Below are 144,179 nucleotides of genomic sequence, written 5' to 3'. Positions count from 1 at the left end.
TTGCACACTCTAAACATCGTTTTCTTACCGTTTTGTGGGACAAATATTATAGATCAGATATTCTGTGAAATCACTCATACTCTGAAGCTTGTTTGTGCTAACACATATGGCAATGAAATGGCAGTTTTTATGTGCGGCATTATTTTTGGCATAATTTTTTCATCTATAGTTATTGCATCTTATGTTCGTATCTTTTTGACCATCAAAAAAATCCCTTCTGCCCAAAAGAGGCACAAAGCCTTCTCCACATGTTTTCCCCACCTTGCTGTTTTTTCCTTGTTCATGAGTACTGGGATGTTAACATATATGAAGAAAAACTCAGAATCATCCACCACAGAAATCCTAACATCTTTGTTGTATTCTATTGTGTCACCTATAGCCAATCCAGTCATTTACAGTTTGAGAAACAAGGAGATCAAGACAGCACTTCAGAAACTGATTAACACAGTTTTCAATTACAGGTGTTTTCAACAGTCAAGGGAAACTACATGGGAAACATAACCTCAAGAATTTCAATTTCCTCAGCAAAAGTTAATATTTTTGTTTGTGCCTATTTGTGTGTATGTGTGAGTTTTAAATAGGATTTGTAATTACTATTCTTTTTTTATTTAAAACCTGAGGTAGAGGAAAGGGCATTTGAATGACAGTTGATCAAGTGGATGCAATATTTTGCTACAGGGTATTTTCTTTAAACAGCTGTTTTATTTCATTGTTAGATGCTAATAATTCATTACAGATACAGATATTAGCAGTGTGTGTGTCTCTGTGTCTGTGTGTGTGTGTGTGTGTGTGTGTGTGTGTGTATGCTCGCGCGCACACAGGTCTTGGCATATTCAGGTGGCATTTTCCCGTGTAAGATTGAGATCATCTTGGCAATGTTTTGGCGAAGTCTCATTTGCCATCTTCAGGCTGGTGTTTTCAGCTTAAAGCGTGGTTCGAGCAACAATCTCAATTTTACATGGGAAAAGACCCGAATATAGCATAGCTATACCTGTGAAAATCTACAAAAACATACATACATACATACATACATACATACATACATACATACACACACACACACACACATACACACACACAAACAAACAAACAAACATATATACATACATGCATACACACAAAATAAACTAGAAATTCATCAAAACTATGGTATTTATATAAGATGAATCTTTAAAGATACAAAACATATATCTCAATATTGGTGTCTAAAATATCAAAAAATAAGATTGCTTGAACTGTGCAATTAAAGCAGAATATTGTGTCAATAGATAATTCAAATTAATTATTTTATAATATAAAACAGGTTTCTAGCTTAAATTCCATGCTTAATACTAAGGTGTTCAGAGCTATGGATAAAAAATGAGAAGAAGAGAGAGAAAAGGAGGGAGAAAGAGATGGTAGATGGCTATTTGATTTCTAACTTCCCTCTTCTTTATACTTTGAACAGTTTGTAATATTTATTATTACTATTTATAATTTCTATAATCTCTTAGAAACCATATGATAAGTACTTGTATTGGCTTGCTATATGTTGTGTTGTGCATATTTTTGTTTGAATTTTCTTAAATTTCTATTGTGTTTGATATGCTGCTAATTCTACCTTTATTGCATATGCTCCAAGTATACTTTCTGACTTTCAGTCAGATATTCTCAGTGTTGTATCTTTCTTTTAATGTTTAATGTTGAACAACAATTATTCTCACAGCTGTGCTTATGTATAGAGTTAAAACTTGATGTTTTTTATTTAAAAAATTAGAATTATAGCTGAATAAACACTTGTTTAAATAGTACTATGTATATTCTTCCAATATTTCAATATGTTAGAATCTTTGTAAAGTTTGCAGTGATTATCCTTTAATAGAACACTGGATTTGGGTTGATGTTTTTTTCCTAGAAGTTTTTATTTTTATATTTTGTTTTATTATCTAGTTCTTTTATTTTAACCCTTTTATTAAAGAAATGGAATGTAAGATTTTCAGAGTTCTGTCTAATATGTCGGTATTCCAATAAATTAAAAAATGAACAAATAGAGAAAAAACATTTTCTTTAAAGTTGAACATATATATTGAATTTGGCATTCAATTTTCTTCAGAGGACCTTGGGGGAGGGAAATAATTGAACATCAAATTAGAAATCTATTAAAAAATTGAAAATTTATGGAATAGATTGAATAATCAAAGCTATCTTACTATGCACATTTTTACTGTGATAATATGGAAGCCAGAAATTTGTGATATTTGTAATAAGACCTTCTCAGAAATTTCTTAAAGTTGTGAAGACTTTGTGTAATAGAATGTATGGATGATCTTGGAGAAAAAGGGGAAGAGATGCTGCCTAGGAAAAAAAATCAAGAGAGACAGTAACTTCAAGTGACTTAACACTCAGAAAAAGAAACTTAGGAAGAACTCTGTATAATGGATCAAGTCCAATGTTTGTGTTTGCTGACTTGCAAGTTCTGTTTATGCAACTTTACAAAAAAAGTAGAATCAGTCTAATTTCTGTATGTTTTATTTGGGAGAGATGACAGTTTATAACTGTAGTGCCTTCTTTCACTCTCATTTGAGCCTTTTCCCCAGTGTCAGTATAGTAGAATATAACAGCCCAAGCCTGAACCAGGTCTGGTAATTTATTGATAAATTAAGTCCAGTGTAGTTGCTTTTTATTAATGTACACCAGAATAGATGAGTAGTTCTCTGATGTGGCCATCCACTACATTATGTATCAGTCATCACATCTGAACTAGATTCAAAGCTATAGTTACATAAAGCACATGAAAATAATAACAACATGGGATTGTTAGCTCACACAGTTATATGTGTAGGTGAATTTTGTTTTAGATGTAGACTTCTCTCAAATAAAGTGCTATGATAAAGATAAAGGTCCCTGTCCAGTTGTATGTGATTCTAGGGGAAGTGCTTATCTCTGTTTCTAAGCTGAGAGAGCCAGAATTGTCTGAATACCATTTCCATAGTCATGTGGCCAGCATGACTATATGACAAGGAGCCCAGAATGCTGTTACCTTCCCACCAAAGTGGTGCCTATTTATCTACTCATATTTACATGTTTTTGAAACAGCTAAGTAGACAGGGGTTGTAGCAAGTAATGGGAGCTCATCCCATCATGTGGCTCTTGGGTCTTGAACCTAGGTTGACAGCTTTCCAGCTGACAAGCTCAGCATGTTTAACCATTGAGCCATCATGATTCCATGATAAAGTTATCAATCTATTAAACATCCCACATTTTCAGTCCTATTACTCCAAGACAAATATTTGTTTCCATAGCGTTCTGCATACAAAATAATGTCTATGGCATTAAATAGAATATATACTTTTATGCCCCTATAGAAAGACAAAGAATACTTTTTCTTTGATTATTTTACATTGTATACACATATAGTAAACAAGACTTGTATTGCAATTGTGAAATAAATGAAGAACTTAGTAAGAATTAATGACCAATATGGTGGTGGTAGTTGTGGTGGTGGTTGTGGTAGTGGTGGTGGTGGTGGTGGTGGTGGTGGTGGTGGTGGTGTTATCCATTCAATCATGGCCAATTATTAGTTATTCTAAAGACCAGCTCTCTACATCTTCTAATCTTGCACTACTTATTTGAGAATTTATATGCTTTCGCTAGTGTCAGTTTTCATGGTGTCCAGCTTTTACCACTAATTGTTCCAAGCATAGTAGTGAATTTCCCTCCATGATATATCCAAATCAAGTGAGACACAATTTTCTGATTTTGCTTTCAAGTGTCATGCCTGGTGTTCCATTACTCTGATGCAGCAGGGATTGCACAGGTAAACCCACCAGCGGCTGGCCAGGTTAGGTGGTCTTAATAGAATGGACCTTATAAATTCATTTTAGTTTGGCTTTTATTCTAGTGCCCTGGAGTCCCAAAGTTGACTTTTAGCTGGAGTGAACTCTTCTCTCCAACTTCCTCATAAGTATTACAAATAGGGCTGAACAGTGTGGCAAGACTCTGTAAAGGAGGGGCACAGGAAGCCAGACGTGGGGGAGAGATAGAACAGAGAAGTTGCAGAAAACTGTTGGTACGAAATCAGCTTTCCTGTTTTTGATACTTTTGTATGAATATCTGCTTTTGTATTTTTCCAAGATGTACTTCCCTGTTCTGAACAGGGGCTTTTACGTTTTGTATGAATACGCCTCTTAAAACGCCTTCTGATTGATGAAGTTTGATTAAAGGTATAAAATTACTGCTCTGGGCGTAGCCCGGACAGTTCAGATGTTGGTGTATGAACACGCTGAACTCGATGCATCCAATAAACCTGTTTCTCTCACTTTCGTGGTCTCAAGTCCTGCTCTTTCGTAAATAGATTACAAACCACAATCTGCTGCAACATTTTTGGCGAGCCAGCCAGGAGTTGAGGGGTCTTTGGGACCCTCTGGAACGTCCACCCCGGTGTCAGGGCTCATCCTGTCAGGGGGAACCTCCCTGGCGCCAACGGACCCATTTGTCCGAGGGACTTCCCAGCGACAGAGGGCTCTGGCAGCAGCGGTTGGCGATTCCAAGAACCACCAGAGAAAGACCAGAGACCAGGCATCTAAAGGCATCTAAAGGCTGGCCAGTGTCGCAGGAGGGAAGCCAAGTACATGAGGCAAGTACTGTGGGAACCCTATTTAGGCCCGGACTAAGAGAAGGACCAGAGACCAGAGACCAGGCATCTAAAGGCATCTAAAGGCTGGCCAGTGTCGCAGGAGGGAAGCCAAGTACATGAGGCAAGTACTGTGGGAACCCTATTTAGGCCTGGACTCCTTGTTGAGCCGGAGGTGAGGCCTGATCTCCCTCACTAGGTGGAAGGTTTTGGGGAGGATTGTCTAGTGTATGTGTGTGTGTGTGTGATTGAGGGGGGGCTACTGCATTTCCCTACAATAGCCATGTCCATCCGGTATCCTGGGTCAGAAGCCTATGTGGGGTGATTGCTAAATTTTTGTTGTTTGGTGCCCTGGGAGGACAAGGGTGGGGGTAGCAGTGTTCCCAATGTATGTAAAATCATTTTAAAGGAGGATATATGAATCAGGACTATGGCATTGAGTGAAGCAGGCATGAGCTTAAAAAGTTTTGTGAATCTGAATGGCCCACTTTTGGTTTTGGGAGGCCCAACAAAGGCACTTTTGATCTCAACATAGCTTTGAATGTCCATAGGTTAGTGTTTGATCCTGATCAAACAGGATCCATATATTGACGTGTGGTACAATTTATTGAGGAGACAGCTTGGCTAAAAAAAAAAACAAATGCAAAGACCAACAGTGTATTCTTATGGCTGTTAGGGTTGCACACCCCAAATGTCCTAAGCAGAGACCACCAATCCTAGCTAGTGCCTCAGAAGACTTGCCAGAACAGGAAGAGGATCACCATGACCCTCACCCTGACCATGCCAAGGGGGGCTACACCTAGTAGCTCAATAGACTTGAGGGCATCAACAAGCCGAGCATCTGTGGGGTGGATAGAGTGAGGGTTTGGACGTTGTGACCTCTATGATGTCAGAAGAAAGTCCTGTCAGAGGGACAGGGGATGGGGACCCTCTGAGCTCACCAGAATTTTGGGAGAAGAAGGAAGAGGAGATAGAGCAGTCTGAAGAGAGGGAGAAGATTAGAATTGCAGTGTCTAACATTTTAAAACCTGATGTCCCTGCTCACACCAAGCCCCCAAACAAGTTGCCATTATGCATGTATGGTGTCATCAGAAAGAAGTTTCAACAGCTGAAAGAGGAAACAACAAAGCTGATCGAGTTGCCAGAGCAGTGGCCTTGGATCCCCCTTCTTTACAGGCCACATGCCTTACACTGTGGACCCCAGCCCAGGAAGAACAACCCCCATCGTATAGTCACTCAGGACCCAGCAAGCTGAAGCGATAGGGGTGGAACTACTAGATGGGTGGTGGGTTCTGCCGGACAAGAGGTGTTTGTTTCCCAGCAGTTGGCATGGGATGCTGTCTCCTCCCTGCATAAGCATTTGCACTTGGGAAAAAAACGGCTATAAAAAAAAGGCCTTGGCTCAGGGAGGTCTATATCAACAATTTGTCTAGCCTGGCAGCTGCTGTTTGCTCTCAATGTCAGGTATGAGCTGCTAATAACCTACGTCAAGGCCCAGTTGAGGTGGGAGGGTCAAGAGGGCAGATCACACCATAAGGGATAAGTTGGCCAAAATTTGTCAGGAAACCCATCTCAAATGGCCAGATGCACACAGCATGGCGTTGCTGGCAAAGAGGTGCGCTCCCACCAAGGAGTTGGGTGTCTCGCCATTTGAGTTGTTGTATGGGAGGGTTCTGAATTTGCTTGGCCCACAGGTGTTGCCCACCCCCAAGTTGCCCACCCCCAAGTTGCAGACATGGTGAAGTTCAAACAGTTGCAAGCCCTAAATGCCATAGTCCACCAATTGCAAAAATATGTTCTGTCTTGTCGTTTTCATGTAATTGTAACTCCAGACCACAACTTCCACCCAGGACAAGAAGTCTGGATGAAGGACTGGTAGAAGGAACTATTGGGCCCCAAATGGTGTGGGCCGTGTACTGTTGTTGTTTTTTTCTCCCCTTGTTGTTAAGGTAGCTGAAATTAGGCCTTGGATTCACTGGACCCGTTTTACATTAGCTGTGAAAGCTTACTGGAAGGCCTCCAGTGACCCTGCCAAGCCTCTATACCTCACATTTCGGAAACACCAGGAGGAACGCCACCTCTTCTGCGGACACACGGGAAACTGTCACTTTACAAACAGGTGGTGAAGAACCAACGCCCTCTGCAGGTGTCGCTCCAGGTGCCATCGACACCCATCGCACAGGCAATGTACCGCGTCTACCATGGAAACTCTGCCCCATCCAACGCCCTGGCACACCCATGGAGACTGACTAGTGCCTACGCCAAGCTGCGTGCATTAGGAGAGGCCTGATGCCAGCAGTTCTGATTGTGGCGTTTTCTCCTATTCATTTCTATTCTCATTGACTCTCTTTATCTCTATCAAACAATCTTGGCCAGAGCAAAGGGTGAGGTCTCACTGGGGGTGTGGGAGGTTCCGACTGATTACGAGGACCCAACCCCCTCTCCTGCTCCATCCTTTCCTATAGGGGGGAATGAGGATAATGAGGGTATTCCCCAACAACCGGAAGCTAGGCCCCTCACCTTTACAAATGACTCCCCTCCACTGGTAACTTCTGAGCCAATGCTAAAGGAACTTCTGAGTCAATGCTAAAGCCAATGCTAAAGCCAATGCTAAAGCCAAAGGAAATGGGTTCAGGGCCTTTCCCCCTTTGCAAAGATTGCTTTTATCAGGGTGAACAGGGAGTGCATTTTGTGTATAATGAACACTGGTTATTAAATTGCCATCCGGAGGAGGGGCTATCCCCCAGTTCAGAGGAAACAGGGAACTATTGGCAGTGTCGAGTGAACCCCAATGTCACAACTTGGGCACCAAACAAATGATACAATTCAACGATTAGGCAAAAAGTCCATTCAGAGACCCTTCCCAGACCCCTTTCCAGAAAGGACAAGGGCTCAGATGAAGCGGGCACCCCTTGATTTCAGTCTGAAAAATGGAATATGACATAACTTATGACTGGATTCCCATAATAGTGGAGATAACTTGTCAGCTTATTGGGGATGTAAGGAATCAGTGGTTTCTACAATGGTGGTCAGAGGATGAGAACCTGTCAAGCATGAATGCACAAACTCTGAGTAAGTACTGGCACATAGGTGTAACATGTAACCATAGTGCTAAAGCCAGTTGCCTGGAGGTCTGGATAACCCAATCCAACTAGTATTTTTTAGTATTTTTTTTTAGTATTTTATTGTCACTTATAGGCCGCCCTTTTCCCTGAGGGGACTCAGGGCGGCTTACAACTCATGGGAAGGGGGTGCAAGACAAAACGTAAAATAATATGTGAGTACAAATAAAAATAGCAATAAAACACAACATTCATTCAACATTCGGGTGGGGTGTATGAAGATCTTATCCCCAGGCCTGGCGGGATAGCCAGATCTTAAGGGCTGTGCGGAAGCTCTGGACTGTGGTGAGGGTGCGAATCTCTACGGGGAGATCGTTCCAAAGGGTCGGAGCTGCTACTGAGAAGGCTCTCCTCCGCATAGTCGCCAGTAGGCACTGACTGGCAGATGGAACTAGGAGGAGGCCCACTCTGTGCGATCTGATGGGACGAAGGGAGGTAATCGGCAGAAGGCGGTCTCTCAAGTACTCAGATCCACTACCATGAAGGGCTTTATAGGTGGTAAGTAGCACCTTGAAACGCACCCGGAGATCAACAGGTAGCCAGCGCAGCTCGTGGAGGATGGGTGTTATGTGGGCGTACCGAGGTGCGCCCACTATCACTCGCGCGGCCGCATTCTGGACTAGCTGAAGTCGCCGGATGCTCTTCAAGGGCAGCCCCATGTAGAGCATATTGCAGTATTCCAGCCTAGAGATCACAAGGGCTCGAGTGACTGTTGTGAGAGCCTCCCGGTTCAGGTAGGGTCGCCGGATGCTCTTCAAGGGCAGCCCCATGTAGAGCATATTGCAGTATTCCAGCCTAGAGATCACAAGGGCTCGAGTGACTGTTGTGAGAGCCTCCCGGTTCAGGTAGGGTCGCAACTGGCGTACCAGGCGAACCTGGGCAAATGCCCCCCTGGTCACAGCCGACAGATGGTGGTCAAAAGTCAGCTGTGGGTCCAGGAGGACTCCCAAGTTGTGAACCCTATCTGAGGGGTGTAGAATTTGACCCCCCAGCCTGAGCGATGGAACACTGGCCAAATTATTGGGAGGGAAAAACAACAGCCATTCGGTCTTGTCCGGGTTGAGTACCAGTTTGTTAGCTCTCATCCAGTTCTTAACGGCCTCAAGACCCTGGTTCATCACGTCCACCGCTTCATTGAGTTGGCACGGGGCAGACAGATACAACTGCGTATTGTCCGCGTATTGATGGTATTTTATCCCGTGCCTCCAAATGATCTCGCCCAGCGGTTTCATGTATATGTTAAATAGTAGGTGGGATAAGACCGAACCCTGTGGCACCCCACAAGTTAGGGGCCTCAGGGACGATCTCTGCCCCCCAACCAACACCGACTGCGACCTGTCCGAGAGGTAGGAGGAGAACCACCGCAGAACAGTGCCTCCCACTCCCACCTCCTGCAGTCGTCGCAGAGGGATACCATGGTCTATGGTATCGAAAGCTGCCGAGAGGTCAAGGAGAACCAGGATGGAGGCATGGCCTCCATCCCTGGCTCTCCAGAGATCATCGGTCAATGTGACCAAAGCGGTTTCTGTGCTGTAACCAGGTCTGAAGCCGGACTGGAAGGGGTCAAGATAACTTGCTTCCTTCAAGGTCCGTTGGAGCTGGAAGGCCACCACCTTCTCAACAACCTTCCCAAGAAAGGGGAGGTTGGAGACTGGACGGTAGTTGTTAAGAACGGCTGGATCCAAAGATGGTTTCTTCAGGAGGGGTCTCACCACCGCCGCTTTAAGTGCGGTGGGGAAGTGCCCCTCCCGAAGGGAGGCGGTTACAACCTCCTGGATCCAGCCTCGTGTCACCTCACTGCTGTTGGCAACCAGCCAGGAGGGACACGGGTCCAGTATACAGGTGGAGGTACTCACAGCTCATATGGCCTTGTCCACATCCCCAGAGGCAACATCCTGAAACTCAACCCAGAGATGGTCTGCCAAGCTCTCCCCCTGTGTCTCGGCTGGATCCGCAGAGATGGAGTCCAAGTCCGACCGAAACTGAGCAATTTTGTCCGTCAAGAATTGGACATATTCCTCAGCCTTACCCTGTAGAGGTTCGCCCGCGTCCCTCCTATTTCCAACTACTTGGAAACATATCAATGCCATGCGGGGACACTTGACAAGACCCTCAGCAGAACAGCTATAGCCACCCTAAACACACAGGGAAAGGGAATGGTGGTTCTGGAGCCACTCCTACAACAGGGTAGGAACTCCCATCCCACATGCACCCCTCAGGAGGGTGGGATGGGCGGCTCACAAGGGAAGGAAAAGGGAGTCCCAAGGGAACCCAGGGCCACAAGGGAGGCCATTACCCCCTCTCCATTGGAATGCACTCAATGCCTGCAGGGTCCACAGAAGGACAAAATGGGAAAAAAGCCACAAACCCCATCTGGCACTTGGGAAGCCCCAGAGAACATGTATTGGATTCGTGGCACATTGGCCTACGAAGTCCTCCCTGTGTTCTTGGATGGATAAAACTTTCGTTCTTTCTGTTGCCCATCCAATCACGACAGGTGCTAGGGGTCCTGGTGTATGACTCAGTGAGCCCCATCCGTCAGAAGAGGAAGGTAGACACAGCGTTCTCTAACTTTCCTTGTAAGGAACTGGCTGGATACGAGAAATTCGACATGTAGAACTCAGAGAGAATCGTATGCACCTATGGGAGGGCCACTTGGGCAGAGGATGGGTCTTGGGGTTACCGCACCCCCATTTACATGATCAATTGGATCATGCATTTGCAGGCAGTATTGGACCTGGCTGGGGAGAGGATTGACAAATCTTTAAATATCCTCTCCACTGCCACTGACAAACTCTGTACTGCAGTGTACCAAAATCGATTGGCTCTTGATTACCTCCACGCAAGGGAAGGAGGGTCTGTGGGAAGTTCAATTTGTTTAATTGCTGCCTTCAAATTGATGAGACTGGAAGTGTCATTAAGCAGTTCACCACAGAAATGAGGCCACTCACTCATGTCCCAGGGCAGGAATGGAAAGGATTTGATTTAACCTCCACTTTTAACTCCTGGTTCCCAAAATTGCCAAGGTTGCAGGCCATCATTGCCTTCATTGGCCTGATCGCAGCAGGCTGTGTAATCATCCCCTGCCTTATGCCAATCTTTGTCCACTATCACAAACTCCTTACCCCTCTTGATGGAGAAATGGGCTACTGCAAAGGTCCTGGCCCTGATGGGATGCTCAAAAGAAGGACGCTCAAGCAAATATGTTGGGCTCATGCTTAATGGAGAGGAACCTGCCATTTATGAAACTACACAGTAATCTTAGGATTGGGTGAAGTTTCAATAGGGGGGAATGATGCAGCAGGGATTGCACAGGTAAACCCACCAGTGGCTGGCCAGGTTAGGTGGTCTTAATAGAATGGACCTTATAAATTCATTTTAGTTTGGCTTTTATTCTAGTGCCCTGGAGTCCCAAAGTTGACTTTTAACTGGAGTGAACTCTTCTCTCCAACTTCCTCATAAGTATTACAAATAGGGCTGAACAGTGTGGCAAGACTCTGTAAAAGAGGGGCACAGGAAGCCAGACGTGGGGGAGAGATAGAACAGAGAAGTTGCAGAAAATTGTTGGTACGAAATCAGCCCGGACAGTTCAGATGTTGGTGTGTGAACACGCTGAACTCGATGCATCCAATAAACCTGTTTTTCTCACTTTCGTGGTCTCAAGTCCTGCTCTTTCGTAAGTACATTACAAACCACAATCTGCTGCAACAACTCCATTACTTGTTTGTTTCTCATCATTGCTGTCCAAGAAATTCATAGGAGCTTTCTATAGCATCACAATTCAAATAAGTTTATTTTTTTCCTATCTTGCTTTTTTATGATCTAACTTTCACAATCATAGATAGCTATGGGAAAATAATAAGAAGCAAGGCTGATGTCCTTGCTTTTTTATATTCAACTCATATCCATCATCATTGCTATGTGACCCAGTGAAATCCATCATTTCATTTCTGTGCTGCATTCACTAGCTATCTGCAATCCTAGGAAAATTATTTTTCCACATATTTTATCTGGAAGTCCTTAAGACAATGTTAGATAGCCATTTCTCTGAAATGGTATTGAGTTTTCTGCCTAGGCAGGGGGTTGAACTAGAAGTCCTCCAAGGTCCCTTTCCACTCTGCTATTGAATTTATCTCTTCACTATCAATTTCTATGTTGAGGTTTTCCTTTCTTGCAGGGGTCATGAACTTGGCCTTTTAATGTTCAAAAAGAGACCAAAATTTTCTTCTTTAATTTTATTAATCAAATCTTTTCTACTTTCTTTCTTTCTGAATCATTAGCATATTGAAGATAGGAATTGAAATAATTTTGAGGCATTAATCAAAGTATTCTTTTGTATTCATTATCTCTAACTCACTTGATTGATTACATTCTGGATAATTTCCTTCCAACATGATAATTAAAACCCAGAGGTATTGTTTTAACATTTTCCCGCATGGGACGGCGGAAGAGTGCTAAGCAAAATTGTAAGCCCATGTGTGCCTTGTTTCATTCCCATTTGAACCTTCTCCCTAGAGTCAACATTACAGGTTTACCAATAATGCTGCAATCATGACATAGGTGTAAGAGGAGTTGAGGAGCAAACATAGGAGATATGTGTTGTGGAGCTCTGTAGCCACCAGCTTACAAAATAGATCAACAAAACAAGGACTTTTTTCTTTAGAAGGAGTGGACTATCCAAAAGAGAGGGAAAGAACTATAACCACAAGGCAAGACTCTACTGGCTGGCCAATGGTAGAAAAAGAGGAAAAAAGATCAGAGTCAGGATATTTGAGACAGAACAGTCTTAAAAAGATGGAAACATTGAGGCATATTCGTAATAATATAGAACATAGGTTATAATAATCCTAATAGAATAATAGTTAATAGAAATTTAATAAATTTCCATTTATTATATGTTAGATAAAATTATATATTATACTACAATATATTATTATATACTCTATAAAATTATAGAGTGTAGTATAAACTGTGTCATAGCATATATTGTAATATTAATTACTACCATAATAGTATATAGAGGTAACAATAGAATAGTGTTAAGAATAGGAAGCACTCACAAATCACTTTTATATGTTTATTTTTTTACAAAATAGAAAGTGTCTCCAACCATTATAGCGAGATTGCTCCAGGAGCAGTGGTTTTGTGTCTCCCTTGAGCTTGAGTCAATCAACTTGGATTTTTTTTTAAGAATACATGACAGGGAGAAAACAACAAGAAATAACAAGTTAAAGGTAGCTCTCCAGAGCTAATCTTCTAATAATACAATTGTGAGAATCTCTTATCAGCGAACGTGGTAAGGACAATAAAACTCTGTATTTCTAAGAGTATAGTGTTTTTGTACTGGAGTTTTCAAAACAAGGAATTCAATTTTTGAATGAAATGCAATAATCATTGGTAGTTTAAATGTTCATATTTCTGGACTACTGATAATTGGGCCATTCAATTAATCAGAGAAAGAGAAGGCTGGCAAAATATAGAGAGATTATCAATTATTTGGTTGATGAATTGACTATTTATTTTCTAGCTTAACTTATCTAGCTGAACCTAGAACAAAAGCAATCAATATATCTTTGGTCTTTTACAAATTAAAACTGATGCAATGAGAAACTTTATTATTTGATATAGTGGGAAGATAATTTCAAATCCTCTAACATTTTGCCTGAATCTATCCTTCTATTTTGATATCATTACTATTCTCTTCTTCTTCCTCTTCCACCACCTCCTCTTCCTCAGAATATGCAATATCAGCACACATAAATAATGAAGAAGATAATCATGAAAAAGTAGGGATAACTTACATTGAAACTCACATTTAAAGATTATATTGTTTTATAAAGAAAGTAATTGGTGACATATTGTATAATTGTGTAATTATTCTAGAAAGCAATAAGTGGGGAAGATAAATACTTACAGGGACTAAATGAACTAAGATAAGATAAGAAATACTAATCAGCACATCATTTCACACTTAGCCATCACTACTTACATGTAAGTCTGAAAATTTAATTTCCTTTTCTATATCTGTAAATTGAGCTTTACCATGCCTTTTATTTTAAAAAATGTTATCATCAAACAATAAAACAAATGTGGAAAATCCCCTTCAATCCATTGCCCTCAGAATCAAAGATAGCAATCATTGCTGTGAAGTGGAAATTTATTGATAGCACAATTTTGTAGTTGCAAAAACTGATTATATATATAATATATGTGTGTGTGTGTGTGTGTGTGTGTGTGTATGTATGTATGTGTATGTATGTATGTATGTATGTATGTATGTATGTATGTATGTATGTATGTATAACTATTGCTGCTTCAGTCTTTCACTTTGCTACCTATTTTAGGCTAAATATATTGTGTAAGATGTTTTGGTAATTCATTAATTGGTAAGTTAGACTTATGTTAAAAGAATTGCTCTCAAATATATTTCTAAAACATGTAACAAATGTATTGCAATTCATATGTGAAGTCTGCATAATTTGTCCCAGGAATAAAAGTGTCTTGCTCTTCTGTAAATCTTCAGTCCCTTTAAATGAGGAATGTTTGTTGTATTAGGAAGTGGGAACTCCAAAATGTCTATAAAATCCAATGAAAAACGTATGCGGCTCAATAGGATGACCTAAACATTATAATTAACAGCCTTAAAACTCATTCCGGAGTGGACCCCAAAACAATTTATTCTGGTGTAAAGCAGCAAAATGTATGTATGTATGTATGTATGTATGTATGTATGTATGTATGTATGTATGTATGTATGTAACTATTTATGTATATATGTAACTATTTATGTATATATGTATATTCATCTCAGGAATCATTAATTTCTCATCCATGATAAGAATATACATATTTATACACATCTATTTATACATAGATAAGCATTTTAGAAGACAGCCTTTGAGGAAAAAGTATTTCAAAAAAATGAAAATAGATAATGTGCAATGGAAAGCTATGGAAAGATTGCACTATATCCATTAATTATTTCTGCTACTTCCTGGCTGATAATTGCTAGTCATTCTAGCAAATATTTTACTCTTTCCCTGATTAAAATGGAGAAATTTCCCCCAACTATTAGAAAAAGAAGGTAAAAAAAAGATTATTATTCTTTCTAAGCCATCTCCCAAATGTATATGTTTATTATTATATAATTATAATTAATTAATGATAATTCTTATATCATTTTCTTATAGAAAGAAATCAATTCAGGAGATTGACAACAAAGTTTGTTTAGAAAATTGCCTGTATATTATCTGCTCATAAAGAGGAGTACCTCATGGGATAAAGAAAAAACTTGTAGAAGAATTTATCAAATTGGTCAGAGAATCACCGTCCAAATAATGCTAAAGGCATGGAAAAGATCAATTATAATAAGCAATCAAACTAGCGTTACAGAATTTATTCTTATAGGATTTTCCAGTTACCCTGAGCTTCAAGTACCCCTTTTCATAATTTTCTTTCTTGTTTATACAATATCTCTGACTGGAAATGTCCTCATCATACTTGTCACAACAGTAGACCCTGCACTTCATAGTCCCATGTACTTCTTCCTCCGAAATCTCTCTCTCTTAGATATTTGTTTCAATTCAGTAATTGTTCCAAAAATGCTAGGTGATCTTATTTTGCAGAAGAAGACCATTTCATATATAGGCTGCTTCACACAGTTGTATTTCTTTTTTTTCTTTGGTACAGTTGAGTGCTGCCTTCTTGCTGCAATGGCATATGACCGCTATGTTGCCATTTGTAATCCATTACGCTATCCAGAAATTATGAACAAAAAAGTATGTTTTCAACTAGCTGCAACCTCGTGGTTTTTAGCCTTTCCTAACTCTACTGTATCTGCCGTCACTGTTTTTAGTGTGCCATTCTGTGGGCCTAATGCAGTTAATCATTTCTTTTGTGATAGTCCCCCACTGTTAGAGTTGGCTTGTGCTGATACATACATTGTTCAAATTGAGGCTCTCACAACTACTGTGATATTCATAGTGTTTCCTTTCCTCCTTATATTATTCACATACATCTGCATCATTATTGCCATCTTGAGAATGTCCTCAGCAGAGGGGAGGAAGAAAGCCTTTTCAACATGTTCATCTCATCTTCTGGTGGTAACCTTATTTTATGGCACAGCTATATCTACTTACTTCAACCCCAAGTCAAAGTACTCTCCAGACACAAAAAAGTTTCTTTCCCTCTCCTATACAGTCATCACACCAACATTAAACCCTATTATCTACAGTTTAAGAAACAAGGAGGTCAAAGCTGCAATGAAAAGGATATTATATCAGAAAATGTGTAGAACAAAATAAAACTTGTTGATACATTGTCTTAAAGCTAGATGACATTTTTGAAAAAAAATGAAAAATGAAATGTAAGGATGTATGAAAGGTTTATTGTAACTATTTTTTTCTTTATTTTATCATCATTTTCAAAAACAAAGAGTAACATATACATTGAATCATTTTTAGAATCAGCAATGAAAGCTGAAGCAGAGATGTGGACATGTTTTCATATTGTTTCAATTCTGTTCAGGTAATAATTTTCCTCTTGCTAATTAAGAAAGGTTGTAAAGATATTTTACAAATATAACCAGATTTATTTTGTTTCCTCCTAAATTTTCCATCTTGGCCCAAATGATTGTAATGGTTGAAATTTATTAATGACACAAACTACTGTTTCATACATGCATTTAATTCTTCATTAGCCTTAGTGATGTAAACAGGAACATTGGATTACGAAAATTGCATTCTAACAATAAAAAATATATTTCAACAAGAGCTAATGCTGTTCTTAGATGTATAATATGATATATGTATACTTTCTTTTGTTTTCTTAAAAAACATAGTAAAATTTACTACTAACATATCTATAACAATCCAATAAGAATAGAATAGAACTAAATACTGTTCATACTGAGCCATTGAAATCAGTTGGATATTTTCCATGGTTCAATTTAAAGTTTGTATCCAAACCAACATCTTCCAAAATTGAATAAATTCCTGAGATGCTTTGATTCACCCTCCTCACTTTCTCCAATGACACAGAAGGAATCTTAGGAAGCCATAGTTTAATTATGGCACTCAGCGCATGATGGAATCTTTTTCTTTGACCAATTTTCTTGGGGAACTGAGGGGATTTGGGTGGTGGCGGGTGGGGCAAGCTCCATGGTGCAACACTGAAATGGAAAAATGTGCAACAGAGTGGCCAGCATGAGGGAAGGAGGAGGCCACTTTTCCTCTTTGTTCTCTCTGCTCCTCCTGCTTTCCTTGTGCTGGCTACTCCATTTCCCATTTCTCCATTGCAGCACAGCATTCAGGATCCACTTTAACAGTGGGTGATGATGGTGGTTATTTAACAACCAGTTTGCCCAGGGTCAGATTGGCCATCACGAGAGGTTCATCCTGCATGTGCAGCAGACCTGGAGGATGAGGATGACCATACCACCCATGATGGCCAACCTGACCCTAGGAGAACTGGTTATTAAATTACTTGAATACCACCACTGAATTAATTGCATAACATTTCTGGTGCATTGCATGATTTTAACAGGGCCAAAGGTTTTGCCAAAAGTGACTTCCGGTTTGCTCACAGGGAAGCCTCCAGAAGGCCCCTGAAGGCTCTGGAGGACTTAAACTGGCTCTATGAGCAAACTGGGAGTCCATTTTCAAAATTTTGGTTTGCCCATGGGACCAGTTTTTTGCGCCCCAGAGGCTTCAGGAAAGCAGGGGAGGCCTATTTTCGCCCTCCTCTGGCTCCTATAAAAACTCTGGAGCCTGGGGAGGGAGAAAAAAAGCATGCAAAAATGCGGAGACTGCCTGTCATGTGCGCATGCATGCTGGGGCTCATACATTGCATTATGGGTGTGGCACGCCCACACACAACCCTCCTACACTCCCCCCATTTTTGGCACGCAAGCCAAAAAAGTTCACCATCACTGCCCTATGCCATCCATCTTGTAAACTTGCAAGATTCATTTTTCTCACCATGTTCATGTATTCATCTGAGCTAGGCTGTGTTATTTCTCTGTGTCATATAATATATAGGGGGAATATGCATAATTTTGTCTTTATTTTTTTCTTATTTTGTCATCTTTATGTAGTGTATATTGGAGGTGTTAATTACCCTGTAAGAGCTGTTTGCAATGAAATTCTATTTTAATGTATGCCAATTAGTATACATTCAAAGTGACAATATAGTTATTTTAAGTCTAAAATCTTCCTTATTTGCACATTAAAATAGTTTGCTTCATTTTCTTGTCTCCAAAGATTAGAGTAGATGAAATATATCAATGATTAATATAATAGTGAACTATGATAGATACCTACAAAATTATGATTCCTTTGACTATATCTTCAAAATGTACAAACATTAGTAAATAAAATATAATTTCATTCTAATAATACAACATTTTATGTTTAAAAAAAACATTTATTACATGGTTGCAGGTTTTTTGCTTAGCACATTACAATCTGCCTACTTTAAATCAAAGTAGTTTATACTTTGCATTTAAAATAGAATAAAACAGCAATGAAATGCTAAATAAAAACAAATTATCCACCTGTCTTTAATTTTCAAAAGTCAGTGGCTTATAGTTTGGAAGTCCAGGATAAAAACATCAAATCCTGGAATTTAAAAGAAAACAAAAGAATTTGAACTTGTTGATAATGTTAGACATATGAATTGCCAATATATTGTGTCTGTGCAGTCTACCAAAAATGTATTTTCTAAAGTAACACAATTATATTCACAAATTTGTGTAGTAAACAGCTCTGCACAGACCACCAATACATGTTTGTGTGTGCATCCATTTTTTTCCCTCTGGCTTTGCCCATAACAAAAATCCAAAATTGTTTTAGGCTTATTCCTTTATACAATAAATAAAAATGTTCTGTTGTCAAAGTGTACTCTAAATAAAATATAACCATTAATCCGCTGAAATGATATGAAGAAGTATAAGAGATAGTGCCAGGTAACCATGTCATGAGTACAAAGTCAGGTTTATTTATCATTAATGTACTATCCATGAAAGTAGCAATACTTAATTATAATCAAAATGTAAAAGCTGCACCATTCAAGAATAACTTAAGTGAGAAGAATGAAATATGTATAAACAAAGACGTAATTCAATATTTCCAAAAGAGAATGATGTTGCAGAAGGTGAGCAGGCAGAAGGGAGGGAGGGTAGGAGGGAGGGATCATGAAATCTTATATCTTGCCTTTCTTTTCCTTCGGAACAAACATTTGCAAAAAAATGGAATCAATGAGATAATTCAATGAGATAATTCAATTTCTTTCTTATTCAACAGCATTATGAACATTATTCTTTTTAAGGCTGTTTTCATATCTTGGTTTCTCAACGTGTAGATCATTGGGTTGAGCATTGGAGTAACCACACTGTATATCACAGCAATTACTTTATTCAGGTCAAAAGATGAACGGGTGGTGGGACTTACATACATAAAAATAACAGTTCCATAATATAAAGAAACAACAGTCAGATGAGAGGCACAAGTGGAGAAAGCCTTGTGACGACCGTGTGAAGATGGTATTTTCAATATAGTTATGGCAATGTAGATATAGGAGATAATGGTGCAGAGAAAAGTACTCAGAATCACCATTGCTGAAAACAAGAAGGTAATCAGCTGTATCAATGATGTATCAATACAAGCCATTTTTAATAATGGTGGAATATCACAAAAGAAATGATTGATTATGTTTGGTCCACAAAATGGTAAATTTATTACCATAATGGCAGCTATCAAAGGAGCCAAAGAACCACTTATCCAGCAAACAATCACAAAAATAACACATATTCTTTTATTCATGATTATTGGATATCTGAGTGGGTAGCATATGGCTATGTATCGGTCATAGGCCATCACTGCAAGAAGGAAACATTCAGCTGACCCAAAGAAAAAGAAAAAGTAGGATTGCAAAAGACAGCCAGCTAAGGAAATTATGTGCACATTCATCAAAAGAATGGAAAGCAGTTTAGGGACAGTTGAAGAAGTATACCCTACATCCAATAAGGATAAATTTCCCAAAAAGAAGTACATAGGGGTTTGAAGATGGCTATCTGTATTAACAGTTATGATGATGATGATATTACCAGTCACAGTAAGGAGGTACATAGTGAGAAAGACGAAAAAGAGAGCAATTTCTACCTTTCTTGTATTAGGGAAACCCAAAATAATAAATGTAGTTATGCTCTGGTTCTGAGGTTCTGTAGACAACAGCATCTGCAAAATATAGAAAGAGATATAATCCAGAAGCACCATAATTAATGTTTTAACAAATTAACTAAATTTAGATAATATTAATTGTAAACCAATTAATAATTATTTTAATTTGCATTAGTTTAATAATATATACTGAACTGGGAAGCAATTGTTTGGAGAAATATAAAATATATGCACATGTACAAACCTTTTATACAGATTGCTCTCCCTGCAATTCTTTACAGATAGATCTTTCAATGATACATTTTCTACAATATAGCCAAATACTTTGTATATCTAATCACACTTAGCCAAATAAACTTTTATGCTCTATTCCATTCCATTGCATTGCCATTTATTCTTGCAATTGTTAATAAATTGTCTATGTTTAGAGCATATCTGATTATCCTGTTTTGAAGGAAGGAGGACTTCCTCTTGGAGAGAAAAAAGTTGAACAAATTAAAAAAAGAATAAAATCTATCCTACTTTCACTACATTTGCCTCCTTATATTTAGTATGAGAAGTCAAATGCTCATTCTATATTAAGATTCCTAAAAATGGAAACTTAAAATCTTACCTCCTAGCCTTAAAAAGATCTCTTTGGAGTTGTTGAAGGCTGACTTTTATTTTGTGGAGATGCTGAAGAAATGCTAAATTATGAAACATGAGCATGATACATATAAGCAGGTACATTTTAATGAAGTCACTTATTTATGAGTTCAGCAGTTAAATTAGAGATGGCAGAATTTTTGGAGAGAAAAAAATACTTTTCTTTTTTTGACTCAAGAAAATAAGCACTGGCACTGTGGCAAAATGCAACTATCTACAGTAACATCTCTAAAGAAATTATCAATCTCTTGGGCTTTAATTTAGACTCAGTATGAAGAAATGCATTTCTTAAAAAAAAACTTTAGTAATATTAGTTTAGTAAGAAGACTGTCACATTCCCCAAGGATGATACTGAATTAGACTCTACTGAAAACTGTGCATTTATCAGGAGTCTAAAACCAATACAGGATCTATTGCTTTAGTAACATTGACATTAAAATTTTGCTGATTCAAAATGTTTCATTTTCGATAACATTTTAATATTTATTATTGCACATTAGTACACAAACTTCCTGTTAGAAATTAGTAATGAAATAGATATGCTTTGTAGATCCAGATGGTATTTGTACTGAAAGTATACAAACAACATATTTTGAGGTTTTTCAAGGAAAGACTGAAATATCATCCTGTAAATTGCAAGACATTTTCTTGTTTGCTCAAGTCAGAACAGTCTTTTGTTTTGCATCCTTAATATTTTGGTTGGAATGTCTTGAAGTAGTTAAATATGCTTCTTTTTTATATTCAGCAATATCTATTTTGTGTTTAAATATGTAAGTACTAAGTATCTTACAGTGGTTGTCTTCTTTATGCATGACTTTATGGGCATGGTGCATATTTAAACAATCCTCTTAATTTCTTTGTTGTTTTTATTTTATATCTGATCTCTTTCTCTTTATTAATGTTATTTGTGGCATACTTTCATTTCCCTAAAGACTGCAAAAAAATCAATTCCTTCATTTTCCCCAACATTATTTGATAGGACAGAACTGAGTAGTCCTACAAAGCAATGACACTATAGAATGAAGATTCACGAGCTGGTGAAATACAATGCTGATCAAGGCAACTGACCTGATTGTATAGTGGATTGCATTTACAGAAATGTTTGAGTGTCAAGATAACAAGATCTGTTTTTCAAGATCTAATATCCCTGCTTCTTATATTGCTATTCTAAAAATTAAAACTATTTCTGTGATGACTTTGGCATACTGATAATTCTGGTTTTTGTTCACAGCAAACTGCCTGCATCTAAATCATGAAAGAGAATCTTGATGTTACCATCCTAATTTTTCTTTCATGGAATAAATTAGAATATCTTAAAGATTTTAGGTGATATCTCTGAAACCCCTTCAAATGTAGTCCTTAAAACTATATTTCTACATATAGTTATGACTTATGCCAATCATTTAAGTATTGTTTATACAGCAAACATCTTGAATATTATGCATTCAATTTAATCTCATTGGGAAGTCACACAGTTCTCATCCATGGTGAAAATTGTTTTCCTGTATATGATTGAAAATTACCACTGGAAGTGGAACTGAACTCTTTTTCTTTTAAACTGTGTATCGTAGGTATTCTGTGGTATAGCCTGTTTTAGAGAAAATATAGAGAAAACTTCTGATGTGTTTTGGAAAGTTTTGAAATATTCTTAATTGTTTTAAAATATTAATAAAGTCAGACTTCAACCAAATTACCCAATCTTTGAAATGGTCTCTCTTTTTCTAATCTGATGACCTAAATAATATAATTTTGAATCACTTTACTCTATTCCTAAATATCACAACCAATTTTTCAGACAAAAAAGAATCATATATAAAAGAATTGAGAGGCATACCTTGAGGACAGGCAGACATGTATTTTAATACAAATTACATTAATAAAAATAATAGTATGCATTAATAAATAAATCAGATTAATAAATAAATCAATTTCATAACCTTTAGATTAAAAACCAAATTATTATATTTTTACTTCCAACAAGGTGTGCTTATGGATGGAATTCCTTGGATAAATCAAGGTCTTTCTTCCTGATCCCTGTTCTGAAGATTATTCTTGTCAAGGCTATTTTCATATCTTGATTTCTCAACGTGTAGATCATTGGGTTGAGCATTGGAGTAACCACACTGTATATCACAGCAATTACTTTGTTCAGGTCAAAAGATGAACGGGTGGTTGGGCTTACATACATAAAAATAACAGTTCCATAATATAAAGAAACAACAGTCAGATGAGAGGCACAAGTGGAGAAAGCCTTGTGACGACCATGTGTAGATGGTATTTTCAATATAGTTATGCCAATGTAGATATAGGAGATAATGGTGCAGAGAAAAGTACTCAGAATCACCATTGCAGAAAGTAGAAAAATAATCTGCTGTATCAAAGATGTATCTATGCAAGCTAATTTCAATAATGGTGGAATATCACAAAAGAAATGATTAATTATCTTTGGTCCACAAAATGGTAAGTTTATTAACATAAGGGCAGCTACCAAAGGAGACAAGCAACCACTTATCCAGCATATAATCACAAAAATAACACATATTCTTCTATTCATTATTATTGGATATCTGAGTGGGTAGCATATGGCTATGTATCGGTCATAGGCCATCACCGCAAGGAGGAAACATTCAGCTGACCCAAGGAAAAAGAAAAAATAAGACTGTGAAATACAACCTACCAAGGAAATTGTATGCACATTCATCAAAAGGATGGAAAGCAAATTAGGGACAGTGGACGAAGTATACCCTATATCCAGTAAAGATAGATTTCCCAAAAAGAAGTACATAGGGGTTTGAAGATGGATATCTGTATTAACAGTTATGATGATGATAATATTACCAGTCACAGTAAGGAGGTACATAGTGAGAAAGACGAAAAAGAGAACAATTTCTACTTTTCTTGTATTAGGGAAACCCAAAATGAGAAATGTAGTTATGGTCTGGTTCTGAGGTTCTGTAGAGGACAGCATCTGCGAAATGTAGAAGGAGATATAGCAACTGCATTTATTGTTTTAAAATCCCAATTAATAAATTAATAAAACATTCAAGACATTTTGGTTTCCCCCCTTTCTTTCTAATATATACATTTGTTTAGTAATGTATACTGAGTAAAGAAGGAATTATTTGGCAATGTACAAACTATATTGTATAAAGTGTACCTTGAATTGATAGATGTTACTTTCCAAAATATAGCTATATTATATTAATACTTTGATATACCTATACCTCTTTGTGACATATTTTGAAAAGATAATATTTAAATAAATTGTATTTACCAATTTATCTTCAATTCACTTAGGATTTCAAACTTCAGTTAGAGAGAAAAATGAAGTAGTAAGATTTAAATAAAATATTATTTATTCATTTATATACTTACATTATTTTATTATTTATTTTTACAGCTCTTTGAGTATTGGAAAACATGACAACTCTCTTGCAATCTTTGAAGAGATTTCACAGGGAAGATGGGGTCAGTTTAGTCTTCAAAGAGCTCACAGCAGAAAAAGAAGCAAGGTGTGGAAGCTCATCAGAGGAACATCCAACCTGGAATTAAGGAGCATTCTTTGTCAGTAAGAAGAGTTAATCAATGGAACAGCTTGCCTCCCAAAGTTGTAGATCCTCCATCACTGGAGGTTTTCAAGAAAAGTTTGGACAAGCATCTGTCCATGATGGCATAAGGACTCCTGTCCTGGGCAGAGGGTTGAATTAAAATATCTCCAAGGTCCCTTCCAGACCTATGATTCTGTGATTTACACTCAGAGACAAAATGATACTCTATATTTTGATCTTTGAAAACAGAAAGCTAAGAAACTCACCTTAACTCACCTCATTGGATCTATTGCCAGATTGCTTCATTTATATTGAGAAATGGTAAAACATGAGTCACAAACACAATACAATACATATAAGCAGTTATCCCAACATATATATATATCTTGAAGAAGTCTTTTTATAATCTGCTGAATTAGGGACAAATATATTTTTGAAAAAAGTTGTTCTGTCCTCTTTTTATTCCCCAGATATATTTATTTATAGTAAAATCCCTAAGAATGTTGTAGATCCCTTGGGTTTTACTGAGACCAAATGAAAATAAAATGTATTTACATCAAAGAGTTGAACAAAATAGCAGTTTGATAATTAGCTTAGCAAGGATGTCTACAAGGTAAGTGAAAAAGAAATAAAAATATGAGACACAATGAAATCCTACCCACTTTTACATATGTCATACTAATAACACACATAAAAGTTGCAATTTTGCAACTCCAAATCCATGGTTGCCATCTGGAAATTTTTTGGCCCATCAAACATTTTGAAGATAACACCATTAAAAAAATAGAATATTTCCTAATGAAAAACATATTGGCTTATTACAAGAATCTACTAATGTGTGCTTGTCAGATCCTGAGATCAGTAATATCAGTAATCATATTTTGCTATGAGCACTTAAAATGTGCTAAAGAAGGGGGGGTCAAACTCACAGCCAACAGGCCGGATGCGTCAAGTGCTGGCTTTGCCCCTGCCCAGTTTAGCGAAGGGGAAAAGAGTCCTGATACATCACCCGATGCTGTGACAATGTGAATTTGACACCCCTGTTCTAAAGCATCTAGTATCTTTGTTGACTATTTAAGAAATAGAATACAAATTAATTGTGTGAAATAGACATTTTGAATTTGCAAATAAATCAGGAAGACAGTTAGTATATAAACTGAAAAACAAAGAAAAAAGATAATGATAGAGGAATTCCAAGAAGGTGATACTCTATTAATAGCCAAAGAATCCATTAAAAAGTCTTTCTATAATTGTTACTACAACTGCTACAAGAGTCAAGCCCTGGATATGCAAAAAAAATAGATAATTATCTACAAAAGCAAAGTCTCACAAGCCTTTCAAATGAACCGATAACCACACCTGAAACATTGGATACTAATAAAAAAAGAAGACAAGCAAAACTTCAGATTATCACACAAGTCAAAATTATAAATGTTTTGAAGATCAACTCTTAAAGCCATTTAAAGATATAATAAATTCCATATTATAGAGAACTAAGATGTTTCCAAAACCAATATTTTTTTTGTCAAAGAGACATTCTGATTTCCGTTTGGAAATAGCAAGTCAGAATGTCTCATTGACAAAAAAAAAGATTTTTTGTTTAATTTTACTATCAAACAATGACTATATTTTTTTAAACATGTTAGCTGAAAAACGTAAGAAGGTCTTAACAGTTTTTAATTCATAAAGACCAATCTGGCTTATTTTGGGGGGGGGGGGCAAAAAGGGAATTGATACACAACATGAGTACGAATTTGAATATTACTGGATAGTTTATCATAGTTTCTCAATGACAAGAAAGCAATAATTTTTGGATCAAATAAAACTTTTAATAATTTAAATTGGGTATTTAAGTTTAAAATGTAAGTGGTTAAATTTATTTACATGTCACAGAAAAGCAAATATAATTGTTAATGAAGATTTAAACAAGCTGTGTGAAATTCAAAAGGGCATGAGGCAAAGATATTCTTCATTTCCATCATTGTTTATTTTAGTGCTGAAAGTTTTAGAAACAAAAGTTTTACTTTTAGAAGAGAAAAGAATAGAAGCAATTCAAACACTTAAAAATAATTAAATTGAGAGCATTTGCTGATGATTTAGTTAAAATAATCAGCAAATGATTATCCAACAATTATCCAGAGCATTGCATACAAATCTGATGAAGAAGCTTAGCTGATTTGAAAATAATCCTGAAGAAAGAAACTAAAAGCTTCATTTTGGCTGCCCAAGAACAAGCTTTGCAGACCAGTGGTGGCATTCAAAACTTTTTACCACCAGGGAGGGAGGAACTTGACATCACAGTGAAACGGACAGATGATCTTGGAGCTCTAAGATCACCACTGAATTCCAGTCGCTGGATGGTCCATTCTGGACCTAAACCATCCCATAGAGACAGTGACAAGAAGGGGCACATCCTATCAATCCCAGAGACACCCACAAAGTATCTGGCAATCTGGGAAAAAGCCCTTTTTGCCAGCTTCTGAGAGGCAGCCATAAGGTTGCTGAAATTGCTGACCGCTCTGCAGCACAAGGGCAGGAGAGAAGCATGTCGTCATGGTGAGAGTCTTCTATTTTTTTTTCTTATTTGAGAAAACACCCTAAATTAGGAGATTTAAGTTAAAATGAAGACTGATGAGAGCAAGCGGCGAATTTAAGGCATAGTCAAATTGAAGGTTTTTTATTTCCCTTTTTACTGCCAAAAGCTTGACTGGACTTTCAATGCAGTTTACTTTTTAAACCGGACTGGTTCCCCCTCCTTTTTTCCCCTTCTTTGGACTCTTTGGATATACTGATACAATTAAACCTTACTGTTTAAGAATGTCCTTCTTTCCTATTTTTTAAAGCACTATTATACTTTTTTTCTTTTGGATTTTTTTTTATAAATGAAAGACAGAGAGTGAATTAGAGAGTGAAAGTGGGAAATAAGTATCACTGAAACATTGAAACATTGTTTTTATTTTTGCATGAATGTTTGGAGTAAAGCTGTTCCTTCCAAGGCCACAATGCTTAGCCAAGGATTGATAGTGAGATGAGCATGGATGTTTACACAGGTGCTCTCTGGGAAACTACTAGTTTGTGAAACTTTGCTTTGAAAGAATAAATAAAAATTTAAATTTAAAGAATAAATAAAAATTCAAGTGACCTTGAAAAGGCTTTCATTTTATAAAAGCTTTGAACTTTCTTTAGTGGCAGGGTTTTTCTTTCTCCATTGCAATAGTTGTGCTTCTTCTATGTCTTTCTCTTTTTCTTTTCTTTTTTCTCTTTTCACTTGGAGACATCTGCTATTTTGTCTTAATTGAATTGGACTAAGGGAGAATTTCTTTTTCTTTTTTCTTTTTCTTTTTTCTAATTGGAACTAATTGGATAAGGGTATACAAGAGATTGAAGATTTCTTATTTTTTCTTTTCTTTTTGTTTTACTGTTTTCCCCTTTTTGGCTTTTTCTTTTTAATCTTTTTTATTTTTTTGACCACCCAATGGTCAGTTGGGATTACAATTTCATTCCATATTAAGTGGATTAAAATATAGAAGAATTTGAAGATGAGTAAAAAAATAATAACCACTGGATCTGCAACAGCAACCCCTTCTTCTTCACCAGCAGGAGGACAAAGATCAATACAGATGATGTTGCAGCAGGAAAAACACAAGGGAGTAATGTTAGAGATGATTATGCAAGGAATACAAAAAACACAAGTAAGAACAGAGACTATGGAAAAGAGAACAGAAAGTATCAAAAGCAGAATAGAGAAAATGGAACAAAGAATGGAAAATATTGAGCAAAAATGGGAAAAACAAATGAAAAAATTGAAAGTATTCAACAAATGATGATAAAATACGAGAACAGATTACAAAAAAAATTGAATAAAAATATGATCAAAGAGAGAAGAAAATTGAGGATATTGACAAAATTTGTGAAATAGACAACAGTGGAATATTGGGAAGGGAGATTGAAAGGTCAGAATTTTTTCTGAGATTTCAAAATATAGAAGAAAAAGGAGGGATCTTGACACAAATAATGACAGAAATTCTGACAGATGTCCTGGAGATAACTCAAGAGAAGATGATGGATGGTATAGATGAGATGTTTTGAGTTTATACAAGATATGCAGTGAGAAATGGTCTCCCAAGGGAAGTCATGTAAGATTTGCTAAGAAAGCAATCAAGACACAAACACTACAGAAAGCAAGAGACATAAAATTGGAATACAAAGGCAAGGAGATTGTAGTTTTGAAACAAATTCCAAGAAGAGTGAAAGAGAGATGAGAAGAGAATATCAATTACTGACTAAAATTTTATTTCAAAAAGGTTTTAATTATAGATGGCTAATACCAGAAGGTCTAATGTTTGTATGGAAAGGACAAAGCTATTGAATAGACTCAATTGAAAAAGCAGAATCTTTCTTCACAGAACATCTGAGACGGAAGGCCGAAGAGGCTGGAAAAGAAGAATCACTGACAGAACTTCAAGAGGTGTCTACAGTCAAGATTGAGAAAGAAGAAGGTGCTGTAGGCACTATTGACATCAGAGAACAATGAGAACTGTAAACATGGAAGAGAAAAAATGATTACAATCAATATTAATGGACTCAACTCAGCAATTAAAAGAAGGAAAATATTCCATAAATTAGAAAAACTGAAACTGGATATAATCTGTATGCAAGTACATATTCAAGGCAATATGAACATTCACCTGAAAGGTGAGGAAGCGGGGGAGCCCTTGCAGGGAAGAACTGAGCAGTTTGTTCAGTTTCTGTCAGATAAAATCACTCAGATTCGGGCAGACCTGGACTCTACTTGGACAGCACCAACTGAGATGCCAAGGGAGAGTCTTAGTCAGATTTGCTGGGATGAATTCGAGTTTGTTACCCCTGAGGAAGTGGACAAGGCCATGGAAGTGATGAGTGCCTCCACCTGTTTACTGGACCCGTGCCCCTCCTGGCTGGTCTCGACCAGCAGGGAGGTAACATGAAGCTGGCTCCAGAGGATTATGAATGCATATTTACAGGAAGGGTCTTTTCCGCAGCCATTAAAGGAAGCGGTGGTAAGGCCCCTCCTTAAGAAGCCTTCTCTGGACCCAGCTATTCTTAGCTGGGTCCCAACTATTGTCCTATCTCCAACCTTCCTTTTTTGGGAAAGGTTGTTGAGAAGGTGGTGGCGCTTCAACTCCGAGGGACCTTGAATGAAGCAGATTATCTAGACTCTTTTCAGTCTGGTTTCAGGCCTGGGTACAGCACAGAAACTGCTTTGGTCGCACTGACCGATGATCTCTGGCCCGGCCAGGGATAGAACACATTCCTCTATCCTAGTGCTTCTTGACCTCTCAGCGGCCTTCGATACCATCGACCATGGTATCCTTCTGCAACGGTTGGAGGAGGTGGGAGTGAGAGGCACCATTTTACGGTGGTTCTCCTCTTACCTCTCTGACAGGTCACAGTCAGTGTTGGTCAGGGGACATAGGTCGACCCCTAGGCCCCTTAAATGTGGTGTGCCGCAGAGCTCGGTCTTGTCCCCCCCTCCTATTTAACATCTAGATGAAGCTGCTGGGTGAGATCATTCGACAGCACAGGGTTAAGTATCATCAGTATGCTGATGATACACAATTGTACCTCTCTGCCCTGTGCCAGCTCAGTGTAGTGGCGGATGTGATGTGCCGATGCCTGGAAGCTGTCAGGATCTGGATGGGGGTAAACAAACTCGTACTCAATCCCGACAAGACTGAGTGGCTGTGGATGTTGCCCCCGAAAGACAGTCAAGACAGTCCATCCTTGATCTTGGGGGGTGAAAACTTACACCCCTCAGAGAGGGCCCACAATTGGGGAGTCCTCCTGGATTCACAGCTGACACTGGAACACCATTTGTTGGCTGTGACCGGGGGGGGGGGGCTTTGCCCAGGTTCGCCTGGTGCATCAATTGCGGCCCTACTTGGATCAGGAGGCACTGCAAATGGACACTCACCTTCTAGTCACCTCAAGGCTAGATTACTGCAACACGCTCTACATGGGGCTACCCTTGAAAAGTGTTCGGAGACTGCAACTAGTCTAGAATGCAGCTGCACGAGTGATATTGGGTTACCTAGGTACACCCACATCACATCGATCCTCCACGAGCTACATTGGCTACCTATTGGTTTCCGGACACAATTCAAGGTGTTGGTTAGTACCTTTAAAGCCCTACATGGCTTAGGGCCAGCATATCTGCGAGACCGCCTACTGCCATATTCCTCCCGATGGCCGGTGAGATCCCACAGGGTGGGAATCCTTCAGATGCCATCAGCCAGACAATGCCGGCTGGCAGCTCCCCGGAGGAGAGTCTTTTCTGTGGCTGCTCCGACCCTTTGGAACGAGCTACCCCCAGAAATCCAGACTTTGCCCACTCTCATGGCCTTCAGAAAAGCTGTTAAAACCTGGCTATTCCGGCAGGCCTGGGGCTGTTGACCTAATTGTTGAGGTCCAGCCCCGATCATAACGAATGTATGTGTGTTGTTTTTAATCATGTTTTTATTGTCATTTTATATTATTCTTTTTTTTCTTTCGATGTATGCCACCTGGAGTCCTCCTGGATTGGGCAGCCTATAAATCGATTTTATTATACAATTGTATCACAGCGGCCAGTTGTTTTGCTGGATTTGGCATTGGTTACTAGTCGGGCCCCACCCAGGGGCCTAGGACGTTGTAACGTATTTTCGTAATATGCGTGCAGATCCAAGCAGTGCAGCTTTTTGCATTTGACTGATGGTGATTTTGTCAATTTTTAACTGTTTTAAATGTAATTCCAGTGCTTTTGGAATAGCACCCAGTGTGCCAATTACCACTGGAATTATCACTGCTGGTTTGTGCCATAGTCATTGAATTTCGATTTTTAAGTCCTGGTATCTTGCGATTTTTTCATGTTCCTTCTCGGCGACCCTGCTATCACCTGGTATTGCGATGTCTATGATTGTGACCTTATTTTTCTCAACTAGTGTGATTCTGGTGTATTATGTGCCAGTATTTTGTCGGTTTGTATGCGAAAATCCCACAAGATCTTGACCATCTGATTTTCGGTGACTTTTTCAGGCTGATGTTCCCACCAGTTTGTTGCTGTTTTAATATTATAATTTTTGCACAAATTCCAATGGATCATTTGTGCTACTGAATTGTGCCACAATTTATAATCAGTCTGCACGATTTTTTTTACAGCAGCTGAGTATGTGATCAACAGTTTCATCAGCTTCTTTGCAAAGTCTGCATTTGGCATCATCAGAGGATTTTTTGATTTTGGCCTTAATGGCATTTGTGTGGATAGCTTGTTCTTGCGCAGCCAGGATGAGTGACTCTGTTTCTTTCTTTAATGTACCTGTTGTTAACCATAACCAAGTTTGTTCACTGTCCACTTTATCTTTTATTTTTTCCAGAAATTGGCCATGCAGTGCTTTGTTCTGCCAACTCTCCATTCTTGATTTTATCACATCTTTTCTGTATTCTTGTTTTGTCTGTTGGGCCTTCAGTAGATTTTTGTTCTTTACTTCGATTAATAGATGTTCTTGACTTTCTTTTAAATAATCAGCCAGTGCATGTTTTTCTTCTTCAACTGTTTGCTTCACTTGTAATAATCCTCTGCCACCTGATTTTCGAGGCAGGTACAGTCTATCAGTATCACCACGTGGATGTAAACTGTAGTGCATTGTCATTAGTTTCCTGGTTTTTCGGTCCAAAAGGTCCAAATCAGCTTGTGTCCAGTTAACTATACCAGCTGTGTATCTTATAACTGGTATTGCCCAGGTATTTATGGCCTTGATTGTATTTCCACCATTCAATTTAGATTTCAAAATTTTCCTAACTCTGTTGGTGTACTCTCGCCTGACAATAGTTTTTACTTCTCCATGCTTGATGTTATCCAACTGCAGAATGCCTAAGTATTTGTAGGCTTCATTTTCTTTGCATTTAATTAATTGGCCATTGGGCATTTCAATTCCCTCACATGCAGTGATTTTGCCCCTTTTTTTGGATACAGTGGCACATGTTTCCATGCCGAACTGCATTGAAATATCGGTGCTGAATACTTGGACTGTGTTTGTCAATGATTGGATTTCTATTTCTGACTTTCAATAGAATTTCAAATCATCCATATATAGTAAATGCGAAATTTTTTCAGCTTCTTTGGCTGTTTGGTAGCCTAATTTCATTTTTTTAAGATTACTGATAGTGGGATCATTGTGATGATGAAGAGAAGAGGTGAAAGTGAATCACCCTGGAAAATTCCTCGCTTGATATTAACCATTCCGTAGATTTCATTCCCTACTGCCAACTAAGTTCTCCATTGTTTCATCGCCTTTTCAGTAAAGGATGTAATATTTTTGCTAATGCCAGTTGTTTCTAAGCATTTTATGATCCAACTATGTGGCAGTGAGTCAAATGCCTTTTTGTAATCAATCCAGACCATATTCAAGTTCGTTTTTCTGTTCTTACAAATTTCTAATATCATTTTATCAATTAGAAGCTGATCTTTTGTGCCCCTGCTCCTTCTTTTGTTGCCTTTTTGCTCTACTGGCAAGATGTTGTTTGTTTCGAAATAATCCATCATGTTATCTGCAATAATGCCTGTGAGTAATTTGAAGGTTGTTGGCAAGCATGTTATAAATCGATGTATTATTATTATTATTATTATTATTATTATTATTATTATTATTATTATTGATGCAGTCAAAACTGGGGAAAATTTTTACTACATTGGCAAGCTGTAGGAAAAGAGGAGTGATTTTTTTTTTTTTTACATTAAAGATACAATTCCAGCAGAACCAATTTGTACAGATGACAATGGAATAATTTTGATGGCAGAAATTATGGAGAACAATAAGAAAATACTTTTTTAATATCAATTTATGATCCTAATGATAACAAGATGCATTTTACAGAAAATTACATAGAAAATAATTGATTTGGACTACGCTAATATTTGTATTGTAGGAGATTTCAATGTAATTGTAGATCAGAATATGGACTATAAAACACAAAAAACAACAAAGCTAAGTAGAAAACCATTCCCAAAATCCTGTTTTAAAATGACTGAAAAGATGTTTGGAGAGAAAGAAACCCTACAAATAAACAATATACTTTTTACTTAAATAGACATTTATCATGCTCCAGAATTGACATGATATGGGTTACAATGGAACTGATCTGTAACATACAGGAAGTTGAGATTGAAACAAGTACCTGGATGGACCATAATCCAATGACAATCAAATGGAAAGGACAAACAAAAAGATCTAGATGGATGTTAAATAATATCATATTAAAGGAGAAGGATTTTGTACAGAAAATGGAAAAAGAACTGGCTTTCTTCTTTAAAGAAAACAGAAAAGAAGATATATCAATGCAGAATCTCTGGGATATAATGAAGGCCTACACCAGAGGTTTGATAATAGACCATACAAGGAAGAGAAATATAAGGAAAAACAAATACTCAAAGACTGGACAATAAATAAATAAACTCTTGAAAAAGAGTTACAGAAATCTCCACAAAAAAAGGACATTAAAGTAAAAATGGACATGATTAAGCACAAAATGTGGTTAATGGAAAAGGAGAAATTAGCACAAAAAAATAGAGGTGGTAAACAAAATTATTTTGAAAATGCAAATAAACCAGGTAGATGGTAGGCGTATAAACTGAAAAAAGAAAGAGAATCTAAGAAAATACTGCAATTAATAGATGATCAAGGGCAAATTTGTTATGGAAACGAAGAGAAGAAAAAAACATACAAGACTACTATGGTAAATTGTATGATCAAGAGTATACTGAAGAGGGAGGAGCTAAACAATATTTAAAGGAAGCCAATTTATCCCAGATACCTAAAGAAACTGAAATAATGCTAGAAGGCAAAATAACTATGATGGAGCTAACTGAAGCACTTAAAAAAACCAAAATAATGGAAAGGCCCCAGGCCCGGATGGGCTCCCAGTGGAAGTTGACAAGACACTGCGGGAACCATTGTCTCTTCCATTACTAGAACTTATGAATGAGGTGATGTCAGAGAGGAGGATATCCAAATCATGGTCAGATGATATATGCCAGAGTGTGGCATATATCACACTTCTGCCAAAAGAAGATTACAAATTAAGAACTACAGACCTATTTCTCTGTTAAACTCAGATTATAAATTGTTTGCTTCAATATTGGCAGAATGACTCAAAAATATTTAAATAATTTCATTCACCCTGATCAAAATGGGTTCCAACCAAAGAGACTAATTAAATTCCTTTGCGCCGACAACGCGGGAAAAATGCGTTAAGGATGATCCAGCAGGAAAGTGGGATATTTTTCGCTCTGGGTGAAGAAAAAGATTGCTGGGGGAACAGAATTGTACCTGCATGGATTTGAAGACTCTGAAGCGGGCTAGGACCGCAGCTTCTGCCAGCGTTTTGGCCACCGCAGCCAATGACGACCACGGCGCCATCTTGGGGCATACTATGGCAGCGGCACAGAGGCAGCAGGTGGAGAAAAGTCCCTTCGGACACCTGTTACAGAGAGCGTCTTCCAATGCGAGGCTTGAGCCCAGCCACACTACTAGATTCACCCGGCGCTGTCGGCAGTTTGGACATCGTGGGCCTCTTGCATGGATTTCCAAACTCGAGCTAGGACTGGTACAAGATTTGGGAAGGGCTCACGCAACGTTTCCAATGCGTGATTGCTCTGGGTTTTGTGGGCTTTGGCTATGGCGACAAACCTCGGCCTCACACGTACTCCATCTTCGAACAAACCAGCATTGCGGAAAGCCTGTTTCACACAATTACGGAGACACGGTCACCCAAGAATTGCTCTACAGCTCCATTCCCCCTGTCGGAGCTTTCAGGCTGCCTTGACACTGACCTTGATTATCACGCCTCTTCCTCCTCCTCTGATTTGGCCACTGAAGGGTCCAGCCGCCAATAGGCCACAACAAGAACATTTTTTATTGATTGACTATTGAATCAGGTCTGTCTGGATGCTCCCTCCCCCTTTCCTTTCTGGGACATTTATTTTTACCGTTTCTAATTATTTTAATTGCCTGCCAATTCAAGAATGGCATTTTAGGTGGTATGTTGGGTGTATGAGTGTATGAATATGAGAGAAAATGTGCCCACTTTTAATTTATTCTATTGTATTTTAGTAATTAGTGTGGGGTGTGTCTGAAGAGAGTGTTTGATCGGTAAGTATGGTAGGAACTGAGTCCCATCCACTGAGTGCAGAAGCAGAAGTGGATGGGGGCTCAGACTTACCTCCCGGCCTGGTATGAATGGAATATATGACCTGCCAGGAAGAAGGGGGGGGCATGGGAGAGAGGGAAGGGTCTATGGGGATAGGTGGAAGTTGGAGCATCCCGGTCATGACTGGGAGGGGCAGATATGGTGGGAGCTGTAGGGCTAGCCATTACCGGGGAAGAAGCACTCGCTACATTACAGCGATTGCTTGTTCCGGCCCCCTCAGGCCCAACTCAAGGATCTGGTGTCAGAGGAGTACAGGGCCCTGGTCTCAGGTTGTTGTTGCTAAATGCCAGGTCGGTTGTGAACAAAGCTCTCCTCGTCTGAGATTTAATATTGGACAAGAAGGCAGGCCTGGCATGTAAAACCGAAACCTGGCTGGGCCAAGAGGGGGCTGTCCCCCTCTCAGAAATGTGTTCAGATGGGTTTCAGGTGCTCCACCAACCACAACACCAGTAAAGGGGTGGGGGAGTAGCAGTTATCGTTCGAAGGTCGATATTCCTCTATCCTGGGGCTTCTTGACCTCTCAGTGGCTTTTGATACCATCGACCATGGTATCCTTCTGCGACGCCTGGGGGAGGTGGGAGTGAGTGGCACCGTATTACGGTGGTTCTCCTCTTACCTCTCTGACAGGTCACAGTCGGTGTTGGTCGGGGGGCAGAGGTCAACCCCTAGGCCCCTCAAGTGTGGTGTGCTGCAGGGTTTGGTCCTGTCCCCCCTCCTATTTAACATCTACATGAAGCCGCTGGGTGAGATCATGCGACAGCATGCGGTAAAGTATCATCAATATGCTGATGATACTCAAGTATATCTTTCTGCCCCTTGTCAGCTCAGTGAAGCTGTGGACGTGATGTGCCGATGTCTGGAGGCTGTTAGGGTCTGGATGGGGACGAACAAACTTGTGCTCAATCCCGATAATACTGAGTGGCTTTGGATGCTGCCCCCAAAGGACTGTTTTGGACAGTCCATCCTTAACCCTGGGGGGAGAAAATTTCCGCCCCTCAGAGAGGGCTCACAATTTGGGAGTCCTCCTGGATTCGCAGCTGAAATTGGAACATCATCTGTCAGCTGTGACCAGGGGGGCTTTTGCCCAAGTTCATCTGGTGTACCAATTGCGGCCCTATTTGGATTGGGATGCGCTTCTAACGGTCACTCATGCCCTTGTCACCTCGAGGCTGGATTATTGTAGCGCGCTCTACATGGGGCTACCCTTGAAAAGCGTTCGGAGACTGCAGTTAGTTCAGAATGCGGCCACGCGGGTGATAGTGGGATTGTGAGGTACACCCACGTTACAGCTATCCTCCATGGGCTGCACTGGCTACCTATTGGTCTCCGGACTCAATTCAAGATGTTGGTTATCACCTTTAAAGCCCTACATGGCTTAGGGCCAGGATACCTTCGAGACCACCTGCTGACACATACCTCCCAGTGACCAGTAAGATCCCATAGATTGGGCCTCCTTCGGGTGCCGTCGGCCAAACAATGTCGGCTGGCGGGCCCTCGGAGGAGAGCCTTCTTGGTGGCTGCTCTGACTCTTTGGAACCAGCTCCCCCCGGAAATCCAGACCATACCCACTCTGATGGCCTTCAGGAAAGTCGTAAAAACTTGGCTGTTCCGGCAGGCCTGGGGCTGTTGACCTCACTGTTGAGGTCCAGCCCTGACTAGAATGAATTTATGAGGGATGACTGTTGTTTTAAATTATATTGTTGTTATGTTTTTTTATATTTTCTTGTAAGCCACCTGGAGTCCTTTGGGATTGGGTGGCATATAAAATAAATAAATAAATAAATAAATAAATAAATAAATAAATAAATAAATAAATAAATAAATAAATAAATAAATAAATAAATAAATAAATAAATAAATATAAATGAATGAATGAATGAATGAATGAATAAATAAATAATAAATAAATAAATAAATAAATAAATAAATAAATAAATAAATAAATAAATAAATAAATAAATAAATAAATAAATAAATAAATAAGAGAATAATTCTGGACACTTTGGGATATTATGAGGCACATCCTGAAAAGCAAATGACTTTGATGTTCTTAGATGCACAGAAAGCCGGTGATAATGTGAACTGGCAATTTATGTTGTTACAATTGGAACAGTTGGGCTTTGGTAAGAAATTTACTCAAGCCATACAAACTATATACAATAAACAAACAATGAAGATAATGATAAATGGAGAACTGACAGATTCTATTGAAATAAAGAAAGGGATGAGACAAGGCTGCCCATTATTACCTTTACTTTTTGTTTTAACTGCTGAATACCACCTCTGTTGCAGACCAATGAAACAGTGGATCACCCTATCAGTAGCTACAGCAAACTCTCATAGATTGAATATCTACAACATTGTGACTGAATTGCCAAAACCATACATTGGAAGCTTTGCCAGAAGTTTGGGTTCAAATTCATCAAAATTACTGGGAATATTAAATCGACAAAGTTCTTGAAAATGAGCATGTCAAGATTCTGTGAGACTTTCGAATCCAAACAGACAGACATGTGGCCTATAACACCCCTGGCATCGCTATTATGGAAAAGAAAAGAAAAAGTCTGATTCATTGATATACCAGGTGACACATAAATTGAAGAAACAGCTAGAAAAAAATAATAAAATATTGTAATTTGCAAATTGAAGTTGAATGACTATGTAGGAAGAAAGCAATGGTTGTCTCAATAGTAATACGAGGCCTTGGAGCAATACCCAAAGGTTTTCCTAAATACATGCAAATTTTGAATTTAGACCTACATATCCCAACATTGGGGGGGGGAGCCACCATACTCAGAACTGGATACTTAGATGCCTATATACTCAGATGCTACCTTAAAAACTCTTAGATTCTTGATTAGAACTTGAACTATTAAGTTTTTACTAGTTCCAGACTGTGAATCAAATTGAAGATTATTATTATTATATACTTTATTCATTACACATGAAATTCAGCCAACTCAACATTCAAAAATGCATTAAAAATACCATTGACTGGTGCTAATGGTTGATACAGTTTGCTGCCAGCATCCTAGGTATCAACCAAATACTTTCTTAAAATATAAGATGTTCCAAGTAGCACAGCTTTTTGCAGTTCCACTAGTGTTATTGCAGGAAACTGCTATTTGATGATGTATCTTGTAAAATTCTTGGACATGGTGCCAAGTTCCCCGATGACAATGGGTATCACTGTTACATGCTTCATCCATAACCGTGTAGTTTTGATGGCCAAGTCACAATATTTCATTATTTTTTCTAGTTATTTTTCTTTGATTCTGGAATCCCCTGGAAAAATATCAATAAACTATACACTTCAGCCCTCTACAACCATGATATCTGGTGTGTTGTGCTCCAAATGATGATCTATTTGTATTTGAAAGTCCCACAATATGTTCACCTTCTCATTTTCGATAACTTTTTCCACTTTATGTTCCCATGACTTTCTGGATACAGGTAAATCATATTTTTTACATAACTGGCAGAAACCCATCTCTGATAGATAGGCAGGTAGGTAGGTAGGGAAAGCAAGAAAGGGTGGAGAGGGAGAGGGAGAGAGAGTAACATCCTTAAACTTGGTATAAGTTGATCAGCATTATTAGAGCTAATTGTGCCTACAATATAAATCAATTGTTTAAGCACATTTCGTTACTGGCTTTGTGTATAAATTCTAGAGTGGGTATTAATTTTTTTAGAAACAATGATATTGGTAGAAACTTGGGAATTGTAAAAGAATTTTAAATTACCTATAAACCTTTGCTTTGAAAAGCATGCAAACATTGATTAAGTATTGGTGTGATGACAAAATACATCCATTTGTTAGTATCAGGATGTGTGTGTGTGTGTGTGTGTGTGTGTCTGTCTGTCTGTCTGTCTGTCTATCTGTCTGTCTGTCTGTCTGTGTGTTTATAAGGGCTTAGTTTTCTTATCACTGAATTCATGTTAATTGTGTCCTTACAATGTAGATGTATAATACCAAAATGAGACCAAATGGAAAAATGAACAAATACGAAGGCAATAGCAAAGATGACTTGTACTTTATTCCAGTAGGTTTCTTTACAGACCACCATAGTAAAAGCCCAGGGGGAAAAGTAGTTTCTCCTGACCATAAGGATTGATGGAAATTAAAAGCTGTAAACTGAAAGCTAGAGATTATTTTCTATCAAAATTGACAATAGTCCAATAATCTTGGAATCCATCTTTGATATTTTTTTAATTCTTTCACCTGCAACTCCAGTTAATCTGGTGTCTAATGGGGGATTAGTAGGATGGGAATAGAGATGAAGGAGGGAGGCTCTATTGCTATTGGGGCATTCAGGTAAGAGTATTACCTGGAATAAGCAAAATAGGAACCAGAACATAGCATCCTGGAAGTACAGATATTGTAAATCTTCCTAGTTCCCCATTATTTATAACTCTCTTCTTTTCTTCTGAGCTCATGCAAACAAGCAGCTAAATCATTATTCACATTCCATTTTCTTGCTTATATTCAAGTGCTGCCATCTGGGAAGAAAAGACTCCAACACCATTCCAACACCATTGTAACCATTGTAATATCCATTTGCTTTGAAGGAAAATTACCTTCCTTAATTCATAATGAAAACATTTTCATTATAACTATAAGAGTTAGTCTGATCTAATGCTTAAGGCACCAGGATAGGAAGCAAGAGATTGTGAGCTCATTCTCACTCAACCTCCCTCCCCCATGGTATTGTTATAATGGGTAAAATAGGAGGAAGAAGGAATGTTGGATATATTCTACCACCTTAAGTTATTTGCAAAAATAATAAAAGGAAGAATGCAACCAAATAAACAAACAAATAAATAAGGAATCAATTAATACAAAAATATTGGGCAGCTAAAGGGGCATGTGATTTTAATGTTTTTCCTGTTTGCTGTTTGTTCATTTTGTTGGGCATCTCTGAACAGAGCTGCATTTATTTAATATTTTCACATCACAGCAATCTACTCCTAGAATATTACTTATTTTGAAGTTGTTTAGTGTGTCATATGCTTTAAAAAAGAAAAAAAATCTACTGCTTTATTCTTAAGAATTGCTTTTTGTTCAGGTCAGGTCGCAACAAAATAATGTAGCATTTGGGGAAAAAGAGACAACCCAGCAATCCAGCACTGGAAGATAATATGCAGAAGATCTCCACAGCTACTATATATTTTCCTTGGGCACTCAAATAAGTGGGGACAAAAGTGAACCAAACACTACAAAATACCAACATACTGAATGTTATAAGTTTGGTTTCATTAAAACTATTTGGCAACTTGCGGGCGAAAAAAGCCACCGTGAAACTGACTATCGCAAGGAAACCCATGTAACTCAAAACACAATAAAACATGACTGGTGATGACTCATTGCACTTCAAAACAATTATTTCTGGTACTGAATACATGTCCATATCTGGAAAAGGAGGAGAAGTTGCCATCCACACCAGAGAAATGCTTACTTGAAGAAAAGAGCAAGAAAGTACAATAGAACAAGCCAGGTGGTTCCCTATACATTTTTTGAGCCTGGATCCTGGTTGGGTTGCCATGAAAATAAGAACCACAGTGATGGTTTTTGCTAGCACACAAGAAACAGCAAATGTGAAGACAATGCTAAAGGCTATTTGCTGGAGAAGGCATGTTGCCTTCTTTGGGTATCCAATAAAGAGCAATGCACAAAGAAAGCACAGCACAATTGAAATAAGTAGCATGTAGGTAAGGCCACGATTGTTGGCTTTCACAATGGGAGTATTGTGGTACTTCAGAAATATTCCTAGTATCATAACTGTAGCCAATGAAAATGAAATGGCACCTATGCCTAAACTGATACCCAAAGGTTCTTCATAAGACAAGAAGCTTATAATCTTGGGAATACAGGTATTTTGATCTTTATTAGCATAGTAATCATCAGGGCATTTGACACAGTCAGCCATGTCTGCAAAAGAAAGATTTTCAAGTAAAATTATATTACATTCACTGCTTGACATTGAAGGAGGCATTGATACAAAGTCTGCTTTAGTATTTGAAATCTCTGCATATCCACACCAAAGATAGGTGGAGTAAACTGGCACATCAGCATTTTTTAAAGAACTCATTTGTAGAGAATGGAATAAATTGTAGATATTAAACTAAAGGTTCGTGGCAGTAGACAACAAAATATTAAGTGTCATTAGAATTCAACACAAGATAGATGCCTCTTCTTGCCCTCCATTCTTTTCTTTTTTGACACAATGCAAATATATTACAAAGCACAAATCTTATACAGAAAGGATTAGCAGTGAAAAGAATGATTTGTTACATGAACATGGCAGGGGTTGATCGACCTATCTGTATATATTCCATGAATGGGTTTAAAAAAAAATAAACTCCATGTTATAGCTTCACATACTAATGCTCACCTTTGTGGTGGGATATTGATCCTTTGGGGCACATAATGCAATCATAGCAACAGAAAGGTTTCCCCTCTTTCCTTTTTTTTCTAGATCCATGTTGGCAATGGGCATTACAGAGAGCAAGAGGCAATGTCTGTCCATCAATGAATAAACAACATTAATTGAGGGAATCTAATTTCAAATTTAAAATATGTAGTATAATTTTCATCTGTCAGGAAGATGGTAGTAGGCTGAATCATGCAGGGACCAGTGGTTCTGGCTACTCTGTTGTAGTCCCTACTTTTGGGAATATTTTCCTTTCAAATATCAGATCATTTTGAAATGCTATGAACATACTGTGAAGTCACTTGTTGAGATGTATGACTATATGTTCTTTTTTCATACATATTATTTTATTAAATGGATATGCCACCCAACTCTCTATCTAGTGAGATGATGAACTGTTCTATTAAATGATTGATTTTAGTTTGCATCAAAAATTCTAATCTAGCCAAGTTTGATGTGAAAAGTGTCAAATTAAGCCAAAGTCTGCAAAAAGGAATTAAACATCTCTGTAACTTCCTGCTAAGCCCTACTTTTAAGATTCATAGTATTCATAGAATCTTTTTCTAACTAATTGGAAGGATAGAGTGCTTTGAAAATGAATGAAAGAGAAATATACTTTATACAAAGCTTACTGTAGGTAAAAATCTTTCATTTCCATGTTTTGTATTATAGAGTTTACAGTACAGAAATTATTCCATTTCATTTTATTATTCCATTTACATAGAAAATCTGTGTTCAGTAATGCTTTGTTCTTCATTGACATTTTTTTTCCTACTTGAAAAAAGATGTTCCTTAATGATGTGATATCATTAAAAGGAATCTTAAACTCAAAGGAGAGAATTTAGAGCCGAGGTGGTGCAGTAGTTAGGGTGCAGTACTGCAGGCCACTTCAGCTGACTGTTATCTGCAGTTCAGCGGTTCTAATCTCACCGGCTCAAGTTTGACTCAGCCTTCCATCCTTCCGAGGTGGGTGAAATGAGGACCCAGACTGTGGGGGCAATATGCTGACTCTGTAAACCGCTTAGAGAGGCTGAAAGCCCTATGAAGCGGTATATAAGTCTAACTGCTATTGCTATTGCTATTTTGGTTCCATTGTCTAACGAAACAAACCAGAGCCATTTACTTCAGATTTCCCATGTCACATTTTCCACTAAGATGAATGCCTAATAGTTTGGGATAAGAAGTCAGAAATGAATTAATTGAATTAGTGATGTCCTGTCCTGTCCTGTCCTGTCACTCAAATGGCACCATCTAGTGGGATCTTCACCCTGGGATATGTCAGGCTTTCCAAAACGCTGACAAAATGGCATGAAATGAACTGGGATGGTATGAAATGTACTGCAAGGAAATATATATATATATACACACATATGTGCTTCTCAGTGACGTGCGGTGAGGTTTATAGCCGGTGAGGCAAGCAGGCAAAAGCCGCCTTATGTCTGCCGCCCTATGTCTGCCAGCGCCGGGGCTTCGGCAGGGCTTTTGGAAAGTCACGCCAAAGCCCCAGTGTGGCTTTCTGCCATAGAGCGGGATGCATCCTGCTCTATGGCGGGCGTGGTTGCAAGGCTTTAAAAAAAATAAATAAAGAGCCAGCCCGTGCGCCAACAGAGGTGGGTAAAACACACACACACACACACACACACACACACACAACTTATAATAATACAAATTACAATTACTTACAAATTACAATAATTTTAAATTCCTCCCCACTCCCTCTGACTCACATACCTTTTCCAGCTGTTTCAAAGAGGATTTCAACTCTCCTCTTGTCTGCCATGATGAAAATGTAAAAGAAAAAGGCAAGAGCTGCTGAAGTAAGGCTGGGTTAGCTGCTGCCAGAGCCTCCAATGGGTAACTCTGCTTAACTGTTTAAAAAAAAGCCTCTAAAAAAGTGCCCTCTGCAGGAGGAGGCGAGAGAACCATGTGACTCATCTACATAAGGAATTTTTCACCTTTTAACCCTTGCTTAACTCTGCTCAAGTGATCATAAAGATAGACTAAATGAGGCACATGGTTTTCTCACCTCCTTCTGCAGAGGGCACTTTTTTAAGAGGCTTTTTTAAACAGTTAAGCACAAAGCAGAGTCATCCACTGTGACTCTGGCAGCAACTACCTCAGCCTTTTTCCTTTTATTTTTTTTCTTTTCTTTTCATGATGACAGTGATGAGGCCCTGCCTCCCCTGAGTGTATGTCACTGGTGCTTCTATATTTTGTTGGGGAACTGGGTATTTCTGTTTTCCCCCCTATGCTTTTTATTTATTTATTTATTTTAAAAAACTGTTTATTTTTAGACAGACATAGACAAACAAAAACAAAACATAAAACCATTTTCAATTACATACAGTATGTCAATTGGTTACAAGATTTTTGTGCATCCTTTCCATAGTCCTCACTTAAAATTTAGCTTTTTATTTATTTTTTATTCTTTGGTTATGGTGTTAACGCAAGGTCATATTATATAAAATGTGGTGCTATACAAATCTGTTAAATTAATGAATGATTATTTTTTTTAAGATTCATGAAATTTTACCTCTGAATTTAATGGAATCCTTGAATACAGAGATAACAAAAAGAGAGGGAAAGACAAAGAAAAGTCCTTGTCTTTCAACTTGCTGAAATATGAATGTGGAAAATACATAAAATGTTTTCAGTTAATTCCTACCTGGTTAAAACAGCTGTGCCATACTATCGCATCTTCATTAATGGTGAATGCTTCATCTGGAGGAGATTGAGGATCCATTTTTCCAACTTTCACTCCAGTGAATGATTGGTTTGGAAATATAACCCAGTTGATGATGTCCAGTTCTTGAACAAGTTCCCTATTCTGATCAAAGAAAATCTTTTCACCAGCACTGTTGTTAAATGATACAGATCTCATAAAATGGAATATCTAGATCACAAAATAAAATAGTTTTAGAAAGCATATAATAACATTACAATTATTATTAACGTGCTTGGTTTTTATTATGATTTCATTTATTAGATTTACTCTAACTGCCTCTCCAAAAGACTCTGGGTGTCTTACAATATATCTGATATTCAGTTAAAACAGTTATAGCATAACAACAAATGTAATAGTCCTCCCCAAAAGAAGAACAATCAAAAACATGATACGGAGTAGATATACACACTCACCCTGTCACAACCAAGTCATAAGAGCCTCCTGAATCATATTACTGAGGCTCTGATGACCAGGTTTATAATAAGGAATGTTAACTTCCCTTCCAAAAGTGTGTAGATGAACTAAAACAAAAGAAAAACAGTCATGTGATATTTCACAGACTCAATAGTTCTTCTGTTCCAAACAAATCTGCTCAATTCAATGCAAACAATTCTGCTCAATGCTATTGAAAGGAAGTCAGATTGGTATCTAATGTAAACAACAACAACTTAATCAATCATCTTTGAGCAACATTCATATCACTCAAAGATAATTCATTATTTTGCCTTTTTAATATCATCTACCAATCTTAGTTTCACATTTCAAAATGTTTGAGGTTTTTCATTATTTATGAATTGAATCTCCATTTTAAAGATTGTTACTAATTCTATTCATTCAGGACTTTTATTGTTTGCTTCAGTATATTTCTATTTCTATAATTGTGTTATAACTTTGATTCAAAAATTATCTTAATGGCATTCCAATTATCCTTCTAATCTTTAATTAGTTATTTATGTAATAAAGTTAATAATGATGATGATTTTATTTATTAATATTTTGATCACTATTTGCAATAGATACGTTTTCAAAGTGTGTGAAAAGTAATTACAACTATCCATTTCATTTGACATTTCTTTTGCAGATGATAAATTCATTCTTTCTACACATATTGCTGCCAATATTAGTCACAATTTATCTGACATTTTTATACAAAATAAATGCTATGAAAGTGACTATCACTTCCATTACCATCCAGAGGACAGAATTATGAAGCTCCCTTCCTTTTTGTTTCATTATAAACTTTCTTCCAGTTGTAGAAGAATACATTGATTGCAGAGCATGAGCGACAGCATACACAGCATTGTAAATGCTGTAGCTATGGCCTGTTACTCTTTTTGGAAAAACATGTTCAGGAAGGCTCCCTAATTTCTCCTCTCCACTGCAAATATTCTCCTTCCCATCTCCCAGATCAGACTCTTGAAATGCACATCCAAATGAATTACTCCAGAAATCCTTGATAAAACCATTGTCTTTTACAACAGAAGGCTTTTGATCTTGAATATGTTGTTGGAATCCTTTCAGTTCTTTAGCATGAATTGCAAATGATATTGCACCATGGAAGTCCTGCAAATCCCAGGTTTTTTTATTGGTAAAGAATTTCAACTCCATCCCAACAGTCAGTATCCATACTTTCCCTTTGGGGTTTCCAAACAGTTCTTTAAAATCTGTATTTAATAAATATCTCAAAAATATCATGGAACGTGTATCTCCATTAAAAACCAAGACACTAACTTCATTATCCATTATTTCATAAAATGCTACTACACAGTTGAAAAAAAATCCTGTATTGGCGTTATAACATGAACTGCTGAACAACTCTATGAAGGCAAAACAAATGCCTTTTTTGGAAAACTCAGGTACCAAGGTCTGTACGAACCAATCTAAGTTCATCCCATTCGCCACCAAGAATCCAATCCACCTCCAATCAAAATGTAGAAGTAAGTGGAGGATACCCCTATACTGATAAATTCCATTTGGAACCATTTGGTAGAAGAAAGGGAGATTGGTATCTCCTGCTTCAACTCTAGCAGATCCGTACATGAGCTGTCAAAAAAACCAAAAATAATGGAACTGTACAGCAGAATACAGTGGCATAAATATTTAAATAGCAGAAGTATTAATTGTACAACAGAAAAGAGCAAATACTTTCTATTGAAAAATAATGTATTTTAGAGTTTATAGAATTGTAACATAATATATTTTATACAATTTCAGAAAGTAATAATACAGCTATCAATACTCTAAAGGAGTCTACCAGAAAATTGCAGGACAACAGTGTAGGATTGACTGGGTAGATAAGACAAAATCTTCTTCCCCTCTTTCCCATCCTCCTCCATAAGAAAGCAACAATTAACCACTGCATACTATTGCCAAAAGGAACATCATATCCAGTTTTATGTAATTATCAAGAGTCAAACATCTTTCTTGATCTTATAAATATAAATATATTTCTTTACATATTTACATATGTGTGAGTATGTATGTATGTATGTATGTATGTATGTATATAAGTATGTATATATCTATGTATGTCCCAAAAGTTAAATTCAATGAATGTAAAATTGATTGTCTCTTTTCCTGAGAATAAGATTAGGTACCACTGAACCATATATAACTAGGCAAGGGCAGAATTCAGTGTGTATGAAATACAATACCAGCTAAAGAATTAGAATTCAATTTTTTTGGGGGGGGAGGGAAGGAGGAGGAGAAGGAGATGTCAGATAGTAAAACATTTGCCAAACAACACTCTATAGTTAAAAATGTTAATAAGAAAGATGAAGAAATATCTAATAAAGAATAAAAAGAGATGTTGCACTTCCAAGAAATGTGTGGTCAGTGTACAGAAAGAGCAACACTTACCCAGAGTAACAAAGAGAAAGCAAAATAGAGAACAAGATCTGACAAAGGCTAAGAGCAGAAAGTTAAAGAAAGTTAGAAATGCTATTTCTGGATGCACAAGACCAAGCATTAACAACAAACCCATAATTAAGAAGATATGAACAGATAGCTAATACAGCCTCTGAAAAAGAAACTGAAGAAACAGTGGACCAAATGATTAGTTGTTACAAGAAGATCATATAGATCGATTACAAGCAATGGCATTACAAATTAGTATCAATGGGACATTGAAATATCTGCAAGAAATATTATTCGCTTTCAAGTAAGAACTGGTGGGACCACAAAATAGACTAAGTGATAGAAAATGAAGAAATTAAAGTTCTGGGTGAGTGTAGAATTCAAACAGACAAGTACTTGCCACATAATACCCAAAACATAACAATTGTTGATAAGGATGACAAAAAAGTCTGGTGATTATAGTACTTGGAAACAGTAGAATAGAAGAGAAAGAAGTGGAGAAAATCACACAATACAAAAACCTGCAAACAGAAGTAGTAGTAGTGGGCAAATAATCCCAAAATATTTGAGGCACTACTTGAAAACCATTAGAATTGTCAAAATTGCAAAGACAGCTTTATTTGGAATAGCTTACATCCTGCCATAATACCTCTAATGCTTGTCAAAGAAATCTGCTTATCTCAGAGTTGGGAAGAATTAATAAATAGATAAAAATGCCAGATCCAGTCTAAATATATTGGCTGTGTGTCCAATCATAAGAAATGGAAAAACACATAAACACATGTAGAAATCAACAACCGCTCAAGTGGGGAAAGGTGAGGCAAAACATCTGTGGGATTTTATAAACAAATTTGAGAAGACTTAATAGATGAATAAAAATGCCAAATCCAGTCTAAAAATCTAGCTCTGCAACCAGCCCTAATAAATGCAAAAACATAAACTGAAGCATACAAAATAACCACTTTAGGTGAGGGGGGTGGAACTTACCTGTGGAATTTTATAAAGGCTCATAAGAATTGGAAACCGGTGTATGATGTCTGAGATCAATCCCTCAATAATTGCAAAAAGATTGCCTTGAATTTTGCACTTATAGTTGGGCAAAAGTTTGCTATTTGGAGAAATCATTTGTATTGCTGCATGGTAAGTCCACTTTGCATTCAGGTGACTATCATAAATATTGAATCCCAGGGTAACATTGGGTAACATTTGGGCATTTTGATTGATCTGTTTCACAGCAAATATCAAAGCCAAGATGTGCTGGTAGTTCTCAGTCACTACACTGCAAAGAAATTTTCAACCTTGGATCATATGTCACCCTCAAATTTTTTTAAAGGAAGCAACATGTGTTTGTTTCAGATTGCATTTACATTTGTATTCCACAAGTTTTTAAGTTTCCCAAAATATTTTCCTCATCCCTTTCATGGTCATTCATTGTGAAGATACTCAGAACCTAAAATATTTTAGAGGAGTGTTGGAATGCAAATATTGAGTTTGGAAAAGAGCATGAGGCATGTGACACTCTAGACTAAGCAGAATATAGAAAGGGGGAAATCATTAGAGCTAATGTATTTTGAAATTTTTAAATAACAAAATGGTATTGGAAGTGGGGAATGTACATGATGAAAATAGTTATAGTAAAATTCATGCTTAAGAAGTTTCAAATATTGTTTTTAGACATATAATAAGGCAGAGAAGAGTTAAAAATGGGAGAAGAATGAAAATGTAAAGCAAAAAATAAACCTAAAAGATCATTAGATAATTCTTTCAGCCATAGATAAGCACCCTGCTATTCTCCTTTTGCATGTTAATGCCGTCTGAAATAATAAGAAGAATGGTCGATTAAGAAGGAATTGATGTAAAGGAACTCTTTATACCATAATGATATATTTACCTAAGGCATTTTGCTATATTAAATCATAGCAATTGCCTTTATAAAGTGAAGTCACTTGTTAGTGGAAATTGTAGTGGAAAAAAAAATCCTTTATACAAACATTTTTCCCAAAGGGGGCCCAGAAGGATATTTGCGGAAATTGTATGGCTTCATATAGAAGATGGTTTGATAAATAATGCCTCCATAGATGAAATCTCCTGGTTCATAATACTTGGGAACAGACAGAAGAACATGCTTTGTCTCACATTTAGTATGTCCAAACTTGCATCCTACATCAGGTAGCAATAGCAATAGCATTAACAGCATCATTCTGGTTGCTAATGTATTGACTGCAGACAGTTCTCTTTTTGCAGTTGTACTATTAATAAAATGTTCCACATTGATAATAGCCACATTCCCTTTTTGCAGTTGTTGTGCTATTAATAGTGTATTCCACATTGACAATAGTCAGATTAGAATAGTTGCCCTCTTTACTGATATTTGGAAGACAAACGAAGGAAGGAATGAGGAAAAAGTAAATTTGTGTTTGCCAGCTGGATGTCCTGATGCTATGTTGTTTAATAGCATCCTTTATAGCTGCTTTAAAAAAATATCATTGGCCATAGCAATTTCCAAAGGGAATTTCAATGCTGCGGAAGTAATTGTAGTTCTTCTGTTAATTGCAGGGACAGCACATGTTCTCTGTGATATTGTGAACAACACAGAAACCCAAAGTTAAAAAAAAGACCTGAACAAATTGCTTGGATTAAATATTTTATTTACTCTTAATTTTAATAAATTGAAAATAGATTGGCAACTTTCTGCATAGAAGTCACTGTGGTACTTGTTCTGCAATTTTGTCATCTGTTTTTTTCAGGAGGCAACCAGACTTTCTTTCAAGACAGTCCAGTTGCCTCCTGAAAAAAAAAAAAACACCTTTGGGATAATGATGACCTGGTTGATTGAGAATCTGTACAGAGTGAAAGGCATGTGTGTGTGTGTGTGTGTGTGTATTCTTTTTTATATGTCCAATGTTAATATATCCATTGGATTGTTATGACTTCCCTGAACGCATCATCAGAACCCCTTCACCTGTTTTGGAAAAACTCAGCAGTTATCTTTCCTATCTAGGGTGAGATAAAATATAAATATAACTGACAGGACAGAGCAGGAACTAAGTTACTAACTGGGAGACCATGCTTTTTTTTTGTTCTACCTTTGGTCCGTCAGTTACGGCCCTACCTGAACCGGGAGGCTCTCGCAACAGTCACTCGAGCCCTTGTGATCTCTAGGCTGGAATACTGCAATGGGCTCTACATGGGGTTGCCCTTGAAGTGCATCCGGCGACTGCAGTTAGTCCAGAATGCAGCCGCGCGAGTGATAGTGGGCGCACCGCGGTTCGCCCACATTACACCCATCCTCCGCGAGCTGCACTGGCTACCTGTCGATCTCCGGGTGCGCTTCAGGGTACTGATGACCACCTTTAAAGCACTCCATGGTAGTGGATCTGGGTACTTGAGAGACCGCCTTCTGCCGATTACCTCCCTCCGACCAATTAGATCGCACAGACTGGGCCTCCTCCGAATCCCATCTGCCAGTCAATGTCGACTGGCGACTACACGGAGGAGAGCCTTTTCTGTTGCAGCTCCGACCCTGTGGAACGATCTCCCCATCGAGATTCGTACCCTCACCACCATCCAGACCTTCCGCACAGCCCTTAAGACCTGGCTCTCCCATCAGGCCTGGGGATAGGTTCCCAATTTACCCGCCCGAGTGTTGACTGTTGAATGCAAGTTGTGTTTTATTATCTTATTTTGTTCACTTACTGTTTGTCTTTTGGTATTGCACCCCCTTCCCTGTGATTGTAAGCCGCCCTGAGTCCCCTCAGTGAGAAGGGCGGCCTATAAATCCTAATAAAATGTAAAAAAAAATGAATTCAGCTGAACAACTTTGGAACAGTCAGAAGAAAGCAATCACAAGCTTCTTCAGAAAAGTATTGACAAGAAAGGCCACAGACTTGTCCATCTATCACCTAGGAGTCAAGATTGCGCTAAAGGCACTTACTCACATAGAAACACATACACAACAGGTAGATAGCTTTGAAATAGATATAAAACAATATTGCTTGATTATCATCCCAATAAGCTCTACATGAAAAACAAATGATTGCCACACAAGCTTGGTTGACTTATGCAAATTTACTGACTTTTTTCTGAATGAAAGTTTAAATTGAGAATAAGAGACAAATTAAAAAAGGCTTTTTCTTCCCCTCTTCCATTATTTAAAAGAGTTAAAGATTTTATAAACCAGAAAACTAAATTTGAATTTCATTTCTGTATTAATGATGAGTGTCCTATTGCCAAGATGTATTGAGTATTATGAAATGAATATGCAAGACAAATATGTTAAAGACTGTATGATGAAATGGACAACTGGGGGAGTATAGTATAATTCTGGATCAGTTGAAGATTATGTATCCTAAGGGAGTGAAATCAATTTTAAAGTATAATTTGTAAGAATGTTTTTATAAGGAGATATATCATTGGAATTTAACACCTAATAGATTTTCAAAGATGCATAATAGTATGTCAAACACGTATTAGAAATGTATTCACTCTCAAGGCACCTTCTATCATCTTTGGTGGACCTGGATGAAAGCCAACAGTTATTGGGATGAAATGTGTATTTTAATACAGAGAACTCTTAAAGCAAATGTACACTTGAAACGATTTATGATATAGGAGACATTTATATCTGTCAGGTCCACATCATCTTCTATTATCTGACATTATACTTTGGGGAAAAGAGAATGATGTCCTTGAGATTTTTCTGCTAGTACAGTTCACTTGGGAATTATGGAGGAATACTGTTCATGTTGACAGAATATAATTCCAATTAATGTGGACACCCAAAACTATTGGGAATTGTCTAAATGTCAAATTATATACACATGTATGAAATGAATTCTCCCCAGAATTTAGGATATTACATATTGGAATATAATTTCTCTGTAGAAAACATAAATCTTTTGGTTTTGACTTTAGAAATGTTGTTCTTTTTCTAAACCAAAAATACCTTGAAAACCTCCATGTCATTAGCCTTGATGTTTCAGACACAAAGCAAGATAAGGGATAAATCAAATTAATATGACTCATTTATTCATTATTGCATTTTAATATAATTGGTTACCAAATTTTTGAAATAGGAAGGGATATTTGACAAAGGTCATTGTTCTCATTCACATTTTTCGCAATGATAACTTCTTTTGTTCAATTTATAAATTATGTAGGAGAATAAAAAATGTTTACAATAAATGTCAGATTGTTGAATCAGATCATGAATGTTTAAATTGCAACTTTCTGTTCAAGAATTGAAGATAGAATTGGAAACTGGTTATTTTCATTGCTTTTCTTGAACTGTAATAATCAAGCATGACAATCTGTAAGGGAGATTGGACAGTTTTTGTATATGATAGACAGATAGATAAACAAACAAACAAACAAATATATGACTGTCCTGAGCCCATCATTTCTTGATGTATCACCAAGTGCAGGGGTTATAGAAGGTTTGAATAACATACTCTTCCTTCATCTTCTTTTAAACAGAATTGTAAAATTGGTGGGGAATAACTTATTATTTTTTCCCAGTTCTTCTATTGGTTACTTAGATTTATTTTTTCTTTCTTTTTTGGATTTCTTTTTTTAAATTGCCATTATTCTATTTTAAGAATAGAATTCAGTGCTGCATACAGTGACTTTTTGCCAACATATACAAATCAATCTATGTGGAAATTATGCCAAAGCGTGAATTGATTGCTCATAGAAAATGAAGGTGTATAAATGGCTAAAGTGAGAACCATTTTTTTTATAAACCACCAAATTTATATTAGGATATTCTTCTCATCATTTGCACAATGCTAATGCTGATTATGTGATATACAGTAAAATGTTAGAAAAAAACATTTAGCATACAGAGAGAAGCAGCAAAATATTGGAATATTGTGGACAGTAATATAAAATCATTAAAAATAGCTAGACACTTCAATTTTAAAGAGTAGTTGCTTGTGCACATTTTCTACACTTCTGCCTTGAAAAACTCTAGTAAGGAAACAGCAATCTTCACTTGCCATATCTATCTCATTCAGTGTGCAATGGAGACTAGAAATCACCCTTCTTTACCCTCTTCTTGTTTCAATGTGGTAACCAGATGTGGCTATAAAACACTACGTATGTAAAAAGCAAAAATAGAATTGTAATTTACTCAGGCATCAAGACAAGTTGCTTGACAAATGACATTCAACATTCAATCTATGTCCATAATGCCTGTTTAATCACAAACCCACCCACCCACCCACCCACAAGTTTCTTCCTCCTTCCCTGATGCATCTTGTTGCAGGCAGTCATATCATCTGAGCATTGAAAATGAATAAAACTAAAGCTGAGAAACAAATATAATATTTGTGCAATCTTGAGGAATGTAAATAAATCAAATACTCAGTTAAATCAAATATTCCAAACAGCCACACCTACCTCAAGGATATAGAGTGTGGTCTACCTCCATGGATATATGAACAATTAGAGCAGATTAAAGACTTTATAGTGGGAGAGCACAAGAAGCAAGAGCCAAGGTGGTGCAGTGGTTAAATGCAGCACTGCAGGCTACTTCAGCTGACTGCAGTTCTGCAGTTCGGCTGTTCAAATCTCACTGGCTCAGGGTTGACTCAGCCTTCCATCCTTCCGAGGTGGGTAAAATGAGGACCCGGATTGTTGTTGGGGGCAATATGCTGACTCTGTAAACCGCTTAGAGAGGGCTGAAAGCCCTATGAAGCGGTATATAAGTCTAACTGCTATTGCTATTGCTATACTTTCCTATGGTACTATTCATTTTAAAGGGTTTAACATGCTTTATTTTTTTAATGGTTGACTACTGCTTTCTTCTTAAAAATTGCTTTTTGTTCAGCTCAGGTCGCAACAAAATAATGTAGCATTTGGGGAAAAAGAGACAACCCAGCAATCCAGCACTGGAAGATAATATGCAGAAGATCTCCACAGCTACTATATATTTTCCTTGGGCACTCAAATAAGTGGGGACAAAAGTGAACCAAACACTACAAAATACCAACATACTGAATGTTATAAGTTTGGTTTCATTAAAACTATTTGGCAACTTGCGGGCGAAAAAAGCCACCGTGAAACTGACTATCGCAAGGAAACCCATGTAACTCAAGACACAATAAAACATGACTGGTGATGACTCATTACACTTCAAAACAATTACTTCAGGTACTGAATACATGTCCATATCTGGAAAAGGAGGAGAAGTTGCCATCCACACCAGAGAGATGCTTATTTGAAGAAAAGAACAAGAAAGAACAATAGAGCAAGCCAGGTTGTTCCCTACATATTTTTTGAGCCTGGATCCTGGTTGGGTTGCCATGAAAATGAGAACCACAGTGATGGTTTTTGCTAGGATACAAGAAACAGCGAATGTGAAGACGATGCCAAAAGCTATTTGCTGGAGAAGGCATGTTGCCTTCTTTGGGTGTCCAATGAAGAGCAATGCACAAAGAAAGCACAGTACAATTGAAATAAGTAGCATGTAGGAAAGGCCACGGTTGTTGGCTTTCACTATGGGAGTATTATGATACTTCAAAAATATTCCTAATATCATAACTGTTACCAATGAAAATAAAAGAGCACTGGTGCTTAAACTGATACCCAAAGGTTCTTCATAAGACAAGAAGCTTATAATCTTGGGAATACAGATATTCTGATCTTTATTAGCATAGTAATCATCAGGGCATTTGACACAGTCAGCCATGTCTGCAAAAGAAAATTTTTCAAGTAAAATTATATTATATTCACTGAAGGAAGTTGGATCAATAGAAATATGATTTAGTATTTTATTAGAATAAATCATCACGCCAGCATTTTTTTTGAAGAATTGATGTGGAATAAAGGAAAAATATTAAAATAAAAGGTCATGGGAACAGACAACAAAATATTAAGTGACATCAGTACTGCACAGCAAAATGAATGTCTCTTCCTGCCCTCCATTCTTATTTTTATTTTCTTGACACAATGTAAATATACTATAAAGCACAAATCTAATACAGAAGTGGTTAACAGTGAAAGCATGGTTAGAAACATGAACACGGAAGGGGTTGATTGACCTATATCAGGAATCAGCAACCTTAAACACTCAAGGAGCCACAAAGGTCATAACCAGAAGCCCCCAATTCAATTCTGGAGCCGACCAGAAGTCCAGTTCCCCCACCATAGAGTCTCCTTCTAGAGAGGCATCCTTTTCCCTCTACCTGTCCTACCCAAAAGCCCTATCATTTGTGGAGCCAACCGATGACAGGGAGCCATAGAAGAGGGATGAAAGAGCCATAAGTGGCTCCAGAGCTGCGGTTTTCTGATCCTTGATTTATATGTATATTTTCCATGAATGTTTCTTTTCAAAGTAAACTGTGTAATTGTATATACTAATGCTCACCTTTGGAATAGGATATTGATCCTATCGGGCATGTAATGCAATCATAGCAACAGAAAGGTTTTCCTTCTTTCCTTTTTTTCCTATATCCAGGTTGGCAAGGGGCATTACAGAGAGCAAGAGGCAATGTCTGTCCATCAATAAAGAAAGAAGAAGTTGAATTGGAGGGAATCTAATTTGAAATTGATCCATAAAGCGATGTGCACCACAAAGTTCATCATGGTCAGATGGACAGTAGTGGACAGAATCCTTCAGGAATCGGGATGTGTGGCTACTCTGTTTTCATCTTTCCATTTGGAATGTGAAAAATCTTTTACTTCTATTGACCAGTGGGGGAAAATGTTCTATTTTATATTTTCCATCAATAATTGCCAAGTGTGACACAAAATAGTTTGGGAGAAAAAAAATCAGAAATGTATTAATCAGCAACCAATTTGGATGGATGTGTCCTCTCCTGTCTGTCAAATGTTGCCATCTAGTCTACAGGAACATCTGAAATACATCTTCATATCAACTCTGTCCTCTAGAACCCCCTACCACCTGAAATCTTACAGGCTTTCCAAAAAATTGGTAAAGACCTGGTTTTTTCTCCAAACTTTGTGATGATCTGAAGCTGAAGTCCAAAGAAACTGTGTTGGGGAACTAGGAATGTTCTATTTTCTAATTTTATATGCTTTTCATTGTTTTTATCCTTTGGTGACATGTGAGCAACCTAAGATTATATTAGAGAAAATGGGTTGTTATACACATATTCAGTTAATTCCTACCTGGTTAAACCAGCTGTGCCATACTATTGCATCTTCATTAATGGTGAATGCTTCTTCTGGAGGTGATTGAGGATCTATTTCTCCAACTTTCACTAGAGTGAATGATTGATTGGGAAATGCAACCCAATTGATAATGTCAAGTTCTTGAACTATCCCCCTATTCTGATCAAAGAAAATCGTTTCACCAGCACTGTTGTTAAATGATACATTCATAAAATGGAATAACTAGATTGGAAAATAAAAGATTACAAGTTTACATTAACAGCTGTATAATTATTATTATGGTTCATCACACAATCAGCCAAATATTTAGAGTGCAATTGGCATTTTTATTATGATCTTATGTATTGAGATTGTATGTAGTCCTTAATTTACAATCAGAAGTGAGAACAGAAATTCCATTCCTAATTGACACAGTTGTTAATAACCAAATTTTATAAACTTTTGATAGTGTTTGCAAAGCCCCACACTTGTCAATCAACTGATTGATAAGTAAAGCCATTTTCCAGATGGATGCCCCCTTGAAAGGTTATCAAGGCCAATCATATAACTCTGGGGTTCCCCTAACTGCCCACTCCAAAATACTCTGTTCTGTTTAAAACATGGCCAGTATTTAATTAAAATAATCGAAAACATATAAAACAAAATATAAAATTCAAAAAACTTGAGTAACCATAACACTAAAATTTTAAATACACACTAACTCCATGCCCAATAAGAAAGCCAAGTCTCAAGGGATTTTTGAGGCCCTCCATTTTTCCAACTTTCACTAGAGTGAATGATTGATTGGGAAAGGTAACCCAGTTGATGATGTCTAGCTCTTGAATTAGCTTTCTAATCTGATCAAACAAAATCCTTTTACCAGCACTGTTGTTACATGATACAGATTTCATAAAATGGAATAACTAGATTGGAAAATAAAACATTACACATTTGTATATAACAACTATATTATTGCTATTATTATTACTATTAGCAACAACAGAATTGTATCACAGCGGCCAGTTGTTTCACCAGATTTGGCTTTGATTACTAGTCGGGCCCCACCCAGGGGCCTAGGACGTCGTAACGTATTTTTGTAATATGAGTGCAGATCCAAGGAGTGCGGCTTTTTGCATTTGACTGATGGTGATTTTGTCAATTTTTAACTGTTTTAAATGTAATTCCAGTGCTTTTGGAATAGCACCCAGTGTGCCAATTACCATTGGAATTACCACTGCTGGTTTGTGCCATAATCATTGAATTTCGATTTTTAACTCCTGGTATTTTTTCATATTCCTTCTCGTCGACCCTGCTATCACATGGTATTGCGATGTCTATGATTGTAACCTTATTTTTCTCAACCAGTGTGATGTCTGGTATATTATGCGCCAGTAATTTGTCCATTGGTATGCGAAAATCCCACAAGATCTTGACCATCTGATTTTCGGTGACTTTTTTCAGGCTTATGTTCCCACCAGTTTGTTGCTGTTTTAATATTATAATTTTTGCACAAATTCCAATGGATCATTTGTGCTACTGAATTGTGCCACAATTTATAATTTGTCTGCATGATTTTTTTACAGCAGCTGAGTATGTGATCAACAGTTTCATCAGCTTCTTTGCAAAGTCTGCATTTGGCATCATCAGAGGATTTTTCGATTTTGGCCTTAATGGCATTTGTGTGGATAGCTTGTTCTTGCACAGCCAGGATTAGTGACTTTGTTTCTTTCTTTAATGTACCTGTTGTTAACCATAACCAAGTTTTTTCACTGTCCACTTTATCTTTTATTTTTTCCAGAAATTGGCCATGCAATGCTTTGTTCTGCCAACTCTCCTTTTTTTATTTTATCACATCTTTTCTGTATTCTTGTTTCGTCTCTTGGACCTTCAATAGATTTTTGTTCTTTACTTCGATTAATAGATATTCTTGACTTTCTTTTAAATAATCAGCCAGTGCATGCTTTTCTTCTTCAACTATTTGCTTCACTTGTAATAATCCTCTGCCACCTGATTTTCGTGGCAGGTATAATCTATCAGTATCACCACGTAGATCAGGGCTGGGTTTCAACCGGTTCGCACCGGTCCCTGCGATCCGGTTGGTCGCCGAACCCGGAAGTAAGTAACTTCCGGGAACGGCGAAGCCCCCCCCCCCGCGCCCACGCGCGCCCGCACACCCGCGCCCGCTCCTTACCCGGTTTTTTTGAATTTCGCGCTTTCCACGCATGCGCAGAACGCCTGCGCGATCCTCCAGGAGCAGCTGGAGCATCGCGCAGACGCTAATACGCATGCGCGCGCCGCGTGCATGCACGCGCGCGCCGCATGCGTACGCGAGGACGCCGTCGGCCTCATTCCAACCGATCCGGTTGGAACGGGGCGAGAAACCCACCCCTGACGTAGATGTAAACTGTAGTGCATTGTCATTAGTTTCCTGGTATTTCGGTCCAAAATGTCCAAATCAGCTTGTGTCCAGTTAACTATACCAGCTGTGTATCTTATAACTGGTATTGCCCAGGTATTTATGGTATTGATTGTATTTCCACCATTCAATTTAGATTTCAAAATTTTCCTAACTCTATTTGTGTATTCTCCCCTGGCAATAGTTTTTACTTCTCCATGCTTGATGTTATCCAACTGCAGAATGCCTAAATATTTGTAGGCTTCATTTTCATTGCATTTAATTAGTTGGCCATTGGGCATTTCAATTCCCTCACATGTAGTGATTTTGCCCCTTTTTATGGATACAGTGGCACATTTTTCCATGCCAAACTGCATTGAAATATCGGTGCTGAATACTCGGATTGTGTTTATCAGTGATTGGATTTCTATTTCTGACTTTCCATAGATGAGAAAAAATGAGAAATTTTTTCATCTTCTTTGGCTGTTTGGTAGCCTAATTTCATTTTTTTAAGATTATTGATAGTGGGATCATTGCGATGATGAAGAGAATAGGTGAAAGTGAATCACCCTGGAAAATTCCTCACTTGATATTAACCATTCCGTAGTTCTCATTCCCTACTGCCAACTCAGTTCTCCACTATTTCATCGCCTTTTCAGTAAACGATGTAATATTTTTGCTAATGCCAGTTGTTTCTAAGCATTTTATGATCCATCTATTATTATCATTATTATTATTATTGAGAATAATAATAAGGAGAAGGAACATGAAAAAATCGCAAAATACCAGGACTTAAAAAATGAAATTCAACAACTATGGCACAAACCAGCAGAGGTAATTCCAGTGGTAATTGGCACACTGGGTGCTATTCCAAAAGCAGTGAAATTACATTTAAAACAGTTAAAAATTGACAAAATCACCATCAGTCAAATGCAAAAAGCCGCACTGCTTGGATCTGCACACATATTACGAAAATACGTTACAACGTCCTTGGCCCCTGGTTGGGGCCCAACTAGTAACCAATGTCAAATCCGGCAAAACAACTGGCCGCTGTGATACAATTGTATAATAATAATTACTTGTAGTCCTTGATTTATGATCGGAATTGAGACCAGAAGTTCCATTGCAATTCAACAACTGAAGTTGTTAAATGATTTGCATCTGATTTTACAACATTTTTAGTTATTGTACAAAGCACCATATTTGTTAAGTAGTCACTTGCTCAATAATCAAATTCATCTTTTCCCATTTTCCTTGAGAATGTCACCTGAGAATGTCACCAATGACAATCACATAATCCTGGAATGTGGCACCTATTTGATTTACTTAAACTGCCCACTTCAAAAGGCTCTGGGCTGCTGACAAGATAGCCACTTTTTAATTAAAACAATTGAAAATATAAAAACAAAATATAACAACTCAAAAAAGAAAATGACCACAAAAGTAAGAAATCGACATACACACTGACACTAGACCTAGTTGAAAGCCAGGTGTCAAGGACATTTTGAGACTTACATACAAGGTCATTTTAGGTATACCTTGTGCCTTAAAACTTTCTCAGTAATCTAGAGAATACTCTGTGATGTCATAATTTAAATCACTGTATGGCACAAAATCTAACATATTCTCAATGAACCTTTTATGTAAAGTCTTCCACAGCTCTCTTTATAAACCCTTTTAATAGTACATAGATTAGATGTATAAAAATGTTTCTTAGTAAAAGATTTTAGAATTGTAGGTCACATTACTGAGATCCTGATGTTAATGTACAAAAGTAAAGTATCAACATATAAAATAACAAACATGCAGACAAAAAAATTCTATAATAACAGGGAGATTCAATATTTGTTTTCCTCGAAAGGAGATAAGATACTGAAAAAACCCCATATTGTGTCAAGCTTGAGTGATATGAATCTGGGTCAAACATGATGTTTGTGGTTTTATAGTTTACAAACTGAATTTGACTTTCAGAAAGTTCTACTAATGCCATTTTTCTTGGCTGTTCAATATTTGCTTAATCTCATTTGTATTCCTATGATTTTGTTATGACTTTATACTTATACTGTTGTTATATCTTTGACAGTTGATTCCAAACATCTATTGATGGTGTTCTCTTTTATCATTTGTGTTTTGGAGTCAATGATAATAATATCCTCATATATTAATATTACCCATCACCATTTACAATGCATACATCTTCAATGACTATCAGAAAATTATGGACACCAGTCTGCTTGACTTCATAATATTTTGCAAATGATAAATTTATTCTTTCAATGCATACATGGACTAGACCACAAACTAAAATATTGAATCCATTACCTGCCAGAGCCTATCAATATGAAGCTGCTTTCCTTTTTTCTTCATTGCAGAAGGAAATGTGGAGGAATACATGGCTTGCAGAGCATGAGCCACAGCATACACAGCATTGTATATGCTATAGCTGTGTCCTGTTACTCTTTTTGGAAAAATATATTCAGGAAGGCTCTCTAATTTCTCCTCTCCACTGCAAATATTCTCCTTCCTGTTTCGCAGATCAGACTCTTGAAATGCACATCCAAATGCATTACTCCAGAAATCTTTGATAAAACCATCTTCTTTTATATCATATGGCTTTTGATCTTGAATATGTTGTTGGAATCCTTTCAGTTCTTTAGCATGAATTGCAAATGATATTGCACCATGGAAGTCTTGCAAATCCCAAGTTTTTTGACTGGCAAAATACTTTAATCCCATCCCAATAGTCAGGATCCAAACTTTCCCTTTTGGATTTCCAAATATTTCTTTAAAATCTGTATTTAGGAAATACCTCAAATAGATCATAGAACGTGTGTCTCCATTATAAATTAAGACACTGGCTTCATTATTCATTATTTTCTCATAAAATTCTATCATACAGTCGAAAAAAAATCCTGTATTGGCATTATAACAGGAACTGCTGAATACCTCTATGAAGGCAAAGCAAATGCCTTTTTTTGAAAACTCAGGAACCAGGGTTTGCATGAACCAGTCTAAATTGGTCACCAAGAATCCAATCCACCTCCAGTTGAAATATAGAAGTAAGTGCAGTATCCCACTATACTGATAAATTGTATTTGGAACCATTTTGTAAAAAGAAGGGATGCTGGTATCCCCTGCATCATTTCTAGCAGATCCATACATAATCTGTCAAAAGAAGAAAGGAACTATGTAATACAATGATTTTTAGGAAAACTGAGTTTTCATATTGTTGGAAGAACATAAAACAAATGCCACAGAAACAACAGCAGAAACAGGAGAAGGAGGTCAAGCAGATATGCATTTCCTACACTATACTCCAGACTTAACCATTATTGATAAAAATGACAGAAAAAGTCTGGATAGTGAATATTGCAATACCTAGAGACAGCAGAACAGAAATTTAAAAACTGGAAAAAAAATAACAAAATACAAAGACCTGTAAATGAAAGCAGATAATTTGTTCTACTTCTATTTACAGGATTGTTCTCTATTCTTTTGGAAGAACTTGATATGTCAATTAAAATGCCAAATCCAGCCTAAAACTCTATTTTTGTGATCAGTCATAATAAATAAATAAATAACCACATAAACTCAAGCATACAAAACAACCACTTTAGGTGAGTGGGGAGGAGGTGGAACTTACCTGGGGAATTTTATAAAGACTCATAAGAATTGGAAATCGGTATATGATATCTGAGATCAATTCCTCAATAATTGCAAAGAGATTGTCTTGAATTATGCACTTATAGTTGGGCAAAAGTTTGCTATTTGGAGAAATCAATTGTATTGCTGAATGGTAAGTCCACTTTGCATTCAGGTGACTATCATAAATATTGAATCCCAGGGTAACATTGGGTAACATTTGGGCATTTTGATTGATTTCTTTCACAGCAAATATCAAAGCCAAGATATGCTGGTAGTTCTCAGTCACTACACTGCAAAGGAAATGTTCAACCTTGGATCATATGCAACCCTTGAAACTTTTAAAGGAAGCAACATATATTTATTTCTTAAGATTGTATTGCAAAGGGTTTTTAAGTTTCCCAAAATACTTCCCTCATTCCGTTCATGGTTTTTCATTCTAAAATATTCAAAAAATACAATTTATAGTAATATCTGAATGCAAACATGGTAGTTTCTAAAAGAAGAGAAGGCATCTGGAACTCCAGACTTAGTAGATTATAAAAAAGGGAAAGCATATAAAAGGAAAGGCTAATATAGTTTGAAATAACTATATAACAAAATAATATTGTAAGTGGGGAATACTCAAGATGAAAATTGATACAACAAAAATCATGTTTCGATTATTAAGAAGAGTTCAAATATATTTTTTCAGATATGTCATAAGGATAAAGGAGTTAAAAACAGGAGGGAATAGAAATGTATTACAAGTAATAAAGGAACATTTTGTAATACTTTGAGGCAGAGGTGAGCAACCTGGTATTCTCCTGCTGCTAGTGGAGAAGAATAATCAACCAGGAAGAATTTGCTCTGTTTCTTTTGCCTTTATGATGTGCTCTCCAAGGCATTTTGCTATAATAAGTCAGAGCAATTGCCCCAATAATTGAAGCACATTGTCAAGGAGAATCACTGGTGAGGAATTCACTTCCATTTTGTAGTGAAAAAAATCCTTATACAAACATTTTTCCCAAAGGAGGCCCAGAAGGATATTGATGAAAGTTGTAAGGTTTCATATAAAATGAGGATTGATAAATAATGCCTCCGTAGATGAAATCTCCTGGCTCATAATACTTGGGAACAGTCAGAGGAATATGCTGTGTCCCACATTTTTTATGTCCAAGCTTGCATCCTACATCAGGTAGTAGGAGCAATAGCATTAAAAGCATCATTCTAACAGATAATATATAGTATACACTCCTATGTTTGTAGCTATTGTACTACTATTATAATATTGACAGTGACATTAGACAGGTTTCAAAGTATGCTTTCTTTACTGAGAGATTGAAAGGCAAATGAAAATGCATAAATGCATAAATAAATAAGGAAAATTGTGGCTTGCCAACTCAATCTCCTGATACTGTGGTTTTGGAGGTTTATAGATGCTATTTAAATTTTTGTTATTGCTTGTAGCAATCCGCAATGGGAATGTCAAAGCTACAGAATTAATTGTAAACCTTCTGCTAATTATAGGGGACAGTGTATTTTCTGTTTCAATTATTTTCTTCTACTTACTCAAAAATCAGATGTAGAAATGGAAGGCATGAACACATTGATTGCTACAAACCTTTATTTATTTTAAATTTAAATGGAAAAAAATATTGGTAAATTTCTACAAAGAGATCTTTTCAACAACCTATTCAGCAAGTGTATCTATTTTTCAGATATTATTTTAAGCCAACATGATCACAATTCATAAACATAATAAATATTGCATTTAGATATGTCCAATGTGAATGTATCCACTACCAACCTATAAGTTACCTGGACTCATATAGCCTTTTCTTATTGGCATAATATCAATCAAACAATCAAACAATCAGAACCAGAAGGAACCTTGGAGGTCTTCTAGTCCTATACCAGCGATGGCTAATCTTTTTTCATTTGCATGCCAAAAGCGGGGGGCATGCAGGGGGGGGTCATACATGGCATGCCACACCCATAATTCCATGCACAAGACCCCCCGCATGCATCAGCGTGTGACCTCTGCCCTAATGCATTTGCATGCAACCACCACTGCCACTCATGCATTCACAGCCCCCACCCTCCCCTCACTTTTGGCACACAATTGACCCATTTTTCGCCCACCCCAGGCTCTAGAGGCTTTCTAGGAGCCTGGAGAGGATGAATATGGCCTCCGTGCTCCTCCTGGAAACTCTCTGGAATCTATAGGCTGGTTCCCTGAAGCCTCCAGCATGCAGAAAAATCTCCCTATGGGCAATCTGGAAGTTGGGCAACGAACTTCTGGCTTGCCCATAGGGAGGGATTTTTTGCCTTCCAGAAGCTTCAGGGAAGCCTCCTGAAGGTTCCTGAGGGCGAAACACAGCCTTACGGGCAAACTGGAAGTCCATCCCCAAACTTCTGGTTTGTGTATTGGGTTGTTTTTTGCTCTCCAGAGGCTTCAGCAAAGCCTCTGGAGAGCGAAAAACTGCCAAAAATAAAGGACGAAGTCAGCTGGCAGTGCAATGCTTTGCATGCCCTAATAAATGGCTCCACATACCATCTGGGGGATGCATGCCACAGGTTCGCTATCAAAATCCTATACATTCTTTAAAACCTCCAGTGAGGTAACTATAAGTTCTGAAGACAAGCTGTTCCACTGGGTAATTGTCCTCAGTGTTGTGAGGTTTCTCCTTAATTCCAGGTCACTTTTTATCCTTGATTAATTTCCATCCTGTCTTTCTTTTATTGCCTCTTGATGTTTTGAAAAAATACTGGAATATTGCTGTAATGTCACCCCTAGTTCTTCTTTTGTCTAGTTCAGCTATATGCTATTCCTGCAACCATTCTTCATATGCTTTTGTCTCCAGACCTTTAATCATCTTAGTTGTTGTTCTTTGCAAGTTTTCTAAAGTTTTGACATATTTTTTATAATGTGGTGACTAAAATATGATGCAGTATTCCGGGTGTAGTCTTACTAAGGATTGAACATGAAGCAAACTAATACTTCATGTGAATTTGATTCTATATAACTATTTATGCAACCAACAACTTTATTAGGTTTTTTTAGCTGTGGCAACACACTACTGGATCAATGGTGGGTTTCAAATTTTTTAAATACCGGTTCTGTGGGCATGGATTATTTTGTGGGTGTGGCCTGATAGTCATGTGACTGGGTGGGTGTGGTTTGGTGCGTCATGTGACTGGTGGGTGTGGCCAATTTAGTTGTTCATTCTGCCAGTTTAGCAGCCCATTGAGCAATACACAACAGCCCCCTTTTTTCATTCTTTTTAATACTGCATAAAGTTTTTGCTCTAGGTCAGTGTTGGCAAACTCTTTTGAGACCAAGTGCCCAAACCTCATCCCAAAACTCACGTACTTTTCTCGGAGTGCCAATATGGCAAACCTCATCCCAAAACTCACGTACTTTTCTCGGAGTGCCAATATGGCAATTTAACCTGAATAATGTTCAGTTGAAGCCCCACCCCCGCATCCCATTTTTGTGAAAAATGGGTAACAAACAGACATTTTTCATCAAAATGGGGGTGTTTTTGCCTCCTCTCCCAGAAGCAATCTGCAGACTTCAGTAGGGCTAGGGGGAAAAAATGTCCCCATTTTGGTAAAAAATGGGCAAAACAGACAATTTTTCACCAAAATGGGGGTGTTTTGCTTCCCCCAACCCAGAAGCACTCTCCAGGCTTCAGCAAGGGAAGGGAAAAATGCCCCTCTTTTGGTGAAAAATGGGCAAAAACAGTTCATTATTCACCAAAATGGGTGTGTTTTTGGCCTTCCCCCACCCCCCCAGAAGCATTCTGCAGGCTTCAGTGGGGCTGGAGAAGGGGGAAATGCCCCCATTTTGGTGAAAAATAGATAGAAAATGGGCAATTTTTCACAAAAATTTGGTGTTTAGGGAAAAATGCCCCCATTTTGGTGAAAAATGGACCGTTTTTCACTAAAATTGCAGTGTTTCTGCCTTCCCCCACCCCCCAGAAGCACTCTGCAGCCTTCTGCAGGGCTGGGGGAAGGGATAATGTCCCTGCTTTGGTGAAAAATGGGCAAAAAATAGACTATTTTTTACCAAACCGGAGGTGGTTTTGCCTTCCTCAACCCCCCAGAAGAACTCTACAGGCTTCAGCAGGGCTGGGGGAAGGGAAAATGCCACCAATTTGGTGAAGAACAGGGGCATTTTTGCCTTCCCCCAGCCCTGCTGAAGCCTGCAGAGTGCTTCTGCAGGCTGTGGAAGACATTTTTTTTTCTTACTTACCTCTTCAAAATCTTGGTGCGTCTTATACACTGGTGCATCTTATAGTCAGAAAAATATGGTAGCTAACACTATTAGTTAACACTAAAGAAATTCCTTGGATCAACCAATCTACAGCAACAATTCTCAGCTGGGGGTTCTTTTGAATTTGCTGACCACCAGAGAGTGAGAGAAAGCAATTTCACAGAAGAGGGGATGGCGAGGGCTGTGGGATGATTTGTCTGGGGAAATTCACACCCACACCCAGACTCACTTTCTATCAACCAGAACACCTGCAGCCCTCCCCTGCCTCCTCAGGTGTTGGAGCGAATGTGGGGGGAGATGTTTTTCAAGGAGCCACAAGGGGGCTGAGAGCTGGCTTCTGTCCCAGAAGTAAGATTTAGTACAACAAGAATGTCTTTTATTTGCTCTTTGTACTCCTTATCTTTGCATTTTTGCAATATTAATTCCAGATTAAATGGCACGAGATAAGGTGGAGAAGAGTGTCCTGCTTTTAGACATGATAATAGCTGTCTAGTAAGGTGAGTTATTTTTACATCAACAGAAATTTAATTTCTTACCTGGTAAAAATGCAAAGAGAAGAGTTCAAGGACCAAATAAAAGACCTTCATGTTGGGATTGGTTCTGGACCAAATCTTACATGTGGGACAGAAACCAGATCTCAGCCCTTGAAAAGAATCCCCCTCACCCTTGCTAGCACATCTCATTTGGGCCAGAGGGTATGAAATGGCTTTGGAAGTGGGGGATTAGGGAAGCAGCTAGCAAGGCTTCCCCCACCCTCCTAGTGCTAGCCCAGGGCAACTTACAATCAAGCCAGTGAAGAACCAAAAGCAGCAAGCAGAGATCCAGACAGCAGCCAAACGTTCAGCTTCTCACACGAGATAAGAGGAGCTGAATTAACCTTTGGTTTCTGCGTGCATGATCAGGTGGGTGGTGTGCCAAGTGACCTGGCGCACATGTGTCATAGGTTCATCATCATGGCTCTAGGTATTTTTTACGGGGAGGGAGAGGTTGGCAATGCCTGGGGATTTCTGCGAATTTATCCTCTGTATTAAAATAACCAAGATGATATAAGGTCTCCTGCTGCAGCAGGTGGTTGGATTAGATGACCTCTGAGGTCCCTCCAGCCCTGGATGCTGTCCTGTTTCAAAGCATCCTCTGAAGCAAACCTCTAGTGCCAGGTTTGCAGTCCTTCCTTCCTCTTCTTTCTCTCTCTCCCTCCCTCCTTCCCTCCCTCTCTCCTTCCCTCTATCAATCCATATCACATTCACTTTCCCTTCCCTTTTTCTCCCTTCCCTCCCTCTCTTCCCCGCTTCCTTCCACTATTGATTAGCTTAACCTGAGCAAGGATAGCTAGCTGCACTTTCAATAAGCTCTCAACTCTATGTCAGAGGTCTGCAAACTTGGCAACTTTAACACTTATGGACTTCAGTTCTCCAGCCAGCAGAACTGAATTCTGGGAATTGAAGTCCACAAGTCTTAAAGTTGCCACATTTGCAGATCTCTGCTCCATGCACCTGGGGATCCCCAAATGGTGAGGATTTCTTTCTTTCTTTATTTTTTGAAACACCCCCTGCTTTTATTCCCAGGGGGTTGCCACTGCAGGGAGGCTTAGTAGCCCCCCCCCCTGCTCTATTTTGGGTCTAGCAGGCTGCTGCGAAGCCTGCTGGGAGCGAAAATGGGGCTGGTGGGAATCCTGGAAGGAGCAGGTAAAGGGAAGGTTGCGAGCCCAGTGGGAATGGTGGGGAGGCAGTGCAGCAAGCTCCATGGGATAGGCTAGAGAGACTTACCTGTAGGCAAGAGGAAGAGGCAGCTCAGTTGGGGTGCAGGGGAAGCACCATGTGATAACTTAGGTAGGGAAGCCACCCGGGAGATGAGGAGTGACTGCAAGGGGCAGGGGGGGCACTTGTACTTAAAACAGTCTGTGCATGTGCGCAACAGTAAAAAAAATGGAAAATTACATTCCATGAAGATTGTTCTGCGCATGTCCAGAACAAAAAACCAAGTTGATGCCATACCAGTATGGTCACGTGTCTGGTGGAGTTACTACCTATTCACCTGTACCGGCCTGAATAGGTAGGAACCCACCTCTTTGCTGGCTCATATTTAAGTGATCATCTACTAGGACTCAAAGGTCGCTCTAATCTGTACTTAGACCTTTGCTTTTTCTTGCCTAGATGTAAAACTTTGCTTTTCTCCACATTAAATTTCATGTTGTTGGATAGGGCCCATTGTTCAACTCTATCAAGGTCTTTGTGGAACCTGGGCTTGTCTTCTGGGGTGTTGGCTCTTCCTGCCAGTAATCTTCTGGCAGTTCTGTAGTCCTCCAGGATTTTGGAAAGGTATGGTACAATGGTTCTGAGATAACATTTGCAAACTTCTTCAGAACTCCCCAGAGTTCTAGCCCATCACGTCCCGTTCATTTATATTAATCAAGATCAGACAGGAATTCTCTTACTATTTTCATTTTTATTTGTAGTCTATCTTTTACAGTTATGTTTTTGATAGGTTGAGATATAGTTTCTTTAAAATGGAATCACATCTTATATTGATCCATATATATATATATTTAAAAAATTAAGCTTTTACAAAGATATTCCATATGGATAGCCATGGTGATTTTGCATAGCATTGACAGCAAATATGTTTTAATAACACCTTGGCCAAACAAATTTATGAAGGCATAAACATTAATGGGCTAAAGTAATTAAATGCATTATGTTTTACCATGAAAATTTAAAATTCTTAGTTGTAAATAGTGTTTTATAGTAAAATCATTTTAATTACAAATGTTTATGTTTGAGCTTAATATCTTCTAAAATTAATATGTTGCAACATAGCTTATTCTTACTTCCATTAATCAAATTCTATCTTTTCTCAGGCATCTCTTTTAATTATACCCCTTCAGCTACTCTCTGTCTTTGGTAGAATGCCAGCAACTAACCCTTCCCTGAAGTTGAAGAAATAAGACTTATAATCATAATTTTTCTTCCATTTTGAATAAAGTCATTCACAGATATTGTTTCAAAGAATTAATTGATCAAAGAAAATGAAAGTGTATAAATGGCTTAAGTGAAAACCAGACAGGGTTGACTTTGCAATACCAACAACATGGATTTTGTAGTATCGTTATATTGCTAATATGGTTATTTAATTTAACTTATTTTTCTCTCTTTTAAATAATTAGGTCCTTGCAGATTGGAATGCAGAAAATTATTTAACCTACCACTGTATGAATTGATTGCTAGATTCTAACATTCCAAATCTGAAAAGATAAAAACTGTGTAGTTTCCCAGGTCTGGATAGGGTGACTGGAGTTTGTCTTCCTATAAGAGAAAGCTTTATTAGTTCTGGTTGGTACCCAGTTTGTCTCTCTGTGAACTCCAAATAACCTTATGACATTTTTTCTCAGATTTCATTTAAATGAACATGTGTGGTATTATGGAATGCAAATATGTAATATGTTTGATTCTATGTGATTGATTTTCTATGCAAAGGAGAGGTTACTTTTGTCCTGTCCTGTCAACTTTTCCATTGAATTTTCTTTGATGTGTTAATTATAAAAGGAACTGAAAGCTGAGAATCAAGATTCTCTCATGGAATGAGAGGAATCCTTTTTAGTTAAAACATTCTGAATACATCATAATAAAATGATATTTCTGTATCAGTCTGCTTCGTTGGAAAATATGTATCTGAGGCACAAGACTCGCAAGTTACATTTGGCTAAAAAAATGAGACTCAAATTTTTTTTTCCATAAACACCAAGTGGCAGGCCAAAGACCCAAAAGAAAATATATTAGGAATGTAGATATTCTTGGATGGATGGTAATCTGAAATTATTGAAATTATTAAAAGCAGCTAGATATTTCAATGGTAAGTAGTAGTTGCTTGTATATTTTTTCTGCATTTCTGAATTGAGAAACTCAAGCTGTGATGAAATAGTAATCACTCTTCTCTCCATTTGTCAGATGTCTCCCATTCAGTGAGAAAATGGAGAGCAGAAACTACCATTCTCTTCCATTTTCTTTTCTCAGGTGGGACTCAGAGATCCTTTGACTTCTCTTCCACCTTTGCCTAGCTAAAAAACTGTATATGTAAAAAGCCAAAAAAGAACAGTAATTTACTCAGGCATCAAGACCTTTCAAGTCCAGTTGCTAACAATTGACAGAATAATCTATTTACTTTCTATCTCTTTATCACCCACTCATTTCCCACCAGGCCTTCTCCCTGTCCTGATGCATCTAGGATATCAGATCATCAGCAAATATTCCAATATCCCTACTTGCACTAACATTCTACATTGTGCTCTATTTCAAACTTCTGTATCATATTGTCTTAGTGAGAAGAATTAGTGCAGTTCAGGACACAAGCGCAAATGCAATTTCTCCTGTACAAAAAGGAATGATGGAAGGTGAAAAGCTATACACGTAGCTTTGATTGTTGATGGAGGATAGCCAGATGGTCTTGGATTGCCATTTTTTCACTCCTTATTCCATAACTTAACTTAAACAATCTGGAATCAGTTATGGGTGCATCATCATCATCATCATCATCATCATCATCATCATCATCATCGGTGATGGTGGTGGTGGTGATAAAGTAATATTACTTCTGAATGGGCACATATGTAGAAAAAATTGCCTGAAACCAGAAAAGGATCAAGAGCATGCCTTGGAAGTAGAGATTTTGAAAGGCCTTCTTCCTTTCCCATCATTCACTGCAGGTTTTTTTTTTCTTCCAGAGCCCTTCATTTCCATTCTTCTGTCCTTATTCAAGTGGTACAGCTTGAAGGATAAGGTCCCAGCATATGTTGTTAATTTGTTTTAAGGGAAGAATGCCCTACTTATATACTGTACTGTTGAAATAATTCTACTATAACAATAAGGAGTTGATAAATAAGGAAATACTTGTCAGCTAAAGAGGCATGGGTATTTAATATTTTGGTTAATTGCTTCATTTTGTTAGAGCACTTATATAGAGGTGTTGCATTTGTTTAATATTTTTTTTTCACATCACAGCAATCAATCCCTAGTGCACTATGCATTTTGAATGAGGTTAGCATGCTTTTAAAAGGGAAGAAGGTTCTCTACTGCTTTCTTCTTAAGAATTGTTTCTTATTCAACTCAGGTCGCAACAAAATAATATAGCATTTGGGGAAAAAGAGACAACCCAGCAATCCAGCACTGGAAGATAATATGCAGAAGATCTCCACAGCTACTATATATTTTCCTTGGGCACTCAAATAAGTGGGGACAAAAGTGAACCAAACACTACAAAATACCAACATGCTGAATGTTATAAGTTTGGTCTCATTAAAACTATTTGGCAACTTGCGAGCAAAGAAAGCCACAGTGAAACTGACTATTGCCAGGAAACCCATGTAACTCAATACACAATAAAACATGATGGGTGATGACTCATTGCACTTCAAAACAATTACTTCAGGAACTGAATGCATGTCCATATCTGGAAATGGAGGAGAAGTTGCCATCCACACCAGAGAAATGCTTACTTGAAGAAAAGAGCAAGAAAAAACAATAGAACAAGCCAGGCTGTTCCCTACACATTTTTTGAGCCTGGATCCTGGTTGGGTTGCCATGAAAATGAGAACCACAGTGATGGTTTTTGCTAGAACACAAGAAACAGCCAATGTGAAGACAATGCCAAAGGCTATTTGCTGGAGAAAGCATGTGGCCTTCTTTGGTTGTCCAATGAAGAGCAATGCACAAAGGAAGCACAACATGAGTGAAATAAGAAGCATGTAGGAAAGGCCACAGTTATTGGCTTTCACAATGGGAGTATTGTGGTACCTCAGAAATATTCCTAATATCATAACTGTTACCAATGAAAATAAAAGAGCACTGGTGCCTAAACTGATACCCAAAGGTTCTTCATAAGATAAGAAGCTTATAATCTTGGGAATACAGGTGTTCTTATCTTCATTAGCATAGTAATCATCAGAGCATTTGACACAGTCAGCCATGTCTGCAAAATACAAGTAAAGTAAAATTATAATATATTGACTTTAGGATCTTGAAGGAGGCCCGAAAACAAAATAAGATTTCAAAACCTCTATGCACACTCATCTCAATGATGAGTGGCATAATTTCCTTGCCAACAAATAATTCATTTCTAAGAGAAAGGATAAAAGTAAAGGTCATTGTAAGAGACAATGTATCTCTCTTCAATCCAGCAGAGGGTTCTGGATCCCATTGCAACTGGTATAGTACAACAGGGCCAGGCATCCACCACATGCATGTGCTCTGCAACGCACCAGCTGCTCGGTGGAGCGTCATGCAGGCACTGTACGCTCCATGTGCGTAGGCCCCAATTGGCTCAAATACAGGAAAGGAGGGCAGGTATACGGGTGGGCTCTCTGGAGCACCATACCGGAACGTTACATGGTGCTCCCAGCAGGCACCAGTATGCCCGTAGTGGGGCGTACCGGTCGTATCCCACTACTGCTTCAATCCCTCTTTTTATTTTTTTTTACCTAATGCAAATGTATTTTAAATGCAAATCTAATACAAAAGTGGTTAGCAGTGAAGAGCATAGATAATTACATGAATGTATCAGGGGTGGCATGAGTTATCTGTATATCTTGCATGATATTTTTTTAAATAAACCATATGTTATATCTATACATACTACTCACCTTTCTGATGGGATATTGATTCTTTTGGGCATGTAATACAATCATAACAACAGAAGGGTTTCCCTTCTTTCCTTTTTTTTCTAGTTCCAGGTTGGCAAAGAGCATTACAGAGAGAAAGAGGCAATGCCTGTCCATTAATAATAAAAAAGAGCAAGGTAATTATGGGGAATCAAATTTCAAATTGTGCCATTAAAAATATGTAATAGCAGTAGACTTATATACCGCTTCATAGGGCTTTCAGCCCTCTCTAAGTGGTTTACAGAGAGTCAGCATATTGCCCCCAACAATCTGGGTCCTCATTTTACCCACCTCGGAAGGATGGAAGGCTGAGTCAACCCTGAGCCGGTGAGATTTGAACCGCTGAACTGCTGATCTAGCAGTAGCCTGCAGTGCTGCATTTAACCACTGCGCCACCTCGGCTCAAAGATCATCATAGTAAGGAGGAGAGTAGTGGAACCAGAAGATGTGGCTTCTCTGTTATAACCCCTGCCCTTTGGAATATATTTCCATCAAATACTGTGAAGACATGGTTGTGTGCCTAGGCCTCAGGCTCTCTTTGGGTGTGAAAGGATGAAATACTTTGAAAATGGATCGAGGAGAAATATACTTTATAGAATACTTTGGCAAAACTCTAATATTCCGGTTTAATAACAAAGATTTTCTCTCACAGAAATTATTACATTTTACTGCATCTTCATCATTTCATTTTATTATATTATTCCATTTGTGGGAGGAAATCTGTGTGCTTTTTTTCATTGACCTTTATTTTTCTTCATTGAATAAGAATTACTCCTTGATGATGTGATGTCATTGGAAGGAATCTTAAACTCATGGGGGAATTTTTTTGACTCCATTGACAAATAAAAAAAACCACACTTTACCTCATATATTCCACCAGGTACTTGTCAAGGATGTCACAAAATAGTTTTTGGATAAAAAGTTAGAAAAGCATTAATTGAATCAATAACCAATTCAGACAGTTCTGTCCTCTCCTGTCCCTCAAAAATTGCCATCTAATGAGATTTCAGATTATGTACAGAGCCCCCTGCACTTCAGAACCTCTTTTGTCCTGAGATCTGTTAAGTTTCCAAAAAGCTATAAAGATCTAACTTTTCCTGACAAACTTGGGATGATTTAAAGGTGAAGTCCAGGCAAGCTCTAGAGTACTGAATAATAGAAATGGGTGACCAGAAAAATCTTTTAAATAAATAAATAAATTTTCATTAGAGAAAATTCAATTAATTAATTTTATTGACTAATTCATCAAATGGACAATAATTCTGATATAGAGAATATCTGGGATTTATAGAAATATTACCAGCCAATTGAACCTAGCCCTTGAATATAGATATAACCAAAAGAAAGGAAAAGATAAAGAAAGAGACAAGTTCTTGTCATTCATACACACACACACACACACACACACACACACACACACACACAAATCAGTTAATTCCTACCTGATTAAACCAGCTGTGCCATACTATTGCATCTTCATTAATCGTGAATGCTTGCTCTGGAGGACATTGAGGATCCATTTTTCCAATTTTCACTAGAGTGAATGAATTATTGGGAAATGTAACCCAGTTGATGATGTCAAGCTCTTGAACTAGCTTCCTATTCTGATCAAAGAAAATCCTTTCACCAGCACTGTTGTTAAATGATAGAGATTTCATAAAATGGAGTAACTAAATCGGAAAATAAAGCACAACACATTTGTATATAATAGCTATATCATTGCTGCTGCTGCTGCTGCTGCTGCTGTTGTTGTTATGAATTGTATCACAGCGGCCAGTTGTTGTTGTTGTTGTTGTTATTCACAACAACAGAATTGTATCACTGCGGCCAGTTGTTTTGCTGGATTTGGCATTGATTACTAGTCGGGCCCCACCCAGGGGCCTAGGACGTCATAATGTATTTTCGTAATATGCATGCAGATCCAAGCAGTGTGGCTTTTTGCATTTGACTGATGGTGATTTTGTCAATTTTTAACTGTTTTAAATGTAATTCCAGTGCTTTTGGAATAGCAAAATAGAACAAAACATCAAAAAATTAAGGGCAGATGCTAGTAACTTAAAGAACATGCATGAGCAATGGCTTAAAACAACAAAATCATAGATTAGCTAATCAGAAGATATAGATTGGATACAAGAAACATCAATGAAGCTGTAGAGATTGTAAAACAGCAGATAACAGCAACAGCTAGAAAAATTGAAAGATATGAGGCACGAATCATCCAATATAAACAAAATCAGCAATTTCGATCAGACCAATGGTGAAAAACCAGAAAAGCAAGCCACAGTTGAATTCTGGAAAGAATTGTGGGAAAATACAAAGGACTACAATAAGGAAGCAAAGTGGATACATGACTTTGAGAAAAGCATTGGCAACAAACAAATGCAAGTATTAGAAATAACAACTGAGATGGTCAAAAATCGAGTAAAAAAGGTAAAGAATTGGACATCACCTGGAAATGACCAATTACATGGTTTCTGGCTCAAATATCTGACCAGTTTATATGCAATATTGGCCAGGCAACTGAATGAAATTTTATAAAAGGGCCAAATTGATGAATGGTTGATAACTGGAAAAACATACTTGATTCAGAAAGATGCAACTAAAGAAACAACACCTGAAAACGACATGCTTGCCAACAACCTTCAAATTACTCACAAGCATTGACTTCCGGGGAGTGGCCTGTCGCCGGTCGGCAGCTTAACAGAGCTGCCCCCAGAATTCAGGTTCGTTATCTACTCAATATCAAGAAGATAACTCTTTTTTCAGACAAGAAAAAAGCAGTGAGGAATCTCAGCTGGTAAGAATCTTCTTTGAAGTTCACAGTTTGTTTTTTTGTGAGCTGTGGACGGAGGGGGAGGATCAACCCAAAGCTGAGTCATTCAACTCCGACCTGAACTTCGCAGCTGTTATTCACAGCACAAGACAGGACCCCTCCCCCTTAGGACAAGCTTTAGAAAAGAGACTATTAAAAATCAATACGAGCAAAGACCAACTTGTGAACTTTAAAACCTTTCTCTATCTGAAATACCAGCTTCAATGTTATAAAAACCTCTTTTGTTTAATTGTCTTCAAAATGGCGTTTACAGCTTCTGCATTTGTTATCTCCGGCTTCCTGCTACAGAATCAAAGAAACAATTTCTTATAATTTAATTAGAGCTACTCCCTTAAAGCTTTCAAGACTCTTTGTTGTTGATAAAGAGACATTCCAAACATTCCAAATGGACTTTCTCTTTTGAAATCCTCCGTAAAACCCCTTGAAAAAAAAAAAGAAAAAAAGAAAAAAAGGGGGGGGGGGAGGAATTTCTTTTTCTCCACATAGCACAGTGGATTAGTAATTTAGAATAAATAATTAAAACCAAAATATAATGGCATCCAAATTAACCTCTGTCAAATTACCTCCGAAAACGTCTCCCATACCTGGTACAAAGTTGCAGCCCCCACCATTTATGCCCCCTAGTGGAGATGTACTAACAAAAGAATTTTTTCTGGAAATGTTCAAAGAATCCAGAGAACAGAACTTAGAAATGTTTAAAGAATTCAGAGTACAGAATCTAGAAATGCTTAAAGATTTCAAAGTTGAAATAAGGAATGAGATGGAAGTTCTATATGACAAATTCGATACCAGGGTCACTAAAATGAATGATAATATGATGGGAATTGTAAATGTGATAACAGAATATATTTCTGGAATGGAAGATAATTTAGAAACTCTCAATGAAGCTAAAACTAACCTGATATCCAAAACTGAAGTGGTGGAACAAAAAATTGATAATGCTGAAAAACAAATTATTATGATACAGTATAAGCAGATGGAGCTTGCATTAAGAGTGAGGGGGCTGCGTGAAGAAAAGCAGGAGAACTTAAAGCAAATGTTTTCTGAAGCTTTTGACCGTCTGGTGGGAAAACCGGGATCCAATTTTGATTGGCAGATTGACAGGATTTTTCGTGTTAACTCATGGGCGGCAAAACAAAGGCAACTTCCCCGAGACGTGGTAATATACTTTGTTACAAGAGAATCTAGAAATATAATACTACAAGAGTCTTACAATACTAAGCTTCAAATTGGTGGACAGGACCTGATTGTTTTGAAAGAAATACCACCTCAGATGCTAAGAGCCAGAAGAGATTATGCTTTTCTGGTGGAAGAGCTCAGAAAGCGTCAGATACAGTACAGATGGGATGCCCCATTCGGTATCATAGTTACAATGGACAAACAAAGATATCGTCTCAGCTCTGTATGGAAAGCTCGTGATTTCTATCATAGGATTCTGAAGATGGGATACCCTGAACCTTCGGGATATGGTGAAAAACCACGAGACGAACAAGATAAACAGCAAACCACACAACCATCAGATAAAATGTATCATCTCCCTCTTCCGGAAGGGCAAGGAGTCAAGGAAAAAAGATCCAACCGTAAGACCACCAGACAAACGGATAAACAAGCTACTATGCAACAATCTCAACAATCGTTGGCCATTGATCAAGGAGCTACTGCAACAAGCTCAGAAGCTGTGGGAGGAGCCAAACCAAAGGTGAGATAGGCCTTGCGGGAGGCTCTAAAAAAGCTTCAGGCAACCAAAAATGACAACTAAGATTTTGACATGGAATGTTAACGGACTGAACTCTCCACAGAAAAGAAAGAAAATATTTCATTATCTCAAACAGTTTAAGAATGACATAATTTGCTTGCAAGAAACTCATATCAAATCAACCGATCAAAAATATTTGTTTAACTCCAAACTGGGCCAACATTTTGCGACCTCAGCCATGGAAAAGAAAAATGGCATAGTAGTATATTTAAGAAAAGACATTAAAGCTGAGCTAATTGAAGCAGATCCCTTTGGAAGATATATTGCATTAGATTTAATCTTAGAAGGGAAAAAGACGTTACTTTTGGGAATTTATGCTCCTAATCAACAACAAGATGGATTTTATAGAAATCTTCACGCTAAATTAGTACAGTGGGACTTTGAGTCTTGTATATTGTTGGGTGACTGGAATGGCGTGATCGACACCAAAAGAGATAAGAAGACAGCTCGCCCGAACACCAAATTTCGAGCTAAGTTACCCAAACCCTTTTTTGACATGCTGGACGATTTTGAATTGCGAGACGCTTGGCGCGAGAGGCATGCAGAAGAATATGACTTTACCTTTTTTTCCAATAGACATCAATCTCTTTCAAGGATTGATTTTATACTAATTACAAATGATTTACTTTGTAGGGTGAAGAAGACAAAGATTATTGCGAGAGTTCTTTCAGACCATAATCCAGTCTGGATGGAATTGGGAAGGGTAGCCCAGGCAAGAAGGTCCTGGAGGTTGAATGAAAATTTATTTAGATATGAAAAGTATGTTAATGATTGTAAAAAATTGCTATCGGAATATTTTGTTCTCAATATGAACAAGGGTACATCTTTGGAATATGTATGGGATGCAAGCAAAGCGTATATGAGAGGAGTATTAATGAATATAAACAAAATACATAGACACAAACAAGGGCAAAAACGAAAAGAATTGGAAGAGGAAATTAAAGGGAAAGAGTCAGAATTAACATTGAATCCAGGAGATACAAAGATTAGGGAAACAATTGCTATATTAAAATCTCAGTTTGATATGCTGATCTCTGACCAGGTAGCTACTAGTTTATTATATGCTAAACATAATACTTTCTGCAATGCAAATAAACCCGGTAGGTGGTTGGCTTATCAGATTAGAAAAAAAAGGAAAGCTCGAAATGTATCCAAATTGTGTTACAGAGGGAAGGAAGTGTTTCAACAGGAAGAGATTCAAAAGGTATTTCGGGAATTTTTTACAGAGTTGTATAAAGGGGATAAAATTAAGGACGGAGATATAGACAAATACCTAGATAAAGAGAAAATCCCCCTAGTTAGAGAAGAACATAGGCATAAGCTGAATCAACCTATAACCTCTGGGGAAATTTTGCAGGCAATTAAACAATTAAAGTTAGGGAAAGCACCAGGCACAGATGGTTTAACAGCTGTTTATTATAAAAATCTACAGTTAGAAATGGTAGAACCCCTCAGAGAACTATTCAATAAAATTCAATCGGGAGGGAAAGTGCCTCCTTCGTGGAAGACTGCGTTCATATCGTTGATACCCAAAGAAGACCAAGACCTTACCCAACCAAAAAATTACAGACCTATTTCATTACTCAATGTAGATTATAAAATTTTTACTAAAATATTAGCAAATAGGCTAATGGGGGTAATTCAACAACTGATACATACCGATCAAACTGGTTTTATACAGGGCAGACAGATGAAGGACAACGTTAGATTAATTATCAACGCTTTAGAATACCTGGGAAAGAACAATCAAATCCAGGCCGCATTCATATTTTTGGATGCGGAGAAAGCCTTTGATCGAGTTAATTGGCAATTCCTGCTGAAGACATTGCAAAAAATGCAGATAGGAGATGGCTTTTTACGGTCAATTGGTGCAATATATCAGCAGCAAACAGCCCAGATCATTGTCAATGGAAGTTTGACAGACTCCTTTCAAATTGAAAAAGGTACAAGACAGGGCTGTCCTCTGTCCCCATTATTGTTTATTATAACTTTGGAAATACTGTTGAATAAGATACGGGGCCTAGGCGGTCTAAAAGGGATTAAAATTAGACAGCAAGAATATAGAGTCCGTGCATTTGCGGATGATCTGGTTATAATATTGGAACAACCGCAGGAAACTAGTAGGGTATTATTGAATACGATCAATCAATATGGTCAAGTCTCGGGATTTAAAATAAATCTAGGAAAAACCAAAATAATAGCTATAAATATGACTATCAAACAGAAGGAAGAACTGGGGGCGATGCTAAGATGTGAGGTAGTTAAAAAAGTTAAATATCTTGGAGTTAATATTTTAATCTCAAATGGGAAATTATACAAGTATAATTATGAATCACTTTGGCATAGTACACAGTTGGAGTTGAAAAGGTGGGAAAAACTGCATTTGTCCTTGCTGGGTAGAATAGCGGCAGTAAAAATGAACATTTTACCAAAATTTTTATTTCTTTTTCAAATGTTACCAATACTTAAAAGAGATGCGAATCTTTTAGAATGGCAGAAGGGTATCAACAAATTTGTGTGGGCAGGAAAGAAGCCGAGGGTAAAGATGAAAATAATGCAAGATGCACGTGAAAGAGGAGGATTGAAATTACCTAACTTAAAATTATACTATGACGCAGTGGCATTATCTGCAATTAGTGATTGGATTCATCTAACTAATGACAGAATTTTGAATATCGAGGGATATGACTTGTTATATGGTTGGCATGCTTACTTGTTATTTAACAAAAAAACGGATAAGAAATTTAAAAATCACATCTTAAGAAATGCTTTATTGCGGGTTTGGAAAAAATATCAACATAAATTAAATGATAAAGTGCCCATGTGGGCAATTCCTAGACATGCAATTGAAAATATGAATGTAGAACAAAAACACGATAGAAATTACTCACAAGCATTATTGCAGATAACATTATGGATTATTTGGAAACAAACAACATCTTGCCAGTAGAGCAAAAAGGCAACAAAAGAAGGAACAGGGGCACAAAAGATCAGCTACTAATTATTAAAATATTAGAAAATTGTAAGAATAGAAAAACGAACTTGAATATGGTCTGGATTGATTACAAAAAGGCATTTGACTCATTGCCACATAATTGGATCATAAAATGCTTAGAAACAACTGGCATTAACAAAAATATTACATCCTTTACTGAAAAGGCGATGAAACATTGGAGAACTGAGTTGGCAGTAAAACTACAGAATGGTTAATATCAAGCGAGGAATTTTCCAGGGTGATTCACTTTCACCTCTTCTCTTCATCATTGCAATGATCCCACTATCAGTAATCTTAAAAAAAAAATGAAATTAGGCTACCAAACAGCCAAAGAAGCTGAAAAAATTTCGCATTTACTATATATGGATGATTTGAAACTCTATGGAAAGTCAGAAATAGAAATCCAATCATTGACAAACACAGTTCGAGTATTCAGCACCGATATTTCAATGCAGTTTGGCATGGAAAAATGCGCCATTGTATCCATAAAAAGAGGCAAAATCACTGCATGTGGGGGAATTGAAATGCCCAATGGCCAACTAATTAAATGCAACAAAAATGAAGCCTACAAATACTTAGGCATTCTGCAGTTGGATAACATCAAGCATGGAGAAGTAAAAACTATTGTCAGGCGAAAGTACACCAATAGAGTTAGGAAAAATTTGAAATCTAAATTGAATGGTGGAAATACAATCAAGGCCATAAATACCTGGGCAATACCAGTTATAAGATACACAGCTGGTATAGTTAACTGGACACAAGCTGATTTGGACATTTTGGACCGAAAATCCAGGAAACTAATGACAACGCACTACAGTTTACATCCACGTGGTGATACTGATAGATTATACCTGCCACAAAAATCAGGTGGCAGAGGATTATTACAAGTGAAGCAAACAGTTGAAGAAAAACATTCACTGGCTGATTATTTAAAAGGAAGTCAAGAACATCTATTAATTGAAGTAAAGAACAAAAATCTACTGAAGGCCCAACAGACGAAAGAAGAATACAGAAAACATGTGATAAAATCAAGAATGGAGAGTTGGCAGAACAAAGCACTGCATGGCCAATTTCTGGAAAAAATAAAAGATAAAGTGGACAGTGAACAAACTTGGTTATGGTTAACAACAGGTACATTAAAGAAAGAAACAGAGTCACTAATCCTGGCTGCGCAAGAACAAACTATCCACACCAATGCCATTAAGGCCAAAATCGAAAAATTCTCTGATGATGCCAAATGCAGACTTTGCAAAGAAGCTGATGAAACTGTTGATCACATACTCAGCTGCTATAAAAAAATCGCCCAGACTGATTATAAATTGCGGCACAATTCAGTAGCACAAATGATCCATTGGAATTTGTGCAAAAATTATAATATTAAAACAGCAACAAACTGGTGGGAACATCAGCCTGAAAAAGTCACCGAATATCAGATGGTCAAGATCTTGTGGGATTTTCGCATACAAACAGACAAAATACTGGTGCATAATACACCAGACATCACACTGGTTGAGAAAAATAAGGTCACAATCATAGACATCACAATACCAGGTGATAGCAGGGTCACTGAGAAGGAACATGAAAAAATCGCAAAATACCAGGACTTAAAAATTGAAATTCAACAACTATGGCACAAACCAGCAGTGGTAATTCCAGTGGTAATTGGCACATTGGGTGCTATTCCAAAAGCACTGGAATTACATTTAAAACAGTTAAAAATTGACAAAATCACCATCAGTCAAATGCAAAAAGCCGCACTGCTTGGATCTGCACGCATATTACGAAAATACGTTACGATGTCCTAGGCCCCTGGGTGGGGCCTACTAGTAACTAATGCCAAATCCAGCGAAACAACTGGCCACTGTGATACAATTGTATAATAATCATAATCACAATCACAATCACAATCGTAATCGTAATCGTAATCGTAATCGTAATCGTAACCGTAACCGTAACCGTAACCGTAACCGTAACCGTAACCATAACCATAGCCATAGCCATAGCCATAATCATAATCCATTATTTGTAGTTCTTGATTTATGACCAGAATTGAGACCAGAAGTACTATTGCAACTCAACAATTGAAGTTGTTAAATGATTTGCATCTGATTTTACAATATTTTTGTTGTGATTTTGTAAAGCACCATACTTGTTAAGTAGTCACCTGCTCAACAATCAAATTCATCTCCTTCCCACTTTGCTTATTGGAAGCCACCTGAGAAAGCCTCCAATGGCAATCACATAATTCTGGAATGTGGTGCCTATGGGATTTACTTAAACTGCCCACTTCAAAAGGCTCTGGGTGTTTACGACATAGCCACTTTTTAACTAAAACAATTGAAAACAAAAAACAAAATATAACAACTCAAAAAAGAAAATAACCACAAAAGTAAGAAATCGACATACACACTAACACTAGACCTAGTTGAAAGCCAGGTGTCAAGGACATTTTGAGACTTATATACAGGGTCATTGTTGGTATCTCTTAAGCCTTGTGCCTTAAATCTTTCTCAAACTAGAGAATCTAGAGAATACTCTCTAGAGTATCTAGAGAATACTCTGTGATGCCATAATTCCAATCACTGTTGTGACACAAAATTTAACATATTCTCAGTGGACCTTTTATGTAAAGTCTTCCACAGCTCTCTTTATAAACCCTTTTAATAGTACATAGATTAGATGTACAAAAATGTTTCTTAGTAAAAGATTTTAGAATTGTAGGTCACATTACTGAGTCCCTGATGTTAATTTACAAAAGTAAAGAATCAACATATGAAAAACAAACAAAGAAATAAAAATGCTTGTGGAATAATAGGAATGTTCAAGATTTGCTTTCCTCTAAAGAAATACTTTTGAAAGTATTGAGATTAGATTGATGAATGCTGTACAAATCCCATAATGAGTCATCTTTGAGTGATATGAATCTGGATCATATAAATGTTTGAGGATTTTATTGTCTACAAATTAAATTTGCACTTAAAAAATTTCTACTAATACCATTTATTCTTGACTGCTCAATATTTGCTTCCTTTCTATTTCTATTATTCTAATCCTATGATGTTGTAACTCAATATTTGAGATTCTATTGGTGACATTCTAATTAGGCTTCTAATCTTTTATCAGTTATTTGTATATTTGAGTCAATGATATTATTCTTATATTATTGTGAACATTTACAATAGATACAACTTCAATTACTGTGGGAAAGTTATTGCAACTATCCACTTGATTTGACAATATATTGCATATCATAAATTTGAACTTTCAACACATATGGACTATACTACAGAGTGAAATATTACCAGCCAGCCACGACGATGATGCTTCTTTTCCACTTCTTTCATCACTAACTTTCTTCCAGATGTGGAAGAATACATGGCTTGCAGAGCATGAGCCACAGCATACACAGCATTGTAAATGCTATAACTGTGTCCTGTTACTCTTTTTGGAAAAATATATTCAGGAAGGCTCTCTAATTTCTCTTCTCCACTGCAAATATACTCCTTCCCATCTCCCAGATCAGAATCTTGAAATGCACATCCAAATGCATGAGTCCAGAAATCCTTGATAAAGCCATCTTCTTTTATATCAGAAGGCTTTAGATCCTGTATATGTTGCCGGAATCCTTTCAGTTCTTTGGCATGAATTGTAAATGATATTGCACCATGAAAGTCCTGCAAATCCCAAGTTTTTTTACTGGCAAAATATCTTAACTCCATCCCTATCGTCAGGATCCATACTTTCCCTTTTTGGGTTCCAAATAGTTCTTTGTAATCAGTATTTAGTAAATATCTCAAAATGATCATAGAATGTGTATCTCCATTAAAAATCAAGACATTGGCTTCATTACCCATTACTGTCTCATAAAATTCTATTATACAGTCGAAAAAAAATCCAGTATTTGCATTATAACATGAACTATCAAATAACTTTATGAAGGCAAAACAAATGCCTTTTTTGGAATACTCAGGTACCAGGATATGTAAAAACCAATCTAAGTCCATGCCATTTGCCACCAAGAATCCAATCCATCTCCAACTAAAATGTAGAAGTAAGTGGAGGATACCCCTATACTCATAAATTCCATTTGGAACCATTTGGTAATAGGAAGAGAGATTGGTATCTTCTGCTTCAACTCTAGCAGATCCATACATGAGCTGCAAAAAAAAAAAAAAAGGAATTGTTCAGTAGAATGATTTTTTTCAATATTGCATGTGCAACAAAAAAGGACTCTTTCTTTCTGTTGAAGTTGATACATTTTAGAGCTCATAGGATGTGGCAGAATATAACTTTGTTTATAGTTTATCTACTTTAAAGGAAACTACCAGGAAACACTGGGCTACTTTATAGGGTTGATTGGGATGGTAAGATACTATCATCATCATCATCATCATCATCATCATCATCATCATCATCATCAACAACAACAACAACAACAACAACAACAACATTGAAGAAAACAATGATTTATTAATGTATACTACTGCCAAAAGAAATATCATATCCATTTCCATATAAATAGCCAAACTTCATCCAGAGATTTTTTTTAAAATATATGTATTCATAAGTCGCATATGTTAAGTTTAGTGAATATAAAGTGGATTTTCTTCTTACCATGATAGTGGGAGATTAGGTACGCTTGGTTTGTGTATGAACTAGATGAGCAGCGATATATGTTAAAATATTTACTACAACATAGCTTGACCCAAGAAAAAAAAACCCTAATCCAAAGTTTGTTTCTTTTGAGTATGTATTATCACCATATTATAACTTCAAAAGAGACACATTTGTGTAATGTTTATGAGTTCAGGCAGGAAGCCATGAGTTCTAGTTCTGCCTTAGGCACAAAACCACCTTGGCCCATTTCTATCTCTGTGAATCTCAGCCTTATGAAGAAGGCAATGACAGACCACTTCTTAAATCTTGCTCAGAAAACTGCAGGGACAGGTTCAGGCAGCCTGGAGTCTACACTGACTTAATGGCACCAAACAACAACAATAAAAATAATAAATCAATTGAAAAAGGCGTCTTTAGTTGGAACAGTTTACATTCTATAACGATATCTATAACACCATCAAACATCCACATCTGCCTATACAGGCCTTGGGAAGGAGCCAAAATGTGAACAAAAATGACAAATACAGCGTGAACATCTGTCTAACTGTGCAATGAACCAAAATTATAAGTTACAGAAGAACTGGGTAGCAATTGGAAAACCCAAATCAAAAACATATTCATTTCCAAAGTGGGATTTAAGACTGCATGCCAAGATAAAGAAATTAAAAATCAAATGTGAATAATGAAGAACATGAAAGAATAAAAGTAAAAGAATGAAAGGATCCTAGAAGCCTAATAAAAAAAAAGTTGCCAACACCAGAGAAGTTCAAGAAAGTTTGGAAAGCAATAAATCACAGCATAGCTGGGAAAAATTAATGCTTTGAGATATTAATCATCCATTTAAATCAAAATCAGCTATTTCAATCAGACAAGAGAAATTCTGAAAATAGATATATATATATATATATATATATTTTTGAAAGGTCTAGGGAAAACTCAAAATAATGAATGGATATAATAATTGAAGGAAGAATTTATTAAAATCGAATGGAAGAGATAATAATAGCAGAAATTAAAATAAATTAAGTAGGAAGAATTAAAAACAGGACATTCCCTGCAAATTATCAAATGTATGGCTTTTGGCTCAAATATTTGACTAGTTTACATCAAATTATAGCAGCCTAATAAAGTAATGAATAAAAGATACATCAATGACTGATTAAAAATAGGTGAAATGTATCTTACCAAAAAAGGTCCCAGCAAAAGGGACAACTAAAGATTGATAAAATGCTTGCCCACAATCTTTAAAATACTCACAAGCATACACCATCAACTCTACCAATACCTGGTATTAAATAATTGGCCATAGCTGTGACATGTACACTTGAAGTATTAATCAGACACAAGCTAAACTGAATGGTTTGGACCAAAAAACAATAACAAGATAAGTGACCATTCACTATACATTATGACCTTATACTTATATTAAACTGATACTTTGCCTACAGAAATAGAGGCAAGGGTTTTTACTTTAAAATAAATAAACTGTCAAAAAAGAAAAGTATACCAATGTATCCGTTTTGGAAAGAGCAGCATCTAGATTTAGATAATAATGAGCTCAGACTAATGAACCTAAGAGATTTAATTTAAAAGAATTTTTTCTGAGTAATCTAAGCGAGGCTCTTAATGCACAGACAATTAAAATGGAAGATAAATTTAGAGATAATAGAGAGGAGAGAAAAGAGGAAATAAAAGAAATGAAAGAAGAAATTAAAAATGAAATTAAAAGTGAAATAAAAGGACTTAAACAGGAGTTGTATGAGAAATTTGAGGCTAAGGTTGATAAAATTAGAGACGACATGCTGAGTCTTGTAACTGTATTAACAGAACATATTTCTGGAGTGGAAGATACTTTAGAGGTTCTTAATGATGCCAATGCTAACTTGACATTGAAAACAGAGGTGGTGGAACAAAAAGTGGAAAATGCTGAAAAAGAAATTATTATGATACAGTACCGACAAATGGAGTTCGCATTAAGAGTAAGGGGGCTGCGTGAGGAGAAACAGGAGAACCTGAAACAGATCCTATCGGAAGCTTTTGACCGCCTGATGGGAAGACCAGGGACCAATCAAGGCTGGCAAATTGACAAAGCTTACCGCGTCAACTCCTGGCTGGCAAAGCAGAAGCAGCTTCCTCGAGACATCGTTATATATTTTACTACAAGAGAGTTTAGAAATATGGTACTGCAAGCATCTTATAACACTAAGCTTCAAATTGGCGGTCAAGACCTGGTTGTTTTGAAAGAGATACCACCTCCAATGTTAAGAGCCAGGAGAGACTACGCTTTTTTGGTCGAAGAACTCAGAAATCGTCAGATACAGTATAGATGGGATGCACCATTTGGCATCATATTTACATTTGATAAGCAAAGGTACCGCCTCAACTCTGTATGGAAAGCCCGAGATTTTTATTATAATATATTGAAGGCCGGACACCCTGCACCATCTGGACCCAGAGAAAGACCACAAGAAAGACAGGATAGACAGCAAACTACACACCCATCAGACAAGATGGAGCATCTTTTTTCTCTAGAAGTGCAAGGTGCTATGGAACCAAGACCTAGCCGCATGACTACTAGACGTATGGAGAAACAAGCTAAAAAGCAACAGCATCAACAATCATCGGCCATCGATCAAGGATCTACAACAACAAATCTGGAAGCAATGGGAGGAGCTAGACCTAAGGTTAAACAGGCCGTGCAGGAAGCTCTAAAAATGCTTCAACCAACCAAAAATGACAACTAAGATTTTAACATGGAATGTCAATGGACTGAACTCTCCACAGAAGAGGAAGAAAATATTTCATTATCTCAAACAGTTTAAGAACGATGTAATTTGTTTGCAAGAAACTCATATCAAGTCAACTGATCAAAAATATTTGATCAACTCAAAACTTGGTCAACATTTTGCAGCTTCTGCTATGGAAAAGAAGAATGGTATAGTTGTATACTTAAGAAAAGATATGAAAGCTGAATTAATAGAAGCAGATCCCTTCGGAAGATATATTGCTTTAGACTTAATCTTAGAAGGGAAAAAGACATTACTTTTGGGAATTTATGCTCCCAATCAACAGCAAGATAGATTCTATAGAAATCTTCATGCTAAATTAGTACAGTGGGACTATAGTTCCTGTATACTATTGGGTGACTGGAATGGAGTGATAGACACTAAGAGAGATAAGAAGATTTCCCGCCTAAATACCAAGATGCGAGCTAAGTTACCCAAATCTTTCTTTGACATTATGGATGATTTTGAATTGAGAGATATTTGGCGAGAAAGAAATGCAGAGGAATATGACTTCACTTTCTTCTCGGACAGGCATCAATCCCTTTCAAGGATTGATTTTATCCTAACCACTAACGATTTGCTTTCTAGGGTCAAGAAAACAAAGATTGCAGTTAGGGTCCTTTCTGACCATAATCCAGTTTGGATGGAATTGGGAAGGGTAGTGCAGGCAAGAAGGTCTTGGAGATTGAATGAAAACTTATTTAGATATGAAAAGTATATTAATGATTGTAAAAAATTATTATCTGAATATTTTGTTTTGAATATGAATAAGGGTACATCTATGGAATTTGTATGGGACGCAAGCAAAGCGTATATGAGAGGAGTTTTGATGAATATAAATAAAACACATAGAAATAAGCAAGGGTTAAAACGAACAGAACTGGAAGAGGAAATTAAGAGAAAAGAGCTGGAGTTAACAATGAACCCAGACGATACAAAGGTTAAGGAAGCTATTAACATATTAAAATCTCAATTTGACATGTTGATCTCTGACCAGGTGGCTACTAATCTATTATATGCAAAACACAATACTTTTTGTAATGCAAACAAACCTGGCAGATGGTTAGCTTATCAGATTAGGAAAAAAAGGAAAACTCGAAACATATCTAAACTGTTTTACAGAGGGAAGGAGGTGTTTCAACAGGAAGAGATTCAAAAGGCTTTCTGGGAATTTTTTACAGAACTGTATAAAGGGGATAAAATTAATGGTTTAGACATAGACAAATATTTAGACAAAGAGAAAATACCTTCAGTTAGAGAAGAACACAGGCAAAAATTGAATCAACCAATAACCTCGGGGGAAATCCTGCAGGTAATTAAGCAATTAAAGTTAGGGAAAGCACCAGGTACAGATGGCTTGACAGCGGTTTACTATAAAAACTTACAGTTAGAAATGGTAGAACCTCTTAGAGAATTATTTAATATGATTCAAACGGAAGGTAAAGTCCCTCCATCTTGGAAGACAGCGTTTATATCTTTGATACCCAAAGAAGAACAAGATACTACTCAACCCAAAAATTATAGACCTATTTCATTACTGAATGTAGATTATAAAATTTTTACTAAAATATTAGCAAATAGGTTAATGTTGGTCATTCAACAATTGATACACACGGACCAAACAGGTTTTATACAAGGGAGACAGATGAAAAGTAATGTTAGATTAATTATTAATGCATTAGAATATTTGGGAAAGAACAACCAGATCCCTGCTGCGTTTATATTTTTGGATGCTGAGAAGGCCTTTGATCGAGTTAACTGGCAATTTCTGTTGAAGATACTGCAAAAAATGCAGATAGGAGATAATTTTCTACAGTCAATTAAAGCAATATACCAACAGCAAACAGCACAAATTATAGTCAATGGAAGTCTAACAGACTCTTTTCAAATTGGAAAAGGTACAAGACAGGGCTGTCCTTTGTCCCCATTATTGTTTATTATAACTTTGGAAGTATTGTTGAATAAAATACGGGGCTTGGATGGTTTAAAAGGGATCAAGATTAGGCAGCAAGAATATAGAGTCCGCGCTTTTGCGGATGATTTGGTCATAATATTGGAACAACCGCAGGAATCTAGTATGGTTTTAATGAATATGATTAATCAATATGGTCAAGTGTCGGGCTTTAAAATAAACTTAGGAAAAACCAAAATATTAGCTATAAATATGAATATTAAACAAAAGGAAGAATTAGGAGTGATGCTAGGATGTGAGGTAGTTTAAAAAGTTAAATATCTTGGAGTTAACATTTTAACTTCAAATGGGAAATTATATAAGCATAATTATGAACCACTTTGGCATAGCATACAGACAGAGATGAAAAAATGGGAGAAATTGCACTTATCTTTGCTGGGTAGGATAGCGGCAGTGAAAATGAACATTTTACCAAAATTTTTATTTCTCTTCCAAATGTTACCTATACTTAAAAAAGATGCGAACCTTTTAGAATGGCAGAAGGGTATCAACAAATTTGTGTGGGCAGGAAAGAAGCCGAGGGTAAAGATGAAAATAATGCAAGATGTACGTGAGAGAGGAGGATTGAAACTACCTAATTTAAAAATATATTATGATGCAGTGGTATTATCTGTAATTAGTGACTGGATTCACTTAACCAATGATAGAATATTGAACATTGAGGGACACGATCTGGTATTTGGTTGGCATGCTTACCTGTTATTCAACAAAAAATTGGATAAGAACTTTAAAAGTCATATTTTAAGAAATGCTTTATTGCGGGTCTGGAAGAAATATCAATATAAATTAAATGACAAGATACCCATGTGGGCAATTCCTAGACACGCAATTGAAAATATGAATACAGCACAAAAACAGGACAGAATTACCTACAGACAGCTTCTTACCTCGGAAAGGGGGGTATTACAATTAAAATCTTTAGAGGTATTAAAAGAGGAGAAGGTAGTTCAAACATGGTTCCAGTATGGGCAATTACAGGCTAGGTGGAAAATAGATCAAAAGATTGGTTTTATTCAAGTTGAGGATAATCTGTTTAAACAAATAAGAGATCAAAGCTTAATGCATATAAAGAGGATATATAATGTATTAATACAGATGGATTCGGAAACAGAATTAGTTAAAGATTGTATGATAAAATGGGCTCAAAATATTGAGGAACCAATAATGTTGGATACATGGGAAAGAATCTGGGTAAGAAATGTGAAATTTACACAAGCTCAAAATCTGAGAGAAAATTTTTACAAGATGTTCTATAGATGGCATTTAGATCCTAAAAAGTTGGCTTCTATGTATCCGAATGTACAGCCTAAATGTTGGAGATGTGGTTCTCTCGATGCTACATATTATCATATATGGTGGACCTGCCAAAAGGTTAAAGCATTTTGGATAAAAATATGGTGGGTCATGCAAAATGTTTTTAAAAGAAGGATAAAGTTTAGTCCTCAGTTATTTTTACTAGGTATATGTACTGACTTTACAGTGGTAGAGACCAATTTGACTCTGCACCTGATAACTGCAGCAAGACTGTTGGTGGCGCAATATTGGAAGAAGGAAGACTTGCCTACAATTCAAGAATGGACATTGAAAGTAACAAACTTAGCTGAAATGGCTAAAATATCGGCATATCTCAAAGATCATTCAAATGAGAGATATAAACGAGACTGGAAAAAATGGATTGACTATATACAAAATAAATACGGGACTAAGAAATTCCAGTTAGCCTATGCTTAAGATCAGAAATGATTTAAATTGTTTAAAGTTAGTTCAGTAAGAAGAAGCTAAGGTCAATCTAGAATGTCATTAATTTCTTTATTTCTTTTTTCTCAATAGATTTTAGACTGTGTTAGTTAAAATTCTATACCGTGTACGGGTTCTGGGAAGTCGGGGGGGGGGAAGGAGGAGGGGGGGTGGGGGGGTGGAGGGAGGGAGGGGTACACACACACACAAAAAAAATTGTACTTCAATGTTTTAATGATTGACAAATGATGACATATTTGTGTTTTGTTTTTTTTAAAGAAAAATAAAAAAAGTTCTGTTAAAAAAAAAAAAAAAGATTGATAAAATGCTTGCCCACAATCTTTAAAATACTCACAAGCATACACCATCAACTCTACCAATACCTGGTATTAAATAATTGGCCATAGCTGTGACATGTACACTTGAAGTATTAATCAGACACAAGCTAAACTGAATGGTTTGGACCAAAAAACAATAACAAGATAAGTGACCATTCACTATACATTATGACCTTATACTTATATTAAACTGATACTTTGCCTACAGAAATAGAGGCAAGGGTTTTTACTTTAAAATAAATAAACTGTCAAAAAAGAAAAGTATACCAATGTATCCGTTTTGGAAAGAGCAGCATCTAGATTTAGATAATAATGAGCTCAGACTAATGAACCTAAGAGATTTAATTTAAAAGTACGAATTCTCTAACAATGCTGTGTTCACCAGAGTGAACACAAACAGTAACAATTGAAGAGTCAATTTATGTTAATGAAGAAACTAAAGTTGCTAAAGACTGTTAGTTAATGGAGAATTAGCTGGGAAAATCAAGAACCAAATAAAGAGAGCTGAAGGAATATATTGGTCAAAACTGAATCAAGGTAAAAGAAAACCTTTAGTTAAAACTTTAAATAATATTAATTAAGCTGTTAAAATGATTTCAATTGCAACATTGGCCCAAACAAGCTAGTTTATGTAACCATTGACAAATCTGCCTTAAAATACAATTCAATTAAGAAATTAAGAAAGGGAAATTTAAATAGAAAATGCTGCTGGAATTAAAAATAAAGAAAGTTTGCATACAATTGAGGAATTTGAGGTAAGAAAACTTGAAAAATAACAAAATCAAAACTAGCTTTTCTATGTATAGCACAATCTGAAGATTAAAGGAAGGCTACAGACCAAATGAAATAAAGAGTCATGCCTATTGCAGAGAAGATCAAGATATACTACAATCAAATAATTCAGTTACAGCAATTTACAGCAAGAAGAGATCTTAAAATTTCGTAGAAGTTTGTGGATAAAATAATAGAAGTAAAAAAAAAAGGAATGCAACATGAATTAAGTAAGACAAAAATACTGTGATAGTACTTAGTTTGGAAGATATTAGAATAACTGAGGACATGGTACAAAAGCAATCAGAAAAAAAGAAAATACTGCAGTCTCCTGAACCAGATGTGATTCATGAATTCTCATTAAAATAAAATTGACAATTTATGTTTGAAGTTGGCAGATCAATAGATTAGATTTAAGAAATGACACCTTATTTATACTGAAACCCTAAATGAAAAATGGCTAACAACTGTTAGGACATGTCCAATTCACGTAATTTCTAGGCTCATTTTCCTTCTCCATCTGAATTATGAATATCTTTCCAGTTGTTTGCCAATAAGATATGAATTACATATTAGCATAATTGTAAATCAAATTTGCTGTTATTTGAAGAGAAATTATTTATTCCCTTTTGAACAAAAAGAGTACTGCAAAAATTTAAGCGAAATGAATTAGTTGTTGATTTAAACTGATTTTTTTTTAATTCAAAAAAGAACAACTATATTTGTGACTTGGATGGAGTGCAAAAAGGAATTTGATTCTGTTTCACATAAATGGCATGGGAAATGTCTTGACATTTTTTGAAACAGCAGAAACATTGAGCTGTTATGAATCCTTCAATGAAGTTTTGGTGAACAAATCTAATAGCTAATAGAGAAGAGTTAGGAGAAGTTGAAATCAAGCATGGAATTTTCCAAGGTGAATCATTATTTCCTTTACTCTTTATATTATCAATGGCCCCACTGACAATAATTTTGAACAAGACAAATCATGGGTGTGAAATGGCCAAATAAGGATAAAATTTTAATATTTACTTTAAATGGATGATTTAAAGTCACTTGAAAAAACAAAGGCTGAACTAAAAGCGTCCTTATTAAAAAGCACAAAAGACTTCGGGAAAGATTTTGGAATGCAATTTGTTATTGATAAGTGTCCAGCCATAGCCATAAAGATATATAATATAATGGCATATAATATATACCTTTATAAGTATGTATTCCCTACTTGAAACTGTCTAAATTCTTCGAGACTACCTGCCTAGTTTAGGAATTGAATTATTAAGTTTCCACCAATTGTGATCTGTGAATCTATCTGCAGATTAGCCACAATAAATGCAACATACACAAAGCAAGGGAGAAGGGGACAGGTGGAAACTTACCTGTGGAATTTTATAAAGACTCATGAGAATTGGAAACTGGTGCATGATATCTGAGATCAATTCCTCAATAACTGCATAAAGATTGTCTTGAATTATGCACTTATAGTTGGGCAAAAGTTTGCTGTTTGGAGAAATCAGTTGCATTGCTGCATGATAAGTCCACTTTATGTTCAGGTGACTATCATAAATGTTAAATCCCAGGGTAACATTGGGTAACATTTGGGCATTTCCATTAATTTCTTTCACAGCAAATATCAAAGCCAGGATGTGCTGGTAGTTCTCGGTCACTACACTGCAAAGGAAATGTTCAACCTTGGATCATATACATCTCTGAAACTTCTAAACAAACAACATTTGTTTATTGATTAAAACTGCATACAGTTGCAAAGAGTATTTCAGTTTCCTGAACTATTTCTTTCATTCCATTCATGATCCTTCATTATAATAATATTCAAGATCTAAAAAAAATACAGTAATTGCTGAATATGAATAAGGGCAGTGAGTTTGGGAAAGAATGGGACATTCCATGTAGCATCCCCAGCTAAGCAGATAAGGGAAAGGGGGAAATCATTAAACTACTAATGTAGTTTGAAATAACTTTATAACAAAATGGTATTGAAAGTGGAGAAGATACAAGGTGAAAATAGTTACAGCAAAATTCATACCTCATTTGATAAAGGAGACTTCAAATATTGTTATTCAGAAATATTAATGGCATAGAGGAAGGAAAAGTTAAAAACAGAAATAAAAATTTAAAGCAAGTAATAAGCCTAAATGAACATCAAATAATACTTTCATCCAGAGTTGGCAACCTGAAATTCTCCTGTTATTAGTGGACAATGGTTCATGCACACAATCAGAAGAGTAGTTGAAAAAGGATCTGCTCTACAATGATTCCTTTTACCATAATGATGTGCTTCCCTAAGATATTTTGCTATATTAAATCACAGCAATTGCCCTAATAAAGTGAAGCATCTTGTCAAGGAGGTCACAGATGAAGTGTTCACTTCCATAATGTAGTGAAAAAATCCTTATACAAACATTTTTCCTAAAGGTGAGCCCGAAGGATATTGTTTGAAATTATAGGGATTCATATAGAATGCAGTTTGATAAATAATTCCTCCATAGATGAAATGTCCTGACTTAAAATACTTGGGAATGTTCTGAGGAATGTGCTCTGTCTCACATTTAATATGTCCAAGCTTGCATCCTACATCAGGTAACAGTAGCAATAGCATTAACAGCTTCATTATGGTTCTAATGTCTTTGCTGCAGACAGTTTCAATTTGTAGTTGTTGAACAGTTAGTGGAGTATTCACAATCACAACAGCTGTATTTAGAATGATTGCCCTTTTGCTGATAGGGTGTAAGAAAAAATAAATAAGAAAAAAGTCAAGTTGTGTCTTGTCAATTCAATCCCCTGGTGCAGTAGAAATATACTTATGACATCATTAGTAGCTGTTTTCATTCCTTTTATTATTGGTCATAGCAATCCCCAAAGGGAATGAATACTACAGAAGTAATTGTAGGCCTTCTGCTAATTGCAGAGAACATTTTATTTTCTCAGTTGTATTATGAATATTTTTTGAAAGAAAAGATGTGAACAAGTTGATTGAATTAAACGTTTTATTTATTTTTAACTAAATGGAAATTTGATTCCTAAATTTCTGCATAAAACTCATTTTTATAACCTATTCAGGCTTTCAAACATTATCTTAAGACAGCATAAGCACAACACATGAGTGATGTAAACACAACATGTATATATGCCCAATGTGAATATGCTCATTAGCTTCTTATAGAATTCCTTACTCACATAGCCTTTTCTCATTAACATAACTTATTTCTCCACTATCTCTTTCTCCAGAAAAACTGCCACAGCTGATCTTTCTATCCCGTTGAAAAGATTATTTTTGATCCTTATTTCAAATCCACATTAGAGGAAGTCACTTCCTTACATTTGTTTTCTGTCCCTTTATTTATTTAATTAAATATAACTGACACAGCAGGATAGGGCAAGACAGGAACCTGGCATTAAGGCAGTTGGTAAATTGGTTGAATCATTTTCTCTCATGGATAGAAAGAAGGCAAAGGGAAATTATTGCCAAGAAAAATCATGGACTTCAGTTTGGAGTCAAGACTGATCCAAAAACATGTACCTATATACAAAGAAAAACATACATACATACATACATACATACGTACGTACGTACGTATACACACACACATGCACACATACATATACAGATGTTTCAATAAAGGACAGCCATATTTTATCATAATTAGTAATACATAGTGTTAGGAATATAATCTAATGGTTGGGTTGGCAATATATAAATCATGTAACAATGCTATACCTGTTTCTCTAAATCATGCTGTGAAATGTGAGAGTTGGTGTTGATGCGCAATACCGCATACAGACAGCTGTTTTGTTAGCGATTGTTACTATCATGGAGAAGATGGTGAGCGACCCATCAACAAGCCTATCGATGATAACCCAGTTGGATGGAACAAACTATGTTTCCTGGTCTATGAAGTGCAATCTACTCCTGCGTAGGGAAGGTTTATGGGATGCTGTACAGAATCCACCGAATGTAACTGCTTGGAATCCAGATAACAATGAAGATGCCAAGAAGATAGCAGATTTTCTGCGATGCAATGAACAGGCGTTGTGTATAATTGGTCTAACACTGAATGACTAACAATTAGTACATATTTGTGGAGAAAATTCTGCTGCAAGATGTTGGGAGAATTTGAAGAGGATTTATGTATGTGACAGTGTAGGTGCACACATATATCTTACATGCAAGCTGTTTAGGACATGTCTTCTGAAAGGTGGAGATATGTTACTCATTTAAACTTTATGAAAGGGCTTTCCCAGGAGCTACATGAAAAAGAACTAATTTTTTCTGAGCTATATTAAGTTTATATCATACTCTCCTCATTGGATGAGAGTTATGATGTTTTTGTATCTTCTCTTGAAGTCCTAACCTGAAATGAACTAACATTGACTGACATTACTGCACGACTGTTGGAAGAGTCAAGAAGAAGGATGGAAAGGAAACAACTGAGAGGGAAACCACCACAACATGAGGAGTCACCTTCTACTCTCTATACTGTTCAAAAGTGTTTTTCTTGTGGGGCTAAGGGACACATAGCTAGATTCTGTAAAAAGGCAAAACAGCAGAATGCCGGAAGAGCTTGAAAAAATGCTAATGTCAAATTAGCTATGTCTACTTTGGCTCTGTCTAGCAATGCACCTGTAAGCCATGATTTGTGGGTTCTTGATAGTGGAGCATCACAGTGCATTGCTAGAGATAGAAAAAGGTTTGTAAAAATGACCACACAAATGGATGGAAGGTGAGGGTGTCTGATGAAGGTAACACATATTGTTCATTCATAAATGAGCAGTTATTAATGTTATACGTACCTAACCTGAAATTCAACTTATTGTCGGTTAAGGCTCTGGTTAACACTGGCTGTGTGGTAACCTTTAGGGGAGATATCTGTATTATTGAAAAGGAGGGTAACAGGCTTACTGCTACTTTAAAAAATGGTTTGTGAAAGGAGGAGCCAACATCGCGACAGAACATCGTGTGGACTCAACAGTCCAAGTCCGCCGATGACACTTTTGCCCTTAGACGGTTCAGTAGGACCTAAACTGTCCCGAAGAGATGGTGAGTGGGAAGACAAAACCTTGCTGGTCTCAGGGACACCGCAAAATCCCTGATTGACCCAAGGGTAGCACTTCTAACCGGCGGCAAACAGGCAGCCCTCAGGCTGACATACTTCAAGATGGCTCCTGAAGGAAGAGAAGTGAAAGTGTTCCATCTGGTGAGGTTTTTTTTTTTTTTACTTTCTCAAGATTGCCCTAAGAAACTCTTTTGGAAAAAAATAATTAGTCCTCTAAGCAAGAATTCAAGAGAATTCAATCCCTATTGGACTGCCTTAGAAAGTTTTTTCTCCTGCTTGTAATGATGTTTTGTGGATTGACATGATTGCAACATTTCCTGTTTCTCCTCTTAAAGTCTATGGACTGATATTTTTTCCTCTATTTTTTTTTTTTTTTACTATCTTAACTTTTTCTTTTGGCTTAAACTAAAACTTTTTTTTTACTTTGACGAATTTATCCCTCTATTTGTTATAAAATCATACTAAAGATACTTAAGGAAAAAGCATAAAAAATAATAATCTGCCCTTTGGAAGCCTAAGCATGAAGAAACCCAGTTTGGGAGGTGCCTGTTATGTTTTGAGTATCATGGATCATTATTCACGATACAGTTTCTGTTACTTAATGAAAAACAAAACAGAAACATTTCAGAATTTCTTTAATTGTCTGAGGTTTGCTGAAAGAAAGATAAAAGCCAAGGTTATTACTGTAGTTACTGATAATGGGATGGAGTTTACCAATTATAAATTCCAAACAATGTTAAAAACAGCTGGAATTGAGCACAAATGTTCTGCTCTGTATAGGCCACAACATAACTTGTTTGTAGAATGAAGGAGACAAACATTACCGGCCATGGCTCGAACTATGATAGCTGATTCAGGTTTGCCAGAAACACTGTGGGGTGAAGCTATGATGTATAGTAACCATGTTTTAAATAATGTGGTGAATACAACAACCGGTGAATTGCCATTCACTAGAGGGCATGGCAGAAAACCAGATTTGTGTTACCTACATACATTCGGAGCCCCAGCAGGGGTGCATATACCATCACAAGTGAGACTGAAAGGACAACATAGAGCTCGACAGTTATTTTTTGTAGGATCTGAGGCTAACCATAGATCATTTAGGTTTTGGGAAAAAGGCACAACTAAGTTTACTGTAGCACTAGTGTTAGGTTTATAGAACACGTGGGGTGGAATAAATTAGAAACAAATGATAATGTAATTATCGACACCCAAGTAGTCCCTAATGATGAGATAGTAAAAACAGTAATGAAAGAAATTAAGGAAGAAGTACAGTTACAGGAGGAACAGAATAACAAGAGCAGGTTATACAGGAAAGTCCACTGGTGAGTCCTAAAATACCTAGATGTTCAACCCATGTAACGAGACCACCTGACAGGTATCAGGCATCTATAGCATGTCAGGCAAATAAGGTTCCTGCTAACTACCAAGAATTAACTCTATATCCAACTGAGGAACAGAAAGCTTGGAAAGATGTAATGGAAAAAGAATTAAAATCATTGCAAAAGTTAGAAGTGTATGAAAATGTAAAGTTACCACCAGGTAAACATGCCATTGGTTGTAAATGGATTTTCAAAATTAAAAATAGTGTAGATGGGATTGTAACCCATAAAACCAGGTTAGTTGCACAAGGGTTTGCTCAGTCAGCCAATGACTATAATGAGGTCTTTGCACCTAGTTTAAAGGCTGCAACGTTACATGCAGCATTAGTTTAGGCAGCTAAGAATGAATATATAGTTAATCATTTAGATGTAGAGACTGCATATCTTCATGCACCATTGCAACATACTATATATTTACAAAAGCCTGCAGGATTCAAAACTGATAGTAAAACTGATTGCTGGAGGTTGAAAAAGAGTCTTTATGGCTTGAAGCAATGGGTTATGAATGGAATCAATGTATAGTTAAAGAGTTAACTAAGATGGGTTTTAAAGCTCACATGGCTGATCCATGTTTGTTTAAGAAAGAAAGTGATGGTGTTATTTCATTGTTACTATTGTTCAGTTATAACATTGCATTAATCACTAAAACTGAGCAAGAAGCTATGAGGATTATAACACTGTTAAGGACGAAGTTCACTATAAAACATCAGTGAGATTAGGCAATATCTTGGTTTACAAATAGATAAAACTAGGGGAGGATACAAAATCTCACAAATTGAGAAGATTAACTAGCTACTCAGAACATTTAGGATGGAACTGCGCATGTGTGGGACTCGGATGGCTGCCTGGCTTCTCGTTCCACAGAAGCCAGTGCTAAATACAGAAGATTTCTAGAGCCTCCGGAGTCCATTTACAACAACAACAAAGCCCCCTGGTAGGGCTTGGTCCCAGGAATTTTGTAAGGGCCAGCATTTCATCGGTAGCTGCCTGTGGCTGTCCCCCTGAGCAGCGGAACTGCGGCGGCTTGGAACGGCAATTTGTGGCGTGAGGGAGAAGATGGTGGCGCCACGCTGCGGATCTCAGCATTGTGTAACTCTTTGGCGCTCCCTCTCTCCCTGCCTGCTGTGACGGGTTCGAGTGGTGTGGTGAGCTTGGGGGCTCAGTTCTTGCCATCTTGAAGGTGGGGGTCATCAGAAACTCGCTGGAGATCGTTGGGAGTGGTGGATTGGGCGGGTGGCTGTATTTTGTCACCGCCTTAGCCCCCCCCCCCTTGGACACCCCCCCCCCCATTCTACTCTGCTTGCCCTGCTGCCAGCTGCCTTGTTTGTCCTGTGGTCCTCCGGGGGAAAAAAAGAAAGAAATCTGGCCACTTGTCTGTTCGGCTGGGAATTGAATGGAGGACGGAGGACGGAGCCCTGAGCAGCTTTATTGTCATTCTGCACTCCCGATCCGAGGAGAAAAGAGGCCTGGACGCCCCTTCCTCTCCCCATCTTCTGGCCCCCTTATCATCATAGCCGCCTCAGACATTGCTCCTTTGTCGCTCCCCCCAGTTATTGGGGAGCCTTGTTTACCATCTCCTTAATTGCTTATTAGGAACAATAGATGATGGCAGCTGTAGGGACGAGGCCTTGGTACCAAGAAAACTGGTGCTCTCTCCCTCTCTGCCTTGAGCAGCTGGGGCCAGCTTCAGACTTTGGCCCACCGGACTATGGACCTTATATAGCTCCAGGAAAGAGACTTCCTTCCACGTGGTCTGCTGATCTTCTCTGGGACCTTAAGGGGAATAAGACTGAACAGATTCTATCTATAAACATCAGGCATTTTTGCCTTGCCCTTCTCCATGTGCGACTGCCTTGTACATCATTGACTTCTGGCCTTCCAGCTGTGGACTTTCCTCTGGGACATAGAAGAGGGAGAAGAGCGGAGCAGCTCCCTCCTCATTTCTTACACCATTGTCTGATAGTGCACTATCGCAGTGCTCCGTAATTTTTAACTGGTATGGTGAGTGCATGGGACTTGCTTGTGATTGAATGAATGATCCCACTTTTATTATCCCATTTTATTGTATTTTATGTGTTTTAATTACCACTTGGGGACTGTCTGAGTGAACAAATGAGTGTGTTTGATTCGGAGGGCCTGCCTGGGAACGCGGGAGCCATAGGGGTGGTTGAGGGAACCACGGACACGGGAGTCAGCCGGAGCATTATGGTCGTAACAAGGAGGGGCAGATATGGCGGGGACATTAGGGCTGGCCATTACCGGGGAAGGAGGGCTCGCTACGTGACAGAGATCCCTCCTTCCGGCCCTATGAGTTCCACAACAGCCCCTGCCCTATAAAACCTTCCTCTTGACATCCAACAGGCTAAATGGTCTTAACATTGTGGAAATCCTTGAAGATATGCTTTGTCTTCCAGGCATTAAGATACTGAGGACACTGGTGGATTCAAAACTTTTTACTACTGGTTCTGTGGCTGTGGCTAGGTGGGGGGCATGTGAATGAGTGGGCATGGCCAACTTGGCATCACGAACACTCATTCACATTACCCCTCCCCAAGCCACACCCACTAAAAGGGCCTCAAACTTTTTTGGGATTCCAACGAAAGGAATGGAGGGGGGGAAGAGAGGGGGAAAAACTCCCAAAAATGGACCACTGGAAGATTTAGGATGTGGAAGTCAAAAGAAATGAAGCATTCAACTTTGCAGCCTGGAGGCCATGCCTGTGTTTGTAATTTGAAGGGCAATGGGGGAGGGAGGCAACTACACGTAGGAAAGAGTGTGAGATAGGAAAAATGTAGATGAAGGTGCTGAAATGTGAAATAGAGCAGGAGGGAGGGAGGAAAGTTCAGCCAATTCTGGCTTTGGACAAGTGGGGGAGGAGGAGGAACTGGCTGCAACCCGCTAAAACACTTCCAGGTGCAGAAGGGGCCATGGGAAATTACAGAACCCGGATTCGATGTGTGTGCTTGTGCCCTGTGGTTGCAATGCTGTGGCCCAAAGGACCGCAGAAAGACAATTCTGGATTGTATAAACAGATCCTGCACCAATCCTAACAACCTAAAGTACTAAATATTTCTTTATCAGATTTATATCATCTCTTTCCTCGAGAAGTTCAAAGTAGCCTCCACTATGCCCCAGCCAATTCAACCACCACATCTCCTTTTGGGGCAGGCATCTCTTTCACTTGTTTGCTTTGACTAGGTGGAGCTCTTGCTGGCTTTTGCTGCTATTCATTGTCTCTGCTTTTGGCTTGAAATGCTCTCGTTGCCCCTCTTCACCTCGCTTCACCTCTTCACGGCGTGTCTAAGCTGAGGGATCACAAATAGGCATGCGTAGAATGGTGAGGGAGGAGGAAAGCTGCGGGCCTCATACCTGGCTTCCATCAGCTCCCCTCAGCTGCATGCAGAGGGTTCTGGCACCCCCACACCACCCCGGGTTCCCTCTTTTGCATTCTGTTTTGTGCCTTCAGGTGAAGCAGAGGAGCCACTCGGCTTCATCAAATTCCTGCAATGGGTAAGTTGAGTATTGGGAGGTGCCCAGCCAAGCAGAGCCAGAGAAGGCTGTGGAGCACAGAGCCAGGATGCCACACAGGACTAGCTTCCCTTGACCCAAATGCATGAAAATGGAACAAAAAAGGGATGTTGTTGCAGTTGCAGCTAGTTCCTCTTCCGCCCCTGTCCCGAGTCAGAATTGGATGAACTTTCCTCCCTCCCTCCTGCCCTATTTGCACAGTCCAGTACCCCCACCTGCATTTTTTCCCTTCTCCCATCCTTTTCTTCCCATTGTTCTCTCTTCCACCCCACTGGTCCACCTGATTTATAAATACAGGCATGGCCTCTTGTCTGCAAAGTTGAATGCTTCAATTCCTTCTAGGATACATATGGCTTTTCTTGGCTCTACACACCACAGCTTGTCTAGGCCTTGCTGGTTTGGCACTTCCCATTGCTACCACTCAACTTATCCATTGCAGGAATTCAATGAAGGGAGTGACTCCTTGCCAAGCCCTAGATCCAAACTAAACCTGGACATTTCCCATTGCCACTGCCCTTTCCTACTGCTAACCTCTCCTGCTGCCACCACTGTCCACTCCTGCCGCTGCCACCCTCTCTGTCATTGTTTTCTCTCCCACTCCACTGGCCCACCTGATTTATAAACATAGGCCCCTGGGCTGCAAAGTTGAATGCTTCAATTCCTTCTAGGAAACATGGCTTGTTGTTATTTGGCCAGAAATATTAAAGCTTTATAGACATGTCAACTATATTATCTTCCATACCTCTGTGATCTGCACACATCCCCACACAAAAGGATATTAATTGCTGATTTTGTCTTTTTAAGAAAATATTTCTAACAAACTGAAACGATTCTATGTTGCAACAAGAAAAATAAAATAAAACAGGAGTGTATCTCATCTACAGCACAACGAGAATGCTGACCTAGTAGAAAACAATAAATAATAAATACTAAAGAATTTCAACATCACACTATAATTTTCAATATATCTTTATTTTTTATTTTTTTTATTCATTTTCTAGTTCTGAACATACATAGTTTATGGACATTGCATTGACAGGGTCAAATATTTTTTATTATTTTGTATTATTATTAACAATAATAATACAAATAGTATGTGAAATTCTTGTCTTCTAACTTGAACAATATTTATCTCATTTCATATTCCTTTTATGTTTCCCCATTAATTCATTTAAACATAAATAACATATCTTTGTGCCTGATATTTATTATCTCCTTCTAGGTACCGTCCTTCAAAATTATGAAAATCACTCATTATTCCACAAAGGTTTCAACGTTCCAAATGTGTGGAATTACTAATATCACCAATTATTAACAATATTCAATCTGTCATGGGATTACAAAATATATTAACACACTTTTAGAATTAAGTAGTTATTTTACCTAATCTAAAATTACCATCCACTAATCTGCATTTATTGGGATTTATTAATATATTTTCTCATTATCCATCATCCCTGAATCTTTCTAGAATTTAATCATTTATTGATTGAATTCAACCTTATATATCTCTCTCTTGAATTCTTATATCTCATTTTAATTTTTTTATATCTACTAATCTTTCCCTTCTGAGTGTCTTTCATCTCTTTTTGTTGCATTATTTAAATCTCTTTTGTTGTTTGTTTAGCTAGGTTTTTATCTTTTCTCTTGGTACTGAAATAAACTGGGGGGCTTTTGCTTCTCATTTCTATATTTGCTGTTTTCAAATTAATTATTTTATAACTCTTAAAGGGGATAAAGAAAGACCATTAAATGTTCTCAGATTTTCCCAATCTTCTTCTCACAACAGAGTCAAGGTCAGGCCATTCTCCAGATGTTGCTGCTTCTATTCTGTGTATTAATCTTTGTATGTATTAGTTTAACTTCCCTTGACTATTTCTACATTAGTATGGCAATACTTCTCTTTCACCCATAGATGGCTCTCTTATTTTAAAACTCAATAATAAACAGTCTGTTTAAGACAGCTGATTGTCTGTAAGTCTAAAAAATGTAAAAATATAAAAATGCAAATAAGCAAATAACAAATAATTTCTCATTGAAGTCACTTTCAAAATATTTGAGTCCCCCCCCCCCCCATTTTTTCTGTATTTTATAGTTTCCTTTGGGATTTTTCCACTTTTTCTCTTCTGGTTCTTTTTTCTTTTTCTCTGGGTGTTTGGTGTGCAGCTAATTTAAGCTTAGGAGTCTTCTTTTCATATTCTTTTTGTTACTGCAAGTCATTATAGTAAAAGTTGGTAATTATTTCAAACAGTTTCAATCACCTGTCATTACACTGCTTCTGCACAATCTTGGTTCCCCATTGTCCCATCTTTCTTGACTTGCTTCAGACCTAATGAGGTATTTGCAGATTTCTCATGGTCAGCAAAGTGCTCCACCTTCCTTCAACTCCCCTTTTGGGAGGCTATGATCCTGAAGGGCTTCCTGGCAGCAGTTACCACTGAATTTTGTGGGTCTCACTCGAGACTGCCATTTTCAAGCTGTAATTGGAGAGGCAGTAACTGGAAGCTTTTATAATTTATTTTTTAATTATTATTTATTTTTCCAGCTCATGTCTTTCATATGTAGCAGGCCAAATGTATATGGATTGTGCCTTTGTTTTTTCCCAGGGATGCTCCACTTTGTTGGATATCCAGTATAATGTAATAAAATTATGTTACATTTTGAAAGGGATTTGGTTGATTTAGATGTCAGATTATGGCCACTATATATATGTTCCAGAAAAGGAGCATAAAATGTGTATAAAATACAAAACATATAAAATGGAAAGAAGGAAGGAAGGAAGGAAGGAAGGAATTGGCAGTGAGAAAACAGAGAGAGAAACACACACATAGAGAGAGGGAGACAGAGAGGGAGGGAGGGAGGGAGGGAGGGAGGAAGAGAGAGAGAGAGAGTGCTTAACTCATAAATATACAAAGCTATGTCACTAAAATGTCACTCCAACCCTCTTCTGGTACTATTGAGGATGCTGCCATTGCAAAATTGACATCTTCAGGTTTTTTTGCTGATTAAATGCTCTCTTTTGTTCAGCTCAGGTCTCAACAGAATAATGTAGCATTTGGGACCAAAGATACACCCCAGCAATCCGGCACTAGAGGTTAAGATGGAGAAGATCTCCACAGTGACCATGTATTTTCCTTTGGTGCTCAGGTAAGTTGGAACAAAAGTCAGCCACACACTGCAAAACACCAACATGCTGAAAGTGATGAATTTGGCTTCATTAAAAGTGTCTGGCAACTTCCGGGCAAAGAAAGCTACAGTGAAGCTGGCAATGGCCAGTAATCCCAGGTAGCTCAAAACAAGATAGAACATGATGGGTGATGACTCATTACACTGAAGGACAACTTCTTCACTCATTGAAATCATATCACTATCTGGGAAAGGAGGGAATGTTGCAAGCCACACAACACAGATGCCTACTTGAGGAAAAGTGCAAGAAACAACAATTAAGCTGGCCAGTCGTTTCCCTGTCCACTTCTTCATCTTGGATCCTGGCTTTGTGGCCATGAAAGCCAAAACTACAATAAGGGTTTTTGCCAACATACAAGAAACAGCCATGGTGAAAATGACCCCAAAAGTAGTTTGGCGGAGGAGACATGTTATTCTTAGTGGTCTGCCAAGGAACAGCAATGAGCAAAGAAAACAGAGCAGAAGTGAGATGAGAAGAAGGTAGGAAAGATCACGATTGTTTGCTTTCACTATGTGAGTATTGTGATGCTTCCTAAATGTTTTCAAGATCTGAATAGTAGTAGCAGACAACAAGACTGTACAAGTAACTATGCTCATAACCAGTGGTTCTTCATAGGACAAATAGCTAATGACCTTTGGAATACATCCATTCTGTTGCTTGTTCGCATACTGATCTTGTGGGCATTTGAAACAATTGTCCATATCTGCAAAAGTTCACAAAATTAAAAGGGAATTTTTTGTGAGTTTTTAATTCTTTCTGTTAGTTGTTTAGTAGCAGTGGAATATTTAATATTTTAAAAAATATGGGCAAATTGGTAAAGATGTAATGGTTCATTTGCTACTGAATGAATGACCTTAGAATAACAAAAAATAAGAAAAAACATCATTTTTGTGACAAGTTGTCAACGTTTTCTTTTTTTTAAAGAAACTATTCTAAAGTACACGGACAACTAAGCAAATGATGATATTCATGAATAATATTATGAACAATATCAGGTGGCTAAGCAAGAATGAAAAGAATGAGAGTTGCATCCTGGGCAGTATGGTTCCAGTAGATGTAAAACTGGGATACAAACTCAAGGTGGATGAAAGTTTACTGATCAAAGCTCCCCCATTTTGCTTCAATCTAGGTGGAGAAAACATCTCTGGAACTAATATTACCAGTTAATATAAATCATCCTCTAGTAATCCTGATTTAGAGACACCAAAACATGTTAAACAACTATTTGGCATTGTCATTTCTGCCACAATTTGTGGGAATCCTGGGTGGAGGGATCACTGGGTGGGTGGGGGACAATAAACATATACAGTGATGACATGGGAAATGTGGAGGGATGATGACAACTTGACAAAGGCCAGGGAAGGATGGAACCACACATTTTGCCAATACTCAAAGGCCCTGCAACCTGAGAATGGAAGATAGATTGCCCCAAAATCTCACTGATTCTCAAAAAGACCCTGTGTAGCTCTTCATTGGCTGAAGACAAACTGGTCTTGATGAGAGGGCTGTAATAAGGGGGAAATCATATAATCTTTCAGGTGGAAAACTTAATTCTAGCCTGACTTTTCTGCAATCAGCAACCTTTACTAAAATAAAGGAGTCAAGGGTCTTTCTTTCCTAAATGACCTGACAGGAACAAGCCTGACAGATTTTACATCTCATTTCCTCAACCCACATATAGGACTCTGTATAGACCGTGGTTATTCATATTACAAGAAAGGTAGGAAACAGCTATAGAAAAACATGTTACAGCCCTTTGTTGTACTTGTTGTTTGATCTTTTATTTCAGCTGCCATCTCACCTGTTTTGTTAGATATCCACCCTTTTGGACAAGGCACACAATTGTAACAACAAAATGGTTCTCCCTCCTTTGTTTCTTTCTGGTAGCCAGGCTGACAATTGGGATTACACAGAGAGATAGGTCGTATCTGTTGGCAAGATAAGATGAAGAGAATCATCCTACAAGATTTGATCTCAGAAATATTAATGCTTGAGTATAGAATAGTGACATTTTTGAGTTGTTAGTAGAATCAATCTTACTAAAACATTATTTGAGATAAAATAAAATATTCCTTAACATTTAATAATTGATTTAGCTGTGATTACTACAACTTAGGAAAAAGTGTCAATCTTTTGAGACAAAAATAATTTTTTCTCAGAATACACAGTAAAATATTATTAGCATTTCCAACTTGTGTTAGTATTGTATAATATATCACATTATTTATGGCCAGTACTGACCAAAGAAAAACTTAAGGAAACTTTATTCAATTTTCTGAAGCCGTTTCTTGGGTTATATCAATAGGCTGCACCTTGAGCGAAATCCAGAGAAATCTAATCAAGAACACAAACATTATCTGGAAGAACTGACATAGGAACCCTACAAGGAAGAAAATGTATTTCAAACTAAGTTCACTGATATTAATGGCATGAGGATCCATGAAAAAAAAGAAGTTATTCCATACTTGATAATAAGATGTTATTTACATGGTTAAATCCAGGATGCCATACAATATCCTCTTCCTTGATGATAAGTTCTTTGTGCGAAGGGGCCCATGGATCCATCCTTCCAACTTTCAGTCCAATGAAAGATTCATTTGGGAATGTAATCCAATTAATGATGTCAATTCCTGCAACTAGAGAGCCCTCCTGATCAAAGGAAATTTTTTCTCCAGCACTGTTATTAAATGATAATGTTTTTAGCAGATTAGAAAGCTGAAATTGGAAATAAAAAGGCAAAAGTTATTGAAGTTTTGCTGGGTCCAGTTCTGGATTTAGAGATTTAGACACAATGTAAAGGAACATCACCTGACATCAAAACTGTCATTACAGCATCAAATATTTATTTGTTAAACTTTCTTTCATCATTATTTTTCTGGTCACATTTTAAATTGTTTTTTCTTGTAATTTGTTATATTTTGTTTTAAAACCAAAACATCAGAATTTTTAGAAAACAACAAATAAGAGTGAAATACTATGTTTTTTTAAAGTTATGGTCATCACATAACTTTTAAACTCCAGTAGTCTTTTTATCTTATATGACTGTGTGTGTGTGTGTGTGTGTGTGTGTGTGTGTGTGTGTGTGTGTGTGTGTGTAAATATAAATATAAATATAAATATAAATATAAATATAAATATAAATATAAATATAAATATAAATAATATAAATATAAATATAAATATAAATATAAATATAAATATAAATATAAATATAAATATAAATATAAATATAAATATAAATATAAATATAAATATAAATATAAATATAAATATAAATATAAATATAAATATAAATATAAATATAAATATAAATATAAATATAAATATAAATATAAATATAAATATAAATATAAATATAAATATAAATATAAATATAAATATAAATATAAATATAAATAATATAAATTTTTGGGTCATTACCTGCCAGAGCTGTTGTTTCAGACATTTTCTCCTTTCCCTTTTATCCATTGCCTTGTTTCTGGATATTGATTCATAGATGACATGTAAGGATTGAGCCGCAGCATAAACAGCATTGTAGATGCTATAGCTTTGGCCTGTGATTCTCATGGGAAAGACATGCTCAGGAAGGTTCTCCAGTCTTTCCATCCCTGTGCAGGCATTCCTATTTTTAGGATGGAACCCAGAGCCCTGGAATGGACAGTGAAATGCCCGAGCCCAGAAATTTCTGATAAAACCATCCCCTTCTGAATTCAAAGGGTTTGTGTTCTGGAGAAATTGCTGGAATCCCTGGATTTCATCAAAATGGACTGTAAAGGAAAATGAACCGTGGAATTTGAGTATTGGCCTCTCAGCGGGAGCAATGAAGTTTCTCAGCTCCATCCCAATAGTTAGAAGCCAAACATGGCCTTCGGTTTTTTCTATAATTTGCCCAAATTTAAAAGATAGCAACCATCTCAAAAGACTCATGGAACGCAGGTCTCCACTGAAAATCAGAACCTTGGCTTTGCTATTCATGACATCATAATAAGATTTTTCTACACTTTTCATGAGTTTTTCACCATGACACAAAACGAATGTATATAACTTTGCAGTACAGATACCATTTTTTGCAAATTCTGGAATGATGACATTCATAACAGTCTCTAAATGCATCCCATTGGCAATAAAGAATGTGATCCAATTCCAGTTGAAATGCTGCAGTAATTTCATAATCCCTCTATATTGATGTAGAAGATTTGGAGTCATCTGATAGTAGTAAAGAAGATGGTCCTTTTCTGTCAGCACCATTCCAGAGCCATAGATGAACTGAAAAGATATTCAAATAAGATATACTGTTTTGCAAATGATCATGAATGCCCACTATTTCAATGAGGGATAGAAAGTAATTGGAAATGGTCCTGATGTTTTGGTGATATGACACATCACCATGGGGTTACATGGAATTGTGTGGAATTTGACTTGTCACGAGGTTCCAAAGGACCCTAGTCACCCCTGAGGAGTGATGAAGAAAGTGAGAAAACTCTGTTGATCACAAGGAGACCACAAACTCCTTGTTTGATCTGGAGGAAGCTCCCAATCTGATGGGAAGAAAAAGATGACCATTGTGTTCCTGATGTAAGCGGTGACAGCCGACCAATGAAGCATGCATAAAAACTGAGGAACAGTGTGGTTGATCTTAGTGAGACTTTTCCAAATTTTGTTGAGGAACTTGCCTCCTAAAAACAAACCATGGTCTATTGGGTCTCAAGAGAAGGAGGTAGAATTCTTTGTTTTCCACTACCCAAGAATTGTGGTGAGCAATCTTGAGCGGTATCTATAGAAATTTGTAATTGTGAAAAGAGAACCTTTCAAGGAAGAAAAAATTGTGTAAAGCTAGAAATGTCGGACTGCGGTTTTTAACTACAATATTGTCTAATTTGTACATTTTTTGAAAAATGAAATTCTGACACTTGGGACTTTTAAAAGCTTTGTATCAGTTACAATACAAGTTAATGACAGAGGAAAAATAAAGAAACAGAGCAACAGTGATATCTACAGGTGGAGAATAACACAAGGAATTAAAAGTGAGTGAAAGAATGACCTTGAATGTCTGCTGAAGATTAGGTTTTTTTGCTGCAAATAACACCTGCACTGGCAAATTGTTTATATGGGACAGCAGAGACAAAGAATGAAACACTTTAAGTTTTTAAACACTGTAGCTCTTTGAACTTATGTGGAAGCTTAATAGACAGAGTAAACAGAAACTGGGAAATAGCAGGGAATTACTATTTTTCTCCCCCCCCCCCCCGAACTCTCCTTTTGGTGATTTATGAGCTTTTGATTTTGAACTCTGGGGCTTGTTGGGCTTATGTGGCTTACAAATTTCTCAAGAGGAGAGAATAGTGTTTGAAGAAGTTGGGGACTAACAAACAATTTTTTAAAAAAGAACAGAGAGAAATAAGAGCAATTAGAACAAGAAGACCTATCTACAAGTGAAACTATGGAAGAAGAAATAAAATTTCTGTTAATTAAAAGAAATGGACTGAATTTTCCTATGAAAACGAAAAGGACTTTTAAAAAATTAGGAAATTTAAATTAATATTTAATTTGTCTTCAAGAAGTCTACATAAGAAAACAACATAATACATTATTGGAATATCCTAAAATTGGGAAATTATATTCTTCACTAGCACAGCAAAAAAAGAGGGGTAGACGTATATATTAAAGAAACAATAAATGCTAGAGAAATGTTTGTAGATGAAGAGGGGAGAAGTTTGATGGTGGAGGTAACAATGAACCATAAGCAGATACTTTTGGTAGCAATATATGTATCACAACTACCATTGAACTGGTGTTGATGTTTGATATGGGTTGCTGCCAACATCCCAGGTATCAACCAAGTATCTTTTTAAAATATAGGAGCTGAGCTGTTGTTGTTATTATTGTAACTAATGCAATGAACATTGTTGTAAATATTTTTATTACTATTTCCTAAAATTATTTGTACCCAGACAGCACACTGTTTAATTGAAAATGACATTTTTATGTTATAAAATAAAATAAAAAACTTGAATTTAAAAAGAAAGTGGGACTTATTCATTATATAATTTTCCATTGATTTTTTGCATTTATTACAATCATAGAACTTTAATAATATATGAACCCCTTAATCAAACCTAATGAACTTAAGAGATCTTTACGTTTCCATTAAATCGTTCTCCAAGTTCCACTTTTTTAAAAAAAAATATTATTACATTTTTTCTTTAACATATTTAAGTATTTAGTAAATAGTGCAGGTTTTTAAAAACATGTATGTAAAATATTAAAAGTAATAATAGTCTTTACTTGTATATAATAATATTCTTCCTACTTCTAATTTCTACCTTTATTATCTGACCATTGATAAAACAAATCCCAAGTTAAAAATATTTGTGTCTTCTTTGTGCTTTATCTTTAATGTTAACCTACCCATTTCTGCATAATATAATATAATATAACATGACGTGACGTGACGTGACGTGACGTGACGTGACGTGACGTAACGTAACGTAACATAACATAATATAATATAATATAATATAATATAATAATATATTTTAAATATATTTTCTTCTATAGGAGTTTCCTCATTTTTCAGTGTTATGCAAATACAATTTTCGCTGTGGTCAAAACATGTAATATTAAATATACATTCACTTTGTCATATTTTTCTGGCAATATACCTAAAAAAATATTTCTGGCTTTAAATCTATGTGTTGCTTTGTCAGTTTCCCTAACCATATTTGTATTTTCATCCAGATTTTTTTTCCCTCTGAGCATTTCCCCCACTTATGGGAATATGAACCCTATATCTGCTTGCATTTCCAACATTTGGTGGACATGGTTTTAAACATCTTTGCTAGCCTTGCTGGAGGCAAATGCCACATATAACATTTTTATACACATTTCCATTGTAGGTGGTTGCCATTGTCAATTTAAAATTTCTATCAAAAAAAAATTCCCATATTGTATTCTATTCTATACTGTATTCAATTTTTTTTGCCTACAGTAGCATGGTTTCTTTCACTTCTTCATTTCCATTTTAAGACTTAATAAGTAGCTATAGATTTTCTTTATTAACTTTTCAGGTGTTCCTAGTAGTATCTAATCAAGTATTGTTGCCTCTTTACAGTAACAATATATCTTTACATCTTTCTGTATCTCGATTGTATCGTGGCCACCATTCAAGGTCCACCCCTTAGTTTTATTATTCCTGTTTGGTTTTAAGTTCCCATTTCTCATTTAAATATCTTTATACGTTACTATTTTTTTTCCAAATTTACAACATCTGGATGTATCAGTGCTTCCATTGTGGAAAGCCAGGCTGTTCTTGCCAGACATATTTCAAAACTATTGCATTTAGTTCATCAAAATATTTTTTCTCTAGTTTTACAAGAATCGTTTGAAGCAGAAAGAATAGCTTTGGCAGGACATTTATTTTTATAGTTGCTATTCTTCTTACTCTTGACAGCTGGAAGTTTTATTTTTTTCAATTCTCCAAGTCTACTTTTATTTCTCGTATTAACCTTGCATATTTATTTTCTTTAATTATTGCACCTCAAGCTGTTAAGTAAATTCCCAAATATTTTACTTTCTTAATTACCTGAAGATTTTTAACTATATTTTCCTTTTTTCTTTCTTTATTTATTTTCAGTCCTGCCATTTTTCCAAATTCCTCTATTTATTCCATTAGCCTGGAGCCAGTTTCCAATGGTTCTTCTAGAACGAACACCAGGTCATATGCAAATCCCTATAATTTATATTTTTTTCTCTTTTGATTAGCAAACCTTTTGTTTCTGAATCTTGTCTAAAGTTCTATTTAAAATTTCCAATGTTAATATTACTATTCATATCCAATTTACAATTTTTAACAAATCACTTTTTAAGTGGATAAAATGAAATTCATTATTATTTTGAAATAAAATAGCAGACAGTGATTTTGAGCAAAATATATTTCTACTAGGGTAGAAATATCCTAGATATAGGAAAGCAAAGCAAAGTAAAAGAAAGCAAAGTAAAACATCTATTTCTGGGATTAGAAATCACTGCATTTTACCATTTTAAAATGTTTATTAATAAGGAATGCAGTTTCAAATCATTAAAATATATTTCAGTCTGTATGTTATTTCACCTCTTCCAAACATTGATGACCATCAATGCAACATCATATAGTTGTCCTGTAACTGCTAATGAAATTAAATAAAAATCAAGAACTACCTTTTTGAACATTCTTCAAATGCTGAGAATTTGGCTTTGATGGGCCATACAAAATATACAGTTAGAACTGTAATAGACTTTAAACTCTTAGAGATCACTTTGATTGTGCAAGAACACAATCATTTCCCCATTCTCCTCTATGACATCTTCCTCTTCTTTAGTCTTCCGTCAATAGCATCTATGGAGAAAATATGTAGGTATGAAAAACCTCTCATGCATTTTCTGTCTCCTTTTCTACATAGAAATATCCCACCTGTGGAATCTTGTAGATGCCTAAAATATTGGGTTTCCGATAGGAGCGTTCAGAAGTCAGATCTTCAGTTACTGCCAAGAGAGTTTCCTGGATGCCACATTTGTAGTTGGGCACAAGGTTGTTTTTCGAAGAGAGAAATTGTATTGCAGCATGATAGGTCCATTTGGAACTTAAATAGCTGTCATAAATATTGAATCCCAGTGTAATGTTTACTAACATCCTAGGGTTGTCGTTGATTTCCTTTACAGCAAATGCCAAAGCTAAAATTTGTTGGTAATTCTCTGACACTATTCTGAAAAAAATATATATCATTAAATGTTTTCAGCATTTGAAAGTTCATTATTTTATTGTCTGGTTTTTATTAGTATTTTTTTTTATTATAACATTTTCTGGTTCATTAAAAAAATGTTGGATATTGATTAAAAAGACCACTGTTCTTCAATATGCAGTGTATTTGAGAATAAAATTTCCAAATGTCTTGGTATTTGAACTTTCTGAGCTTGATTGCTTTTTTGTAGATATTTCATTGCTCAGACTAGCTGACATCATCAATGTTTGGGTAATAAAATATCTGCCAGAAAATAAGCAAGTTTAGAGAGCACCAAGCAACCCACATTTGAAATCTTGGCTACAAATATTCTCTTTTATTTCCTAATGTTTGACCAACTATCTCTCCTAGTAAGAGTAATGGGGTTAGCCCAGGTTTGCTTAAATGACATTTTTTCTTTATTACCACTCTTCAAATTATAAGGGAAAAGATGCAAAAGTATAATCTTGGAAACATAAGTGAGACTCTCACAGACTGCCTTACTAAGCTAAGGTATTTGGGGAGGGATATTTTTCTTTGAGTTGAATAGATCACTTTTTAGTGATGGTAGGCAGATGCTTTCACTCTTTCTAATAAGAAAAAACTAAAACAGGAAAAACTAATTGAGAGATAGCTATAAAGTAATGGAAATGTTAAATGAAAATAATATAAGCAGTCAATTTCCCATAATATTGTCCAAATGTATTTAAAAATCCAGGATGTTCATCTACACACATCAAGGCATCTCATCTCATTGGAAATTATGAGAAGAACAATAGAATCATGAAAAAGTCTACATCTAAATATTTTTCTTCACAAGTCCATGATTTTAAACAATTTCATACAAAGTGAATAATTTAATTTCAAAACAGATGTTGTAAAAAACATTGGAATCAGTGGGGAAAATATGAGGGGGACAAGTATTTATTCACTTTCTTCAGAAAGTAAATAAATAGACAGTAATCTCAATCAGATATATTCAGAGTCAGTTTGATGTGAGGTTTGAAACACAGAGACCATGATTTTAGTCAATCATTGGTATGAATCAAGTAGTTGACTTTGAGCTAGTCATAATCTTTTGGCACTAGCAAGAATACAGCAAGAAGCCACTAGTGAAAATCTTGCTAAGGATTCAAGCATTTATGTAGGCAGTCAACTGGTCTCACAGTTCCCTTCTGGAAAAAAAAATAAGTCACTGCTTCCAGACTGTTCCCCTTTGCCTGGTTTAATGGAATAATTGTGTGAGAAGTTTGTTTTACCAAGTATGAAATATAAGAAGGGAAGAGAAAATATAAGGAAGGAATACAAACATCTCAGATAAGTCAGGTTCGAGTGGAAGTTGATTGAAGTCCAGTTTATTACCACTGACGATAGACAAGGAAATGATACCTCCATAGATGAAATCTCCTGACTGTGAATATCTGTGAACTCTTGGTGGGGAATGCCATACCCTACATTTAGCAACCTGACTTTGGCTTACTGTGTGAGGAAACAGAAGCAACAGAAATATTAACGTCAATATTGTGAATTGAAATATATCCTTTGAAGATTGATTCATGTGTTCTGTCATTCCTTGAATTATTGTGAGACTTTCTTACAGCAGTTTTGTTATGCTATAGCTAGAAAGGATTTTGCATGCATATTTATTCTGATCATTTTGGAATTAAAGCCTGTATTCCATGTGGAATGACTAAATAGCAGGTATCAGTAATAACAGCACCAAAACCTTACATCTATTTTATCTGTTCATAACAAGCCCAATTTCCCTTTTCTACTTTATTTATTCTGATATATAATTATGATTAGGATATGATTAGGTGGCCATGCGATTGGGTGGGTATGGCTAGGTGATCACAATCCTAGCCCCCCCCCCAATGAGGATTCCACCATCTGTACCTTTGGCAATCTCCCAAAGGGTCAAAGGACATCAGACTGCATACAGAGCTCTGAACCCTCAAGGCAAACCAAATACAAGTGGTCCTCACCTAATGGCCGGTTGCTTAGTAAGTGTAATAATTTATGACTGACCTCCCCAGAGCTACTTGATCTGTTTTTGGAGTTTTTACAGCCACAGCCACAGCCACAGCCACACACACACACACACACACACACACACACACACACTGAAAGACACATTTGAGCAGCAACAACATCCCACACAGTCATGTGACTGAAGTTTTCTATTTCTTAGGTTTTTCCAACAATTCTTTCTAGTTTCCAGTTATAAATGCCCTTTGGGGAAAATGGGCTTGTTTAACAACCACAGTGTTCACTTAATGACCACAAGGTTCACTTAATGGCCATGGTTTTTTCCTAACGCAGTGGTCTACAACCTTAAATACTCAAAAAGCAATTTTTCTATTTTCTTTTAAACTGGGGTATATCTTTATCTCTCTATTCCCTCTCTCATCTCTCTTTCCCCTTCTCTCTCTCATCTCTTTCTCCCTCTCTCATCTCATCTCTTTTTCTCTCATTTCTTTCTTATTTCTTTCTCTTTCCTCCCTATTTCACTCTTTCTCATCTCTCTCATCTCTTTCTGTTTCATTTTACCTCTCTTGGTTTCTATCTCTCATCTCTTCCCACTCCTATCTCTCTCTCATTTCTATCTTCTCTCTCTCTCTCTCTCTCTCTCTCTCTCTCTCTCTCTCTCTCTCTTTATTCTCTCCTTCTTTATCCCTTGTCTCTTTGTCTCTTCTCTTTTTCTGTCCCTTCTGCATTCTCTCTTCTCTCTCTTTCTTTCTCTCTCACTAAAGTTAAATTAAATTCTTAATCCATTTAAATCTCCGGGGCCAGGTGATAGCAATAGCTAGTTAGACTTATACACCACTTTACAGTGCTTTACAGCACTCTCTAAACAGTTTACAGAGTCAGTATATTGCCCCAACAATTTGAGTCATTGTTTTACCCAGTTCGGAAGGATGGAAGACTGAGATGACCTTGAGCCTGGTAAGATTTGAATGCTAAATTTCAGGCAGCCAGCAGGTAGCAGAAGAATCCTGAAGTACTGCACTCTAACCACTGTGCCACCTTGATGCCCTTCATGTATTATTTTTGAGAAATGTTGGAAGATGAATAAAAGAAAAAAATAAGTGAAAGAGATCATATGTTGCCCCTTCAAGAGAAATAAAAGAAATGGAAAGGTTTAGCCTTGTTAAAGATAGCTGGAGAACTATTTAGGCTTAGTAGTTAAGGTATCAGGTTAAACTATGAATTGCAGTCCTGTCTTATGCATTAAACCAACACAATTATTATATTTGAAGAGCCACTTTGGTGTAATTTCCAAGGCATAAGTTTAAAAACTGGGAGATGGTGAGTTCTAGTGCTCCTTTAGGCACAAAACTACTGACTGACATTCGTCATTCACCTTTTCTCAGTTTTTCTACTCAAAGGTAGAAAAAATAAACAGTAAATAAAAAGTGAGAAAACATACAAGGGTCTAAATTACAATATTGCAAACACTGTATCTTCAGTATATAGTTTTAGAGGTGAATTCCTGGAACATTATATTTTCCATTATATCAATAGGACATTAAATATAACCCAATCCCCTTCAACTTAGTGTATAGATGTGAATCATTTCAATTGGGAAATATGGAAAAATAAATTAAAATAAAGACATGTCGATCCAGATAAATACAATAAGGCCATGAAGAACTTTACACATAGAACACAATGGGCTGGAGTTGTACATTGAAGAGGGGAGGGAGAGAATGCTCTTTCATTTGGCAGCAGTTGTTGCAGCATATCAGCATTTCTATGTTGGATGACATTTTTTAATTGAAAAGTATTTATACAATTTTAACCACCCATTCTTGAATTTAGGCTGAAGTTATTAGAGCAATCATATAAATTACACAGATAAAGACAAAAACAGCATCTTGAATTAAATTTGGGAGGGTAATGGGAATTGGAATAGTGAAGCAAGTGACACGTGGGAATGACATGACCATAATTCTTTCCAGACAACTTCCTATGATTTTTCATGATCCTTGTAATATAAGCCCTACGCTCAAAAATAAGCCCCAGTTAAGTTCGTCTGCCAAGACTGATGCATTTCAGTACCGTATTTCTCACAAAGTAAAACCTAACCAGAAAATAAGTTTTAATGCATCTTTTGGAGCAAAAATTAATATAAGACCAAGTTTTATTTTGGGGAAATGTGGTATCAGGTCATCTTGTGTTGTTTGATCAAAGAGAAATGTTGAGAATACGTTTTTTATTATTCTGAGATGCCTTGGACAGTCCATATTTCGATCATTGCAAAATCCTTTTTATAGATTCACTCTGAAGATCATGTCTGGGAACTCTGGTCCTGCTTTTTCCCAAGGACGCTCCACTTTATTGAACATGCTGTATACTGTGTGCTCTATAAAATGTAATGGAACTATGTTACATATTCAAAGGAATTTGGACTTTGGCTACTATATATGTATTCAGAAAATGAGCACTGAGTATAAAAGATATATAAGAGGAAATGAGGAGGGAGAAGTGGAGGGAGGGAGCAAAAAGCAAAGAGAGAGAGAAAGGAAAGAGAGAACAAGAGAAAGCGAATGAGAGCTTAGCTCATGAATATACAAATCTATATCACTTTAATGTCACTCCAAACCTCTTCTACTAATATTGAGGATGCTGCCACTGTAAAAATGACAGTTTAAGGTTCTTTTGCTGATTAAGTTCTCTCTTTTGTTAAGTTCAGGTCACAATAGAATAATGTAACTTTTGGGAGCAAAGATGCACCCCAGTAATCTGGCACTAGAGGTTAAAATGGAGAAGATCTTTTTTTAAAAAAGATATTCTATAAAGAAAATATTCCTAAAAACCATTGTTAAGTATTCCGCACACATTAATTTATACTGTAACCATTTCAAGCTATCCCACCAGCAAAAATTTATACTGTAACCATTTCAAGGTATTGTACCAGCAATAATTTATACTGTAACCATTTCAAAGTATTTTACAAGCAATAATTTATACTTAAACCCTTGAAAGGTATTCTACACACAATAATTGAAGTAAATATTTTTAAAATATTCTATAAATACTTTTAAGTAAAACAATTAAAACAATCTATACACAATACATTTTAAAGTTTTGAGTATAGAATTTTTACAAATGGTATATTATAATTTATTTTGGATAGATTCTTTTTTAAAATAGTAAGACAATTTTAAAAAGAATCTGCAAAAGCTAGCCTGCCGCTACAGCTGCCCACCTGCTTTCAGCTGCATGGCATACGGCAGCTCACAGCTTTCATAAAGGCCTTCCTTCATGAAAGCTAGCTCGCTGCTGGTGCCCACCAATGTTCCCTCTAATTTTTTTTCAGTGTGAGCGGAAAAGTATAGTGTTTGAGCGGTGCATTTTCATGCCTGAGCACCTGAATTTTTTTCACAGATGTCACCTAAGACAACAACGAAATCAGCATTATTTGAAACTCAAAGTTATGTTTATTCAAGGTACCCACTTAATTAAAAGTGTTATATAATATCAGTATCACTTAACAATGCTCCTGCTTAGCAACCAAAAGGTTGGCTCAGAAACTCTGGCATTTGAAGCACGCAAGTGTTAAAGCTGCCAAGTTACCAGACCCTTGCACCCCTAACCCTTTAGAAAAAAAAAACCCAGGGGTCTTCAAACCTGACAGCTTTAAGACTTGTGGACTTCAACTCCCAGAATTCCTCCCTGAGGGGAATTATATATTTGGACTGTTTCATAGTTACATTAGAGAACTACATTGTTAGAACTTAGCACAAAAGATACCTTTTATCTGAAAATCCAAATAGAGTAAACCTGCTATTATCCCAGAGCACTAATGTCATTTGTCCCAATCTGTTTTACGAGTCTGTATTAAAATAGATAGAAATATGTTCACTAAATTTTATAGATCTATATTTCAGGAACCTATCAGAAGTTAGGGCAAGATAAGAGTGGAAGAATGAATTTTGTTGCAGGTCATGGGGATTTTTTCACCTCCTCCTCCTCCTCCTCCAATAGCACCGACACATTTGCTGCCCAGCGCTGTGGCTGAGGTGAAGCCGCCAAAGCTCCCACTGGCGCCCCCACAGCGTTGGGCAGAAATCCGGCAGTGCTGTTGGAGGAGGAGGAGGAGGTGGCAGCAGACATAGGAGAATGATTTCTTACTGTTGCTTGATAAACAGTTGGAATCTGAAATTTTTCCTGAAGAAGTTAAAGGTTTAAATTTTTAACCAAAATGTCTTTTAAACTCTGTATTATCTACTTAATGTTAATCATGCTTGCTCATTTTAGTTCCACTTATAAAAATAAATTTACTGGACCAAAATTGAAGCCAATATAGAAAATATTTCAATTAAAGCCAACAAACAGGTTGGCTTTAAACTTCCTATAATTAAAATATCAAGCTGTATTCTCTGAAGTCAGCCATGTTCATTACTATACCTACATTTCTCTATTTGCCCCAAAGGATTTAAAAATATCTTGAAAATAAAGAGAAAAAAACTTTTTCTAGAATAAAGCTTAAACAAGTAAATAGGAAAAAAGACATAAACACATACAATAGATTATGTAATGTCCATTACTTCACTTTGTAATTCTTCCGTATAAACCAATCCTTGCCATTCCATTAAATATGTGCCCACAACAGACTTTAATATTTGTATGTGTGTAAGTATGTATAAACATACATGTTCAAGCAGATATACCTCCTAATCATATACTGCAACAGTAAGAGCAATAAAGTTTATATTCATTAATCAAATTTATATAGCCACACATCTATCTCATCCAAGGCAACTCTTAGACATATTAGACAACTTCCACTCCAATCTTCTCTTTTGGATGCCCCCCTCGCCCGCTGCCAGGAGAGCCTCCCTGACACTGAGCCGGAGAGCCTCATTCTGATGCAGCCCCCGACAGGAACAGTGCATGAAGTTGTGACACCCCCACTGAAAGTACAGGAGACCCACTTGGAGAGATCAATGGGATCTTCTAGTCCAGAAACCCAATGGTGACCTCATACTACCTGCAACCGCTAACTTTGCAACTTTACAAACAAGCAAATAAAAATAAAAATCAGAAAGGAGGTACTGATAACATCTTCAGAAATGTATCTTGATGTAGGACCAAATCCCTTCCTAAAATGAAAAGCCCACCAGTAAAACACTACGGAAACCGCCGGAGTCAAACTTCCTCAAGAAAATGGAAAAAAAAATGTTTGCCACGAAGGCTGCCAGACAATTGGAAACCTTTGCCTCTTTAGTGAAGGGGGAAGCATCTGATTCCCCCTTCTTCCCTTCTTGAGAGATTAGTGGAGCGTGAGAAGAACTTTTGAAGTATAAATTCTTAAATCCTCCTTTATCGGAGAATCTTTGAATGCCCGGTTGCAAATAAAACCCCATCTTCAGAGGCGCACTGGCTCTGGATACCTTCCTCCTGGCCCCGGAAAGTAAAAGCCACCACCACCCCGAAGAAGTCGACGCTGGCCGTTCTCTTCTCCCTTTCTCGCGCTGCCGAGGCCAGAAGGGAAGGGAACATAGAGGGTCCCCCGGACTCTAACTGCTCCCCAAGAATGCCAACGCCCTCCTGGATCACCTCCCGAAGTCCGGACCACAGATAGCAAGTCCGCTGCGGCGGCCAGCTCGGGCAGAACCTCCATCCCACCCTCGCTGCCTTGGTCTGGGCGGCAGCGCGGAAGATGCTCCGCAATTGGGCCACCCCGACCTGCCTTTCTGCCCGAGCCTGGGTGACCCCCACCGCCTCCCCAACAGGGAGAAGCGCAGCATGTTCGGGACTCACCAGCTTCGGCACGGAGAAGCAGCCCGCCCCCCCGGGAGAACGGCCTTGACATTGCGGTGCAGAACTGCAGTGCTGGGAGCCCGGCCGGGAAGGAGGAGCAGCGGGATCCCTCTAAGGGATCCCCCGAACATGGACTTGAAGAGCCGTGCTCTTCAAAACAAGTCTCGGGAGGTCCTTTGCAGGCGGCCAGTTCTAGCCACCTGCAAAGGACTTCCCCACGTTTGCTTTGGCAGAAATCTCTGCGCGGCAGATAGAAACTGTTGCGCGGGATTTTCTTGCCACATGCGCGGCCGCGCAGGCGCGCACCTTAGAGGGAACAGTGGTGCCCACCCGCTTTTGACTGTGTGACATATGCCAGCTCGCAGTTTTCACTAGGGAAGACCTGAAGGCCTTCCCTCGTGAAAGGTAGCCTGCGGCCACCACCACCCAACCGATTTGGGCCACATGGTGTATTCCAGCTCGTGGATTTCGTGAAAGCCATAAAAGCTAGACTCCTGCCACCCCCCATCATGTTTATTTGCTTACCTGAGGGAAGCAGCAAGCTGCTGGAAGGTGAATCAAAACGAAGAGAAGACTGATCAGCAAGCTCAAAGTGACAGCTGCTCAGGAATAAAAAAGAGAGGAATGTTGGGCATTGGTGCCACATTTTTAAACAGGTCGCCTCCAGCCCACTCACTGATTGGCTGGACTCCAGCCAATCAGTGAGCAGCAGTTTGGGCTAGTTTAGTGTGGACAGGCGGGGGAGTGAGTGAGCTGTGAGGGGTTGGCCACAGCGAGCGAACAAAGGGGCCAGGGCAGGCGTTTTGGAAGTTACTTCCGGGTCCACCAGTCAAACCACCTCTCACCGGATTGGTAAATTTCATGAACCGGCTCTCCTGAGCCGTTGCGAACCGGCAGAGCCCCACTACTAGACCTTCCCAAAAATAAGGCCAAGTGCTTATTTGGGGGGTCTTATTTTCAGGGAGAAATGGGTAGAAATTATCTAACATATTCATGAAATTCAACTATCCACTAGGTTTTTTAGATTTCGATAACAGACATTTCCACATAGCAAATTATGTGAATAGCATTAGAATTGTGACAAACATCTACGTTTAAATATTTTTGTTCACAGGTCCACTTGTTCAAATCATTTCATACAAAATTAATTGTTTAATATGAAAACTGAAGTTGTAAAAATAATAAAACATTGGCATCCGTGTGGAAAATCGGAGAGGGACAGAGTATATATTCATTGTATTCAGTTATTTATTAATATAACAAAAAAGGTAAGTAAGTAAACTGTGAAATGGAGACACCATGATTCTAGTTTATCCTTAGGCATGAATGATGTAGACCCTAACAGCCTCCAGGCACTGACACATCACGTCAACCGCTTCACTGAGTTGGCACGGGGCGGAGAGAGACAGCTGTGTGTCATCCGCATATTGGTGGTATTTTATCCCGTGCCACCGAATGATCTCGCTCAACGGCTTCATGTAGATGTTAAACAGGAGGGGGGACAGGACCGAACCCTGCGTCACCCCATACTTAAGGGGCCTAGGGGTCAACCTCTGCCCTCCAACCAACACTGACTGCGACCTGTCCGAGAGGTAGGAGGAGAACCACCGAAGAACGGTGCCTCCCACTCCCACCTCCCGCAACCGCTGCAGAAGGATACCATGGTCGATGGTATCGAAGACCGCTGAGTAGTCAAGGAGCACTAGGATGGAGGCATGACCCCCATCCCTGGCTCTCCAGAGATCATCGGTGTAACCAAAGCAGTTTCCATGCTGTAGCCAGGCCTGAATCCGGACTGAAAGGAATCCAGATAATCGGTTTCATCCAAGGACCGTTGGAGCTGAGAGGCCACCACTTTCTCAACAACCTTCCCAATGAAGGGGAGGTTGGAAACTAGACAGTAGTTACATAAAATGGCTGGATCAAAAGACGGCTTCTTCAGGAGGGGTCTCACCACCGCCGCCTTTAGAAGGGGCAGGAAGGATCCCTCCCAAAGAGAGGTGGTAACTATCATCTGGATCCAGCCACATGTCATCTCCCTGCTGTTCGCGACCAGCCAGGTGGGGCACGGCTCCAGCATGCAAGTGGAGGTGCTCACCGCTCCCATAGCCTTGTCCACTTCCTCAGGTGTGACAAGTTGAAAATCAATCCATAAATTCTGCTCAAGACCCTTCCCCGGTACCTCGGCTGGCTCTGAGCAATTGGAGTCCAGGTCTGTCCAAATCCGAGCGACTTTATCCACTAGAATCTGGGCAAATTTTTCAGCTCTACCTTGTAAAGGGACAACCGCATCCCTCCCTTTCAAGAGGGAGTGGATTATTCTGAACAAGGAGGCTGGGTGCAATTCAGCGGACGCAATCAGAGAAGCAAAATATGCACTTTTTGATGCCTGTATTGCCAGGAGATAGACTCTGATGCAGGCTCTTATCAGTGCTCGGTCTGACTCAGACTTACTGGCCCTCCAGTGGCGCTCTAGGCGTCTCTTTTGGCATTTCATCTCCCAGAGTTCCTCAGTGAACCAAGGAGCCCTCCTGGATCTGCTACCTCAGAGAGGCCGTAAAGGCCAAATCTGGTTTAGAGCCTTCACCGCCACTGAGTTCCAAGCAGCGACCAAGGTCTCCACCAGACTGAGGACGAAAGTATCAGGGATAACACCAAGCGCCATCTGAAAACATGATGTGCCGATGCCTGGAAGCTGTCAGGATCTGGATGGGGGTAAACAAACTCGTACTCAATCCCGACAAGACTGAGTGGCTGTGGATGTTGTCCCCGAAGGACAGCCCAGATAGTCCATCTTGGGGGGTGACAACTTACACCCCTCAGAAAGGGCCCGCAATTTGGGGGTCCTCCTGGATTCAGGAGGATTCCTGTGACCAGGGGGGCCTTTGCCCAAGTTTCCTGGTGCATCAATTGTGGCCCTACTTAGATCCGGAGGCACTTCAAACGGTCACTCCCTAGTCACCTCAAGGCTGGATTACTGCAACACAGTCTACATGGGGCTACCCTTGAAAAGTGTTCGGAGACTGCAACTAGTCCAGAATGCAGCCACACAAGCAATACTGGGTGTACCTAGGTACACCCATGTTACATCTATCCTCCACAAGCTGCACTGGCTACCTATTGGTCTCTGGACGCAATTCAAGGTGTTGGTTATTATCTTTAAAGCCCTACATGGCTTAGGGCCAGCATACCTGCGAGACTGCCTACTGCCACATACCTCCCAACGGCTGGTGAGATCCCACAGGGTGGGCCTCCTTCAGCTGCCGTCAGCCAGGCAATGTCGGCTGGCAGCTTCCCGGAGGAGAGTCTTCTCTTTGGCTGCCCCGACCCTTTGGAATGAGCTTCCCCCAGAAATCCGGACCTTACCCACTCTCATGGCCTTCAGAAAAGCTGTTAAAACCTGGCTATTCTGGCAGGGCTGGGGCTGTTGACCTCATTGTTGAGGTCCAGCCCTGATCAGAACGAATGTATGTGTGGTGATTTAAAACCTGACTTATTATTTTTACTATGTCTTTTTTCTTTTTGTTGTAAGCAGCCAGGAGTCCTTTGGGATTGGGCAGCCTATAAATAAATAAATAAATAAATAAATAAATAAATAAATGAGTGAGTGAGTGAGTGAGTGAGTGAGTGAGTGAGTGAGTAAGTAAGTAAGTAAGTAAGTAAATAAGTAAATATATATATATATATATATATATATATATATATATATATATATATATATATATATATATATATATATATATATATATATATATATATATATATATATATATATATATATATATATATATATATATATATATATATATATATATATATATATATATATATATATATATATATATATATATATATATATATATATATATATATATATATATAAAGTCACAACCCCTGGTATGGCCAAATATGGGAGGAAGGTCACACTTCCACTCTCTGTCTTCGGCTCGTCACAAGAGACCATCCAGACAGAAACCCAATATTTTTTACTGTTGCCTTTTTGTTACATTTGTTATATTTATGCTGATATTTATTTATTTATTTATCAGCATAAATATAACACACACACACACACACACACACACACACACACACACACATACACACATATATATATATATATATATATATATATATATATATATATATATATATATATATATATATATATATATATATATATATATATATATATATATATATATATATATATATATATATATATATATATATATATATATATATATATGGAAGGAATACTAACGTCCAGTGACATGTGGTGAAGTTTATACCTGGTGAGGCTCAGCTGTGCATACTTTTGCGAAGCAGCTTAGCAGGGCAACGGTCGGCCTTGGCGGGGGGGATTTGCATCACGGGAGCAGCCAAGCACCTGGGTCTGCAGCAAAGGCGCTTGGCGGCTCCCGCAATGCAAACTGCCCCACCACAACCAATGCCGCCACCCACCCGCTGCCCTGGCCTGGGGCCGCTGCTTCTCCAAGTTCCGCCGCTGGAAGTCCCGGATCGCCTCTGGGGGAAGGCTGGGTGAGAAGCGGAGCGAAGCTTCTCTGGGGCCTCCCGGTGCTACGCAGAGGCTCTCGCAGGAGCGCGTGCCAACGGCTGGTGGCCTGGAGTGGCCCTGGCTGCGAGACAAGGCAGCGCTTAAAGCAGCCACTCCCGCCGCCACCGCCCTTCCTTCGCCCAGAACACCCCACCGGGCGAAGGAGGGGCGGTGACGATGGCATGGCTGCTTTAAGCGCTGCCTTATCTCGCAGCCAGGGCCGCTCCGGGCCACCGGCCGCTAGCACGCGCTCCTGCGAGAGCATCTGCGTAGCTCCGGGAGACCGCAGAGAAGCTTCGCTTCGCTTCTCACCCAGCGTTCCCCCAGAGGTGATCCGGGACTTCCAGCAGCGGAGCCTGCAGAAGCAGGCTGGGGCAGCGGGTGGGCAGCAGGGCACTTTGCATTGGGGGATCCGCCAAGCGCCCAGGTCTGCACAAAGAGCCAGCCTCCTCCTTCTCCCCCACTCATCTCTCCTCTGAAGCACGCCCTCCGAAATAGCCCGCCCAACGTAAGCGTGCTCAAGAAGACATGATTCACTGCTTCCAGATCAGGAGGCGGGAGAATTAGTGCCTCTTTTCCATCTGAACTTTTTTGCCTTTTAACTCTTTCTTAACTTTTAGAAGGCGAAAAATTCCTCATGGAAAGGAGGCCCCGAGTTCTCTCACCTCCTGCTTTGGTTAACACTAAGCAGACACCAAGCCACTGTGACCTGGAATCTGGTAGCAACTATCTTGGCTTTAATTATTTTTAAAAAAATATTTAAATTTCTTTCTTTTTCCTGAGGAGACTGGTGAGGCTCCGCTTCCCTTGCCTCTAGTGATTGCATGTCCCTGCTAGCGTATCAGATAAGACAGGTTCGAATGGAAGTTGGTTGAAGTCCATTTTCTTGGCAGTGACGATAGACAAAGAAAAGTACCTCCATACATGAAATCTCCTGACTGTAAATAACTGTGAACACTTGGTCGGAATGCCATACCTACATTTAGCAACCTGAGTTTGTCTTACTGAGTGAAGATACAGAAGCAACAGAAATATTAATGTCAATATTGTGAATTCAAATATAACCTTCAAAGATCTTATTCGTGTGTTCTACCATTCCCTGAATTATTGTGTGAGTTTCTTAAAGCAGATTTACTGTACTATATCTAGAAAGGATTTTGCATATAGATTTTTTCTGATCATTTTGGAATTAAAACCTGTATTCCATGTGGAATGACTAAATTGCAGGTATTCGTAATAACAACACAGAAACCTTATATCTGTTTTAACTACAATATTTACAGAGTTTACCCCCTCTGCTTTGCTCATAACATCCACATTTCCCTAAACTACTTTATTTATCTTTGCTCCATAATTAGTGAAAAAGGACCGTATTTGTGTCAAAATACTGTAGCATAGGGATCTCATTATATTATGATAGAGAATGCTTTGCATGTCCAAGAATTCCAGGGTCCAATCTCCCCAGATCTCTTTAAATCATTAATATGTCTCTCTGCTGTGTTGTCAGATCTGGATCCTCCCCCATCTGTCTCCCTGATTCCTCAACCCTCCCTGCTGCCTTCTGCCTCATTGCCTCCTATAGTAAAACTAAGCCAATATTTTCTCACCTCCTAAACTGTTAATGATAAAGAAACAAGTAGGTGACAGGACACATTATCTCACTGGCCACCAATCAATTAGATAACTGTTGCATCCCAAAATGTTTGTGGCAGGGATTGATCCCTGTTTTGGTTGGTACTGGTTCACTTTGCACATGTGCCCGCCACGTGTTGCTTGCGCATCTGCCGTTGAATGAAAATTGTTCAGCTGAACCAGGCTAACCCAGGAGCGCCCACCTCTGGTTTGAGGACAAGTTATAGGGAGAAAAGCAAAGGCTATCAACTGTCCTGAGTCATTTTTGGTGGCACCTAAAGCAACTGAATTGAGACTTCAGTCCAATTAGAAGATTATTAGAAGGATTCAAGAGAAGCTCCATTCAGAGCAAATTGCAATAGTCCATTGCTGACAGCAGGGCAACCTAGAAGTAAGACAATTTACATGACAGTTAGAAAAATGAATCAGTGGAACAACTTATCTCCAGAAGTTGTGAATGCTACAACAATGTAAGTTTTTAAGAAGACATTGGACAATCATTTGTCTGAAATGGTATAGGGTTTCCTGTCCAAGTGGGAGCTTGGACTAGGAGAACTCCAAGGTCCCTTTCAACACCTCTTGTCTTCTCTTCACTGTATCTTTTTTTGCATAATTTTTTTGAATGTTTTCTACTATTTATACTTTCCAATGCATGAATGGTGTGATACCTGGTTATCATACATTTCAATACAAATGAAGATAATATTATTACTCATAGTTATCACATTTCATTTCCATTTTTCATATTGTTTACACATACTTTTTACTACCACCTTTCAGTTTCTAAAGGTGGGGTGGCACCCTGCTGTGAGTAACATTGATTTGGCCATGGCAACTCAGTCACATCGCACTCCAACAAATTACACTCACTAAGATATGCCCATAGAACCACCTGCAGCCTGTCCCTTTATGGTCCACCCTCCCCTTGCATCAAAATATCCTGTCTCCCTTCCAAGCAACTCCACTGTGATGCCATCCCTCTGGCACACTAGGCTGTTCTCCCGGCCGGGTCTAGCAATAGGATGAGGCCACACACAGGAAGGCAGTAGGGTGCATGTGTATGGCTGGTGTGAAGAACAGAGCAGCAACAAGACTTTTTCAGCTCTCTGTTTTGGCCTGTAGCTTTCCGTAGTTTTCGGAAAAAGAAGACTGCAGCCATCGCTCTTGTTTAATGCAAGAAGCCTCCAGTTCAGTTTTAGTTGGCAAAAATGCAGTAGCTGGAGGATTCTCCTGCCAAAAAGAAAGCTGCAGGCTTCTTGAGATGAAAACTACTCAAAAATTCAATTTGAAAAGGTGGCCTGAAGAAGTCCCATCACTGCTGTCACTTCCCTGTTCTTTGTACCGGCTGCACATAGGCAGCATGGTGAAAGCAACATATGTAGGGTGGGATTGGAGGGGGTTAGACAGGGTGGGCAGGGCAAGTGGGTGGGTAATGTGGGAGGTGAGTGGGCAGTTAAGGCGAGCAGTGAGAAGGTTGTGGAGTGAACGGCAATGAGCAGAGAGTGGGCAGGTGGGATGGCAGCAGCCAGAGGTCGTATTTGCCAACTCAGCCGACCAGTTAAAATTTCTGCTACTTGTTCGCCCGAAATGGTCAGAATTGACTGAATACCACTCCTGCAAAAGAGATGTGGGCTAGAAAAGATAGCTTTAAAATTAGACAGTGGGAAAGGGTAAAGAGGGAGAAAAAGTTAGTTTGCATAGTCTGAATATAGATCTAGAAGTAGATTGAGTAAAAGAGAAGAATATGGAAGTCAAACCAAAAGAATAAGACTAAAAGTTTAGATGCGGGCAAGAGATGATGGTTACAGAAAAAAGAGAGAAAGGAAAAGATATACCATGAATATATGTCAATAAAAACATTTATATTAATATCAGATATAGGCTAGATAATTATTTTTATGTATTGTGGCAGACATTAGGAAAAAATTCTATTATAAACAGATATGAAGAGTGAAATAGTGGAATTATGAATAAGAATTAATTAGAAAATTAGAGATATAATGATGTTTTTATTATATATGGATATAATAATTAGCAGTGAAATGGTAAAATTAAATAATGGGTTATTAGATAATAAAATAATATACCTTAATGTAAGTATGTGTATTAACAGTAGAATCACAGGGATTGGAAGATTGAAAAGAACATGAATAGATGTAATGTAAATGTTTAAATGATTGTGATTGGTACTCTTCCCTGTATCTAAAAAGGTTAAATCATGGCAATTGGACCAAATTTTGCATGTTACTTCTCATTTTGATTATCATCTAGGCCAAAAATAAATAAAAAATGTTAAATGATCTCTTTGGTCTAGTTGCCAACTTTTTGTGATGCATTCAACTTGACAGTTTCCCTATGTTAAACCACTGTTATAACAGCTGCATTGCCTCCCAGCATCTCTTTGTATAATTCAAGGCTGGTTATAAATTTTAAAGCCCAAACTTGTACAGAGTAAGATTATTTTCAGAACATTCTTGGAGTATCTGCACATTCGATTAAATTGGGTAAAGATGTCATTCTGTATGACCAATAACTTAAATGTTGCCACATAGAGGGGCTGTTCCACAACAGCCCCTGCCCTATAAAATATTCCTCTCGACAACTAACAGGCTAAATGGTCTTAACACTGTGGAAATCTGTGGAAATTCTATTTTTTTTACTACTTGTTCTGTGGCTGCGGCTAGGTGGGGGGCATGTGAATGAGTGGTCATGGCCGACTTGACATCATTCACGCACACTCATTCACATTACCCCCCAAGCCACACTTACCGAAATGGTGGCAATTTTGGGGGGGATTCCAATGATGGAAATGGGGGGGAAGAGAGGGGGGAAAACTCCCAAAAATAGATCGCCGGAGGATTTAGGATGTGGAAGTCAAAAGAATTGAAGCATTCAACTTTGCAGCCTGGAGGCCATGCCTATGTTTACAAATCAGAGGGAAAGTGGGGGAGGAAGACAACTACATGTAGGAAAGAGTGTGAGATAAGAAAAAAAATGTAGATGGAGGTGCTGAAATGTGAAATAGAGCAGGAGGGAGGGAGGAAAGTTCAACCAATTCTGGCTTCGGACAAGTGGGGGGGGAAGGAACTGGCAGCAACCACCCAAAACACCTCCAGGTGCAGACGGTGGCATGAGAAACCAAAGAGACTGGATTCCATGTCTGTGTTTATGTCCTGTGGTTGTAATACTGTGGCCCAAAGGACCGCAGAAAGACAATTCTGGATTGTATCAACAGATCTTGCACCAATCCTAACAACACAAAGTACTAAATATTTCTTTATCATATTTATATTATCTCTTTCCTCAAGAAGTTCAAAGTAGCCTCCACTATGCCCCAGCCAATTCAAACGCCACCTCTCCTTTTTGAGCAGGTACCTCTTCCTTTTGTTCATCTTCCCCAGGCTGAGCTCTTGCTGGCTTTTGCTGCTATTCATTGTCTCTGCTTTTGGATTGAAAGGCTCTCTGTGCTTCTCCTCACCTCTCCATGGCACTCTAAGCTGAGGGGTCACAAATTGGCAGGCGCAGCATGGCAAGGGAGGGGAAAGCTGCAGGGCTCATACCCTGGCTACCAACAGCTCCCCTCAGCTGCATTCAGAGAGTTCTGGCACCCCCACACCACCCCGGGTTCCCCCTTTTGCATTCTGTTTTTGTGCCTTCAGGTGAAGCAGAGGAGCCACTCGGCTTCATCAAATTCCTGCAATGGGTAAGTTGAGTATTGGGAGGTGCCCAGCCAAGCAGAGCCAGAGCAGGCTGTGGATCACAGAGCCAGGATGCCGTGCAGGGCCAGCTTCCCTTGACCTGAAGGCATGAAAATGGAACAAAAAAGGGGTGTTGTTGCGGTTGCAGCTAGTTCCTCTTCCGCCATGTCCCGAGTCAGAATTGGGTGAATTTTCCTCCCTCCCTCCTGCCCCATTTGCACAGTCCAGTACCCCCACCTGCATTTTTTTCCTCCTCCCATCCTTTTCTTCTCATTGTTCTCTCTTCCACCCCACTGGTCCACCTGATTTATAAATACAGGCATGGCCTCTTGTCTGCAAAGTTGAATGCTTCAATTCCTTCTAGGAAACATATGGCTTTTCTTGGCTCTCCACACGACAGCTTGTCTAGGCCTTGCTGGTTTGGCACCTCCCATTGCTACCACTCAACTTATCCATTGCAGGAATTCGATGAAGCCGAGTGACTCCTTGCCAAGCCCTACATCCAAACTAAACCTGGACATTTCCCATTGCCACTGCCCTTTCCTACTGCTAACCTCTCCTGCTGCCACCACTGCCCACTCCTGCTGCTGCCACCCTCTCTGTCATTGTTTTCTCTCCCACTCCACTGGCCCACCTGATTTATAAACACAGGCATGGCCCCTGGGCTGCAAAGTTGAATGCTTCAATTCTTTTCAGGAAACATGGCTTGTTGTTGTTGGCCAGAATATTAAAGCTTTATAGACATGTCAGCTAAATTATCTTCCATACCTCTGTGATCTGCACACATCCCCACACAAAAGGATATTAATTGTTGATTTTGTCTTTTTAAGAAAATATTTCTAACAAACTGAAACGATTCTATGTTGCAACAAGAAAAATAAAATAAAACAGGAACCTGTGCCCCAATTAACAAGATTACTTTTTTTCAGTTGAGTGTATCTCATCTACAGCACAACGAGAATGCTGACCTAATAGAAAGCAATAAATAATAAATACTAAAGAATTTCAACATCACACTATAATTTTCAATATATCTTTATTTTTTATTTTTTTATTCATTTTCTAGTTCTGAACATACATAGTTTGTGGACATTGCATTGACAGGGTCAAATATTTTTTATTATTTTGTATTATCATTAAAAATAATAATACAAATAGTATGTGAAATTCTTGTCTTCTAACTTGAACAATATTTATTTCATTTCATATTCCTTCTATGTTTCCCCATTAATTCATTTAAACATAAATAACATATCTTTGTGCCTGATATTTATTATCTCCTTCTTGGTACCCTCCTTCAAAATTATGAAAATCACTCATTATTCCACAAAGGTTTCAACGTTCCAAATGTGTGGAATTACTAATATCACCAATTATTAACAATATTCAATCTGTCATGGGACTACAAAATATATTAACTCACTTTTAAAATTAAGTAGTTATTTTACCTAATCTTGGATTACCATCCACTAATCTGCATTTATTGGGATATATTAATATATTTTCTCATTATCCATCATCCCCGAATCTTTCTAGAATTCAATCATTTATTGATTGAATTCAACCTTATATATCTCTCTCTTGAGTTCTTATATCTCATTTTAATTTTTTTGTATCTACTAATCTTTCCCTTCTGAGTGTCTTTCATCTCTCTTTGTTGCATCTGTTTAAGACAGCTGATTGTCTGTAAGTCTAAAAAATGTAAAAATGTAAAATGTAAGAATGCAAATAAGCAAATAACAAATAATTTCTCATTGAAGTCACTTTCAAAATATTTGAGTCCCCCCCCCATTTTTTTTCTGTATTTTATAGTTTCCTTTGGGATTTTTCCACTTTTTCTCTTCTGGTTCTTTTTTCTTTTTCTCTGGGTGTTTGGTGTGCAGCTAATTTAAGCTTAGGAGTCTTCTTTTCATATTCTTTTTGTTATTGCAAGCCATTAGGGTAAAAGTTGGTAATTATCTCACCCAGTTTCAATGTTCTGTCATTACACTGTTTCTGCACAATCTTGGTTCCCCATTGTCTCATCTTTCTTGACTGCCAGCAATGGCGGTTCTGCCTGCTGCCATTCTGGTGAGCTTGCTTCAGACTAACCGAGGAATTTGCAGATTTCTCATGGTCAGCAAAGTGCTCCACCTTCCTTCAACTCCCCTTTTGGGAGGTTATGATCCTGAAGGGCTTCCTGGCAGCAGTGACCAGCTGAATTTTGTGGGTCTCACTCGAGACTGCCATTTTCAAGCCGTTCTTGAAGAGGCAGTAACTGGAAGATTTTATATCTTTATTATTTAATTATTATTTATTTTTTGAGCTCATGTCTTTCATATGTAGCAGGCCAAATGTATATGGATTGTGCCTCTGTTTTTTCCCAGGGATGCTCCACTTTGTTGGATATCCAGTATAATGTAAAAAAATTATGTTACATTTTGAAAGGGATTTGGTTGATTTAGATGTCGGATTATGGCCACTATATGTGTGTTCCAGAAAATGAGCACTGTGTATAAAACATAAAACATATCAAATGGAAAGAGTGAGGGAAGGAAGGAAGGAAGGAAAGAAGGAAGGAAGGAATTGGCAGAGAGAAAGAGAGGGAGAGAGAAACACACAGATAGAGGGAGATGGATAAATTGAGGAAGAGAGAGAGAGGAAGAGAGGGAGGGATGGAGGAAGAGAGAGAGAGAGTGCTTAACTCATAAATATACAAAGCTATGTCACTAAAATATCACTCCAACCCTCTTCTGGTACTATTGAGGATGCTGCCATTGCAAAATTGACATATTCAGGTTTTTTTGCTGATTAAATGCTCTCTTTTGTTCAGCTCAGGTCTCAACAGAATAATGTAGCATTTGGGACCAAAGATACACCCCAGCAATCCGGCACTAGAGGTTAAGATGGAGAAGATCTCCACAGTGACCATGTATTTTCCTTTGGTGCTCAGGTAAGTTGGAACAAAAGTCAGCCACACACTGCAAAACACCAACATGCTGAAAGTGATGAATTTGGCTTCATTAAAAGTGTCTGGCAACTTCCGGGCAAAGAAAGCTACAGTGAAGCTGGCAATGGCTAGTAATCCCAGGTAGCTCAAAACAAGATAGAACATGATGGGTGATGACTCATTACACTGAAGGACAACTTGTTCACTCATTGAAATCATATCACTATCTGGGAAAGGAGGGAATGTTGCAAGCCACACAACACAGATGCCTACTTGAGGAAAAGTGCAAGAAACAACAATGAAGCTGGCCAGTCGTTTCCCTGTCCACTTCTTCATCTGGGATCCTGGCTTTGTGGCCATGAAAGCCAGAACTACAATAAGGGTTTTTGCCAACACACAAGAAACAGCCATGGTGAAAATGACCCCAAAAGTAGTTTGGCGGAGGAGACATGTTATTCTTAGTGGTCTGCCAAGGAACAGCAATGAGCAAAGAAAACAGAGCAGAAGTGAGATGAGAAGAATGTAGGAAACATCACGATTGTTTGCTTTCACTATGTAAGTATTGTGATGCTTCCTAAACGTCTTCAAGATCTGAATAGTAGTAGCAGACAACAAGACTGTACAAGTAACTATGCTCATAACCAGCGGTTCTTCATAGGACAAATAGCTAATGACCTTTGGAATGCATCCATTCTGTTGCTTGTTTGCATGTTGGTCTGGTGGGCATTTGAAACAATTATACATATCTGCAAAAGTTCACAATATTAAAAGGGAAACCTTGTGTGAGTTTCTAATTATTTCTGTTAGTTGTCTATTAGCAGTAGAATTTCAATGACATTTTTAAAACTATAGGCAAATTGGAAAAGATGTTCATTTGTTATTGAATGAATGACCTTAGAATAACAAAGAATAATAAAGAATATCACTTTTAATGTGACAAGTTGTTTCTGGTTGCTCTGACTTCACATTAAAGCCTATAAATTGTTGCATGCACTGCTGAGTCACTTTTTCTTTTTTTAAAAGAAACTATTCTAAAGTATATGGACAACAAAGCAAATGATGATATTCATGAATAATATTGTGAACAATATCAGGTGGCCAAGCAGAATGAAAAGAATGAGTGATCCATCTTGGGCAGTATGGTTCCAGTAGATGCAAAACTGGGATACAAACTGAAGGTGGATGAAAGTTTTCTGATCAAAGCTCCCCCATTTTGCTTCAATCTAGGTGGAGAAAACATCTCTGGAACTAATATTACCAGTTAATATAAATCATCCTCTAGTAATCCTAATTTAGAGATGGCCAAAACATGTTAAAAAACTCTTTGGCATTGTCATTTCTACTCTATTTGGCTTCACACTTTGTGGACATCCTGGGTGGAGGGATCACTGTGTGGGTGGGTCGGGGGCAAATGGACAATAAACATATGCAGTGATGACATGGGAAATGTGGAGAGGTGATGACAACTTGAGGAAAGCCAGGGAAAAATGGAACCACACTTTTTGACAATACTCAAAGGCCCTGCAACCTGAGAATGGAAGGTGGATTGCCTCAAAAATCTCACTTTTTGATTCTCAAAAAGAGCCTGTGTGGCTCTTCATTGGCTGAAGACAAACTGATCTTGGTGAGAGGGCTGGAATAAGGGGGAAAGCATATAATCTTTCATGTGGAAAACTTAATTCTAGCCTGACTTTTCTGCAATCAGCAACCCTTAGGAAATTAATGGAGTCAAGGTTCTTTCTTTTCTAAGTGACCTGACAGGAACAAGTCTGACACGTTTTACATCTCATTTCCTCAAAACACAAGTAGGACTCTGTATAGACAGTGGTTATTCATATTACAAGAAAGATAGGAAATAGCTGTAGAAAAACATGTTACAGCCCTTTGTTATAGTTGTTGTTTGATCTTTTATTTTAGCTACCAACTCACCTGTTTTGTTAGATATCCACCCTTTCGGACAAGGCACACAATTGTAACAACAAAATGGTTCTCCCTCCTTTGTTTCTTTCTGGTAGCCAGGCTGACAATTGGCATTACACAGAGAGATAGGTCGTGTCTGTTGGCAAGATAAGATGAAGAGAATCAGCCTACAAGATTTGGTCTCAGAAATATTAATGCTTGAGTATAGAATAGTGACATTTTCAAGTTGTTAGTAGAATGTATCTTACTAAAACATCATTTCAGAAAATATAACAAAATATTCCTTAACATTTAATAATTGATTCAGCTGAGATTACTACAATTTAGAAAAAAGTGTCAATCTTTTGAGACAAAGATGATCTTTTCTCAGACTACCCATTAAAATATTATTAGCATTTCCAACTTGTGTTGGTATTGTATAATATATCACATTACTTATGGCCAATATTGATGAAGGAAAAACTTAAGGAAACTTTATTCAATTTTCTGAAGCCTTTTCTTGGGTTTCCTCAATAGGCTCCACCTTGAGCGAAATCCAGAGAACTCTGATCAAGAAAACAAATATTATCTGGAAGAACTGATATTGGAACTCTGCAAGGAAGAGAATGTATTTCAAACTAAGTTCACTGATATTAATGGCATGAGGATACGTGAAAAAAAATCAAGTAGCTGAAGTCATTCCATATGTGATAATAAGATGTTATTTACATGGTTAAATCCAGGATGCCATACAATATCCTCTTCCTTAATGATAAGTTGTTTGTGTGAAGGTGCCAATGGATCCATCCATCCAACTTTCAATCCAATGAAAGATTCATTTGGGAATGTAATCCAATTAATGATGTCAATTCCTGCAAGTAGAGAGCCCTCCTGATCAAAGGAAATTTCATCTCCAGCACTGTTATTGAATGATAATGTTTTTATTAGATTAGAAAGCTGAAATGGGAAATCAAAAGGCAGAAGTTAGTGAGGTTTTGCTGGATCCAGTTCTGGATTTAGAGACAATGTAAAGGAAGGTCACCTGACACCAAAACTGTCATTTCAGCATCAAATAGGATTCCTTTATTTGTTAAACTTTCTTTCATCGTTATTTTTTTGGTGACATTTTAAATTGTTTTATTTTGAAATTTGTTATCTTTTGGTTTGAAACCAAAACATCAGAATTTTCATAAAATACCATATACAAGTGATATACTAGGGTTTTTTAATTCATGGTCATCATATAACTTTTAAACTCCAGTAGTCTTTATATCTTATATGACTATTGTTTACACAGATTGACTTTCTTCATTCTTTGTTAACTACAATTTTAACTCTTTTGTGGAAATAAATTCATGATGTTAATGAAACATTAACAACAAGAATACAATCTTGATTACCTGTAAAATGACCTATAGGTTCTCATTGACTATACTGGTTAGGATTAAAAAGATACTGCAATTCTGCGAAATCAGAAGTACCACATATCATTCTTTTCTTTTATAATTTTAGGTCATTACCTGCCAGATCTGTTGTGTGAGATATTTTTTTCTTTCCCTTTCATCCATTGCCTTTTGTCTGTATATTGATGCATAGATGACATGTAAGGCATGAGCTGCAGCATAAACAGCATTGTAGTTGCTATAGCTTTGGCCTGTGATTCTCATGGGAAAGACATGCTCAGGAAGGTTCTCCAGTCTTTCCATCCCTGTGCAGGCATCCCTATTCTTACGATGGAACCTAGAGTCCTGGAATGTACAGTCAAATGTCCGAGTCCAGAAATCTCTAATGAAACCATCCCCTACTGAATTCAAAGGGTTTCTATTCTGGAGAAATTGCTGGAATCCCTGGATTTCATCGGAATGGACTGAAAAGGAAAATGAACCGTGGAATTCATGTATTGGCCACTCAATGGTTGTAATGACGTTTTTCAGCTCCATCCCAACGGTTAGAAGCCAAACATGGCCTTTAGTTTTTCCTATAATTTGCCCAAATTTAAAAGATAGCAACCATCTCAAAAAAATCATGGAACGCAGGTCTCCACTGAAAACCAGAACCTTGGCTTTGCTATTCATGACATCATAATAAGATTTCTCTATACATTTCATGCGGTTTTCACCATGACACAAAATGAATGTATATAACTTTGCAGTACATATACCATTTTTTGCAAATTCTGGAATGATAACATTCATAACAGTCTCTAAATGCATCCCATTGGCAATAAATAATGTGATCCAATTCCAGTTGAAATGCTGCAGTAATTTCATAATTCCTCTATATTGATGAAGTAGATTTGGAGTCATCTGATAGTAATAAAGAAGATGGTCCTTTTCTGTCACCACCATTGCAGAGCCATAGATGAACTAAAAAGATATTTAGATAAGAAATACAGTTTTTCAAATGATCATGAATGTCCACTATTTCAATAAGGGATTGAAAGTAGTTGGAAGTGGTCCTGGTGTTGTGGTGATATGACACATCTCCATGGGGTTACATGGAATTGTGTGACAGTTGACTTGTCATGAGGTTCCAAAGGACCCAAGTCATTGCAGAAGAGTGATGAAGAAAATGAGAAAACTCTGTTGATCTCAAGGAGACCAGAAACTCCTTGTTTGATCTGGAGGAAGCTCCCAATCTGGTGGGAAGAAAAAGATGGCCATTGTGTGCCTGATGTGAGCTGTGACAGCCGACCAATGAAGCAAGCATAAAAACTGAGGAACTCTGTGGTTGATCTTAGTGAGACTTTTCCAAATTCTGTTGAGGAACTTGTTTCCTAAAAACAAACCTGGTTCTATTGGGTCTCAAAGAGAAGGAGATGGAATTCTTTGTTTTCCACTACCCAAGAATAGTGTTGAGCAATCTGGAGAGGTATCTATAGAAGTTGAAATAGTGAAAAGAGAACCTTTCAGGGAAGAAACATTTGTTTACAGCTAGAAATGTCAGACTGTTTTTTAACTACAATAGTGCCTAAGTTGTAATTTTTTTTTTGAAATATGAAATTCTTACTCTTGGGACTTTTAAAAAGCTTTGGATCAGTTACAATACAAGTTAATGACAGAGGAAAAATAAAGAAACAGCAACACTGCTCTTTGAACTTATGTGGAATCTTAATAGACAGAGTAAACAGAAACTGGGAAATAGCAGGGAATTACTGTTTTTCTTTTTTTTTCCCTGAACTCTCCTTTTGGTGATTTATGAGCTTTTGATTTTTAACTCTGGATGTGGATTACAAATTTATCAAGAGGAGAGAATAGTGTTTGAAGAAGTTGGGTACTAACAAACATTTTTTTAAAAAAGAACAGAGAGAAATAAGAGCTATTAGAACAACAAGACCTTTCTACAAGTGGAACTATGGAAGAAGAAATAAAATTGCTGTTAATTAACAGAAATGGACTGAATTTTCCTATGAAAAGGAAAAGGACTTTAAAATAAATTAGGAAATCTAAAGTAATATTTAATTTGTCTTCAAGAGGTCTGCATAAAAAAACAACATAACACATTATTGGAATATCCTAAAATTGGGAAATTATACTCTTCACTAGCACAGCAAAAAAAGAGGGGTGGCCTTATATATTAAAGAAATAATAAATGTGAGACAAATATTTGTAGATGAAGAGGAGAGAAGTGTGATGGTGGAAGTAACAATGAACCATAAGCAGATACTTTTGGTAGCAACATACGTATCACAACTACCATTGAACTGGTGTTGATGGTTGATATGGGTTGCTGCCAGCATCCTAGGTATCAATCAAGTATCTTCTTGAAATATAGGAGCTGAGCTGTTTTAGTTTTCCTAATGCAATGTACACTGTTGTAAATATTTTTATTACTATTTCCAAAAACTATTTGTCCCAGACAGCATACTATTTAACTGAAAATGAAAGTTTATGGTATAAAATAAAAAACTTGAAGGAAAAAAGAAAGTGGGACTTATTCTTTATATAATTTTTCATTGATTTTTTGCATTTATTACCATCACAGAACTTTAATAATACATGAGCTCTTTAATCAAACCTAATTCACTAAAGAGATCTTTACCCTTGCATTAAATTGTTTTCCAATTTCCAGTTTTTTAAAAAAAAAATATTATTATATTTTTTTTAAACATATTTAAGTATTTAGTAAACAGTGCAGGTTTTTTAAAACATATATGTAAAATATTAAAAATAATAATATTCTTTACTTGCACTTAAAAATATTCTTCCTACTTCTAATTTCTACCTTTATTATCTGACCATTGATAAAACAAATCCCAAGTTAAAAATGTTTGTGTCTTCTTTGTGCTTTATATTTAACGTTAACCTACCCATTTCTGCACAATATAATATAATATAACATAAGATATGATAAGATAAGATAACAAAACATAACATAACATAATATAATATAATAATATATTTTAAATATATTTTCATCCATAGTGGTTTCCTTATTTTTCAATGTTATGCAAATACAATTCTCACTGTGGTCAAAACATGTAATATTAAATATACATTCACTTTGTCATATTTTTCTGGCAATATACCTAAAAAAATATTTTTGGCTTTAAATCTATGTGTTGCTTTGTCAGTTTCCCTAACCATATTTGTATTTTCATCCAGATTTTTTTTTCCCTCTGAGCATTTCCCCCACTTATGGGAATATGAACCCTATATCTGCTTGCATTTCCAACATTTGGTGGACATGGTTTTAAACATCTTTGCTACCCCTGCTGGAGGCAAATGCCACCTATAATTTTTTTATACAGATTTCCCTTGTAGGTGGTTTCCATTGTCAATTTATAATTTCTATCCCAAAGTTTTTCCCAGACATATTTCAAAATTATTGCATTTACTTCATCAAATGCATCATCTAGCATCTCACACAGTTAAGTAAATTCCCCAATATTTTACTTTCGTAACTACCTGAAGATTTTTTAACTATATTTTCATTTTTTCTTTCTTTATTTATTTTCAGTCCTGCCACTTTTTCATATTCCTCTAGTTATTCCATTAGCCTAGAGCCATTTTCTAATGGTGGTTCTAGAATGAACACCAGGTAATCTACAAATCCCTGTAATTTGTATTTTTTTTCTTTTGATTACCATATCTTTTATTTCTGAATCTTGTCTAATAATTCTATTTAACATTTCTAATGTTAATATTACTATTCATATCCAATTTCCAAATTTTAACAAATCACTTTTTAAGTGGAAAAAATGAAATTCATTCTTATTTTGAAATAAAATAGCAGACAGTTATTTTGAGCAAAATATCTTTCTACTAGAGTAGAAGTATCCTAGATATAGTAAAGCAAAGCAAAGTAAAAGAAAGCAAAGTAAAACATCTATTTCTGGGATTCGAAATCACTGCATTTTACCATTTTAAAGTGTTTATGAATAAAGAATGCAGTTTCAAATCATTGAAATATATTTCAGTCTGTATGTTATTTTACCTCTTCCAAACATTGATCATCATTAATGCAATGCCACATAGTTGTCCTGTAACTAGTAAAAATCAAGTACTACCTTTTTGAACATTCCTCAAATGCTGAGTATTTGGCTTTGATGGGCCATGCACAATATACAGTTAGAACTGTAATAGACTTTAAACTCTTAGAGATCACTTTGATTGTGCAAGAATACAACTATTTCCCCATTCTCCTCTATGAAATCTTCCTCTTCTTTAGCCTTCTATCAATAGCATCTATGGGAAAAATCTGTAGGTATGAAAAACTTCTCATGCATTTTCTGTCTCCTTCTCTACAAATAAATATCCCACCTGTGGAATCTTGTAGATGCCGAAAATATTGGGTTTCTGATAGGAGCGTTCAGAAGTCAGATCTTCAGTTACTGCCAAGAGGGTACCCTGGATGCCACATTTGTAGTTGGGCATAAGGTTGTTTTTCGAAGAGAGAAATTGTATTGCAGCATGATAGGTCCATTCGGAACTTAAATAGCTGTCAAAAATATTGAACCCCAATGTAATATTTAGTAACATCCTAGGATTTTCATTGATTTCCTTTACAGCAAAGGCCAAAGCTAAGATTTCTTGGTAATTCTCTGTCATTATTCTGGAAAAAAATCATTAAATGTTTTCAGCATTTGAGAGTTTATTATTGTATTGTATTGTTTTTTATTAGTATTTTTCATTATAACTTTTTCTGGTGAATTAAAAAATTGTTAGACATAGATTAAAAAGAACATTGTACTTCAATATGTAGTGTATTTGAGAATAAAATTTCCAATGTCTTGGTATTTGAACTTTCTGAGCTTGCTTGTTTTTTTGTAGATATTTCATTACTCAGACTAGCTAACATCATCAATGTTTGGGTAATAAAATGTCTGCAAGAAAATAAGCACGTTTAGAGAGCACCAAGCAACCCACATTTGATATCTGGGAACATAAGTGAGACTCTCATAGACTGCCTTACTAAGCTAAAGTATTTGGAGAGGGGTTTTTTTTTAGTTGAATAGATCACTTTTTATTGATGATAGGCAGATGCTTTCACTCTTTATGATAAGAAAAAAACTAAAACAGGAAAAAACTAATTGAGAGATTGCTATAAAGTAATGGAAATGTTAAA

General features: G+C 37.4%; 12 protein-coding genes across 12 annotated transcripts; 1 reads left to right on the top strand and 11 right to left on the bottom strand.

Moving 5' to 3' along the window:
* The first annotated feature begins 15,254 nt into the window (after positions 1-15,254).
* Positions 15,255-16,037, top strand: LOC106546261 (olfactory receptor 10A4-like). Its single transcript, XM_014063098.2, has one exon. The coding sequence runs from the start codon at positions 15,270-15,272 to the stop codon at positions 16,035-16,037; it is 768 nt and encodes a 255-aa protein (XP_013918573.2). The 5' UTR covers positions 15,255-15,269.
* Positions 16,038-18,998: 2,961 nt separating this feature from the next.
* Positions 18,999-19,859, bottom strand: LOC106546260 (olfactory receptor 6M1-like). The gene has a single exon (XM_014063096.2). The coding sequence runs from the start codon at positions 19,857-19,859 to the stop codon at positions 18,999-19,001; it is 861 nt and encodes a 286-aa protein (XP_013918571.2).
* A 2,683-nt stretch (positions 19,860-22,542) lies between these two features.
* Positions 22,543-23,523, bottom strand: LOC106546262 (olfactory receptor 6M1-like). Its single transcript, XM_014063099.2, has one exon. The coding sequence runs from the start codon at positions 23,521-23,523 to the stop codon at positions 22,543-22,545; it is 981 nt and encodes a 326-aa protein (XP_013918574.2).
* Positions 23,524-40,356: 16,833 nt separating this feature from the next.
* LOC148046088 (vomeronasal type-2 receptor 26-like) lies at positions 40,357-41,415 on the bottom strand. The gene has a single exon (XM_087714496.1). The coding sequence runs from the start codon at positions 41,413-41,415 to the stop codon at positions 40,357-40,359; it is 1,059 nt and encodes a 352-aa protein (XP_087570622.1).
* Positions 41,416-44,276: 2,861 nt separating this feature from the next.
* LOC148046087 (vomeronasal type-2 receptor 26-like) lies at positions 44,277-49,667 on the bottom strand. Its single transcript, XM_087714495.1, has 5 exons — positions 49,330-49,667; positions 48,326-48,617; positions 45,671-46,525; positions 44,423-44,650; positions 44,277-44,309 (listed from the first exon to the last, which is right to left on the bottom strand). Exons 1-5 carry the CDS (start codon positions 49,665-49,667, stop codon positions 44,277-44,279), a joined length of 1,746 nt encoding a protein of 581 aa, XP_087570621.1.
* A 4,464-nt stretch (positions 49,668-54,131) lies between these two features.
* LOC148046086 (vomeronasal type-2 receptor 26-like) lies at positions 54,132-55,127 on the bottom strand. Its single transcript, XM_087714494.1, has one exon. The coding sequence runs from the start codon at positions 55,125-55,127 to the stop codon at positions 54,132-54,134; it is 996 nt and encodes a 331-aa protein (XP_087570620.1).
* Positions 55,128-56,455: 1,328 nt separating this feature from the next.
* Positions 56,456-62,709, bottom strand: LOC148046085 (vomeronasal type-2 receptor 26-like). The gene is made up of 3 exons (XM_087714493.1): positions 62,491-62,709; positions 61,170-62,012; positions 56,456-56,695 (listed from the first exon to the last, which is right to left on the bottom strand). The coding sequence occupies exons 1-3, from the start codon at positions 62,707-62,709 to the stop codon at positions 56,456-56,458; spliced, it is 1,302 nt and encodes a 433-aa protein (XP_087570619.1).
* Positions 62,710-71,812: 9,103 nt separating this feature from the next.
* Positions 71,813-74,919, bottom strand: LOC106546263 (vomeronasal type-2 receptor 26-like). Its single transcript, XM_087714492.1, has 3 exons — positions 74,842-74,919; positions 73,382-73,508; positions 71,813-72,711 (listed from the first exon to the last, which is right to left on the bottom strand). The coding sequence occupies exons 1-3, from the start codon at positions 74,917-74,919 to the stop codon at positions 71,813-71,815; spliced, it is 1,104 nt and encodes a 367-aa protein (XP_087570618.1).
* An 8,338-nt stretch (positions 74,920-83,257) lies between these two features.
* LOC148046084 (vomeronasal type-2 receptor 26-like) lies at positions 83,258-94,724 on the bottom strand. Its single transcript, XM_087714491.1, has 3 exons — positions 94,581-94,724; positions 84,286-85,140; positions 83,258-83,311 (listed from the first exon to the last, which is right to left on the bottom strand). The coding sequence occupies exons 1-3, from the start codon at positions 94,722-94,724 to the stop codon at positions 83,258-83,260; spliced, it is 1,053 nt and encodes a 350-aa protein (XP_087570617.1).
* Positions 94,725-106,136: 11,412 nt separating this feature from the next.
* LOC148046083 (vomeronasal type-2 receptor 26-like) lies at positions 106,137-107,073 on the bottom strand. The gene has a single exon (XM_087711897.1). It carries the CDS (start codon positions 107,069-107,071, stop codon positions 106,172-106,174), a length of 900 nt encoding a protein of 299 aa, XP_087568023.1. The 5' UTR covers positions 107,072-107,073; the 3' UTR covers positions 106,137-106,171.
* A 1,086-nt stretch (positions 107,074-108,159) lies between these two features.
* Positions 108,160-117,054, bottom strand: LOC148046082 (vomeronasal type-2 receptor 26-like). The gene is made up of 5 exons (XM_087714490.1): positions 117,023-117,054; positions 114,820-115,111; positions 109,791-110,636; positions 108,836-109,085; positions 108,160-108,298 (listed from the first exon to the last, which is right to left on the bottom strand). Exons 1-5 carry the CDS (start codon positions 117,052-117,054, stop codon positions 108,276-108,278), a joined length of 1,443 nt encoding a protein of 480 aa, XP_087570616.1. The 3' UTR covers positions 108,160-108,275.
* Positions 117,055-135,557: 18,503 nt separating this feature from the next.
* On the bottom strand, positions 135,558-143,662 carry LOC148046081 (vomeronasal type-2 receptor 26-like). The gene is made up of 5 exons (XM_087714489.1): positions 143,375-143,662; positions 139,133-139,978; positions 138,342-138,569; positions 137,643-137,769; positions 135,558-136,459 (listed from the first exon to the last, which is right to left on the bottom strand). Exons 1-5 carry the CDS (start codon positions 143,660-143,662, stop codon positions 135,558-135,560), a joined length of 2,391 nt encoding a protein of 796 aa, XP_087570615.1.
* Between the last annotated feature and the right edge of the window lie 517 nt (positions 143,663-144,179).

This window comes from Thamnophis sirtalis, unplaced genomic scaffold, assembly GCF_051295495.1.
Source record: "Thamnophis sirtalis isolate CommonGarterSnake01/CBP01778 unplaced genomic scaffold, rThaSir2_p1.2 scaffold_4, whole genome shotgun sequence".
NCBI lineage: Eukaryota > Metazoa > Chordata > Lepidosauria > Squamata > Natricidae > Thamnophis > Thamnophis sirtalis.
The sequence above is the reverse complement of the archived record's forward strand: the minus strand, read 5'-3'. Positions and strand labels throughout refer to the sequence as shown.

What these genes read in the sequence shown, in the direction of transcription:
- LOC106546261 (XM_014063098.2), top strand. Translation starts at nt 15,270, where the DNA reads ATGTACTTCTTCCTCCGAAATCTCTCTCTCTTAGATATTTGTTTCAAT.
- LOC106546260 (XM_014063096.2), bottom strand. Translation starts at nt 19,859, where the DNA reads ATGTACCTCCTTACTGTGACTGGTAATATCATCATCATCATAACTGTT.
- LOC106546262 (XM_014063099.2), bottom strand. Translation starts at nt 23,523, where the DNA reads ATGCTGTCCTCTACAGAACCTCAGAACCAGACCATAACTACATTTCTC.
- LOC148046088 (XM_087714496.1), bottom strand. Translation starts at nt 41,415, where the DNA reads ATGAGTTCTTTAAAAAATGCTGATGTGCCAGTTTACTCCACCTATCTT.
- LOC148046087 (XM_087714495.1), bottom strand. Translation starts at nt 49,667, where the DNA reads ATGTGGAATACACTATTAATAGCACAACAACTGCAAAAAGGGAATGTG. An exon ending in ATAATTCTGTCCTCTGGATG is followed by an intron (nt 44,651 to 45,670) that starts GTAATGGAAGTG and finishes TTTGTGATCTAG; the next exon opens with ATATTCCATTTTATGAGATC. An exon ending in GGCACAGCTGTTTTAACCAG is followed by an intron (nt 44,310 to 44,422) that starts GTAGGAATTAAC and finishes TCTGTATTCAAG; the next exon opens with GATTCCATTAAATTCAGAGG.
- LOC148046086 (XM_087714494.1), bottom strand. Translation starts at nt 55,127, where the DNA reads ATGATTTATTCTAATAAAATACTAAATCATATTTCTATTGATCCAACT.
- LOC148046085 (XM_087714493.1), bottom strand. Translation starts at nt 62,709, where the DNA reads ATGTTACCCAATGTTACCCTGGGATTCAATATTTATGATAGTCACCTG. An exon ending in GTCTTTATAAAATTCCCCAG is followed by an intron (nt 62,013 to 62,490) that starts GTAAGTTCCACC and finishes TTCTTTTGACAG; the next exon opens with ATTATGTATGGATCTGCTAG. An exon ending in ATATTGATAGGCTCTGGCAG is followed by an intron (nt 56,696 to 61,169) that starts GTAATGGATTCA and finishes TTTCCAATCTAG; the next exon opens with TTATTCCATTTTATGAATGT.
- LOC106546263 (XM_087714492.1), bottom strand. Translation starts at nt 74,919, where the DNA reads ATGGATCCTCAATGTCCTCCAGAGCAAGCATTCACGATTAATGAAGAT. An exon ending in GGCACAGCTGGTTTAATCAG is followed by an intron (nt 73,509 to 74,841) that starts GTAGGAATTAAC and finishes ATTAATGGACAG; the next exon opens with GCATTGCCTCTTTCTCTCTG. An exon ending in ATCAATATCCCATCAGAAAG is followed by an intron (nt 72,712 to 73,381) that starts GTGAGTAGTATG and finishes TGTATTTTGCAG; the next exon opens with ACATGGCTGACTGTGTCAAA.
- LOC148046084 (XM_087714491.1), bottom strand. Translation starts at nt 94,724, where the DNA reads ATGCAACTGATTTCTCCAAACAGCAAACTTTTGCCCAACTATAAGTGC. An exon ending in GTCTTTATAAAATTCCACAG is followed by an intron (nt 85,141 to 94,580) that starts GTAAGTTTCCAC and finishes TTTTTTTTGCAG; the next exon opens with CTCATGTATGGATCTGCTAG. An exon ending in ATCATCGTCGTGGCTGGCTG is followed by an intron (nt 83,312 to 84,285) that starts GTAATATTTCAC and finishes CAATTGTTTTAG; the next exon opens with TTAAAAAGTGGCTATGTCGT.
- LOC148046083 (XM_087711897.1), bottom strand. Translation starts at nt 107,071, where the DNA reads ATGGACAATTGTTTCAAATGCCCACAAGATCAGTATGCGAACAAGCAA.
- LOC148046082 (XM_087714490.1), bottom strand. Translation starts at nt 117,054, where the DNA reads ATGTCCTTTGACCCTTTGGGAGATTGCCAAAG. An exon ending in CCTTTGGGAGATTGCCAAAG is followed by an intron (nt 115,112 to 117,022) that starts GTACAGATGGTG and finishes TATTTTTTTCAG; the next exon opens with AATAGTGTCAGAGAATTACC. An exon ending in GCATCTACAAGATTCCACAG is followed by an intron (nt 110,637 to 114,819) that starts GTGGGATATTTC and finishes ATATCTTTTCAG; the next exon opens with TTCATCTATGGCTCTGGAAT.
- LOC148046081 (XM_087714489.1), bottom strand. Translation starts at nt 143,662, where the DNA reads ATGACAGAGAATTACCAAGAAATCTTAGCTTTGGCCTTTGCTGTAAAG. An exon ending in GCATCTACAAGATTCCACAG is followed by an intron (nt 139,979 to 143,374) that starts GTGGGATATTTA and finishes ATATCTTTTTAG; the next exon opens with TTCATCTATGGCTCTGCAAT. An exon ending in TCACACAACAGATCTGGCAG is followed by an intron (nt 138,570 to 139,132) that starts GTAATGACCTAA and finishes TTCCCATTTCAG; the next exon opens with CTTTCTAATCTAATAAAAAC.